Below are 124,369 nucleotides of genomic sequence, written 5' to 3'. Positions count from 1 at the left end.
AGTAGTAGAATAATGCATGGATTTCTTTTTGCTTATCTATATTTTCTATTTATTCTCTGACTCTGATTTGCTTATATAATAATAAGTAATAAAGTAATTTTAAAAGCCAATGATAAGAATTATATACAAGCATGATACACAGAGTTCATGTAAAAGCCACCTTACTGAACTTTCATTTATAGCTCATGATTTTTTCCTTACGTTCAGTTCGTGTTTGTATGGTAACTACATGAAAACTTTCCAGTGAGACGCAATCCAATAGAACAGAGTAGAACTGCCCCACAGTGTTTCCAAGGAGCAGCTGGTGGATTTGAACTGCTGATCTTTTGGTTAATAGCTAAGCTCTTAACCACTGTGCCACCAGGGCTCCATATAATAAATAAATGATAAATAATTTTAAAAGGCAACAATCAGAATTATATGTGCATAATACACAGAAAACTCATCGTTGTTGAATTGAGTTGGGTTGATTCCAACTCATAGCAACCCTATAGTGCAGAGTAGAACTGCACCATAGAGTTTCCAAGGAGTGGCTGGCGGATTCAAACTGCTGACCTCTTGGTTAGCAGCCGAACTCTTAACCACTGTGCCACCAGGGCTCCATAATACTCCGAGTTGTGTAAAAGCCACTTACTAAACTTTCACTTATAGTTCATGATTTTTTTCCTTACATTCAGTTCATGTTTGTATGATAACTACATGAGAACTTCCCAATGACAAGCACTTTTGAAGTAAGTGGGTTTCACATCATTCTGTGCCACAGCTGCTCCTCCTCTATATCTTAGCCCTTAGGTGACACATCCACATGTCAAATAATTTGCTTACCACAGCTCTTCTATCACCTGCAATTTATTTCCTTGTCTTAGCTCTACAAGCCACGATCCACATTTTGTGGATGAGATCTATGTGGAAATCCATCTTCTTATTGATTTTTCCACCTTAATGAATTGAGTAAGAGAGTAGAGTTCATGGTTCTGAATCTTCCAAGTAGCATTTATTAGACTTCACTATATGCTAATCTCATTTTGCTCCATCAGGAATCATACTGCATTTGTGATTGATTCAGAGAATGATTATGTAGTTCATAAAGCCCTACCTCAAAGCTAAAGCAAGTGGTGAATGGTTGAATTATTCCTCTATTAGAATATCGACTAGAGAGATCTGGTTTTTACTAACGAGCTATGTGACCATTGGCAACTCTTTTAGCTTCAGAGGACTTAAATGCAAAATGAGAGGAATGGATGGGGTAAGAGCCAAAGTCCAAAATCTTTTACCTGTAAAGTTCTATGGTTTTTGCTTTTTGAAAAGCTTCATTATTATTGATGAACAGTTGTTGAGGGTTAATGTGTATTATATCATTTAATATTCATAACAACTCTAAGGTGAGTATTATCATTTCTACTTTATAGATCAAAAAACTCAGAGAGGTAAAGTAACGTTCAAATTATATACATTGTCAAAACCAGAAACAGACCCTAGTTTTGCTATAGTCTAAAGCCTAAGCTCTTAGCTACTACTTCCTATTGGGCAAAACCCCAAAACCAAACCCATTGCCATCGAGTCGATTCCGACTCCTTGCGACCCTACAGGACAGAGTAGAACTGCCCCATAAGGTTTCCAAGGAGTGCCTGGTGGATTTGAACTGCCAACCTTTTTGGTTAGCAACCATAGCTCTTAATCACTATGCTGCCAGGGTTTTCCCTATTGGGTAACGGAAGGATAATTACATCTAAAAAACGAGGGGGAATGTGTGTCAGCTATTACAAGCTATCTTGACTTGTGAAAAATGATCCCATTGAAGATTATGTTTTAGAAGGAAAGGACTCAAAGAAAGAAATGAACTATTAAAGGCTAGGAATGCTGATGGCAGAGAGATCTTGGGAGTACTGGGAACCACAGATCAGAAGCGAATACACAAAATGATCATAAACCTGGCATTTATTACCTAGAGAGAAACATATATGTGATCATTTGGTAATGAAACCATCACCTATGGAATTTGCAAGATGAACTCTTAGTAACGACTCACAAGGCAGGATTTGGTCTGCCTCCCCAGCCTCCTCTCATAACAGTCTTCCCCTTGCTAATCATACTGTAGTCACACTGACCTTCCCTTCTCCGAGCCTTGTTGCTGCTGTATCTTTTCCTTGGACCCCTTTCCTTGCACACATTTTCATGGCTGCCTCTTAAGATCATTTAGATTTTAACCCAAGTGTTACCTCCTCAGGAAGACTTTCCCCAGTCACGCTATCTTAAGGACCCCCCACTCTGGTAATCCTCTAGCCAATATTGAGTTTTATTTCCTTCACAGCCCTTATAACTTTCACATTAAAAAAAAAACAAAACTATCATTTTCTGATATATTTAGAAAGTGAGCTCCATGAAACCAGAGATTCACCCATCGGGCTCTCCTCTGAGTCTCCAGCTTGCAACATGCAGTGAGCTCATGACAGATGCTTATTTACTGAGTAGATGAATACAGGAATGAGTGAGTGTTATGGGTTTTGGTGTTGGCCAGTTACAATTTAGTGATCCAAGACAGTGTGAAGCTCTAGAATTTGAGAGCTAGGAAGAACTTGGATGGCCGAATGAGAAGAATGGCAATGAGTAGAGAATTGGCTACTAGAACCTGTTTGAAAAGATAAAGAATTTGGCATTATTAGTCCAAGGAAGAAAAATAGGTGACTTAATAGCAATTTTCACGATGTAAAGTATCACTATTAAGAGAATAATTATCAGTTGTTCTTAATATAAGACTAACAGGGATGAGAGAAAAGATTTTCAGTTAAAAATGCTGCTATAACAGAAATACTATCAGTGGATGGCTTTAACAAAGAGAAATTTATTCTTTTACAGTCTAGGAGGCTAGAAGTTCGAATTCAGGGTGCCAGCCCCAGGGGAAGGCTTTCTCTCTTTGTTGGCTCTGGCGGAAGGTCCTTGTCATCAATCTTCCGCTGGTCTAGGAACTCTCAGCTCAGGGACCCTGGCTCCGAAGGACGCACTCCCGTCCTGGTTCTTCATTCTTGGTGGCTTGAGGCCCCTCTTCTCTCTGCAGGATTCTTTCTTTTATATCTCAAAAGAGATTCCTCAAGACACAACCTAATCCTGTAGATTGCATCCTGACTCATTAACATAACTGCCTCTAATCCAGCCTCATCAACATCACAAAGGTTAGGATTTATAACACATGTGATAAATACATCAGTTTACAAAATGGAGGACAACCACACAATATTGGGAATCATGGCCCAGACAAGTTAACACACATTTTTGGGGGACATAATTTAACCCCTAACAATGAGATACTTCAAAAGTGTTCTGAAATATTCTAAACTGTTTGCTCTTTCAGAATACATGTGTGTTTAAATGCAAGCTTGCTAAAGGACTTGGACTGGATAATATCTTTTTTTATATTTATACTCCTTTCATCATTAAGTTTTTAACCAGTATTATTTCTTTAACACTCAATAGATCCAATCCTGTCTGAATATGAGATTGGTATTATTTTTCTCCATTTTTTCTTAGAGTTACCTTGTTAAAGGTCATGCTACATCGAGGGCCAAATCAGGACCAGCATTCAGAAATCTTGTCTTATAGGGGAGATGGTGGGCAGTGTAGAAATGGAGGTAATGTGATTCTTTACATGGTTAGCTTCCCTTGGAGGGGGAGGTATAGGGTTTCTCAAGGAAGGACATTTATAGTGGTTAAAATTGCTCAGAGCTTGCTTCATGTGTAATTCTGATACACAATGTGATTCTGGCAAGAGTGTGAAAGGGACAGAAAATCCCAGACGGTAGCACAGAAGGGCACATGATACAGGTGCCACCACAAGAAAAGGATCTGTGGCAGTAAGCGACCGCTCACTGATTGGTCAAACCACGGTCAGGAATTTTTCTGGGTTACCTCCTCAGAAGGAGATCTGAGAGCACAGATGCCCAAGGGCAATGACTATTTACTATCAGTATGCACTGGTCAGTATAGCTTCAAGAACAAACTGACAAAACAGGCTTTTAGGAGCTAATGTTTTTATGGGAAGTAAAATGGTAAGTATCTTCCAGGATGAAAAAGTTAAGAAGAAATACTAAACAAGTACATATTTTTGTTGTTTTTGTTTAGGTGCCGTGGAGTCAGTTCCAACTCGTAGTCACCCCATGTACAACAGAACAAAACACTGCCCCATCCTGCGCCGTCCTCACAATCGTTGTTATGTTTGAGCCTATTGTTGCAGCCACTGTGTCAATCCATCTCGCTGAGGGTCTTCCCCTTTTTCACTGACCCTCCACTTTGCCAAGCATGGTGTCCTTTTCTAGGGCTGATCTCTCCTAACAACATGTCTAAAGTATGTGAGATGTAGTCTCGCCATCCTTGCTTCTCAGGAGCATTCTGGTTGTATTCTTCCAAGACAGATACTTTAGGAGCCAATAATTTCATTCCTAGGCATACACTTTACAGAAATGTGTACAGATGTGCAAAAAGATGTATAAAAACATCCATAGCAACCTTATTCATAACAGCTGCAAACTGAAATACCCAGCAAGTGTAGAATGGATAGTACACAGCAATAAGAATGAACAAACTACAGGAACAGGTAGTAACCTGGATCAAAGCAACAGAGTATTGAGTTAAAGAATTCAGATATAAAACAATATATATTGTGTGATTCCATTAATAGAATGCTCAAAACTAACTGAAGGCATTAGAAGACAGGATGGTGGTTACCACTGGAAAGGAGAAAGGGTAGAAAGGGCTAGTGGTTCCATGAACATGTTCACTTTGTGATAATTCATCAAGCTGTACACTTAAGATTTCTGCACTTGTCTTTTTTTTTTTTTTTTTCCAGTCAGCCTGTATTTATTGAACATCTTCTGTGAGCTAGGACCTGTTCTAGGTGCTGGGGGTGTAGTATTATGGCAGACATTCCTGGTTTTTCACCCAATAGCCACCAAAAAAAAGAAAACAACCATACCCGTTGCCATTGAGTTGATCCTGACTCATAGCAACTCTATAGAAGAGAGTAGAACTTCCCCATAGGGTTTCCAATGAGTGGCTGGTACTGCTGAACTTTTGGTTAGCAGCTGAGCTCTTAACCACTGCGCCAGATCCCTTTATTCCTCGGACTCAGGGCCTATGCGCTTTTCTGTTATACTTTAATAATAAAGGAATAACAGTAATAAGGAAAAGAAGTTATACCATCCTCCAAAATAAAATGAATGTCATTGGATGGAATCAAAGACATAGGAGAACCCTGTTTTCAAGCCTGCTTTAGGGGCTACAGACAGCGTGAGTATCACTGTCTTCATTTTGAGGATGGGCAGCAACTGCAGGGATAAGAATAGCCAGCGGCTGACAGTGCATTTGCTTCTTCTCGTCCTGGTCAAGGTTTTCTAATTTGGGCCCAGGAGAGTATTCATCTGTCCAGGAGGCCACTCTGTGGCATGTTATTCTCTGGGGACCGGCAGCTTTGGCCCCTGTGTTTGGAGGAGTTCTACTTGAAAGGTGACGGCACAAGGGCCCTCTCACCCCGGTGGAAACTGGCACCAGGATTTAAAACACTAGAGACGCCTGTCCCCCTGTAATTATTCATTTCAGCTTGCAGCCTCTAGCCTCTGCATTTTCCTAATGCATTCTTTCATGGCAAATAATCATGGGCTTTTCTAACATGAGTACGTTGGGACCGTAATAACCAGAAAGAAGGAAACATGAAGTGGCAATGGCCCTTTCTCAGCTTCTAACCAAAGATTTGTAGTCCAGACCAGGTGCAAATATTGATTTTCATCAAGTGGGATTCTTTACAGAGTGAAAACATTGGCTCCCCAGAAGGTGAGCCCCGTGGGGCGTTCATGCCACGCTCTTTCAAATGTACAGATTAAACACCTCACAAAATGCTGCTTCTGACACATTTGAACTGTATATATTAAAATCACCCTGGTAACCTTTTGGCAGTTAGGATTCTTGTAGTTTCAGTGTGCCACAGCCTATGTACCAGCAGCAAAGGTGCTTTTTTTTTTTCTTCCCTGGAACATATAAAGGAAGAATTAGATTACTGTTTGTTGAAATAGGCTGTATATCTCACAAGTCCCGTTTCAATAATCTTCTGGAGACACAGATGAATTTAAGATTGGAAAGGGTATATCAACATGGCTAAATAAATAGCATGAGGTCCCCCAGCACCCGGCCAGCCTGCAATGCTACTGTGTGACTTCCCGGCTTTACATTTTCCGGTTTCTTTCTTCAGCAAACAGAATTTGAAAGGTCTTACACAGAGACAGAATTTTAAGTCTGAGCACTCAGGGAACCACTTCTGCGAATTCTAAAGCCTTCATATAATCTCTTGGGAAGTGCCAGAAACTTTCCAACTAAGCCTTTTTATGTTTCCAATAATTCTTAAATCCAGTATACCTTCGGTTTTACCTCACATTTAATCTTTTGAGATGGATACATATTCTTGTATCTTCAAGACCAGACCCTACCATCATGGGTATGTAGAGATTATTTATATAGGGCTATGGGTTAATATTGTAAGTCTGGAAACCCAAGATAGCCTGGCAAAGGCAGATGTTTTTGTTGGTTGGTGGTTGGAGGAGTGAGGGAGGACCCAACAGGTTCTGAGCTCTCAAGTTTGATGCTTGGTTTGATCCCATTTCCTGGCTCAAATTGCAAATATTTTCCAGGTGTGAAGGAGAGGGACCGTCTAAAGCACGCCTTGTACGTGGGGGGAGTTATTTTTATACTAAACCTGTTCACAATGACCTTGTTTCCTAGGATTTTGAAGGAAAACAGACGAGCTCCCACATCCTCTAGTGCCATTCTCCCCTGGCCTTCTTCAGTTCCTTCATTGTGTCTCTGTACCCCAGCGCCTTTGGACATTTTGTTCTTTCTTCCTGGGTTGCCCTCCCTACCTTTCCCTGAATGACTGGTTTCTTCCCATTCTTTAAGGCTTAGCTTAGATGTCATCTCCTCAGAGAGGTCTTCAAACCAAAAACCCAGTACCGTCGAGTCATTCCGACTCACAGCGACCCTATAGGACACAGTAGAACTGCCCCATAGAGTTTCCAAGGAGCACCTGATGGATTTGAACTGCCAACCCTTTGGTTAGCAGCCGTAGCACTTAACCTCTACGCCACCAGGGTTTCCCAGAGAGGCCTTACCCATCATATAATCTAAGGGAAGTTTTTCCATATCACATTCCTTATAACCCCTCATTCTATATCACAATACTTCATCTGATGGACTCATAGAATTTATAGGAATTGAAATTCTTTGTTTACTTCCTTATTGATCTCACTCATCATAAAGTAATTTCCATGAGACAGGGTTCAAGGCTATCTTGTTCACTGCTGTACTTCCCTAAACTTAGTGCAGTGTCTGAGATATGGCATGCTCAAAAAATTTTGTTGAATAAAGGGAGGAATGCAGGAATGAATAAACTAATTTCTGGTGATATTTTTTTTCTCTTTATTATTGTAAAAATATATATAATACAAAATTTGTTAATTCAGTACTTTTTACATGTACAATTTAATAAGGCCGATTGGTGATATATTTTTTCTTTTAACTATATTAGCTTTTCCTGGAGCCAGTGTCTTAGATGTTTTTTCCACTGAGAGACAGTTATCAGATGACACAACTTTGCTTGTTGAAAGTGAAGAGGACTTAAAGCAGTTATGATGAAGATCAAAGACTACAGTCTTCAGCCTGGATTGCACCTCAGGATAAAGAAAACAAAAATCTTCACAACTGGACCAATAAGTAACATGCTGATAAGTGGAGAAAAGATTGAAGTTGTCAAGGACTTCATTTTACTTGGATCCACAATGAACACCCGTGAAAGCAGCAGTCAAGAAATCAAATGATGTATAGCATTGGGCAGATCTGCTGCAAAAGACCTCTTTAAAGTGTTGAAAAGCAAAGATGTCACTTTGAGGACTAAGATTCACCTGACCCAAGTCATGCTGTTTTCAGTTTCCTGATATGCGTGGGAAAGCTGGACAATGAATAATAAAGACTGAAGAAGAATTGATGCATTTGAATTATGTAGTGGGCGAGGAATATTGAAGATATTGTAGACTGCCAGAAGAACAAATATCTTAGAAGTACAACCAGCATGCTCTTTAGAAGCAAGGATGATGAGATTTTGTCTCACGTACTTTGGACATGTTGTCAGGAGGGACCTGTCCCTGGAGAAGGACAACCATCATGCTTGATGAAGTAAAGAGTCACTGAATGAGAGGAAGACCCTTAATGATACGTATTGACACAGTGGCTGCAACGATGGGCTCAAGCATAGTGACAATTGTGTTGAACATAGTGCTGCTATGAGTTGGAAACAACTTGATGGCACCTAACAATAAATCTTTCAAATATCTGCAACCTAATATATATATATATTTTTTAATAATATCTACTTTTTTGAGGAAACAAACTCAAGTTACCTTTACTTAAAAGGCTCCAAGACTGTAATATGCAGCCTCAATAATGAGCATCAAGTGATGTTTCATATCATTAGAATGCCATCCATTATGATTGTTATTTAAGGGATTTGGTGGCTAAGGCTTTTCACAGAGAATTTTTAGAGCACTGACAGATAATTAAAATTAAGAACTCTTATCTAGTGCTTGTGAGAGTATAAATTTGTAGAATAACTATTTTGGAGATGCATTTAGCAGTATCTGTGGAGTTGAAGTTGTATATAGCCTATGGCCCAGTAATCCAGACCTGGGTATATGTATTAGGAATACTTGACCATATGAGTATGAAAATGTGCATTCCAGCACTATTTAGTGAACAGTTTGAAAGCTTAAATAGGTAATATCCTATATGGATAACGACACAAACTGACAAAAATATGAAATATTGATACGTCATACAATAAAATATTCTACAAAAGGAATAAACTAGTACACATGTCCACATTGATAAGTCTCACAAAAAATTAGGTTGAAAGATTAAAAGCAAGTTGTAGAAGTATATGTAGAATATGATTCCATTTGTAGATAGTTTAGTCCATTCGTTAATGGACTAAAGAGATGGAATAAAAGTACAAAATTATTAATGCAAATGACAAATCCCAAAATCAAATAAAAAATCTCCTTGTGACTTCAGCACACCACTTTCGGAGAAGGACAGGACATCCAGTATGAAGCTCAATAGAGACATGGAAGACCTAACTACAACAATCAACCAACATGACCTCATTGACTTATACAGAACGCTCCACCCAACTGCTGCAAAGTATGCTTTTTTTTTTTTCTAGCGCACATGGAACATTCTCTAGAATAGACCACATATTAGGTCATAAAACAAACCTTTGCAGAATCCAAAACATCGAAATATTACAAAGCATCTTCTCAGACCACAAGGCAATAAAAGTAGAAATCAATAACAGAAAAACTAGGGAAAAGAAATCAAATACTTGGAAACTGAACAATACCCTCCTGAAGAAAGACTGGGTTGTAGAAGACATTAAGGAGGGAATAAGGAAATTCATAGAATGCAACGAGAATGAAAATACTTCCTATCAAAACCTCTGGGACACAGCAAAAGCAGTGCTCAGAGGCCAATTTATATCGATAAATGCACACATACAAAAAGAAGAAAGAGCCAAAATCAGAGAACTGTCCCTACAACTTGAACAAATAGAAAGTGAGCAACAAAAGAATCCATCAGGCACCAGAAGAAAACAAATAATAAAAATTAGAGCTGAACTAAATGAATTAGAGAACAGAAAAACAATTGAAAGAATTAACAAAGCCAAAAGCTGGTTCTTTGAAAAAATTAACAAAATTGATAAACCATTGGCTAGACTGACTAAAGAAATACAGGAAAGGAAACAAATAACCCGAATAAGAAACGAGAAGGGCCACATCACAACAGACCCAACTGAAATTAAAAGAATCATATCAGATTATTACGAAAAATTGTACTCGAACAAATTTGCAAACCCAGAAGAAATGGATGAATTCCTGGAAAAACACTACCTACCTAAACTAACACATGCAGAAGTAGAACAACTAAATAGACCCATAACAAAAAAAGAGATTGAAACAGTAATCAAAAAACTCCCAACAAAAAAAAAAAGCCCTGGCCCAGACGGCTTCACCGCACAGTTCTACCAAACTTTCAGAGAAGAGTTAACACCACTACTACTAAAGGTATTTCAAAGCATAGAAAATGACGGAATACTACCCAACTCATTCTATGAAGCCACCATCTCCCTGATACCAAAACCAGGTAAAGACATTACAAAAAAAGAAAATTACAGACCTATATCCCTCATGAACATAGATGCAAAAATCCTCAACAAAATTCTAGCCAATAGAATTCAACAACATATCAAAAAAATAATTCACCACGACCAAGTGTGATTTATACCAGGTATGCAAAAAAATTTTTTTTTTTAATGCAAGGCTGGTTTAATATTAGAAAAACCATTAATGTAACCCACCATATAAATAGAACAAAAGACAAAAACCACATGATCTTATCAATTGATGCAGAAAAGGCATTTGACAAAGTCCAACACCCATTTATGATAAAACTCTCACCAAAATAGGAATTGAAGGAAAATTCCTCAACATAATAAAGGGCATCTATGCAAAGCCAACAGCCAACATCACTCTAAATGGAGAGAGCCTGAAAGCATTTCCCTTGAGAACGGGAACCAGACAAGGATGCCCTTTATCACCGCTCTTATTCAACATTGTGCTAGAAGTCCTAGCCAGAGCAATTAGGCTAGACAAAGAAATAAAGGCCATCCGGATTGGCAAAGAGGAAGTAAAATTATCTCTATTTGCAGATGACATGATCTTATACACAGAAAACCCCAAGGAATCCTCCAGAAAACTACTGAAACTAATAGAAGAGTTTGGCGGAGTCTCAGGTTATAAGATAAACATACAAAAATCACTTGGATTCCTCTACATCAACAAAAAGAACATCGAAGAGGAAATAACCAAATCAATACCATTCATAGTAGCCCCCAAGAAGATAAAATACTTAGGAATAAATCTTACCAAGGATGTAAAAGACCTATACAAAGAAAACTACAAAGCTCTACTACTAGAAATTAAAAAGGACATACTTAAGTGGAAAAACATACCTTGCTCATGGATAGGAAGACTTAACATAGTAAAAATGTCTATTCTACCAAAAGCCATCTGTACATACAATGCACTTCCGATCCAAATTCCAATGTCATTTTTTGATGTGGTAGAGAAACAAATCACCAACTTCATATGGAAGGGAAAGAAGCCTCGGATAAGCAAAGCATTACTGAAAAAGAAGAAGAAAGTGGGAGGCCTCACTCTACCTGATTTCAGAAGCTATTATACAGCCACAGTAGTCAAAACAGCCTGGTACTGGTACAACAACACACACATAGACCAGTGGAACAGAATTGAGAACCCAGATATAAATCCATCTACATATGAGCAGCTGATATTTGACAAAGGCCCAGTGTCAGTTAATTGGGGAAAAGATAGTCTTTTTAACAAATGGTGCTGGCATAACTGGATATCCATTTGCAAAAAAATGAAACAGGACCCATACCTCACAGTATGCACAAAAACTAACTCCAAGTGGGTCAAAGACCTAAACATAAAGACTAAAACGATAAAGATCATGGAAGAAAAAATAGGGACAACCCTAGGAGCCCTAATACAAGGCATAAACAGAATACAAAACATTACCAAAAATGATGAAGAGAAACCAGATAACTGGGAGCTCCTAAAAATGAAACACCTATGCTCATCTAAAGACTTCTCCAAAAGAGTAAAAAGACCACCTACAGACTGGGAAAGAATTTTCAGCTATGACATCTCCGACCAGCGCCTGATCTCTAAAATCTATATGATTCTGTCAAAACTCAACCACAAAAAGACAAACAACCCAATCAAGAAGTGGGCAAAGGATATGAACACACACTTCACTAAAGAAGATATTCAGGCAGCTAACAGATACATGAGAAAATGCTCCCGATCATTAGCCATTAGAGAAATGCAAATTAAAACCACGATGAGATTCCATCTCCAACAAGGCTGGCATTAATCCAAAAAACACAAAATAATAAATGTTGGAGAGGCTGCGGAGAGGTTGGAACTCTTATACACTGCTGGTGGGAATGTAAAATGGTACAACCACTTTGGAAATCTATCTGGCGTTATCTGAAACAGTTAGAAATAGAACTATCATACAACCCAGAAATCCCACTCCTTGGCATATACCCTAGAGAAATAAGAGCCTTCACACAAACAGATATATGCACACCCATGTTTATTGCAGCTCTGTTTACAATAGCAAAAAGCTGGAAGGAACCAAGGTGTCCATCAACGGATGAATGGTTAAATAAATTGTGGTATATTCACACAATGGAATACTACGCATTGATAAAGAACAGTGACGAATCTGTGAAACATTTCATAACATGGAGGAACCTGGAAGGCATTATGCTGAGCGAAATTAGTCAGAGGCAAAAGGTCAAATATTGTATGAGACCACTATTATAAGATCTTGAGAAATAGTATAAACTGAGAAGAGTGCATACTTTTGTGGTTACGAGGGGGGAGGGAGGGAGGGAGAGGGTTTTTTACTGATTAATTAGTAGATAAGAACTGCTTTAGGTGAAAGGAAGGACAACATTCAATACATGGAAGGTCAACTCAACTGGACTGGACCAAAAGCAAAGAAGTTTCTGGGATAAACTGAATGCTTCAAAGGTCAGTGGAGCAATGGCGGGGGTTTGGGGACCATGGTTTAAGGGGACTTCTAAGTCAGTTGGCAAAATAATTCTATTATGAAAACATTCTGCATCCCACTTTGAAATGTGGCGTCTGGGGTCTTAAATGCTAACAAGCGGCCAATTAAGATGCATCAATTGGTCTCAACCCACCTGGAGCAAAGGAGAATGAAGAACACCAAGGTCACATGATAACTAAGAGCCCAAGAGACAGAAAGGCCACATGAACCAGAGACCTACATCATCCTGAGACCAGAAGAACTAGTTGGTGCCCGGCCACAATCAACGACTGCCCTGACAGGGAGCGCAACAGAGAACCCCTGAGGGAGCAGGAGATCAGTGGGATGCAGACCCCAAATTCTCATAAAAAGACCATACTTAATGGTCTGACTGAGACTAGAGGAATCCCGGCGGTCATAGTCCCCAAACCTTCTGTTGGCACAGGACAGGAACCATTCCCGAAGACAACTCATCAGACATGAAAGGGACTGGACAGTGGGTAGGAGAGAGATGCTGATGAAGAGTGAGCTAATTATATCAGGCGGACACTTGAGACTGTGTTGGCATCTCCTGTCTGGAGGGGGGATGGGAGGATAGAGAGAGTTGGAAGCTGGCAAAAATGTCAGGAAAGGAGAGATGGGAAGGGCTGACTCATTAGGGGGAGAGCAAGTGGGAGTACGGAGTAAGGTGTATATAAACTTATATGTGACAGTCTGACTTGATTTGTAAACGTTCACTTGAAGCTCAATAAAAGTTAATAAAAAAAAAAAAAAAACTCCTTGTGAGAAGAAGGGAAATGGGATCTAAAGCGAGTGTAGAGGAATTGTATTTTTAATGGTTTATTTCTTGTGCTGAAGCATAGGTATATGGGTTTCTATCTTATTATTTATATTTTGGTGAATATTTCATAATTAGGAAATCTAAGCGAAGTGCTGAAATGTTCTGAGAACTATAATCTCATTTGATAGTGAAGAATTGGAATAGAGTTATAACAATACTCAACATGTGTACATGCAAAGAACAAAAATTATACAATACTTTTTACTAGAGTTTCCATATTTTTTAATAAGGACCATGACTACTTCCAAAATTGCTTTCACCTTTTACCCATGTGATAATTTTGTGTAAAATTAGATTATCCCTCCCTCACAAGTTAGTCTTTCATGTGTAAAAATGAGTTGGTTGCATTAGAGAAATTGTGGCTGTGATACATTGTTTGACTTAGGTATAAAAATTTGAGTATTAAAAATAAGGGCCTAAGAAATAAATCTACATTCATAAAAGGGAGGATTAACCTCTTAAGAATTTATAAACTGCTTCCTCCACATGTTCTACATAGTCTTTAAAATACAGGCACTTGACAATCATTTGAAGCTCTTCTGCTCTCTCTGTTTGCCTTGTAATGTTGCAAAAGAATATAGGGAAAGGAATGGAGGGGGAGATGAAGGGACAAAAACTCTGAGGGAGGCTAATTTTTTTCCTGTATGTGGTATAGTTGCTGCCACTTAAACAACCATGCGAGTGCTTGGAGATTTGCAGATTAAATTTCTGTAAGTGCTTTGGAATTTCCCTCATACGGCCTCTGAGATTCCTACCCATAGCTGGAGAAATATTGGTGTTGATGCTTGGCATTGGCTGTCTTGGAATGGCTGTGCCACTCTAAGTTCTAATGATTATATCTAAGTATCTATGATCTTTAGAAAATGACACGCCATTGATCACAGAATAAAATTTTCAGCCACCCCAGATGTCAGAAACATAGCAAAACAAAACATACCAAAAAAGAACAAAAAACACCTAGAAAATAAGGGGGAAAAAAAAAAAAAGTCCCAGAGGCAAGGACATATAGTTCATTAAAGCATTGGTTCTCAATGCTGGCTGCACATTGGAGTCACCTGAGAACTTATACAAAAATACCGATGCCTGGTTTCACTCTCAGAGGCATTAATTTATTTGGTATGGATACAGCCCCGGCATATGGATTTTTAAACACCTTTGTAGTCAACTTTATGAACCAATACATTAAATTGTTTTTAATTGTTTTTTTTCTGTATGAGAGGTCCTCAACGTGTGACTCGATACTTATTAACTCCCAACTTACGTGTAGTCACAACCACTGTTGAGTCAGTTTATGCAGATTAAAGGTAACTTATTAAAGGCTGATGCTATCCAGAGCCAGGCCCTATGCAGACAGATGTGAGACCAGGCAACTAGAATGCAAGGAAGCCAGGGTAATGTCCATTCTTTCCTCTTGTATGAGCAGAAGCAGAAGCCTTAATTAACATTATCCTTGGGTGTTTTTTTTTTTTAGGTGTTAAGCATCTGTGAAATGGCATTATGAACGTTCCTACCAGTGCTTTAGTTGTGTTGCAGTGCAGTGAATAATATGGTCCTTCTAGCCATAGTCTTTGTAACTCCCACCCAATGATTGAGTGGTGTCTTAGTTATCTAGTGCCGCTACAACAGAAATACCACAAGTGGATGGCTTTAACAAAGAGAAATTTATTTTCTCACAGTCCAAGAAACTACAAGTCTGAATTCAGGTGCCAACTCCAGGGGAAGACTTTCTCTCTCTGTTGGCTCTGGGAGAAGGTCCTTGTCGTCAGTCTTCCTTCACCTGGACTAGGAGTTTCTCAGTGCAGAAGCCCTGCATCCAAAGAACATGCTTTGCTCCCAATGCTGCTTTCTTGGTGGCATGAGGTTCCCCTGTCTTTCTGTTCCCTTCTTTCTTATATATCTCAAAAGAGATTGGCTCAAGACACAACCTAATCTTGTAGGTTGAGTCCTGCCTCATTGACATAATAATCCTGACTCATTAACATGAGAGAGGTAGGATTTACAACACGTAGGAAAATCATATCAGATGACAAAATGGTGGACAATCACACAATACTGGGAATCATGGCCTAGCCAAGTTGACACACATTTTGGGGGGGAGATGCAATTCAACCCATAACAGGAGGGACTATGCAAATAAGGTGGTTATAGCCCACCAGAGGGATTGGACAGCTTGTGGCTAATGCAAATAATGTTTATGGAACCTGTGATGGTTAAGATTGTGTCAACCAGGCTGGACTGTGATTTTCAGTGATTTGGCAGTTATGTAATGATGTAGTCATCCTCCATTTTGTGATCTGATGTAATTCTCTATGATGTGTTGTAAATCCTAGCTTCTGTGCCTGTGGTTATGGTCCCATTTGGAAGTGAGTCTTCCATTATTTTAATGAGGCAGGACTAGAGTAGAATGTATCTTGAGTCACTGCCTTACAAGAGCGTGTGACTCAAGTCACCACCCTTACCCCAGCCACCACACTTAATACCCTTTTTCAAGTCACACCCTTGCACCACCTTCCTTGAGGGTATGGTCTACATCCAATATGTATGAATGCTATGGCAAATTTCTCACTTCTTGCTGTGGATCCTGCATCCAGGTCATCATCATCTGACTTCAGGTTCTTAGAACTTGAGCCAGCAGCCTGTCACCTGACCTGATTCACCAGCTTCCACAGCCTTGTAAGCCAGCAGCCTGTTGTCAAACCTGCCGATTTGAGTTCATCAGCCCTGACAACCATGTGAGTCAGGACAAGCCTGCAGCCTGAGGCCTGACCCACAGATTTGGGACTTGCCAGCCTCCACAACCGTATGAGTCATCTCCTTGACTATTAGTGAGTTCTGTGAGATGTCGCAGTGAATTAAGCCATTTCCCACTGCCCTCAAGTGAATTCCGAGTCATAGCGACCGTCTAGGACCGAGTAGAACTGCCCCTGAGGGTTTCCAAGGCTGTAATCTTTATGGAAGCAGACTGCCACATCTTTCTTCTGAGTGGCTAGTGGGTTCCAACTACCAAATTTTAGGTTAGCAGCTATGTGCTTAACCATTGCCACCTGTCATGGATTGAATTGTGCTCCCCAAAAATATGTGTATCAGTTTGGCTAGACTGTGATTCCCAGTATCGTGTGATTGTCTACCATTTTGTTATCTGATGTGATTTTCTTATGTGTTGTAAATCCTATGTCTATGATGTTAAGGAGGTGGGATTAGTGGCAGTTATGTTAATAAGGTGAGACTCAATCTATAAGATTAGATTGTGTTTTAAGCCAATCTCTTTTGAGATATAAAAAAGAGAAGCGAGCAGAGAGACATGGGGACTTCATTCCACCAAGAAAGCAACACCAGGAGCAGAGTGCGTCCTTTGGACCCAAGGTTCCTGTGTGGAGAATTTCCTAGTCCAGGAGAGGATTGATGATAAGGACCTTCCCCCAGAGTTGACAGAGAGAGAAAGCCTTCCCCTGGAGCTGATGCCCTGAATTTGGACTTGTAGCCAGTAGACTGTGAGAGAACAAATGTCTCTTTGTTAAAGCCATCCACTTGTGGTATTTCTGTTATAGCAGCACTAGACGACTAAGACACCACCCAAACAAAAATCCACTGCCATTGAGTCAATTCTGACTCATAGTGACCCTATAGGACAAAGTGGAACTGCCCCATAGGGTTTCCCAGTCTATAAGTCTTCACAGAAGGAGACTGCCACATCATTCTCCCATAGAGCAGCTGGTGGGTTCAAACTGCTGATCTTTCAGTTAGCAGCCAAGTGCTTTAACCACTGAGCCACCAGGGCTCCTTGCAGTGAATTACAGAACCCAAGATGGGAGGGAGAATACTGAGGGGAAGAGGAGTAGTTGATGTTAGAGATGATGGTGTGGTACAGCAGTTTGGAAAAGCTGACTATTTGGGACATCTTTAACCTCCGTTTCATAGGAACCAGCTTTGTGCTGATCCTTGTAATAGAACTTATTCATTCACATGTCGTTGTTGTTGCTAGCTGCTATTGAGTTGGCCCTTTACTCATGGTGAACCCATGCACAACAGAATAAAATGCTGCCTGGTTGGTTGTGCACCATCCCCACGATCGGTTGTGAATTGGACCGTTTCAATCCATAGGCTTTTGACACAGTGAGAGTTTAATATATACTCGTTGAACAAATGGATGTATAAATAAAAAGAAGAAGGAAACACTGGGTAAGAGGAATGCTCAGTTAAAGAATCATGATTGTGAACTAAAACCACCTAGAAATTTTATAGCACTTCTGAAATAAAGAAGTTGAGAGCCCCCTATCTCTATTCCATTTACTCCTTGACATCTGTGGAAGGGAACACATGTCTTTGTAATGTTTATTCTCCCTAATCCTAAACAGATTGTTGCTTGTCTCAGTTCTGGTTTGAATTCGCCTATCATTGAGTTCTCTTCCAGGAGGCTAGAAGAAGGAGGCTCTTTCCTCACACCTGTCCCAAGATCAAGAGGCTCCCAAAATAAAATTAAACACTGAACATTCCAGGACATTTCAAGATGATATATGCTTCCTTTTTTTACTTCCTCAGCAATACCATAAGTACTGAAAACAGCATTTGAAGAATGATAGTTCTGGGGCTATTTTAAATTTCTTTACCAGCTCAGAAAGCATGTTCCATGCCCCCACTTCTCCAAGCTTGTGTCCTGCCCGCTGCCTCGAACAGCCATAAACTTGTTCACAGAAAATGTGCTTTAGCTTTGAGAAAGCAGTTAGCTCCCTTACATCAGTTCTGCTCAGTAGTGCACATGTGAAAAGGGGCTTCATCTTGGGATATTTATACCACTTCAGGTTAAATTAAGTTCTCCTTACCCCTCCTGAGAGATGCAGGAAAACATTGAAGTGCCTGATTCCCTTATCCCTCTGCTAAATCAATACTGTACTTAACTGGTTTCCACTTGACTCATTATGTGTAGTATTAGAGAACTGTTTTTCAACCAACATGGAAGAAGATCAGACAAAAAAAAATGAAGTGTCTAAGTTAAATAATGTCAAATAATGAGGGCAGGAAAATTAAAAAACTTTAGGAATTTTTTTTGTTGATTTCCTTTTTTGGCTTTTACATGATACCTAATGTCATTATGTCCCATTGCCATCAAGTTGATTTCGACTCATAGGGACTCTATAGGACAGAGTAGAACTGCAGCATAGGGTTTCCAAGACTAAATCTTTACGAAAGCAGATTGCCACATCTTTCTCCCGAGGAATGTGTTTGAACCACTGACCTTTTGGTTAACAAACTCCTGGTCAATTTCAAGGCATGACCTTCCCACCAGGGTCACGAACTGATCAGTTCCCTCTTGGTAGGCCACAGTCACCTCATTTGCATAAGTATATTGACCAATCTTTGCACGGTGCATAAAATAGATCAATCACAGTGCAGGCTGCAGCTCAGGTCCAGAAAAAAGTATCAAACCATCAAGTTGTTTACAATTTACCCAGGAAACATCTATCAACCTGGACAAGCATAATAAACCCTCTGGGGTAGAAAACTAGGGAAAAGGTAACTCAGGGCTTAGAAGAAAAATCTCTCAAGCTGTTTTTCCAAAGAACCAAGGCAAAAGGCCACATAAAGGAACTCATTTCACCATACATAGAAAGGGTAAATGTTCCATGATTTCATTCTCAGCAATAATAGTTTGTCATAAATCTTTGAGTTTTTTATCTGGCTTCCAAGGCTGTAAATCTTTATGGGAGCAGGCTACTACATCTTTCTCCCATGGAGCAGCTGGGCATTTGAACCACTGATCTTTTGGTTATCAGCTGAGTGCTTAACCATTGCACCACCAGGGCTCCTTACATATAACTTAACACATATACTGATGATAATAGCAGCATTTAAAAATAAAAACAAGATTGTATTTTACATGTTGCTTTACAACTTTCTTTTTTTAGTTCATGGTACATACTGGCTCTTTTTCCATTCACACTGATGTATGTTGTATTGCCAATTCTGGGCCACTCAGTGCACAAAAATGCATGTCAAGTTTTCATATCTCAATTCAATTCAAAACTTTACCCTCAGGCACTAGCCTGGGAAAGGTTTTTATTGTCGTGATTATTTATTTGTACTCAGAGAAATAATGGCCAATTCCATTTGGAAGGGTGGCATAAACATTATTGGATACCTACCATATGCTATGGTGCAGGGGTGGTGTAAAAATAAATCCTGTTTCTGTCCACAGCAATCTGGTGCAGGAGATAGCCCAATACAGGAGTAACTACCATCCAAAGCCATTAAACTACACAAGCGGCCCAGGTGGCCCTACTCGATAGAATAGAGGAGCAAAGGACTAATTCTGATGGAGGGGATTGAGAAGGGTGTCTAGAAGGAGGTGCATCTGCATTAGAACTCAAAGGCTGAGTTGGATTTCGAAAGTGGGTAAAGAGAGAGGCTGGAGGGAACAGTCTGAGCTAAAGTGTCTAATCCTAAGAGGGCGTGAGACATTGAAGGAAATAAAAGAGTAGAATACGAGTACAGAGGGAGAGGGTAGAACATGAAGCTGCAAAAGTTACCACAAAGCTAGATCATGGAGCTGCTTAAATGGAAGGCCAAGGCAGCTGGTGTCTGATGTGGAATGGAGAACCACTGACGGTTTCTGAGAAAGTGGTGTATGTCATTCACACACAGCTCTATTAAGAACATTTCGTGTTCTGTTGTGATTGTTTGCTTATATGGCTAGAAAATACCAAGTAAACAAGCTCCTTTGGAACAAGAGACCATGTTTTACTTGTCTTTATAGCCCCAATACCTAGTAGAGAGACTGTCATATTAAGCATTCAATAATTGTTATATTTATTTTAAGATGTTATTTATTGAGTAACTACTGGGAACCAGGTTCTTACATATGTTATTTTAGCTACTCTTGTAAGACTGTAATATTCTCTTTTAAAAAGTGTTGGAGAGAAGAACACATACTTTTGTGGTTACGAGGGGGGGAGGGAGGGAGGGAGGGAGGGAGAGGGTTTTTTACTGATGAATTAGTAGATAAGAACTGCTTTAGGTGAAGGGAAGGACAACACTCAATACATGGAAGGTCAGCTCAATTGGACTGGACCAAAAGCAAAGAAGTTTCTGGGATAAAATGAATGCTTCAAAGGTCAGCGGAGCAATGGCGGGGGTTTGGGGACCATGGTTTAGGGGGACTTCTAAGTCAGTTGGCAAAATAATTCTACTACGAAAACATTCTGCATCCCACTTTGAAATGTGGTGTCTGGGGTCTTAAATGCTAACAAGCGGCCATCTAAGATGCATCAATTGGTCTCAACCCACCTGGAGCAAAGGAAAATGAAGAACACCAAGGTCACACGACAACTAAGAGCCCAAGAGACAGAAAGGGCCACCTGAACCAGAGACCTACATCATCCTGAGACCAGAAAACCTAGTTGGTGCCCGGCCACAATCGATGACTGCCCTGACAGGGAGCACAACAGAGAACCCCTGAGGGAGCAGGAGATCAGTGAGATGCAGACCCCAAATTCTCATAAAAAGACCATACTTAATGGTCTGACTGAGACTAGAGGAATCCCGGCAGTCATGGTCCCCAAACCTTCTGTTGGCACAGGACAGGAACTATCCCCGAAGACAACTCATCAGACATGAAAGGGACTGGACAGTGGGTAGGAGAGAGATGCTGATGAAGAGTGAGCTAATTATATCAGGCGGACACTTGAGACTGTGTTGGCATCTCCTGTCTGGAGCGGGGATGGGAGGATAGAGTTGGAAGCTGGCAAAAATGTCACGAAAGGAGAGATGGGAAGGGCTGACTCATTAGGGGGAGAGCAAGTGGGAGTACGGAGTAAGGTGTATATAAACTTATATGTGACAGTCTGACTTGATTTGTAAACGTTCACTTGAAGCTCAATAAAAGTTAATAAAAAAAAAAGTGTTGGAATGGAACTCAGAGAAGTTGACTTGGAGCCATAGCTAGACACGTGCAGTTCAAACTCAGATCTGTCAGACAGCCAAGTCCTTCCTCCCTCCCTCCCTCCCTTCCTTCCTTCATTCCATCCTTCCTTACATCCTTCCTTCCTTCCTTCATCCCTCCCCTGCTTCTTTCCTCTCCCTCTCCCCTCCCTCCCTTTCCTACTCTTAAAGATCTTGCACATTATTTATTAAATTAATTCCTCCTTCTTTACATATTTTGAAGCCCTGGTGATGCAGTATTTAAGAGCTCGGCTGCTAAGCAAAAGGTTGACAGTTCAGATCCACCAGCCGCTCCTTGAATACCCTATGGGGAAATTCTACTCTGTCCTGTAGGGTCGCTATGAGTTGGAATTGACTTGATGGCAATGGGTTTGGTTTTTTGGGCCTTGGTTATTTATGTGTTTTATTGCTCTAATAAATGGTACATTTTAAAAATTACAGTTTCTCATCTGTTACTGATGTACAGGTCAGCAGTAAATATTTCTATGTAATTCTTATATGCAGCGAATTTTCTGAAATCTCTTACTAGTTCTAATTGTTTGTCAATAGATTATCTTGAGTTTTAATGACAATCAATCATGTTAACTGTGATTAATAGTCATTTCTTTCTTTCTTTCCAGTCCTTATACTGGTTTTTCTTTTCCTTATCTTATTGCATGCACTAAAACCTCCAGCACAATATTAATTGTAAGCACTGACAGAGTTCATTCTTGACTTGTTCCTGACTTTAAAGGGGAGGCTTATCATTTTTCACAGTTAAGTTTGATGCTTGACCAGTCGATTCTAACTCCTGGTGACTCCTCCATGTGTGCGGAGTAGAGCTGCTCCATAGCGTTTTCAAGGCTCTGACCTTTTGAAAGCAGATTTCCAGTCCTGTCGGGGTAGGTTTGAACTGCCAGACTTTGAACTAGTAGTCAAGCACTTAACCGTTTATACCAACCAGGGACTCCTACCCTTGATTAAAAGCAATAATAATCCTTTGAATATTTTTAAAAAATATGCTCATTGTAGCACCTGAGGCTGCTATTTTTATTTGGGGTGTGTGTGTGTGTGTGTGTGTGTGTTTTATCTACTAGTGTAGTGCATATGCATATGTGGGGATTTATGTGGGACAGTTTTAAACTACGAATATAACTTTTTTAATGATTATGAGTTGATTCCGGTTTTCTGTTGCTTCTAGAGTAAGATTTGATGTTATATTTTTCTATTTGACAACTTCATCTAAATTTTAAAATTACTGTCATAAAACTTTTCACACAATTTTCTTATAGTTTTTGAATCTCTGATTTATTATGTTTCATTTTCTTAATACTGTTTATTTGTGTGCCATTTCTCTTATTTTTATTGATCAATGTTACCAAAGAGTTGTCTAACTTATTAGTTTTAAAAATAAACTAGTTTTTCTCAACTGTACTTTTCATTTCCATTTTATTAACTTTTTCCTCTTTATTACTTTTTGATTTTTGAGTAGGGGATAGGATTACTCCTTGTTTTAACTTATTGAGTAAAACACTTATCTCATTAATATCTGGAATTGTACTATACATAAACCAGTAACTAATATGACAATATACTCAACAATTTTTTCACTTAAATGACAAAAAGTATGCATGTATGCTTAGGTTAATGATAACTTTTCCATATAGAGTAAAACAATGTTGCAGTAGTAGTGAATAACCAGGAATATGCATCAGAATTACGTTATGGAGATTTTAAAAATATATATGATCTAGTTCCACCTCTGAGATCCTGATTCAGCAGGTCTGTCAGGTAGGTGGATGTCTTTAGTACTTGTGGTGGTTAAGGTTGTGTGTTACCTTGGCTAGGACATGATTCTCAGTGGTTTGGCAGTTGTGTAATGATGTAGTTACCTCTATTTTGTGGTACAATGTAATCACCTCTATGATGTGATCTGATGTGATCAGCCAATCAGTTGTAAGGGGAGTCTTCTCGGGTGTGGCCCGCATCCAATATATATGGATGTTCTGGCAAAGCTCACTGGCTTTTGCTCAGTCTGGACCCTGCATCCAGTTCTTGGGACTTGAGCCAGCATCCTGCCATGTTGCCTGCTGACCTTGGGTTTCATTGGCCTCTGCAACCTGTGAGCCAGCAGCTTACCACCTGACCCGCTGATCTTGGATTTGTCAGACCTTAGAGCTGTGTGAGTCAGAGAGCCTCTAGCATGATACCTGACCCACGGACTTGGAACTTTCTGGCTGCTACAACCACATGAGCCATTTCCTTGAGATAAATCTCTCTCTCTCTTTATGTGTGTGTGTGCGTGTGTGTATATATATGTGTGTGTGTATGTATATATATGTGTGTGAATATATATCTATATCTATCTATCTATATATCCTTCTTTCATTTTCTGATTTTTCTTCTCTATCACTAGCGATAGAAAATGATAGGGTATAAGAGGGAAAGAGGAGAAATATCATGAAGAGCCTTTAAGTCACAAACTGGTTTATCTGTATGGCTCTGAAAGTTGTTCCAGGAGACAGAATTAAATGACTTTGAATATGTATTCCAGTTACATTACAAAGAAAAAAAAAATCATTACCTACCAGTGACTTCCCTAAAATGCAAACTCTGTTGTTTAATGTGTCAATTTTATTTTAGTCTCTTAAAAGAACAAATACCTTACAATATTTATGGCCTCTGGCGAAGATCAAATATAATGGGCAACAGATGCTTTGGATGTCTCAAAAAGATCGCAAGAATGTTATAATCATCTCATTAACCTTAATGATGATAGTATAGACTAAGTTTCTTTCTAAAGATCTCATAAAATGGTGAGTCGGTTGGGGACTAAGCTAATGTTGCATCGACTACAAGTATCTCATTTTTATTTATGTAGAACAGTAACTCTTCCAGACTTTGCAAATTAATTGCAATTTTGCTTAATGTTGTATAATTTTCCTTTGTTTTTGCATGAAACATCCCTCCCCCTTCTGCAAAAAAATTGGAGCTCAAAACTAAAGACTAGAGTAGACTAGATTAAAGACAAAACAAAGCTAGAATAAAACAGAAACAACTCTAAGGATTCCATTTTAGGAAGATATCTTTACGTATATTGATTGTCATGATTAATTTGAAATACATTTGTATGATGTATTTAGTAACTGTATAATCCATAGAAGAGACCCAGCACCTTCTTATTGCCTCCAGTTCCCCCATTTTTATACCTTTTTTAAAAGAAGAAATTACACTCCCAGTTGTAGAATCTATTTAATTTCAAGCTTTGCAAAGAGTACTTAGCATGCTTGAAGGTCATTGCTGATGAACAACCTGGAATCAGGCTATTAGTATTCACACAACATGCCAGTGCTAAGTGACATGATTGTAAAATATTCCAGAAGCCAACCTTGTAGTGCTTTCTGGTAGCATTAACTGTTTCCAATAAAATCCCATTAAAGAAGAGAGGTTTGTATCACTGGCAACAACTTTATATATTTTATCTCACTATAACTTTATGAAAGAGTGAATCTAATATATATAAACCTTATTGTCTTTGAGAGTTGATTACATTTTCTTTATTTCATTTTTTCCTTGTTACTTGAAAAATTTACATTTACTGTTGGATAATACTACATTGAGGTTACTTACAAATATATTTCACTATCAGCTTCAACAATTAAGCAGTTTCTACTGATTTCTCCCTGAGAAACCTGGACACTTAATATACATTTTCTCTTCTTAAAAAATTTCTTAATTGGATAGTTAAAAAATATATTTTTAATTTTATCCCTCTGCCTTCCTCAAGTTTATTCTGATTTGGATGGCTCATATCCTTCAGTAAAAATTTTAGAATAAGATTTCTGGCAACATTATGGAACCATGAGAGTTGTGAGAAGTTCATGGGATCCCCTTCCACTGTAGATTCCTGCAATATGGAGCTTCTAGCAAGATTGAGATTCTCCTCACAGTAATTGCTCCATCGCCTGGTTCTCATCTCCGTCCTGTGTTTTGAATAAGGAGATTTTAGCTTGAATGGCAGGAACAAGAAGGCAATCTACATTTTTCCTTCAGCTTGTCTTCTCCACCGACTGTGATATATTGGGACTGCTTGTTGCTTCCCCTACATTTTCTTACTTGCTATGTTTTCTGCAGAATTTACTAAAAATGCCATGTTTGGGGTGGAACCCTAATTTGCCTCAGAAATATAGGAGTTTTCCCATTTCATTGGTTAAATAACTTCAGTGGGAAATTGGGGACAAAAGAAGTTAAAAGATGTAGGCCTGGGATGTAAAATTTATCCCACAATTCATCAATTCATATGTAGTTGACCATAATCCTTCCTTTTTGGATGACCAAATAGTAATTGTCATTCGTATACACTAGAAATGCCTCAGGTGTCCCAGGGTATGAGCAATACTGTTGTCAGACTGTGTCGTATGTGCTGGAACTAGGAAAGACCTGGCAGTAAGTGCTTAATCAGTATTTGCTGAGTAAGGGATGCATGAATTCTAATTAGAGTAGCTGCAGAGGGCTAAGCCTCCTTAGGGTTTCCTGTACTATTGGAGGACTTGCCAGTTCATGAAAATTGCTCCATTCATCTTTACTTATTGACAGTTTTCTGATTAGAATTCTTAGGGTTTCCTTAATTAATTTCATAATGATTCTATGTCTAACAGTTGCAAGGTGGTAGTTTTGTATTTTTTCTTTTTAAATATATCTTTAAATACATTTCTTTGGAGTCCCTAGGTGGCACAAACAGCTAAGGGCTTGGCTACTAGCTTGGCTACAACTGAAGGGTTGGCAGTTTGAATCCACCAAGAGGTGCCTGGAAAGAAAGGCCTAGAGATCTCCTTCTGACAGATAAGAAACACTGAAAACCCGATGGAGTGCAGCTCTACTTTGAAATACACGTGAGTCAGAATCAACTTGAAGGCAACTTTTATTTAGGAAAATATCGCTAGTTAATATAAAAACCCATTACCCATTGCTGTTGAGTCAATTCTGACTCATAGCGACCCTATAGGACAGAGTAGAACTGCCCCATAGAGTTTCGAAGGCGCGCCTGCCAGATTTGAACTGCTGACCCTTTGGTCAGCAGCCGTAGCACTTAGCTACTATGCCACCAGGGTTTCCGACTAGTTAATATAGGTAACATGTAATAAGCATTCATGTGCATTTCCAATTATTTAAGTATTTTTAAAACACCCAAAAAGTGCTTTTAATAACCACAAGTGATGATAAAGATTTGTAAGGTTCTGAAAGTCTCTTTGAAAACATTAATACTTAATATGTAGCATGGAACCCTCTGTACACAACATTCTCTTTCCAATTGGAGGTTTTAAGGCAGAACAAAGCTCTCTTCCAAGTACAGTACCATTGTGTTTGATTGAAGGTTATTGTAGAATACAATGGGACTTAAACTGGTATTTGTGTAATTAGTGCTAAACTACATCTTGACTATGAGCGAGATTAAACGGGGAAAGGGACAAAGTTTCAGCCATGGTATTAAAATGATAACCAGTGGATTATTTCTGAACTCTCCTTTCTGAGTCTCCATCTCAGGCATTAGGTGGACAATGTTCTTTTCTCCTGGAATGAAATGAATAAAGGGAGAAATCCAAGAAAATGATGCTGGGGAATAGTCATAGCAATAAGATGTCTGGAATTGGGAAGAGTTTCCTGCTAGAAATCTAGATGGGTCAATAATATATTGTTTTATCTCTTAAATATACTTTAGTTCGGAAGTTACTAACTGCCTGATCTCAGTGGAATATATTCTGGACCCTAGTGCCACCCATTTAATCATCATTTTAACAAATGCAATGGTGATACGATTGCAAAATGTGTAACATGTACCTGCTCTGGCAAATTTGAGTATGAATTTTATTAGCATCTCCACCAGTTAATTTTTTTCTCTTTTTTATCATACCTCTTGCTCAGGCAGTTTTAAACGGCAAGAACTATTAATCATTGACGGAGATGAGTGTCTAAGGTGTGTGGAACTATACTAGGCTACAGGTGCAAACCTGGATCTTGAAAACCCCTGCCTGGCCACCCCCGCTAGAGTCCCAAGAGATGCTTCAGGCACGTGTGCTCCACACTACCCTCCAAGGATTTGGCCCCAAATCCCTTCTGCTTTCTTACCTTACTTTACTGACTAGGATTAAGCCCAGTTTTAATGACTCCTTTTATGTTACGCCCTAGATTTGATGCAGGTGAAAGGAGGCTGCTTTTATTTCCCTTTTGTCAAGGTCCTTATGAGGCTTTGGATCTTACCTTTACTTGCTAGAGAAGGAAGTAAGGAAAAATACAACAAACCAAAACAAAAGAGACACCCTTCATTTCTCAAACAAAGCTGGCTGGAACCTCAGCTTCCCTTCTAGCTGTATCCAGACCTTGTCTGATATCCAACAGGGGATAGAAGACATCACCAGGCTCCCGATTACCATACCGACTAGCTATAAGGGAAAGAGAGGAGAGCCATAGAAAAAACACCATATAAAAAATAACTCTGAGAGAATCAGAGTTTGATAAGAAAGTGTTTGACCTAGGGCCTTTCCACTATCTTCATGCCCCAGTATGGTGTCTCATGTATGTGTTCCTGAAGACTCCATTTTGTGTAAGGTTATATCTGAGCTTCTGCTCATTAGGAGAAGGGTGGAAGAGAGGAGAGTGGGACTGTGGGAGAAGTCAGTAGAGAGCCTTGGACGGTCACTTGTATCACTGTCTCAACTGTACAAGCTGAGTGTTTGAAAATGTAATGCAGAATACATACCAAATGTTTTATTGCCTATAATTAAAAATTTTTAACTACTTAAGCATAGAGAGTATGATCTGTATGTCATATCATATGTATGTGCATGTTGTTAGGTGCCGTCGAGTCGGTTCTGACTCATAGCGACCCTATGTATGACAGAATGAAACACTGCCCAGTCCTGTGCTATCCTAACAATTGTTTCTGTACTCGAGTCCATTGTCGCAGCCACTGTGTCAGTCCATCTTGTTGAAGATCTTCCTCTTTTTCACCCACCCTTCACTTTACCAAGTGTGATGTCCTTTTCCAGGGACTGATCCCTTCTGACAACATGTCCAAAGTATGTGAGACGTAGTCTCACAATCCTTGCTTCTAAGGAGCGTTCTGGTTGCACTTCTTCCAAGACAGACTTGTTCCTTCTTTTGACAGTCCATGGTATATTCAATATTCTTCACCAGCACTGCAGTTCAAAGGCATCAATTCTTCTTCGGTCTTCCTTATTCATTGTCCAGCTTTTACATGGTATGTACCTTAGTCCTCAAGGTGACATCTTTGGTTTTCAACACTTTAAAGAGGTCTTTTGCAGCCTATTTGCCCAATGCAATGCATCTTTTGATTCTTGACTGCTTCTTCCGTGGGTGTTGATTGTGGGTCCAAGTAAAATGAAATCCTTGACAACCTCAATCTTTTCTCCATTTATCATGATGTTGCTTATTGGTCCAGTTGTGAGGATTTTTGTTTTTTTTTTCTGTTGAAGTGTAATCCATACTGGGAACCCAGGTTGTGTAGTGGTTAAGTGCTACAGCAGTATCGAACCCACTAGGCTCGCCTTGCAAACCCTAAGGAGCAGTTCTACTCTGTCCTAGAGGGTCGCTATAAGTCAGTATTGACTGGGAGGCAATTTTTTTTTTTAAACCCATACCGAAGGCTGTGGTCTTTGATATCCATTAGTAAATCTTCAATTCCTCTTCACTTGCAGCAAGCAAGGTTGTGTCTTCTGCATACCACAGGTTGTTAATGAGTCTTCCTTCAATCCTGATGCCCAGTTCTTCTTCATATAGTCCAGGTTCTTGGATTATTTGCTCAGCATAAAGGTTGATACAGATTGAGTAGATATGGTAAAAGGATACAACCCTGACACACACCTTTCCTGACTTTAAATCTTGCAGTATCCCATTGTTCTATTCGAACAACTGTCTTTTGATCCATGTACAGATTCCTAATGAGCACAATTAAGTATTCCAGAATTCCCATTCTTCCCAATGTTATCCATAATTTGTTATGATCCACACAGTCGAATGCCTTAGCAGCCAATAAAACACAGGTGAACATTCTTCTGGTATTCTCTGCTTTCAGCCAGGATCTATCTGTCATCAGCGATGATATCCCTGGCTGCACGTCGTCTTCCAAATCCAGCTTGAATTTTTGGCAGTTCTCTGTTGATATACTGCTGTAGCCACTTTTGAATGATTGTCAGCAAAATTTTCCTTGAATGTGATATTAAGGATATTGTTCGATAATTTCCGCATTCAGTTGGGTCACCTTTCTTGGGAATAGGCATAAATATGGATTTCTTCCAGTCAGTTGGCCAGGTAGCTGTCTTCCAAATTTCTTGGCATAAACAAGTGAGGACTTCCAGCACTGCATCCATTTGTTGAAACATCTCAATTGGTATTTTGTCAATTCCCGGAGCCTTGTTTTTTTGCCAATGCCTTCAGTGCAGCTTGGACTTCTTTCTTCAGCACCCTCAGTTGCTGATCATATGTTACCTCCTGAAATAGTTGAACATTCACCAATTCATTCTGGTATAGTGACTCTGTGTATTCCTTCCACTTTCTTTTGATGCTTCCTGCATCATTTAATATTTTCCCTGTAGAATCCTTCAGTATTGTAACTCGAGGCTTGAATTTTTTCCTCAGTTCTTTCAGCTTGTGAAATGCTGAACGTGTTCTTCCCTTTTGGTTTTCTATCTCCAGGTCTTTGCATACATCATCGTAATACTTTGTCTTCTTGAGCCACCCTTTGAAATTTTCCATTCAACTGTTTTACTTTACCTTTTTTTCCTTTTGTTTTAGCTACTGTATGTTCAACAGCAGATTTCAGAATCTCTTCTGGCATCCAGTTAGGTCTTTTCTTTCTCTCCTGTCTTGTTAATGACCTCTTGCTTTCTTCATGTATAATGTCCTTGATGTCATCCCACAACTCATCTGGTCTTCGATCATTAGCGCTCAACACGTCAAATTTATTCTTGAGATGGTCTCTAAATTCAGGTGGGATATACTCAAGGTCATGCTTTGGCTCTCATGAACTTGTTCTAATTTTCTTCAATTTCAACTTGAATTTCCAGATGAGTAATTGATGGTCTGATCCATAGTCACCCCCTGGCCTTGTTCTGACTGATGATATTGAGCTTTTCCATTATCTCTTTCCATAGATGTAGTCGATTTGATTCCTGTGTATTCCACCTGGTAAGGCCCATGTGTATACTTGCCATTTATGTTGGTGAAAAAAAGATATTTGCAATGAAGAAGTCGTTGGTCTTGCAAAATTTAGTCATCTGATCTCTCTCCGGCATCGTTTCTATCACCAAGGACATATTTTCCAACTACAAATCCTTCTTTGTTTCCAACTTTTGCATTCCAATCACCAGTAATTATCAGTGCATCCTGATTGCATGTTTGATCAATTTCAGACTACAGAAATTGATAAAAAAATCTTCAATTTCTTCATCTTTGGCCTTAGTGTTTGGTGCGTAAATTTGAATAATAGTTTTATTAACTGGTCTTTTTTGTAGGCATGTGAATATTTTCCTATTGCTAGCAGCGTTGTACTTCAGGACAGATCTTAAATGTTCTTTTTGACAGTGCATGCAATACCATTCCTTTTCAAGTTGTCATTCCCCTCATGGTAGACCATATGATTGTCTGAATCAAAATGACCAATACCAGTCCATTTCAGCTCACTAATGCCTAGGATATTGATCTTTGTGTGTTCCATTTCTTTTATATGTGTGTGCATAGTTCATTTTAACATATACCCCCAAACCAAAAACCAAACCCATTGCAGTCAAGTCGATTCTAACTCATAGGACTCTACAGGACAGAGTAGAACTGCTCCATAGAGTTTCCAAGAAGCGCCTGGCAGATTTGAACTGCCGACCTTTAGGTTAGCAGCTGTAGCACTTAACCACTACGCCACCAGGGTTTCCAACATATACCCCAGGAGCAGTTAATTAATATTTGAAGTACATGAGTTGGAATAGACTGGAAAACAATTAACAACAGTCAGGAATGTTCATTGCATCAGTGGTTCGTTAGCTTTTGAAAATGCTACCCAAGGCTCAAAGGAGCCTGGTGGTGCAGTGGTTAAGTGCTCAGCTGATAACCAAAAAGTTATCGGTTCTAATCCACCAGCTACTTCATGGGAGAAATGTGTAGCAGTCTGCTTCTGCAAAGATTACAGCCTTTGAAACCCTATGGTGCAGCTATCTGTCCTGTAGTGCTGCTATGCGTTGGAATCGACTTGACAGCAAGGGTTTGTTCAGGGCTCTGCACTCCAGAGGCAGCAAGTACTTTAAGCGTTGCTCTCTAAACCCACACTAAAGAGTTCATTTTTTGCATGAGTAAAGTTAGAGATACTTTTTCAATGGTAAAATCCATTGTGTTAAGGACAGATGGATTGGCTAGAAATGTAGAGTAGGTACCTCTAGAAAGAGATTTAAAAATAGGGAGGAACAAACAACCCCAAACCTACCCTCCTCTTTTTTAAAATTATTGTACTTTAGATGAAGGTTTACAGAACAAACTAGCTTCTCATTAAACAATTAGTTCACATATTGTTTTGTGACATTGGTTACCAACCCCACAACATGTCAATACTTACCCTTCTTAACATTGGGTTCCCTATTACCAGCTTTCCTGTCCCCTCCTGCCTTCTAGTCCTTGCCCCTAGGCTGGTGTGCCCCTTTAGTCTTGGTTTGTTTTATGTGCCTGTCTAACCTTTGGCTGAAGGGTAAACCACAGGAATGACTTCATTTCTGAGCTAAAAGGGTGTCCCGGGGCCATACTCTCAGGGTTTCTCCAGTGTCTGTCAGGCCAATAAGTCTGGTCTTTTTGTAAGTTAGAATTTTTTTCTGCAGCTCTGTTCAGGGCCCTCTATCACGATCCCCATTAGAGCAGTCAGTGGTGGTAGCTGGGCACCATCTAATTGTGCTGGACTCAGTCTGGTGGAGGCTGTGGTAGTTGTGGTCCATTAGTCCTTTGGACTAACCTTTCCCTTGTGTCTCTAGTTTTCTTCATTCTCCCTTGCTCCAGATGGGGTGAGACCAGTGGAGTATCTTAGACGCCTGCTCACAAGCTTTTAAGACCCCAGACGCAACTCACTAAAGTAGAATGTAGGACCTTTTCTTTATAAACTATGTTATGCCAATTTAGTTAGATGTTCCCCAAGACCATGGTCCCCACAGCCCTCAGTCTAGTAATTCAGTACCTCAGAGAGTTTGGACATATCTATGGAGCTTCCATGACCTTGCCTTACAACCCCAAACCGTTTTAAAGGTACTCTGGACTCCACAGCTTAACAGGGAATTTGTTTTCCTGCCCTGACTGGAAAGTTAATGATCCTGCCACTAGAGTACTATAATATCAGCCTCAGGGCACCTCAAAAGTAGATTGCCAGGGCTTTCTTCCTGGTCTTATAGTCTAGGAGCTCTGCTGAAACCTACCCACTGTGGGTGGCCCTGCTGGTATCTGAAATACTGGTGGCATAGCTTCCAGCATCTTAGCAACATGCAAGCCACCACAGTAACAAACTGACTGACGGGATGATCTAGGTGGCAGTAAAGCTTCATTGAACTCTTTATATACGTTACACTTGAATATAAAAGTAAGTTAGAAAAAAGGCTGCCTTTCTTTGTATTTGTCTTAGAAACTTATTTTTCTGAATTTTTAAATTATTAAAGAAATGGATTCATTTTAGGAGCTATAGGTTCTAATTCTTACTATCATTTCATTTAATGGACTTCATATTTTTGAGTGAATTGGGGTGAAGATTTCAAAAATTAATAAAGATTTCACAGAAGTGGGAATAGAGCAGGGCTCAGAAAAATAATGCTTCTCAACCCTCCTGTCTAGAGTGACAGCTTCAGGTGGAGGAAATGGGAATTTGGAGGTGAATGAAATGAAAATATGAATTATATTCTGCTGGTCCATTTTGCCCAGGAATCTTACCACCTACTGTTAACTATAAGGGTAAATGCATTTGATTTGTATCCTCAGGACTTAACACAGTGGTCAGCATATAGTAGGGGGCGGAGAAGTCAGATGACTATACAACTCAGTTTGTTCAGGAATGTCCTGATTTATGCTTGCTGTTCTGGTTTAACTATTAAGTGCCCCTTTACAGTGTCAAAAGTGCTCCAGTTTGGTAGATAAATTACACAGCCATTCTGTCAATAACAGTTAGTGTTTGTTGAAGGTAGATAGAGTCCACAATGAGAAAAAGAACAAGTCAAACTTTGTCCAGTCATGGATATATTTGTGCCCTTGGAATAAACTGCCCAATCACGCAAAAATGCTCAGTTTCTTCAATTGTAAATTCTGATGAATGGCAGAAATGTCTGCAACATGTGTTAATGGGCGAGTTCAGGAGTCAATAAATAAAAATAGGTCATTAAGAATCTTCCTGAAAAGTACCTCATACAAACAACACTATTTTTTTTTTTTAGCATTAACTAATTAATTCAGTAACTATTTACTGAAAACCTACTGTGTGCAGAGCCTGATATGTGAATGTGATGCTCATAAGCCACAGCCAGCTTCCCCTGCAAGGAGCTTGGTTTGGGAGAGGAGATTTGTGTGGAAGTAGAGCTTCAGTGGCTGTAGTGAGGTCAGGCTGTACATTTACGTGGGTAAAAGTATACTATTTAGCTAGTCTACAAATAGAGACTAAGTGGAGATACTTCTGCAGTTACTGATTCTGGGCTAGCAGGTGAGGGGAAAACTGTTCTTCACTAATTCTGTACTAACTTTTATGGATAAATAATTATATTGAGCTTTTCTTTGTTGCTAGCAACAAAGCACAGTCCCTGAGTGGCACAAATTGTAAAAGCTTGGCTACTAACTGGGGCTGATGGAACCCACTCAGAGGCACCTTGAAAGACTGCCCTGGCAATCTGCTTTCTAAAGGTCACAGCCTTGAAAACATGAACACGGCTTTACTCTAAAACACATGGGATCACCATGAGTTGGAAGTGATTCAGTGGGAACTGGTTTGGTTTTTTAGTAACAAGGCATTATACATTACTTCCAAATACAGCTTGTTTCTGTTTTCATGTGGAAATGCTTTTAACTTCCCCATGATCTAAAGAGCTCTTGGCAGATGAATCACTGGTGAAATAACTTGATTGGCATAGATTTTCTCCAACTGATAGCACTGGTTTGCAGTTCATAGCTGGTTAGGCAGATAGGAAGAGGGAGAGGACAAAGCTAATACCAAACAGCATTCCCCTGTTCTTCGTTTTCTCCTTATTTACTTGCCTACATTTTCTTTATCTTTTTTGAGGCTGATATATGAACTTGCAAAGAGAAGGTATTTCATGTCAGAACTGGATGAACTTTAACTGTAGGAGAAGATTCCCAGCAACCCCAGGACCATGTCATTTAGAGTTATTGTGTCTTTGGGACTTTTCCTGCTATCAGGAATTCCAAGGGGCGCCTATTCAGGGAAGTAAGAAGAGAGAGCTGAAACAATTATCTGGAGATATGAATGCTAATTTGAACTACATAAAATTGTGGTTTTGGGGGTCAAAACACAGTAGCTGATCAGCAAGGTCATGTGGTTCAACCGCAGATAACTGCAGAGGAAGAAAATTTGTGATTTGAGTATTAACTGTCTTCAAAGATTAGCTCAGGTATTGTTCTTTAACTCCAAATGCTAGCTCTGTAAATAAAGCCCGAGTCTATTTGTCCAACCTCTGCTTCCTGGTCTTGAAAAAAACCCTTTTCAGTCTCAAAAATAACCTAGTGTACTCTGTCGTGCAGACTTCATGAACTTATTTTTGGAGTGAGATGATTTTCAGCATGCTGAGACAAAGAGATGGCCTCTGTGACGGTACAGAACAGCTGCACAATTGGTTTGCTGGGCACTGAGTGTCCCTGAGGACGGATATGGCATGTGGCGCTTCTACTTGAGGAAGATTCGCTCAGTGATAAGGCAGTGTGGCCTTCGCCAGTGAGAAAGTACCAGGCCTTAAAATGGGAGCAAAGGGACTTGGGGACGAAAATAAAACTAAACCAAATGGTGGAAACATGCTCAACTCCTTAATTTCTTTGATCAGAGCCAACAGGCGCCACCATGTAGAACATTTGCTCCCACCCCAGATGCCATTAAGGCAGCAGTGGAGCTATTTCTAGGCTTGGCTCCAGATTTATGGGGGATGAACGGACAGTGGATTTGGTTTCAGCCTGGAGTCCCTGTGAGGTGGTGACAGACTGCAGCCACTGCAAAAGTCTACTGGCAGTAGTGTTCCCAGGAGCACATACATGCCTAGAGGAGATTCCCTTTTCCCCGGGGAACATTTATCTAACCTCAAACCAACTCTTATCCCACATTGCTCTGCTTTCTTCTTTTAACACAGAAGCATGGTTGCTCAGACTTAAGAGTCCTGAGTTTGGTTGATGGTTATTGGGCTAGCTTAATGTGTAATCATTGTCTCTTAAAATTGCTGTAGAAAGTCCAAAGAGGAGAAAGCTATCTTTTACTGTTCTGGGATCTGGGATGGTAGTGACCAGTAAAATAACAGAAGACTTTGATCTAGGGCAGTGTACAGAAATCCTGACACCCTTTCCCCCCCCTAGAAATCAGTAGTCCTGTGCCCCAGTCCTTAATCAATCTGCCACTAGCCATGTGTCCTTGAATTACTTAGCCTCTTTTGAACCAGTCACTCTTTTGAAAAATGAAGGGTTTGGGAAATTTCTAAGGATATTGATAGTGTTAACATGCTATGAGTTTAAAGTGTCGAAAGTGCTGTGTACAGAATTGTTATTACATAAAAATCTTTCCAAAACTAGCCCTTTCAAACTCTGCTGTTAGATAATTTATAATTTAATTGAAATGTTTATCAAGCACTCATGCTAGGTGCAGGAGCTTACCCAGGTTGTTGGGTCTGAATCTTATGTGATTTTGGGGGCCCTCTTTACAAAAAAAAATTATAAAAGTATTTATTTAGAATGTGAAAAGAAATCATAACAAGTTACTAAAGGTTTAGAGAGTTAAGACTCATTTTTTCTTCTGAGCTCTCTTTAGGTATTTGACCAGAATTGCTTACAAAGAAACGGTTCCGATTGAGTCCTGGCTTCCCCTCCTCACCTAGATAGAACGTTCTACAGCTCCCAGCAACACCCAGAACTCAACGGGACCAGTGCAAGTGAGACGCCCCAAAGCTTAACCTTCATGAAGCTTCTAGGTAAATCTGCCTCCATTTATGTAAGTTCCCCAGGGAATCAAGATACATAAAAGAAGGTTCCCACCCTGTCATGGACTGAATTGTGTCCCCCCAAAATATCTGTCAACTTGGCTAGGTCATGATTCCCTTGTATGATCGTCTACCGTTTTATCTTCTGATGTGATTTCCTTATATGTTGTAAATCCTATCACTACGATGTAGTAAAATGGATTAGCAGCAGTTATATTGATGAGGTCTACTAGATTAGGTAGTGTCTTAAGCTAACCTCTTTTGAGATATAAAAGAGAGAAGTGAGCAGAGAGACTTGGGGACCTCATACCACCAAGAACACAGTGCCGGGGGCAGAGCGCATCCTTTGGACCTGAGGTTCCTGTGCTGAGATGCTCCCAGACCAAGGGAAGACTGATGACAAGGACCTTCCTTCAGAGCCGACAGAGAGAGAAAGCCTTCCCCTGAAGCCGGCGCCCTGAATTCGGACTTCTAGCCTACTGGACGGTGAGAGAATAAACTTCTCTTTGTTAAAGCCATCCACTTGTGTTATTTCTGTTATAGCAGCACTACATGACTAAGACACACCTTTAAATGGATTATAGTGGATTCTGAACATTAGGCCTCACAAGAAAAGAGCAGGTGGTGGTGTTCATCCATCTGGAACAATTCTACAGATCAGCAAGAGGATTCAAGTGATGTCAATTATTTTGTGTTATTATTATTTTAACTTTTTATTTTGAAATAATTTTAGACTTACAGAAAAGTTGCAAAATAGTATGTAGAGTTCCTGTACATTCTCTGTTTAATTTCCCCTAATGTTAACATCTTATAATGCCATAGTGCTCTAGGAAATTAAGTTATAATACTGTTAACTAAATTCAGATATGAACTAAATTAACTAAAATTCAAAATTAATCAGGCTTCCCTGAATTTTCACCACTAAATTATTTCTGTTTTAGGATTCCATTCAGGACACCACATTACATTAATTGACGTCTCCTTAGTCTCTTCCTATTTGTGACAGCCCCTCAGTTTCTCCTTGACATTCACAACCTTGATACCTTTGAAGAGTACTACTTAGGTATTCTCCAGAATGTTTCCCAATTTGCGTTGTCTGATTTTTTTTTTTTATGATGAGATTAAGGGTATACAATTTCGGCAAAAATACCACAGAAATTATGTTGTGTTCCGATATTATCATTATTTGTTGCTAAATTTTTTCAGCATTGTGCTTTCAGGAACTGCTTCAGGTTAGCTCTTGTGTCATATCAACATGCCCTCTTCATTTTATAAGTACTTCTTTGCTTTGTGGCACCATAAGATATTTCAGGCTCGTCTTGTATTTTCCTTCACCAGCCCTGGAATCAACCACTTGCCCAAGAAGCCTAGTATCAGGTCATTTTAATGAGTATGCTCTTTTTCTCTTTGTTCCTAAAACTCGGGGCCTTGAATGAATTATTTTCAAGATGCATTCCTCAGATACACTCATAATTAATCACTAAAAGTGGGCCTAACCATTCCTTTTCTAAACTGTAATGGGAAATGAAAAACAAACAAAAAGCTGTGAGTGTGAGCTCTGGCTATGCTATCAAAGGCCAGGTATGCTAAGCTCTAGCAGGACTTCCAAGCAAACCTTTTAAGGCAGTCACTGAAGAAATATGTCATCCTTGGCATTTTCCTTCCCTCATCTCCACATCTATCTGGTCTCCACCTGTCCACTCTGTCTCAAGTCCATCCTTCCACTCATCTTCACCGCCACTTCCTTGGTTCAGTTCCTTCTCAGAGTTTTTCTGGGACATTGCACAGCTTCTCTTGGTCTCCCTGCCTTAAGTATCTCCTTTCTCCAGCTCATATTCTGAATGGATGCATGAGTAAACTTTCCATCTGCAAATCCAACCTTATCATTCACATTGTTGAAGCCAGAAGAAGGTGGTTTTTCTTACACTTGGGTGGTTTTTCTGAAACCGTCATTCCTGATTTGGCTTCCTAATGCCTATACCAGTGGCTCTCAAACTTTAATGTAAATCAGAATTGCCTGGTGAGCCTTTTAAAACACAGCTTGCAAGATCCCATCCCAAGATTTCAGATTCAGAGGTCTGGGATGGAATCAGAGAATGTGCTGGTCTAACAAGTTCCCAGGTAATACTGGCTTGGACTTCGCACTTTGAAAACTGGTGGTCAACAAGGAAATATTCTAACTGCTTAATAATTAATCTAAGACCCTTTCAAAATGAGGTCCTTTAGAGATTTACCTCTCTCCACCCTATTCTCAAACATCCTGTCTTTCTCTTTGCATGACCTCTGCACATTCTAATCTGCTAATGGTCTGCCCAGTCTTTGTCTCCCACATTTTTCTACATTGCCAGACTACTATCCTGGCTCCCCTCTTGCAGTCTTCCTTATTTCTCCAGTCTCAGAAGTCTCGGCCTTCTGGGCTCCAACAGCACTTGGCCCAAGACTCTATTATGGAACTGATCACTTCGTTTTAGATTAGCTGTTTACTCATTTGATTCTCCTAGTAGCTTGTGACTGAGTTCTCTAAAGGCAGGTCTTAATTAGCTCTGGTTTCCTGCCTCAGGGTATCCAGTACGGAATAGACCCTGAATGAATGTTGTTGAATGGACACAGCCCTTTCCAAGAAGGTATTATGCTCTTTACTCTTAAGAGGGTAATAAGGGTTTTACAAGGACCCTGAAAGATTTATTACTATTACATTTCAGGAGAAAGGATATTTTCAATTAGACAGTAACCTAAGATACAGAGTTGGCCAAACAACTTAGGGACCTCATCAGTTATTTAAACCAAGTAATTAGAATCAGATCCTCTCACAAGTCTGGGATGGGCCTCCATGGTCTGGCAACATGACACAAAGTGAAATGGAGATTTGGCAATTCTGTTGAGATCTAAACTGGTAATTCAGCCCTCATATCTGCCTGGGCTGTTAATCAGCTAACGAAAGAATTGCCAATCCCCCTTTGCACCCCATTTTTGCTGTCAACACATGCCAGCTGCTGTAGTGACCACCCTTAATCTTCTTAACTACATCATACCCATCTACTTAACTGTAGAACCAAGTTCTTAACCAACCCTTGAGGTATATAGAATAGACTTGATGGTTCACTAACACGGATGGAAAACAATCACATACTACTTTTCAGTAACCTCTTCCTGAAATGAAGTATTTACTTGATTATGGATGTGGGCAATAAATAGCCGTGTTTTCAGTACCTGAGACTTGGTCAGTGATAGAAATAAACCATATTTTTTACCTCACTGCAGTGTTATTTCTATTCATCATTACTTCAAAATCACAGTAGTTATTAGATGCATCACTAGATCTTGTTATTAAATGTGCTAATAAAGAGGCACGTACGTTATATTACACATAAAGAAATGTTTTGATATCTGTATTTCAGTATACTATAATTGGTTTCCTCTGTAATTGTATGTATTTTATTTTATATGTTTAAAACATTATTCTGAAGCAGGATCCATATCTTCAACTGACTGCTAAAGGGGTCCATGACACAAGAAAGGTTAAGAAACCTTAATGTAGAAGGTAACGTTGGGACTGAATTATGTTGACATTTACTGTGCGCCATTATAAAAAAAATTTTTTTAAGTAAATTACAATTACTTAACCTCTTTTGAACCATTTATTCTTTTCCAAAATGAAGTGTTGGAAAAATCTCTAAGAATATTCATAGTGCTAACATGCTATGAGTTTAAATGTAAAAATAACTTTAAAGGTTAAAAGTGAACGTATACAGACTTTTTTTTACAAAGAAGAATTTTTTTAAAAAGGCAGAAGAGGACTTAAAAAATTAAAAAGGCAGCAGAAAAATTAAAGTTCCCTCTGGGATGCCGGAGTTTCCATTTAAGGAGTTCATAAAAAAACAGAATGGTTAATGAGTTACAGCAAAACATTTCCTTCTATCATTGTGTAAAAACTGCAAGTGAAACCTTCTTTGATTTCTTGAGCTACCTGCTCACAGTGCTGTAATAGTTAAATTAATTTCTAATATGTCTCATCTCATTATAGCTCTCTGCAATAGTCTCTTTCAATTTTAAATTGAGCTTCAGGGAAGATTAAATACTTAGGTATTCCAGTTTGTATAAAATTTCTAGATTCATACAAATTAAACTTCCTCTGTCTAAATGACCCTAATCATTCTAATTTAACTAGATGGAGCTTATTTCCTTTTGACAGAGCTTGTCATATTGAATCTTATCCATGGAGATGAACGGCATGCCAAATGGGTAATAAGTATTCCAGATGTTGCCTTGCCACTTTCCAGCAAAGTTATTAATAAAAGTCAGTTGCTTGTCTTTTTTTATCCTCTAATATTGCTGAGAATATAAACTTCCTCTCTCCCCATTAAGAAATGGTAATTTAAAAGTATGGTACACGGGCTACTGCCGAGGAAGGTGATTTTCATAAGTGACCTATTTATCATGAATGGTACAGCAGGGATTTTTCAGGCAGTTTGAGGCTTGGTGGGACTGTAAGTAGGAGAGAGTGAAGGAGGATATGAAGAAGACTGTGACAGAGATCTGAGTTTGAGATTGTGTGTGTGTGTGTTGGAGGGGATTGAGCATCAAGAGTCCATTTCATTATTTTGGGCTGGGAATGGAATAAAAATGGCAATAGTTACTGTAACAGCCACTCAATTAAAATGGCCATGCCCTAGTTAAAGCGTGGTGGGAAGCCTGAAGGGCTCTTGATCCACCTTCCTTTCCATTCCTCTACCCCCATTCCTGAGGTATACTCTGGGGTATACCTTCATGCAAGGACTGCAGAGGTGCTTTTCTGGGCGTTCATGTATCTGCTTTCAAGGAACTGATAGGAAGGTATGGTTAAAAAAAAAAAATTGCAGAAAAGAGAGTGGAAAGATTTGGAGGGGAGAAGAAGCATTCTAGGGCCTAATGATTCAAGGCCTGATTCCAGGACCCTCTTCTCAACAGGATATATCTTTTAAGGATTACTTGAAGGGTATCTTAGTTTTTCTTATGTATAAACAAATTAGACATTCAGTGCTAGGAAAAGCCTAATAATCATGATGATAATTATCATAGTTTGCCAATGTGGTGCCTTCATGAGTCTCTTTAAAATGCTTTGGACTTTGTGCATTTTATGTTAGGTGAATTTTACCTCAAGTAAAAAAAAAAAAAAAGCAACACTTTGGGCTCTTCTGTGCCTCGATCCTCCCTCCTTTTAAATTTAAACCCATGGAGAGGCCTTTGTTTTTCTAAAAAGTATAAAGGGGTGTATAAATATTACTTTTGAGAAAGAATCAACCACTTGCTCTCCACTCTGACTGATGGAGACCCCATGTGTGTCAGAGCAGAACTGTGCTCCATAGGGTTTTCAATAGCTCATTTTCAAAACTAGATCACCAGGCCTTTCTTCCGAGATGCCTCTGGGTGGACTGGAATGCCCAACCTTTTGGTTAGCAGTCAAACGCATTAACCATTTAGTGGCAATGGAAATAAAATTCTGGTATTTGGTAGTCTTAACAGGGATCGTAATCCACAATTGAATATTCTTATATCTCCCACCTTGTACTTACCTTGTCTTCCATGATTTTGGCTCTAGCTAACAATAACCTGAAAAAAAAAAAACAAAAAAAACAAACAAACAAAAAAAACAATAACCTGAAACACAGCTTAAATGGCTTTGAACTTCGAAGTGGAAGAAATTCACCATTAACACTATGCTGGTTTTGAAGCCAATACTTGTAGTGTTTCCAGTATATCTGAATAATCACGTGGATTGGGACATGACTATACCAACTTTTTGACACAGTTGCCATTTCTTCAAATGGCAACAAATAAATGCTATTCTGGTTGCAAGTTTTTTCTCTCCCAGCATCTGCATTAATGTTTCAAGTTCATTAACAATGGGAATTATTAAACTGATCTTTACTGACATCTACTGGACAAAATCTGTTTTTTGGTGTATTGTCAACTCAGTAATGCTTAGGTTTTACAAACTAGGTGGTTGTTATTGATTGGTTTGGGAGGAAAAATAAATGAAATAGGAAATAGAACTAAGCTAAACATAAGATCATTAATTAGTTTGCGATAAGTCTAAAGAAAGATTTCTAAGTCCATTTCTTCAGCTAGTCAAACTATATTTCAGTTTGGTGGTTTAACACGCATTTTCGGAGCGCCCCCTATATGTCAGAGACTGTATAGGCACAGTGGGCCCGGTACAGAACAACAAGGCTCTTCCTTACAAGGAGCCAAGTGTGTGGTGAGGAAGATATGCATTTATACAGATTATTTCAGAATGTATTCTATATCTCAGCAGTACAGAGGATTGCACTGAAACCATTGCTCCAAGAACATCTTCGTCGAGGGAATAAACTAGAGCAGGGCTGTTTCGTCCATTAGGCAATATAGACAGTGCCTTCGGCTCAGGGACTTGTCATCAGCCTACAAATCTGTGTGTTCTAAAATACAAGGAAACAGCAAATTGAAATCAAGATTTTAAATGAAATATCTACAAAATGTATAATGCTAACCTCACTAAGTTTAAATGTAGTGTTCATTAAAAAGCTATTACACTTGAACACAAATTTTAGATTAGACACCCTCACCTCTCAGAAATTCCTGATTATGTGTGATGGCTTCTAAAAAATTCTCAGCCACCTGCTGAATGCATTAAACCATTACTTGTATCCAATATTGCTAAAAGAAAAATTATAAAAATCTTTTAAAAATTCATAAAAGTTTTTGTAGAAAAAAATTAAAGTGGAATGTGCATGCTTTGACTGTATTTGAGATGATGTGGGGAGAGCTTATGATGATTTTTTTTAACAGCCTCGTAGTTGAACTAAGACTGAAGCCAAGAGAAGGGATTTGGGTGGGTGTGTACTCTAAGGCAGTGTCTCGATCAGGAGCGGGAAGTGTGAGCAAAGGCACAGAGGTATGATTACTTGTAGATAGGGTTGGATCAGAGGGATGAGTGAGTCTAAGACAGTGGTTCTTGAACTTGACCGTGATCAGAATCACTTGGAGGGTGTCTTAGTCATCTAGTGCCACTGTAAAAGAAATACCATAAGTGGATGGCTTTAACAAACAAGTTTATTCTTTCACAGCCTAGTAGGCTAGAAGTCCAAACTCAGGGCATCAGCTCTAGGGGAAGGCTTTCTCTGCTCTGGAGGAAGGCCCTTTTCATCAATCTTCCCCTGGATTAGGAGCTTCTCTGCACAGGAAACCTGGGTCCAAAGGACGTGCTTCCAGTGCTGCTTTCTTGGTACTATGAGGGTGTCGTGTCCTGTCCTCCCCACAACCCCTTGCTTCTTTATTTTATGTCTCAAAAGAGATTTGGCTCAAGACAATCCAATTTTGTAGATTGAATTTGTCTCATTAACATAACTACTGCCTATCCCACCTCATTAACATCATAGAGGTAGGATTTAGAACACACAGGAAGATCACATCAGATGACAAAATGGTGGACAGTCACACAATACTGGCAGTCATAGCCTTGCCAAATTGATACACATATTCCAGGCGGACACAATTCAATCTATGACAGAGGGTTGTTAAAGTGGATTGCTGGGTTTCACCCCCAGAGTTCCTGACTTAGCAGGAGTTCCTGGGTGGCACAAGCAGTTAAACACTGAACTATTAACCAAAAGGTTGGCAGTTTCAATCCATCCAGAGTTGCCTCAGAAGACATACCTGGTGATCTGCTTCTGAAAGGATACAGCCTTGAAAACCCTATGGGGCTGTTCTATCCTGCACACATGGGGTCATCATGAGTTGGAATTGTGTTGGGTCTTAGAATTTGAGTTTCTAATAAGTTCCGGGCAATGCTAATTAATGTTGCTGGTCTGGGGATGACACCTTGAGAACTAATGGCCTGATATAACATTCACCTTATCTGGCTTGAACACAGGGTAGTTGGTAAAACCATTAACTCAATTAGAGAATTTAGGTGAAGGGGCAATTTGGGGAAATGAGAGGTAGAGAAGATGATAGATTTGGCTTTTTTAATGAAACAGAAGAAAAAGTCATGAAAGCCAGGACTACAGAGAATTTAATATTTTCAATAAAATGTGAAAACAACTTAATTTTTAACTGGGCTGAATTTGTAAGAAATGCTGTGCATTTACTATTATAATTGGTAGGAAGTGCAATGGATATGTGAGCCATCTAAAACTGGATCAATTCCTAGTAGAGAACACCCAGAGAATATGCTTAGGTGATCAGGAGTACAGGGATATCAATGACCACATTCATTTGTATTGGGTTTTCAATTTTAGGAGTGCAGATCTAATGGGTCTTTCCTATTTATAATAAAGAACCCAAGCTTCCTTGGTCAGACTTGTTTTTCTTTTAATAATTTTATTGTGCTTTAGGTGAAAGGTTACTGCTCAAGGTAGTTTCTCATTCGAAAACCTATATACAAATTGTTTTGTGACATTGGTTGCAATCCCCACAATGTGACAACACTCTCCCCTTCTCTACCGCAGGTTGCCTGTGTCCATTCGTCCAGTTTTACTGTCCCTTCCTGCCTTCTTGTGTTTGCTTTTGGGCAGGCGTTGCCCACTTACTCTGGTGTATTTGATTGAACTAAGAACCATGTTCCTCATACGTGTTGTTTGTTTTATAGACCTGTCTAATCTTTGTCTGAAAAGTGGGCTTCGGGAGTGGTTTCAGCTCTGAGTTAGCAAGTGTCCAGGGGCCATGGTCTCTGGGGTTACTCCAGTCTTTGTCTGAATTTGAATTTTGATCTACAATTTCCTCCTGCTTTGTCCAGGACTTTCTATTGTGATCCCTGTCCGCGCAGTTGGTGGTAGTAGCCAGGCATCATCTAGTTCTGGGCTCAGGCTGGTGGAGGCTGTGGTTCATATGGTCCTTTAGTCCTTTGGGCTAATGCTTTCCTTGTGTCTTTAGTTTTCTTTGCTCCAGACAGGATGGGACCAATAAATGTGTCTTAGATGGACATTTGCAAGCTTTTAAGACCCCAGACGCTACTCACCAAACTAGGATGTAGAACATTTTCTTTATGAACTATGTTATGCCAGTTGACCTAGATGGCCCCTGAGACTGGTCCCCAGCCCTCATAACCAGGAATTTGGTCCCTGAGGGTGTTTGGACATGTCTGGGAAACTTCTATAACTTTGCCTTGGTCAAGTTGTGCTGACTTTCCATATATTGCGTGTTGTCTTCCGGCCTTGATCTTAAGCAATGGAATGTCCCGGGATAGATGACCACTGAGCTACTACAGACCCACATTACTTTGTAAAATTCTCATGTGGGCACATTCCAAATGATAGATGATGGCAAATGACACTTTGTTTGGGAAACAAGTTTGGGGAAAAGAAATGCGATTAACCTGCTTTTGTATTTAACATCTTTAAGGAGTTGGCTAGCTAATCATGGCTCCTTACAAATTCTAAACAAGGGGTAGAAAGATTTAATTTTCTCTGGATAAGCGTTGATTCCAGAGGACTTAATAATTCTTTAGTATGTACATTTTCCGTATGATTCTCATATTATTACTAGAAGCTTGGTACTTCTTGGTACTGAAAACAATTCCAAATCCTTTGGCTATTTCCTCATTAACATTATAAACACATATCTGTTCCAGGTCCTTTTTTTTCACTTGCTACAATCACCACCACAGAAAATCAGCCCCTTCAGGATTGTACCCTTTGCCTTGACATTAGATGGAATTGCTTCACATCAGAAATCAGATTCCAGTCATGCCAGCTCTTTCATTCTCTTGCTACTACAGCAAGTGCTCTTTGATTTTGCTTAAGTCAATCAATTCTTTCAACTAAGCAGCCAATTTCAAGCTTTACTTCCGTTTTCTCTACTTGGTTGGGATTCCATGATGAATTATCTAATCCCATGGTACTCAAAGTATGTTTCACGGCCAGGAGCAAGGGCATCATTTGGGAGCTTGTGAGAAATGTTGAATCAAGAATGCACACCAACCTGCATTTTAGACTCATTTTAACAAGATGCCTATGTGATATGTATGCACGTTGATTGTTGAGAAGTCCTGACCTCACTGTTTTTTAACAAATTTCCTTGACTCTTGTACATTTCTATCTTTCCCCATTGCTTACTCACCAAAAGTCCTCCTGGTGCAGTTCTATAATTGATATTCTATGCTTCTTCACATGGTTATTTTATGTTTGAATAATGTAAATTAACGGTCTCCAATCACAGTGGGCTGAACATACCTTTTCTTTTTTAACTTCCTTTGTATTCCCCTCAGTTTCCGGTGGTATAAACTGTTAAGTGCCTCTGCTACTACCCAAAACATTGATAAGGCACCTCAGAAGAGGCCAGACCTAGAGATCTACTTCTGAAAGATCATAGCCGTTGAAAACCCTTTGGAACCTCAGCCAGAAAGAGAAAGTCTTGATATTCGCTACAACATGTATGGAGCTTGAAGACATTATACTGAGTGAAATAAGTCAATCACAAAAGGACAAATATTGCATGACCACTCTTATAGAAAAAGACAAGAATGGGCAAATGTATAGAGACTGAAGGTTATTAGTGGTTACCAGGGGTGGAAGGGAGGAGAAAAGAGGTAGTTATTGCTAATGGAGCACTGAGTTTTGATTTATGGTGATGGAAAAATTGCACTGATTAAAAGTAGTGTTGCACAGCTGATTAATTGCCGTCAATAAGTTGTAGACCTATAAAGGTTGAACTGGCAAAAGTTGTGTAATACATATATTTACAACAAAACAACTACAAAAAGAGCATCTCCTGAGACTGCTTATGTACAACCAAACACCTCGTGATATTTGGTTTCTTGGTTTGGAGGTTTAGGGTTATGGCTTCATGGGACGTCCTAGTTAATTGGCCTAATAATGTGTTTAGTGCTTTTGCCTGGTGTTTTAAAAGCTTGAAAGCAGCCATCCAAGGTACAATTTGTCTCCATTTGCCTGGAGTGACAGAGAAAGAAGGAAAGTCATGAATCTGAGGAGGATATGGAATGTGCGGCTAATTGCCTCCATGAACAACTCCCTCCTTTGCCATGAGACCAGAAGAACTGGATGGTGCCTGGCTACCATTACTGAATGTTTTGATCAAAGATTCTATAGAGGAATCCTGATCAAAAGGGGGTAAATGCAGAACAGAATTTCAAATTTTCATGGACTCCAGATTTTCTGGAGCCATGGAAGGTGAACCCCTGAGACTATTGCCCTGAGATAATCTTTCAACCTTAATCTAAAAATACCCCCTTAAATCGCCCTAAAACCAAACAGTAGTTAGCTTAATTAGGAAAGAATACCTGCCTTGAGCATTGTGGTCTTTTAAGAACTATGAATGTGGAATCAAATTGACAATAACAACTTGAATGATTAGATAGGAAACTTACAGGGCAGTGAATTTATGTTAATGGGCGGGGAACAACTCAGAAGAGTGAGAATGAGTGCATAATAAATTACAGGTGTACAACTTATTGACAGCAATAACATAATTGGCTGTGCAACCCTACCCTGAATCAATATGATATTCCCATCACCATTAACCCTCCCACCCCTGGTAACCACTAATAAATTTGTACATTTGCCTTTTCTTGTCTTTTTATATAAGTGAAGTATCATGGATTGAATTATGTTCCCCAAAAATATGTGTATCAATTTGGTTAGACCACAATTCCCAGTATTGTGTGATTATCCATTTTGTCATCTGAGGTGGTCTTCCTGTGTGTTGTAAATCCTACCTCTATGATGTTGAAGAGATGGGATTACTGGCAGTTATGTTAATGAGGCAGGACTCAATCTACAAGATTGAATTGTGTCTTGAGCCAATCTCTTTTGAAATATAAAAGAGAGAAGTGAGCAGAGAGACATGGGGACCTTATACCACCAAGAAACAAGAGCCAGGAGAATAGTGTGTCCTTTGGACCCGGGGTTCCTATGCTGAGAACCTCCTTGACCAGGGAAGATTGATGACAAGGACCTTCACCCAGAGCCAACAGAAAGAGAAAGTCTTCCCCTGGAGCTGGCATCCTGAATTTAGACTTCTAGCCTCCTAGACTGTGAGAGAATAAATTTCTCTTTGGTAAAGCCATCCACTTATGGTATTTCTGTTATAGCAGCATTGGATAACTAAGACATGAGGTAATACAATATTTGTCCTTTGTGATTGACTTATTTCACTCAGCAAAATGTTTTTCAGCTCCAGCCACATTGTAGCATGTATCAAGAATTTATTTCTTCTACTGGCGGAGTAGTATTCTATTTTAGGTATGTACCACATTTTATTGATCCATTCATCTGTTGATGGGCATTTAGGTTGTTTCCACCTTTTGACTACTATGAATAGTGCTGCAGTGAACATTGGTGTATAAGTCTTTGTTTGAGTCTCTGCTTTTGAGTCTTTTGGATATACATCTAGGAGTAGAATTGCTGGGTCATGTGGTAGTTTCATTTGTAGTTTTTTGAGGAACCACCACAGTGTTTTCCACAATAGCTGTACCATTTTACATTCCACCAACAATAGGTAAGGGTTCCAATTTCCCACATCCTCACCAACATTTTTTTTTTTTTTTTTAAATCTTAGCCATCTTAGTGGGAGTGAGACGGGATCTCATTGTGGTTTTGATTTTTTTTTTTAATGGCACAAAAAAAATTTTTTTTTTTAATGGCACAGTGGTTAAGAGTTCGGCTGCTAACCAAAATATTGGCAGTTCAAATCCACCAGGTGCTCCTTGGAAACCCTATGGGACAATTCTACTCTGTCCTATAGGGTCACTATGAGTCAGAATTGACTCGATGGGAACAGGTGTGGTTCTTAATGGCAATGATGCTGAGCATCTTTTCATGTGTTTGGTGGCCATTCGAATGTCTTCTTCGGTAAAATGTCTATTCAAGAAGTCCTTTGCCCATTTTATGATTGGGTTATTTGTCTTTTTTTTTTTGTTGTCAAAGTTTTATATATAGGATGGTTATTAGGTTCATATTGGATATATGGTTTCTGAAGATATTCTCCCAGTTGGTAGCTTGTCTTTTCACTGTTTTGGTGTAAAAAGTTGAATTGGCACAAGTTGTATGATAGATATATTTACAACAATGACAAAAAAAAAAAAAAAAAAGAGAGAAGAATGGCTGCTGAGGCTGCTTATATACAACCAAAAACCTCATGGGATTTGGTTTCTTGGTTTGGAGGTTTAGGGTCATGGTTTCAGAGGACATTCCAGTTAATTGGCCCAATAACATGTTTAGAGTTTCTGTTCTACCTTCTAGTTTGTTGCATAGTGTCTAGGGTCTTAAAAGCTTGCAAGTGGCCATCCAAGGCACAGTTGGTCTCTATTTGCCTGGAGCAACAAAGGAAGAAGGACAGTCAGGAATAGAAGGAGGTTATGGAATGTGTGACTAATTTTTTCCATGAACAACCTCCTTTGCCATGAGACTAGAAGAACTGGATGGTGCATGGCTACCACTACTGAACATTTTGATGAAAGATTCTTTAGAAGAATCCTGATCAAAAGGGGGATGGGAGGATGCAGAACAGAATTTCAAAATATCATGGATTCCAGGCTTCCTGGAGTCATGAAGGTTGGATGAACCCCTGAAACTACTGCTCTGAGGTAATCTTTAAAACCCAGACTAAAAATATCCCCTGAAGTCTTCTTAAAACCAAACAATATTTTTGCTTAACTAGTAAAAAATATCTGCCTTGAGCATTAAGCTCTTTTAAGAACAATCTATATGGGATCAAACTGACAAATAGCAAGTTGAAAGATTAGATAGGAATCCTAGGGGGCAGTGAATTTATGTTAATGGGGGAGGAACAACTCAGAAAGGAGGGTGAGAATAGATGCCTAACTCGAAGAATCCAGTCAGTGTCACTGAATAGTATATGTAGAAACAGTTGAATTGGTATATGTTTTGCATGTATATTCTCAACGACAAAATAAATAAAATAAAATAAAAAATCCTACGGAGTTCTATGGTGAAACACATGAAAGGGCATTGCTCCCCAGAGCTCTAGCGCTATTCCACTTCTTCTCTTACTTTAATACACTTAGGTGGTTTTAGCTAACATACATATACCATCTATATGATCCCTAAATCTTTCATTCTGATTTTCTTTCTACATTTGAGAATCTAGATGTCCTCAAAGTACCTCAAACTCAATATATCCAAAATGATATCTACCACATTCCCACCCAGGCCTCTGGATCTGTGCCCCCTTCCCTATCTCATTCATTGTGTCTTTTGAGGTCTGTGATTCATAATAGCATAGATGGTGTGAGAGCTTTGTACTTGCTCTGTTCTACACCCTGTGATCGGCCACTGTCCTGATTGTGAATACATACTGATGAGAAGTAGTGTCAGCTAGCATTTAATCTAAAGGTTACACTCAGAGGTAGTTACAGTAAGTGCTTCAGCTTTTTTTTTTCTGATAAACTTTAATTAGCATAATGAATGTTATAAATGGGCTTTTATTAGTGAAATTAATAGTGTTCAAGATATGTAGACTGAATAAAAATATTTTTGAGGTACTGCCCTCACATGAACAGCAAGCATGTAAGAATTTAGGAAGCCCCGCAGAAGGTACTCTTAGTGATGGCACTGTAGGCTGATTTCCTAAAGGGTTTTGTTAGCCACTATATCTGAAGATTCTTGGTAGCCTCTCTAGATGATTGGCCAATTCTTGCTGCTGAAAATTTGTCTCAATGATCTTGGGTGGACCTTCTACTCAAGTAGCTGTTGGAGCACTTAAAAGGACAGATTGCTGGGTCTTAATTAAGTTTATTGACACATTCTGCAGCTGTTTTATTCCAGCTTGTTAATAAAGGTCATATAACTGCAGAATTCAGTCTGACACTTGCTTTCACTTAATCTGGTAGTCAAGCTGAGACACGGAGACCTCCACAGCTCATCTACACCTAACAACTTGGAGGATCTCAATATTTACCAGAAATATCCCAAAGGTTGTATATGACTAACTTGGCTCAAGTAAATTCAAAACGCAATATTATAAATTCAATTAAAAGAGCATAAAACTTTAGTGATATCCTAGACTTAACCTCTTATGTACATATTAATATAACCACTTTCCTCCAGTTCCATTTTCGAAATATTTCTTAAATAAAACCCATCTTCTTCATCTCTAGTTTAGGTTCTCATCATCTCTTGCAAAATTCCGTAACTGGTCTCCTGCCTCTAGTCTGCCCCTTAAAACTGCTGTCAAAGTGAATTATCTAAAATGCAAATTTATCATGCTGATTTCCTTCTTAAAACTCTTAAATGGCTTGACTTTTCATTGTTTACTGGTTAAGACTAAAAACCTTAATATGGCCCAGCTGTTTCGTACCTTTCCAGCCTCCTGTTATTCCCTGCCCCACATCACCTCTGAAGTCAATAATGAGAAGCAATTGTCTTGTGTTGGTCCACGCCTTTCTTGTTTTTGCCTGTTGCTCCTTTCACCTGGAAAGCCACCTTACCCATTTCTTGGGTTTGCTAATTGCTATTGCCAGATTGGCTATAAGCCTCATCACTTTTTAAGGAAAATCTTCCTTAATAAGTCCCTCTTTTTTACCCACAGCCTGGGCGAAGCAAAGCCCTTGCATATTGCTAACTCTTAACTTAGTACATCATGTTGAAATTACCTGTTTATATATCTCCACATCTAAACAGGAAGTCTTGTGAGCAGATATCTTTTTTATCTTCCTAATCCTAGCTACCCCGACTTGTCTGTCAGTTTGTTGTACTATGGAGGCTTGTGTGTTGCTGTGATGCTGGAAGCTATGCTATTGGTATTCAAATACAAGAAGGGTCACCCAGGGCAGAGAGGTTTCAGCTGGGCTTACATACTAACACAGACTAGGAAGGAGGACCCGGCACTCTACTTCTGAAAAGCATTAACCAGTGAAAACCTTATGAATAGCAGTGGAACACTGTCTGATATAGTGCTGGAAGATGAGCCCCTCAGATTGGAAGGCACTGAAAATACAATGGGGGAAGAGCTGCCTGCTCAAAGTAGAGTCAACCTTAATGATGTGGATGGAGCCACGCTTTCGGGACTTCCATTTGCTCATGTGGCATGACTCAAAATGAGAAGAAACAGCTGCAAACATCCACTAATAATTGGAACCTGGAATGTACAAAGTATGAATCTAGGAAAATTGGAAATTGTCAAAAATGAAATGGAATGCATAGAGATCGCTATCCTAGACATTAGTGAGCTGAAATGGACTGGTATTGGTCATTTTGAATCAGACAATCATATGGTCTATTATGCTGGGAATGACAACTTGAAGAGGAATGGCGTTGCATTCATTGTCAGAAAGGATATTTCAAGATCTATCCTGAACTACAACACTGTCAGTGATAGAATAATACCCATACACCTACAAGGAAGACCAGTTAATATGACTACTATTCACATTTACACAGCAACCATTAAGGACAAAGATGAAGAAGATAAAGATTTTTACCAACTTCTACAGTCTGACTCAACATGCAATCAGGATGCACTGATAATTGCTGGTGATTGTAATGCAAAAGTTGGAAACAAAGAAGAAGGATCGGTAGTTAGAAAATATGGCCTTGGTGATAGAAAAAATGTTAGAGATCGCATGATTGAATTTTGCAAGACCAATGACTTCTTCGTTGCAAATATCTTTTTTCACCAACATAAATGGCGACTATACACATGAATTTTCGCAGTGGCTTTGCCTTATACGCATGGACCTTGCCAGATGGAATGAATACATAGGAATCAAATTAACTACATCTGAGGAAAGAGGTGATGGAAAAGCTCAATATCATTAGTTAGAACAAGGCCAGGGGCCAACTGTGGATCAGATCATCAATTACTCATATGCAAGTTCAAGTTGAAACTGAAGTAAATTAGAACAAGTCCATGAGAGCCGAAGTATGACCTTGAGTATATCCCACCTGAATTTAGAGACCATTTCAAGAATAGATTTGACACACTGAACACTAATGACTGAAGACCAGACAACTTGTGGAATGGAATCAAGGACATCACACATGAAGAAAGCAAGAGATCATTAAAAAGACAGGAAAGAAGGAAAGACCTAAATGGATGTCAGAAAAGACCCTGAGACTTGCTCTTAAATGTCAAGTAGCTAAAGTGAAAGGAAAAAATGATGAAGTAAAAGAGCTGAACAGAAGACTTCAGTGGGCAGCTCAAGAAGATGAAGTATTATGATGACATGTGCAAAGACCTGGAGATAGAAAACCAAAAGGGAAGAACATGCTCGGCATTTCTCAAGCTAAAAGAACTGAAGAAAAAATTCAAGCCTCGAGTCGCAATACTGAAGGATTCTTTGGGGGAAAATATTAAATGACGCAGGAAGCATCAAAAGAAGATAGAAGGAATACACAGAGTCACTATACCAAAATGAATTGACATTCAGCTATTTCAGGAGGTAATATATGATCAGGAACCGATAGTACTGAAGGAAGAAGTCCAAGCTGCACTGAAGGCATTGGCGAAAAACAAAGCTCCAGGAAATGACAAAATACCAATTGAGATGTTTCTACAAATGGATGCAGTGCTGGAAGTACTCACTCATCTATGCCAGGAAATTTGGAAGACAGCTATCTGGCCAACCAACTGGAAGAGATTCATATTTTATGTGTATTCCCAAGAAAGGTGATCCAACTGAATGTGGAAATTATTGAACAATATCATTAATACTACATGCAAGCAAAATTTTGCTGAAGATCATTCAAAAGCAGCTGCAGCAGTACATCGACAAGGAACTGGCAGAAATTCAGGCCTGATTTAGAAGAGGATGTGGGACCAGGGATATCACTGCTGGTGTCGGATGGATCCTGGGTGAAAGCAGAGAACACCAGAAAGATGTTTACCTGTGTTTTATTGACTATGCTAAGGCGTTTGACTGTGTGGATTATAACAAATTATGGGTAACACCAGGGAGAATGGGAATTCTGGAACACTTAATTGTGCTCTTGAGGAATCTGTACAAAGATCAAGAGGCAGTTCTTTGAACAGACTGGCTTAAAGTCAGGAAAGGTGTGTGTCAGGGTTGTATCCTTTCACCTTGAGGACTAAGGTGTGCCCGACCCAAGCCAGGGTGTTTTCAGTTGCCTCATATGCATGTGAAAGCTGGACAGTGAATAATGAAGACTGAAGAATTCACTCCTTTGAATTGTGGTGTTGGCAAAGAATATTGAACATACTGTAGATTTTGAAAAGAAAGAAAAAATCTGTCTTAGAAGTACAACCATAACGCTCATTGTAAGCAAGGATGGCGAGACTACATCTCACATACTTTGAACATGTTATCAGGAGGGATCAATCCCTGGAGAAGGCCATCATGCTTGGTAAGTAGAGGGTCAACGAAAAAGAGAAATACCCTCAATGAGATGGACTGACACAGTGGTTGCAACAATGGGCTCAAGCATAGCAACAGTTGTGAGGATGGCGCAGGACTGGGCAGTGTTTCATTCTGTTGTGTACAGGGTCACTATGAGTTGGAACTGACGTGACGGCACCCAACATCAGCAATCCTAGGTAGACGCTATATGTAGCATATACTAGTAGCACAATAAATACTGTTTGGATTAAAGTTCAAGTTAATTGCTATGTAGGCAATGTACCAATTGCTAAAGTACTAATGACTAAGAACACATGAATTGTCTCTTCTAAAATATTTATTTACATTTCAACAGGTGATTCCTGGAGGAAATAAATTTAATCTAACTCCATTAATAATGCTAATGCTTGGGATTTTTGGGAATTTGGCTAATGTCGTGGTATTTTGGAGGCAAGTAATTTTTTTCCTCATATTTCCCTCCACTTCATCCATCACCAAGGTGGTCCAACTGAAAGTACTCTCGAGTGCTTCCGGTATGGCTGAGCGGCTGTTGAAGCGTCTCCTCCCTGCAATAGTACTAAATTCCAGTATCTCCAGATTTGGAAAGAAACTGCAGGTGACTGAGAGAGCTGAGTCTACTTGAAATTTGTAGAACAAGAAGAGTATTTTAGGGGTTAACAGGATATAGAGTACATTTCCTTGCAATTACTTATATAATCACCTGACTTCTTCCTAGACTGTGAGTTGTCAAGAATTACTGTTGTTAGCTGCCGTGCAGTCAATTCTGACTCATGACGACCCCATGCATGCAGAGTAGAACTGCTCTATAGGGTCATCAAGGCTGTGACCTTTTGGAAGCAGATAGCCAGGCCTGTCTTCTGAGGCTCCTCTGGTTGAGTCTGAACCACCAACCTTTTGGCTATTAGTTGAGCGCTTAATTGTTTGCGCTACCCAGGTACCCTTGAGAAGAGTAGGGATGTCTACCTTATGCCCCACAGAATCCCCACCGGGGCGCTTTGCACATAAACATACACATTTAATGGATTTGGGGAATAAAACGGTTTTAAAGCATTGCTCGTGGCATGTCTGCAGTACATAAACGGACAGTGCCAGCAGTTCAGATTATACCAGCCTGGGGGCACATGTGAATTCCTGAATGCTGAATCCTGAGACAACAATCAATATTAACCATCAACCTTCACAGGCAGCCACATCGTGCTTTTTGGGTTATAAATGCCTTCCTTAATATACCAGCTCCATCACGGAAATCAGGCAATTGTGACACTACTTTTTAAAGTGATTTATCCAGAATCCTGCCTTTCCCTGCATAATGACTAAGTGCCTCACAAATGCTTTTCTCTGACACTTATTTGCAGAGTGACAGAACATTAGCTGCAGATTTAATGTCACCGTGGTTGTAATTTGCATGTGGATGAAAAGTTAACATCACGTAGAAATGCGAAATTAAATTGGTCGACTATGGAGCAGCGGCTCTGCTAAGATCCATTTCTCTATCTTCATTATTTCACCTCTTGGCTTATTGTGTTTCCTGCTTTCTCCCATTACTCACAAAATTGTCAAATAAGTCCCCAAGGATGCACTAGTACAGGGCTTCTGGAGAAGTGTTTGGACAGTTTACATAATGGGACCAAAGAAGCCAATATGTTCTCCATTGTAAAAAAGCCAGTGTTCTCTCGCTTTGTTAACTGACCCATAGTTTGAGAAGAAAGGGCAAATTTGGATGGGAAACAGAAAGAGGAAGCAAATTATCAGGGGACTGCCTTGTAGGTTTTTTGCAGTTTAAGCAATGCTTATGAGAATATAAAATACAAGAGAGTTTTAATGACATTGAATCCACAGAAGGAACTATCATGGGAAAAATGAAATAAGAATTATTATTCTCTTCTATTAATTTTTTTTTTTTTTCTATTAAGAGCACATGGGGAGAAGGAAGGAGGAGAAGGTCTTTTCTAATGTAAAACTTGGAAAAAACAAATCAAACTACTATGGGGAAATCATCTGAGACAATTTGCTTCTTCAGGTTTTGTTTGTGAGATTACAACTGTGGTACAACTTAATGTGCTTGTCATTAGTTTTCTTCTAGTAGGAGGATGAACCATGGAATGGTAAACCAGCCAACAGTGCTCGCTGGCCTTACCAACTGAAATGTGGTCTTGTGGAGTTAGTGGGAATGCACAAAGCATCACCCGGAGGCCCTAGGTGACCTCTGCAAAACACTCGTCCTCTTTATGCCTTACTGTCTGCATCGAAAGTCTACCCACATCTAAAGCCTGTCGTTTACTTCATTCAAAGGAGTGAGATAAAAATAACCATGTGTTTATCCTGAGTATAATATGTCATTCAGCAATAGACTAGGGGTGCAAAGGACATTTGAATCATAATGTACTAGAAGACAAAATGTAACTCAGGGATGGAAACAAATATTTTATAATCTGGCAAGTCTTCATTGTGCTAAGCGATGCTAAGTAGCTGTGTCATGAAAAGAAGTGGCCAAAGCATCCTGGGCAATTCACAACTCCTCTCCAGCCTCTGCATATACATTTTACAATTAAATTAGGCCTCACTTAATGCTCTCCTCTGTTCAAAGTGCCTTTCAGAATTGGTCAGCAGGGAAATCAATTTCTAGAATCAGGCCTCTAGTTATTAACTACACAGTAGACTCTCACATGTATGAGATGGTTAATACACTGCTCTGCTTGAAGCCTAGTAGATTCTTCCTAATTTTATAATGACCAGATTTTAAAATATTTTCCCCCAATAAATCTCTGTTTTCAAAAAGGACTGCATATCATGTCTGATTCAATGATGAAGAAAAAGTCAGGAATAAACCCTAGAGGGTAAAATGTATGAAGAAAAACGAGAGAGTGGTATGTAAGTCATCATTTACCATTGAAAGAAAATATTTTTAAAGTTCAAACCGAGCATAGGACAATATATAGTGCTAATAAAATTTTATTGCAAACCAGTAAGTTAAATCCTTTACAGAATAAAGAACTACATACGATCCTAGCCCTTCCCAATAAGTGACAATGTAACATTGGGGTGGACTCCCCGAATATCCCAAACAAACTTGTTTCTCTATGGAAGAGAAACAGCTCTTCCACAGCTCAGCAATACTGACAATACAGAAATGCGGCGCTCTGGCCCGTTTAGGGGCACCAGAGCTGGAATCAGATCTAGTATGGGTAGTAAAAAACTACAGATGAGTTCTAGAAGCCGAATGAGTAGATGAGTAGATGTTCACTCCTCACATTTTGTATTTCAGAATCAGCTAAAGGCAGGGCATTGTAAGATCAGACACAAGTTAACCTGAGGACGTAGGAGCAGAGTATGCCTCTCAATCCAGTTATTCAGGGAAGTGGGAATAAAGAAAATGGCCTCGGATCCACTCTTATCCAAAATTCTACCTACCAAGAAAGGCTTTGATGCCAAATAATTGGAACTGACATCAAAGATGACAAAAGAGCAAATGACACTAAGGAGTAGAGACTGACAACTGAGGTGAGACTGAAGTCCAGTGGGGTCTATGGGAGTGGTCGAGATAATTCACTTTCACATGATGAAAAGTTAACTGCTGCCATTTTTCATCACTGCAGGAACAGAAGCATGGGACAGGATAAATGAATGCTGCCTGACAAGCTTTTAAGATCCTGCTACCTAGTCTTTGCATGGAAATAAGACACGCTATTTAATTTTCTGGAAAGCAACTTTTGGGAAAGTTTTTTTTTTATCAAAAAGAAAAATATCTGAGGGAAAAAGGTAATGCAGAAATAGAACTGAAACAAAGATGCTTCTTCCTCTTAAAACTAAGAAAGCTAGTGTAAAAGGTACTTTCAGTCTCTGCCATGGTATCAGGGTGTTGATCTTAGCTTTGTAGCCTTCTCCTGAGTTTAAAATCCTATCACAACTTCTGTTGTGTCTAAGCATAAACAAAACAAACAATGGCACAAATATAAAAACCTGCCAATTGAACAGCCGTCTTTAAAAATATATTAAAAGAAAAACAAACGGAACTTGAATTTTATTTGTATTGATGAATTCATTAATGGATGAGAGTAGCTAAACCACAGTTCAAATATTGGCAAGAATCTCATTCCTATGACTTCTCCCTGCCTTAAAATCTTCCTGGAGTTCAGTTAGTTGAGATGCTCGGAGAAACACTGTGATCTAGTCTCCTCTGGCTATGAGAAAGGTGTGTTTTGTTCTTTTTCCCTTGGTTAGTGACTACAGTAGCTAAAAGTGCAGAAACAACACAGTAAGACATTAAACTACCTGGGCTTTATTCTTTCAAGATGGACACCCAGCCAAGGGCAAATGAGCTTTGCTGAGCACTGTTACTTATTACCGTTGAATGCCGACACCGTTGATCTGAAACGTTCATGACAAAGGCACAGCGTGCACATAGCTTACCAGCAGCCCTTCAGAAATCCAAGAGGCACAAGGTAGTCCCCGACTTGCACAAGTAACAGAAGGAAAAAGTTAATCCTAGGAATTGAGCAGCGGGCTGATTTTTAGATCCCACTGTCAGGAGCCTTTAAAAGGTCAGACAACTTCCAATAATATTAGCTATTTTGGTGCTAAATGGAAAATAATAGAGGGCTGTTAACCACAGGAACCAGCATACATGCCGTGGGGATTTGGTTCAAAGTTCCAATAAAAACAGCATGTTTTTGTGACCAAGAGAGCTGTGAAAATAGGCACATTTAAAATTCTTAAACCCTGTTTTTTTTTTTTTTTAAAAGCCGCAAAGTGCTCTTAAATCAGTCAACACATAAGAAGAGATAAAATAGGCCTGGAAAGGCAGCAGTGGGAGGAGGAGGAGCTGCTGAGTCAAAACATTTGTACAGAATTTGAAGCACCAGGGGTTTTCATCTACCATATAAATTCCAGATTCTGAGGTCTCAGAGACTGATGAAATGTTAAGCCTAAGATATGCAAAGATATAGAAGCTATTTGTTTCAAACACATCACTGGATAATACCTTCTAAATAAATAGCATTTCTATCAAAAGCTTAATGTTCTTATTCAAGGTATTGGCTACAGATCATTTTCCCCTGAATTTTTTGTTTTAAACAAAAGTAGAGTGCTGTACTTATTTAGTGAAAAGACCAACATTTACATAAATTCATACGAAAGAAAATATGGCTTTTAGCTAATAGTCAGCACTAAAGCATAGTCATTGCAAAGTAAGTAAAACAACAAATCAAGGTTTAAGTCAGGTGGACTGGTGGACTCAAGTCCTAGGTCACAAAATATTCAGACATAAAACTTGCTTCCTGATCTCAAACTAACACCGAAAACAAACAAATTTAAATAAATACTTCCAAAATGTACTAGATTATTTTAGAGAAAGCACGAATCTGTTGTTATCATCAGCTTAGCGTGAACCAACCTTCAGATCAGAATTTTGAAGACAATCATCGCATTTTAGAAGTCTTTGATAAAAATGCTGGCTTACGGAGCCATGATGCATTATTGACCACCAACACAAAGGGGCACATTTGAAAGTATTTTCTCTCAAGTCTAAGTAGCCACGTGAATTGAAAAATGGTAGTTAGGTCCCAGACCGGTGTGCAACTCATGCAATTTTTCTCCTGGAAGCATAAAATTCTATTTTTGTCCCATTTCATAATCAACCACTTAGAGAAAGGCAGTCATAAAGCCATCTGACCTCCTCTTGGGAGGAAAACAAAGAGAAGAGGTGGAGGCCAATATCCAGTAAGATTCATATATTTATCGTTAACTACATTTAGTTTCTTCTAAAAATTCTTAGACTAGTAACAGACTGTCATATTGATAAGCTTAAATAAGAATTCCTCCAAGTTCTGACAGACATGTATGTATATGCCCTCCAAATATTCTACATACCACCCACTCTCCCTTTAGGAATAAAGCAACTAAAGGGAAAATATTTCCTTGGGTACATTCGAATAAAAGCCAATGGTAAGGACAAGGAAGGAACTGAACTAATGTCACATTCAGAAAAATATTAATCAAGTACACAGTTTAACTCTATGTTTCAGTGAAAAGCAATGAAAGCACATAGCCCAGGTTTGAATACACAGAGAGGGTCATGCAGTGAATTACGGGGTGCATGCTTTCCTTTCATAGCTCAAATGCAGGGAACTTGGCTTTCATGGGGACGAGCAGGTCAGACAGGAAATAGATTGTTCCAGCCATTCCTGAAGAAAGGGAAAGAGGCAGAAACTTATTACACCAAATAGGATGGCTCCATTTTTTTCAGCATCAACAATATTAATGGCAATGATTTAAATGAACTAGGAGTCTGTCTGTATTTATGTATGTTGCTGTTGAACTGCAGGCAGAGTAGAACCAGACATGTTCAAGTCACCGTCCTGTCATTACCATATGTGAGCTCTTTCACCAAGGGCCATTTACCTCTGCCTTCGGTCTCGACCTCTGTGAAGCTGGGGTAATAATGCCTACATGTTTTTGCTAAGTTGATTAACAGCAGTGTCAGCAAAGTGCTCAGCATGTGCCTGGCTGCATAAATGGTAGTCACCATTATGACTCCTAGTTAGGTCTGTGGTAGTTCAGCTGCTAATTAATTTTTAATATTGACTTATTAGGAAATAAAGAAGTAGCTTAAGAAATGGCTATAAAATTAATTTGCTGGTAAAATTCAAATGCAAGTACATTAAATACCAAGTAGACAAGTAGATACTAACATCATAAGGCAAATAAGTAATGTGTGAGGAATACCTTCAAAGAGGGAGAAGGGGGTGTCCGGTGTTCTACATCCATGTTCTCCATAATCTAAGCACCACTCAGCAAACTGAAAAGGAGGCCAAGTTAAATTACTGCAGTGATTTCTTCCAGACCCTTCCAAAAGTCATAGAGACTCTCCCTAAGAATTACTCTGAAAAGCCGAAAATTGTTAAGGATAAATGCAGAAAAATGTGTAGCCTGAGGGAGAATATGCAGCAAAGGAGGAATTTAATGAGCTACTTGGGCCACCCATCTGCAAGGTTATCAAAGAGACAGAAGGAACAAAACTATCCTATGTCTTTTTTTTTTTTTCTCCATAACTGCTGTTGGGTAGAATTATGTCATTTAAAAATAAAAAGCTAATTCAATTTAAAGGCTTTTGAAAGTTTTTTTAAGTACTGGTTTAAAAAATAAATTAATTAAGCCAGATTAAGTGAAGCCCTTTGTACAACCTCCTGGGAAGAGAAGACTTCTCTTTGGCAGCTCTGAAGCCTACCTTACAGGCCCTATACAGGTACTTCATATCCTGTGTGAGGTTGTATAGGGTCAGGAAGGCATAGGCATTCCCCGCGGTGCCATGGCACAGTCCATATCCTTTCTTCAGCAACCCATACTGCCAGATCACGTCCGCACACTGGTAGGCGTCACGGAGATACCGTTCCTCTTTGAACACCTGCAGGGGGTAAGGGACATTCAGTTTTATTATAAGGGATATAAAAGAAAGTTCTACTAACATTCTTTCCTGACAGGTAAAAAGGAAAAGAGGGCGGTAAGGAAGGGGTGGATAGAGTAAGGTGGCTTGCCAAGAGAGGGTGAGGATTTTAGTGATAGAAAGATGTATTATAGTGGTGGTAACAAATGACTAAATTCACTATATTTGCTTTTTTTTTTTTTTTTAAATAACTGGGCATGGCCTTGTCTGTATAGTCTACAAACTGTGTGTGTTTGTGTATGCAGGTGTTATTGATAAAGTTGCATTATTTAACTGCCAACTTGTTATCATCAGTCACTCTCCAAAGAAGACATGCTATCTTTTTTAGTAACAATGATGTCCTTCACTACTAGGAAGTTTCTTTACACACTGGAGAAGAAACTGTCATGTATTTATATGCAAATTGACTGTAAACTACACTTTGTCAGAAAAATAGAGACAAACCTTTACAATCTTCTGCTGACTCCTAACCCTGGTGGTGTAGTGGTTAAGGGCTACGGCTGCTAACCAAAAGGTTGGCAGTTCAAATCCACCAGGTGCTCCTTGGAAACTCTATGGGGCAGTTCTACTCTGTCTATACAGTCGCTATGAGTCGGAATTGACTCGATGGCAGTGGGTTTGGTTTGTTTTTGGAAATCTTGATCAAAGACTTGACAGATACTCTCTTGAGTAGACATTTTTAATACCTAAGTATTAATACTAAGTGTCTTTAAAAGTAGAATAAGGCAGTTTTACTTTTATTACAGTATCTGCTGGAATTAATGAGTTTGATAGTATGATCAGAACAAATAGCTGCTTCCTTAGTTTTTGAAAGTGTTCCTATTATTTCCAACTTTCTAAGATGTAGAGTTCGAATATAAGTTTATTTCGGTTATCTGATGCCAGTGTCTATTTATAATATGCAAATTTGTAATTTTTAGATTTGGCATTTATGGCACCAAAAGTTTGGTTTATTTCTTTCTATTTTTAATAGAGCTTTTGGCATATTTAAAAATGTTATCTTGGCTCTGCCTCTGATGTTACAACCTTGGCTACTCTGAAGTCAATGAAACAATCTATTCCATGAAATATTGCCTGCTTATGGACGAATACTGTAAAAATGCATTATAATCCATTTACCAAAGTGATCTTAGGTCCAACAGGTGATTTATTTATTGCTCCTTTAAGAATTACACAGATGACTAATTTTAAATTATAAAATTTTATTATGTGTTCCAATCTATTTCTAAAATGAGGAAATGCATAGTACCTTATAGGCCTGGATAAGCATGTAGATTACTCCAGGGGCACCATGGCACCAATGGACAAGCAGATCTCGATTATCGCCCACACATGGAGGGTAATTGCCGGAAGGGAATTTCAGCTGGCAGACATAGTCTACGCTGGGCTTGACCAAACCATGTAACTTCGCTTGGTTCACTTGAAGGCTTGGCTACAAATGAGAAAGGGTTATTGGTTCTGCTGAAGCAAAGAGACCTTCTTAGGCCTCAGGGTTGAGTTTTGAACTAGAAATAAAGCATGACCAAGAAGAACTGGAAGTCATTAAGAGCTTCTGGGTTCCATCCGATTTCTTTCACCTACTGGATGTTTTAGTTCCATGTTTTGTGATTTCATTTTGTGGTTTCAAATAATGGATCAAATTAAAATTCAGCTCAGCCAACTCTTGGGGCCTGCTGATGTATTATTATGTATTATATCATTTTTCAATATTTGTTTTTATCTACCTACATAGACTGATTTTCATGGGTCAATGCTTGAGAATCTGAGTGTAAACGGAACTTTCCTAAGGTTTCAATACTGAAAGCATGTTTCAAATACCACAAAGCCGGACACAAACCAAGCATGACTTTCATTATTCCATCTAGAGCAGTGTAGGTGATGTTTCCAATGGAAGAACACAGTGAGGGGTCGGCAGTGGTATGAAACAGAGGCAGGAGGCGGAGGTGGCAGGGAACTAAGAGATATTGATGACACAATTTCCACAGATATGGCATGTCCCCTAGTTCTCTAGGAGACATATAGATTCAACTTTACCCAAAGAATACTGTTCAACTCAGTTTAAAAATCAGAGTAGGATGAGTGGATTCTCCTCAAACTTGCAGGAATTATCCAACATGGCCAAAAACACTGTTTTGTTTTACACTGACACACAGGTGCCTACTATAATAGACTTTCAGGACTGAAAATTAAATTATTTCAAATAGGCAATAAGCTGCAAATGGAAAAATCAATACTTGGGTTTTCAGATTCTTTATTACAGCTAACAAAAAGCTGCAGGGCAAGATGCCTCCTGATGGTCTGTTTCAATGCAAGGTCAACGAGGTGCTCAGCCACTGACACGTGTGACTCCAGCTCACCCTGCAACTTTAAAAGGCAAACTCTTCTTTCTTGAACACTGAGGAGTCTACATTTACTTATCGAAATGAGACACTGAAGGAATGTGCTGGAAAATGGAAGAAATTTAAGTCTAAATGGTAAAACACCCTAATTATAAAACTTCTAATTGAGAAGTGCAGAATGAATGTAACAGTTGGTCTCTTACACTAACACCTAAGTGTGACTTTGCACTCGAAAGCAATAATAACCTTGAGTTTTTCAGTTTCACTGTCATTGTTTATGGTAGCGGGCAGGTAAGACATTGACTCTGTATTTTTATAGCCAGTTACTAAACCAGATGATAGTAGTGTATACCCAAGCACCCATATTGAACATATTAAAGACTTTTCTTTATGTCATACTGTGGGGCCAGGAGTACCTCTGCTGCCATTAAATTTTTTTTCTTGCCATGAATCCTTAAAGAGAGATTATTAAGCTCATTAAAATGATTCACTCATGAGAAGTTCTCTTCTGACTGCCTCCCCCCTCCCCAAAAGCTACGCTTGTTGCAGTAAATTCTATGTGTCCTTAGTCTACTCAACTTTGGCAGATGTCTCCCAGGAGTACCAGATCCTAAGAACTGTTGGGCACAGCAGATTCGGCTACTTTTCAGGTAAGTTACACAAAATCCAATGAAGGCCCCTTAGCTTTGCTCTCTAAGCTGGCCTGAGGCAACGTGTGCTCATTTGTTTTCTATTGATATTGTTTTTACTGCTGGCCTATGTTTCAGTGGGCTGTGCCTTATAATGAGGAATAATATTCTCAACTCAAGACATCTGCTGAGAGAGAAGAGAAGAGCAGGAGGCACTTCCTGCAGAATTCTACAACAAAATACTTTTAGTCTGCACAAATGCCACAAGGTAGTTAAGTGTGGTCAGCTACAAATTAAATGTCATCTCAAAGCACAGTGCCCTTTATGTTTACAAACTTTAAAATACACACTGGGAAGTATTACTTTTGTTTATCTAGGATGGTTACTACAAGGAGAGTGATGCAGGGGTCGAGGAATAACAAAACAGAGCCAGAGCACTTCTCTTCTTAACCAAGACAGTCTACTCAGAAAGCACAACTTAAAGTCTCACCATCATCACCTCTTACCTGCATCAGGAAGTAATAAATTCCTGCTAGGCCATGAGCAGCCCCCACATAATATTCCTGGTACCATTCGTACATCAGTGGAGTCTTTGCTGTGAAGTTTCTCTTTCTAGCCAGGCTTTCTCCAGAGGTTAAAACCGTTTCACAAATCTACAGTGAGAAACCGACCCAAATAATGAGAGAATGAGAATAAAAGCCTTCCCGGTGGAGGCCGAGAGCTTTTCGCTGAGGGGAACGTGGTGAATCAGACACTGGCTTACAGCCACGAAATGGCCGTTTAATTCTGCACTTAGGGAAGTGGGCGCAACTGCATTCTCCCCAAAAGAGGGAAGTCGTGATCCATTCTGAACTCTCCACCTGTCGAAGGAGAGGATCATTCCTTCAGGCAGGAAAGGGTGTTCTGTATCTAGGAGGAGAAACCGGGCCCTCTTTTTCTTCTGAAAGGGTCTATAAGCTCTCAGATGGAGCAGGCTGGAGTTCTTACTCAGACTCACTGTCTACAGTGTGTCCAACAGCGCTCAGGGTGCAACTGCTGGTTCTCTGATCACGCCTAACTTTTTGAAGGCAAGATACGCTTTCCCGCTACTTGGGATGTGCTAACTGGGCAAACAAAAACAATAGTGTAAGCAGAAGTAAGTAAGTGGGATCTTAAAAAGGCTCCTAAAAACCCCACAAAACCCTGGTACCTGCTGAATGTGGCTCTGGGGAATCTTTTCCTCTTCAAAGTGCTTATTCACGAAAAGAAGCGCATAGATGTAGCCCATTCGTCCGTACAGCATTTCATTCGGGACATGGGGATCAATCTTATTTAGGTGAATCAGCCTGGAATACAAAATACATGCCTAAGATAATCTGAAAGGGATCTGAGTGGTATACATCTTAAAACACACATATACACAAACACATATATATTTTTCTGATTAAGTGGGCTGATCCAAACTAAAAGGGTAGTTAGGCTTCAAAAATCAGCTCTCAACTAAATTTATGAAGTTCACAATGCAGCTGACAAACAAGAAATTCGAAGACTGAAAGAATACAAGTGAATGGCTGAGGTTATCTGATGCCTCCTCAGTTCCTCACGGACGCATGCCCCATACTACGTTAGCGATCCTGGCTAGAGAGGCCAAGAACTGCTGGCTATAACAGCATTTAGTCTGAAGAAAGGGCTATGCCAACACTCAAAGGGTCATCAGTTTCCATAAAATGAAATGCTTCCTTCACCCACTGTCACCTTCCTTGGTTTATTTCTTATGTGTTACCAGGCTTATTTGAATATCTGTACAGTAGCCTGGTCTATCACACAAATGGTACCAAACATATTAGTCAGTCTCTCTGCCTCCTTAGTCTCCCAGCCTTCCATTTCTTCTCTTCAGAAACAACCATGGTTACCAATTGCTTGTAAATTCCTAGAATTACTTTATGTACATATAAGCATACATATACACATACCTAAAATACACACTTGTCGTCAAGTTGATTCTGACTCACGGTGACCCCACGCATGTCTAGAACTGTGCTTACAGGGATTTCAGTGGCTGATCTGTTGGAAGTAGACCACCAGGTCTTTCTTCCAAAGTGCCTCTAGATGGACTGGAACCTTCGACGTTTTGATTAATGGCCTAGTGTGTTAACTGTTTGCACCACCCAGGGACTCCTAAGCATAAGTGTACACATTTATAAATTCCCCCAAATGTTCTCCACCTTGCTGTTTAACAATGTATCTTGACAATCACTCTATTTCAGTACACACAGAATAGTCTCATTCTTTATAATGGTCGCACAGTATTCTATTGATAGGATAGTGCTATAATTTATTAGCTCTCTATTGATGGATTCAGGAAGCCCTGGTAGCATAGTGGTTAAGTGCTATGGCGGCTAACCAACAGGTTGGCAGTTCAAATCTGCCAGGTGTTCCTTGGAAACTCTATGGGGCAGTTCTACCCTGTCCTACAGGGTCGCTATGAGTTGGAATCGACTCGACAGCAGTGGGTTTTACTGACGAATTCAGTTCAGCTTCTCAAAAAAAGTTTTTAATTCTGGTTCCAGGTGAGATGCAGTAAGCACATTCCACCCCAACTCACTCACTAAATGCAGCTTTGAAACAGACAGAAGGCATGAGCAGCTGTTTGAGGACTCTGAAAAGTAAATACAGTACAACTTGGGAAAGCGGGAACCTATATAAGGCGAAAGCTGTCAGAAAAGAAAAACTCAAGTATTTTCCACTGAAATGAGAAACAGAAAAGTGGTAAGACTGCACCCTGTCAAAGGCAGAAAACTTGCGAGACCTGGAGAAACAAGGCAGTCCCAGTGAGTTTGGCTCTCAGAGGTTTCACTGTAGTAGCAGGTAGACTGGGAAAGAAGACCAGGATTGAAGAACCACCAAACCAGTGGTGAATTTATTGTATTTTCCCCTCTGGTATGTCCTGGCCTGAGCTCAGCACTGCCCCAAACAGAGAAGAGCCACCAGAAAAAGCCCTCTGGTTCTACTTGGAGGAAGAACAGGAAAGGCAACTCCTAAGGTCAGAGAGTGGGGACAACTCCCCATTTTTATTTTCCTTTTTTTTTCCATCCTTTCATGCCCCTCAGCCCAAGCAATTTTATGGTGGCAGCAGAAGCAGTGGCAAGGAGAGACACAGGAGCCAAACCTCTGAGGGAAGGATACCTTCCTTACAGATAGAGGAGCTGTGGTGGAATCCCCACTGCTTTTTCACTCTCTCTGCTCTCCCCATCACTTGGCCCCAGATGCAGGCACACTCATGGGGCAGAGTAGGGTAACAAAAGCTTTCTTGCTGGAGGCCCAAAAAGGGAAGCCCCAGGGGACTGGCAAGTAGGGGGAGATAGCAGAGAGAGAAGAGCTCAGGAAAGGGACCATATTTGATAGTCTGAATTCTGACAACAAACTTTTTTTTGGCAGCAAATAGGGAAAATGTCCTTGCTGGTTTCGATTTTTTTATCTGAAGAAATTCTGAAAGCCCATCACAGTTCTCCTCTGAATCAGCTATAAATTCCGATGTGATCCCATTTAAGTTGTTAAACAATTTAATTTCTGGTGAACTTGATGTTATTATATTAGTGTACCAGAAAAGTATGATGAAAGAGCCAGGGAATTTCTGGAAAAGCGTATTAATTAGAGATTAACCTTACCATATAACTGCTTTGCAACAGGTAGCTTATGACACTGAATATGCTACTTAACTTCTGTACTTTAAACTTCTCCTCTATAAAATAAATGGCCCCTTCCAATTTTAAAATTCTTTCATTTGTTGGCTGTGTGGAAATTTACTTTGAAAACAGTTAAGTATAAATAGTGTGCTGTGCCTATGAGTGTAGTATGTCACCTAAGCTTAGTCTATAAAAAAAAAAAAATTTTTTTTTTTTTTCAAGAATAATTAGATTTGAAGTATCAGAAATCATACCTCTGGGGTCACTAGTCATATCTGAAATATTCTAACCAGGATGTCACTTTGAGGACTAAGGTACACCTGACCTAAGCCATGGTATTTTCGATTGCCTCACATGCTTGCAAAAACTGGACAATGAATAAGACTGAAGAATTGATGCCTTTGAATTATGGTATTGGTGGAAGACCCTAAGGAGATGGATTGACACAGTGGTACAACAATGGGCTCAAACATAGCAATGATTATGAGGATGACACAGGACCAGGCAGTGTTTCCTTCTGTTATACACAGGGTTGTTATGAGTTGGAACTGAATGAAAGGCACCTAACAACAACAACCAAGATCAACATCCAGAGGATTTATCACTTCAAATAACCTTCTGGAAATCTATGCCAGAGGATTTGTTAATTGGGTAAGAAATGACAGAAAGTGGCTTTTTATTGGCATGGTTCAAGATGGGTGGTAGGTTGGGGGATGGTAGAGGCTCTACTGTCCTTTGATGAACAAGGGCAAAGAAGTGCCTGAGGACAATGCAGCTTTCTCTGAGCTGTAACAATGGGGTATTTATATTTGGTTGTGTGCGTGTGTTCTTGCTAATAAACGTTTGTACATTTGGCAGAATTTGGTCCACTGCTTGCTTTCGTTGTAACACACGCAGCGGCAAGGTTATAACTGAGTATACAGCCTCCACCGCTAACGTATGGAGAACACTAATATTTACAAAAACAAACAAGGAAACAAAAATCTCATAGCTGCTACCACCAGTTGAAGACAGTTCTCCCAGCCAAAGCAAAGGTATGTGCGAAAGAGAAAATAATTTACCCCTCCCCCACTTCTACCTCAAGCCTGTGGTGAGGGGAGGGGAGGACTTTAAATAATTATGAAGAGATCATGTTTTAATAACCAGAATGAGATAGTTTTAATCACTTTAAAAGTGGCTGAAAGTTATGAAACAAGCACTGAGAACAAGTTATTCACGAGAGTCCTTAAGGGCACTTACTCCCCAGTGGTAAAGAGGGGTTGGAAAAGCACGGCTGGTTGCAGTTTCTGAAGTTACATTTTTCATATACTAAACCCAAACCCATGGCCTTTGAGTAGATTACGACTCATAGCACCTCTATTAGACAGAGTAGAACTGCCCTAGAGGGTTTCCAAGGCTGTAAATCTTTGCAGAAGTAGACTGCCACATCTTTCTCCCACGGAGTGGCTGGTGAGTTTGAACCACTGACCTTTTCGTTAGCAGCCAAGCACATAACCACTATGCCAACCGGGCTCAAAAAATTGAGGAATCTCGATCAAGTTGGTTAAGCATGCAAATGCCAGTTCATGCCAGGTTTTTTTTCCTTCTTTTTCTTCTACAAATATAGGCAATAAACTCATAGTGAACAGTGGTTATCTTAGTCATGGATTGCTTTTAGTTTTCTTGTAACACCTTATTTGACTTTTTTTGTTTTAATTCAATGTCAACAGGGTTATCTGGTTGGTAGAATTAGGGGCCAGTTTGTTTTCTACTTTGTATTTTTTTGTATTTAACAATACCATATGGGTATATACACATATTTATACTCATACACACATTATTGTTATGTTGTTGTTAGGTACTGTTGAGTCGGTTCCGACAAATAGCAACCCTATGTACAACAGAGTGAAACACTGCCTGGTCCTGCACCATCCTCACAATCGTTATGCTTCAGCCCACTGCTGCAGCCACTGTGTCAATTCATCTCGTTGAGGGCCTTCCTCTTTTTCACTGTCCCTCTACTTTATCAAGCATGATGTCGTTCTCCAGGGACTCATCTCTCCTGACAACATGTCTAAAGCACATGAGACAAAGTCTTACCATCTCACTTCTAAGGAGCATTCTCACTGTACTTTTTCCAAGACAGATTTGTTTTTCTTCTGGCAGTCAGTATTCTTCACCAACATCATAATTCAAAGGTGTCAATTCTTCTTTGGTCTTCCTTATTCACTGTCCAGCTTTCCCTATTTTGCATGCCTTCTGAGCAACTCATTTTCCAGCACTATATCAGACAATGTTTTGCTGCTATTCATAAGGTTTTCACTAGCCAATTTTTTCAGAAGTAGACCGTCAGGTCCTTCTTCCTAGTCTGTCTTAGTCTGGAAGCTCCACTGAAACCTGTCCACCAAGGGTGACCCTGCTGGTGTTTGAAATACCACTGGCAAAGCTTCCAGTATCACAGTGACACGCAAGCCACCACGGTACGACAAACTAACAGATGCATGGTGGAACACATACACACCTAAGTACCTAGTATTTTTTAAGAACTTAAAAACGTTTAAGAAAAATTCTATTTTTTCTCCTGACAGAACTGACGATTTGGTCATGTTGGAACCTTAAGAAAATGAAACCTGCTTACTAGATCAAAACTCAACAGTTGTAACAGAATGAGGGTCTCAAAGTTCTGATAAGGACCTACTGTCAAGTTTTAATAGAAATGTATCAATTGTATAGAATTTATATATAAAAAATCGTTTTTAAATTTACTTTTGCAAGGAAGATCAAAAGAACTACCCAAAAAGGGAAAATACTATGACTTTTTAAAATAAACACTGTTCTATAGAAATATTACTCAGAACAATTATTGCATTAACTTCAATTATGTTCCTATTGAGATAAAAAATGTTTGAACCATGGTACAGTATTAGAAAATGCTGTTTATTTATCAATGTTATGGCCTACACTACCAGGAGGTGGCGCTGTATAATTAGCATTCCAATTATTTTTGCAGTCAAATTCATTTACATTTGGAAAGTTCAAAGTAGGTAGCAGATAGCTTTCAAATACTTGAAAATGAAGTACTGCCCAGAACATATCATTAAAATAATACTTTGAGAGTAATAAAGGAAGTATTGCACTTTTTCTGGATTTGAATTCAAGCTACTAAAATTTACTAGTTGGGCCTGATAATTACTAAAAAAAAAAAAAAAAAAAAAAGGCAGGACTTTTAAAAAAATTTATTTATTTTGTTGTTGTTGAGAGTATACACAGCAAAACATACACCAATTCAACAGTTTCTGCGTGTACACTTCAGTGATACTGGTTATATTCTTCTGGGTGTGCATCCATCCTAACCCTCCTTTTCTAAGCTTTTCCTCCCCCCTTAACATAAACTCACTGCCCCCTAAGGTTCCATCTCATCTTTCCAGCTGCTGTTGTCGATTTGATCCCAATAAAGGCAGGACTTTTAACAGCAGGTTTTACGTGTTATATTCTCAAGATAAAATGAAGAAATGACAGCATTTATAAATCATAATGGTTATTTTATGTTTTCAGAAACTCTCAAGCCCAGAAGCACATCATGCAACTCTATTTGTTTTGATATGTTGATACTAATAGCAAGCAACCTTTAGAAGAGACAAGTCACTGAGATGCCACTGAAGGAATAAAGACCTATGCAAACAGGATAGTTCTGCACCACACCTAGCAGTATTTCCCCAGGGTGTTACTAGCGAGAGTTTTTGCCTTGTATTATCAAAAGGTTTGTAACTTTTTAAAAAGCTGTTTTCTGACACATCACACTATAAAGGAGAGTGTATATGTTCTCCTGACCAGAAAGCCAAAGTTCTTCATCATTCTTTAGTACCGACCCCAAAGCACTATATATGAAACCAAAAAAACAAACCTGTTGCTGCCGAGTTGATTCTGACTCGTAGCGACCTTACGGCACTATATATATCAGGTTTTTTTTTTTATATCAGGTTAATCACTTAATTGACTACAACACAGATGGTACTCTCTATTCGTGTAGTAACACTGAGTATCTCTGTGTAGAAGGAAGGTGAAAATGGACATGGTATAAATCTGGTAGTAGGAGGAGCTAGAGCTATTATCCTTACCCTGCGTCACCCAGACTAGCGGCAGGACAAGTTTAATATGAACACACACACACACCCGCGCCCCCAGGAGTAACCTTTCTCTTCTAGAGCTACACACTGGACTTCCGTGGGGGCAAATGACACATAAATCCAGATCTTCAATTTTAATATAAATAAAGGTTGTCCACTAGACGCTTATCAAATATGAAGATTTACTGAATGTTGGGACTAATAAACTACAATACTACCTTACTGAGACAGTGGTGGTCGAGTGGTAGAATTCTTCCCTCCCATGTGGGAGACCTGAGTCCGATTCCCGGCCAGTCAATGCACCGCATGTGCAGCCACCACCCAACTGTCCAGAGATTTACCTGGTGGTTATGATGCTGAACAGGTTTCGGCAGACGCCTGTGATCTATAGGGTTTTAATTGCCTGATTTTCAAAAGATCACCAGGTCTTTCTTCCTAGTCCATCTTAGTTTGGAAACTCTGCTAAAACCTGTTCATAAGCTTCTAGTGGGCAACCCGTATTTATATTAAAACTGCAGATCTGAACTTATGTGTCATTTGCCCCCAGGGAAGTCAGTTTTGAGTCAATTTGTAGCTCTTACGAGGCAGGCCTCTCCTGGAAGTAAACAGTACTTTTTTCAAATTACTGATCTTAGTTAGCACCTTACATTATTAGCAATTGCATGATTAGGCTCTTGATCTCATTTCTGTTACTGAACTGATGTCTGGTCTGGAACATGCCAGGGTCCTGTATTCTGTAATAAAATAGGGATGATAATGGCTGTCCCTTAACTAAAACATAGGAATAATGTGAGAATTGATCAAATGACAGTAGGAAGATTTATCTGCTGGGAGAAGAGGAAACTCACTAGGCTGTTCTTTTGCTACACAAGGAGAATGAATGTATAAGGATGTCTAGATAACGGTCCTCAGAAAGGACAATGATTACCGCGTGATGTAATCTTCTGCCTGCTTCGCATTCTTCATCTTGTGATACAGTACAGCAGCCGCAGCGAGAGGGCCTGCATCCCCACACAGGAAGGTGATGGAACGCTTGCTCAGACAGTTCAGACTCTGCTTCACGTAGCCATGTGCCATCTGCAGGTAGGCAGGGTCCCCGAACACATCATAGAGATGTAAGTAAAGCACAGCAATACCTGGGAAGCAAAAGGAAAACAAGGCATCTCCTAACACAGTACGGGAGGAAAGAGAAAAATGAGGAAAGCCCAGTGGACTGTATCATCCTGGTGTGTCTTTTGATAAGCTATGGCAAACACGGAACTTATCTGGGAGTTCAGGTGACCTCAGTTTGAGAGTCAGCTCTTACTAAGCAGCTCTAAGAACTAGAAGAGGCACACAACTTGTTCTCAGCTTCCTCCATCATTACAACTCTTAATAATAAGAACTCTAAGACCCTGGCCAATAAAGAGACAAAGAGTTGAGTATTAATCCCTGTTGTACACTGGCTATTGTGTTACTGTATTCTTTTTAATTGTTAAATAAGTCATCAAACTATGGTTACAAATAATCATTTATTAAATGAACAACAAATTGATAAGAAATGAATTTGTTTTGTTCTTGTGAGCTAAAGCTATTTAGACGAGGGGATGAAAACCTTAGTTTCTTTTTATATAAAAGACAACTTCCTGTGTGAGAAGGTAGTTAGAGTCATCAAATCCACACTCCAGTATCATTCCAGGCAGGAACTATAAGAAAACAAAGTTATTTGGTATTTGAGAAAATATACTCAGCTTCTCCTTTACTTTTTTGTCTGTTGAGAGCCGAGCCACTTCAGGAGCTATAATGTGAAAGCTGTCAGAGACTTTTGCTTTGGGCCTTTCCCCATGGGCTCCGTATGCCACTCTGGAAGCCTGGGATGTGTAATTGAGGCGTGTCTGCATGTCCTTATTCCAAATGCCTGTCACAGTAGATACAGCCTTCCCTTTGAAGCCGTCTGGTCTCAGGGTGGACTCAGAGATGTGGAATAGGGAGCCTGCCCGCCTGCAGCATTTTCAGAAACTCATTTTTCCCCTTAAAGTACATTTTCCATCTCATTTACCATTTTTAGAAGACACAGAGCCTATGTTTAAATCTAAATTAATAGAGCTAATCTCTTCACGGATTTCAATGCAGTAAAAATGTTGCTTGCAAAATTACTTTTCACTGTACTGAGGACAATTTTAAATTTAGATAGTTTTCTCATTTTGCATGGGTAATCTTCAAAGCTTTGTGCTACAGACAATTCAATTTCACATGTATATTAAGGCCAAATTTTCATTTCCTGCCGAAGTTAATAACCTTGTCTGCTCTTTCAAAGTGGCTCTGTGTTAGTAATTCTACAAGCTGATGATCAGATGTACCAATGCTTACAGTTTGTAGATATAAGTGTACGCAACTGCAGTATAGGGGTGAGGAAAAAAAATCTCCTTTTCACAAATGATCAATGTCAAGAGCTTCTTCTTGAATTAGGTCCTTAATGGGCTTCATCTCCATCCGTGCCACGAATTTGCAGGCGCTCCATTTTAAACTGTTACCCTTCCATGTTGCCCTCCTGTTCCCATTGCTGTCTGAACTCCCTAATTAAGTTATGCAAGCACCATAGCCAGATAATGACATGACTGAGAGCTGCAAAAATAAAAAGTGATTAAATACAAGTCCAGTGATTGCTTTCCTTTTCAGACCTTTTGTCTCTCATTATCAACAGTTCCTCTTGTCCTAAATATTTAACAAACAAAACACATTAAGGTTTGCAACTGTAAAATTTGATACATTTCTCAGGAAAAACACATAATCATTTCTCAAGTCTCACAATATTTCATTTGGATGAAAAATCCTGTTTTTTTTTTTTTTTTCTTTTTGATCTAAGTTTCCCCCCAGTAGGGCTGTCGTGGGATTCTGCAGCTTCAGGTTCCATCTCTCTTCACTCTTATTCTGGGTCTCGGTGTCTGTGTACAAGCAAACTTCTGAGGGTTGTAGTTTATGGTGTTTACCTTCCCTGTCACACAACACCCACAGATGAAAAGGGCATCAAGTAAGGAATGCTGCTGCCAATATTAATCTGTAAAAAATTCTTGGACAAGTTTATTATGAATTTGCCAAGGTCAGGAAAATGCCTAAGACAAAATGCCTAAGACATTTAATGCCTCAATTTTTTAAAAAGAGTTTATTTTATTTTTGTTGTTGAGAATATACACAGTACACCAATTCAATAATTTCTGCATGTACAATTCAATGATGTTAATTACATTCAAGCTGTGCAGTCATTCTCACCCTCCTTTTCTGAGTTGTTCCTCCTCCTTTAACATTAACTCACTGCCCCCTAGGTTTCCTATGTAATCTTTTGAGTTGCTGTTGTCAATTTGATCCCATATAGATCTTAAAAGAGCATAATTCTCAAGGCAGACATTGTTTACTGGTTAAGCTAAGCTATTGTTTGATTTTAAGAAGACTTCTTCAGGCGATATTTTTGGTTTAAGGTTGATAGATTATCTCAGGGCACTAGTTTTAGGGATTCATCCAGCCTCCACGGCTCCAGGAAGTCTGGAGTCTATGCCTCATCAATATTTTATACCCATGGGCCCTAATTTAATAATATAAAAAATGGGGGAACTACATGTGGCCAAATGTCTTAAACTTGATCCTCCAACACTTGACAATATTTGTGTATAGAACGCCACCTGTGCCTAAATCACCAAGAGCTTAGGCTTGGAGACAGCGGGCAAGGTGGGGAACCTTGATCAGATATACCAATGCTTATGGTTTATAGATAGAAGCATACAACTGCAGTATATGGGTAAGGAAAAAAAATCTCCTTTTCATAAATGATCAATGTCAAGAGCTTTGTCTAGAATTAGATCCTTACTGGGCTTCATCTTCATTCATCTGCAGGCGACCCGCTTTAAATTATTACCCTCTCATTTTGTCCTCCGTCTCCTACTGCTGTCTGATCAACACCAGGACTGTGCAGGGGAAATGCATTCATAGTCCTTATATGTCCTCAAAGGCCTGGCCTCAGCCACTGCTTTAACCAACACTTCTCAAATTGTTATCAAAATAACTATGTTCTTCACTGAAAAAGTCAAATAGTACTGCTAGTCTTAAGACACAAAACATCAGTCCCGTATCCGATTTCTGCCTCCCAGAGCAACCACTTTCAACCATTTTAGCTATTTCTTCTAGTATTTGCCTTCATATTTCTAATAACATGCTTATGTGCTATTTCTTATTTTATCTGTTTCAGATGTTTTTGACACATTCTACTCTGAGCGATGAGGATTTAGCTCTTTTGACAGAGACTGGTAAGTGGTCCCCCAAATGTCTCTTTCTTTTTCAACAATAAGGCCCCTTGATTTTAGCCGGTCACATGGCTGCCTAGAAGAGTCTCCTTTACAGCTGGGTCTGACTAAGTTATGGGACATAGTAGGAGTAGTGGAGGTAACTTCCAGAAAATGTTCTTGAATGGAGGGAACTTGCCATTTCTTTCCTCTTCTATTTTTTCTGGGCTGGACTTGGAGTTGATTTCAGACGTTTGGGATGATATGATGGGATGAACGTGTTTTACATGTGGCAAGGATGTAAATTTTGGGGGCCAAAGGGTGGAATGTCATGGATTGAATTGTGTCCCCCAAAAATATGTGTCAACTTGGCTAGGCCATGATTCCCACAGTATTGTGTGGTTGTCCTCCATTTTGTGACCTGATGTATTTATCCCATGTATTGTAAGTCTTGGTTGCTGTGATGCTGGAAGCTATGCCACAGGTATTCAGATATCAGCAGGGTCAACCATGGAGGACAGGTTTCAGCTGAGCTTCCAGACTAAGACAGACTACGAAGAAGGACCCGGAAGTCTACTTCTGAAAAGCATTAGCCAGTGAAAACCTTATGAATAGCAGTGGAACACTGTCTGATATAGTGCTGGAAGATAAGCCCCTCAGATTGGAAGGCACTGAAAATACAACAGGGGAAGTGCTGCCTCCTCAAAGTAGAGTCAACCTTAATGATGTGGATGGAGCCAAGCTTTTGAGACTTCCATTTGCTGCTGTGGCATGACTCAAAATGAGAAGAAACAGCTGCAAACATCCATTAATAATCAGAACCTGGAGTGTATGAAGTATGAATCTAGGAAAATTCGAAATCGTCAAAAATGAAATGCAACACATAAATGTCGATACCCTAGGCATTAGTGAGCTGAAATGGACTGGTATTGGCCATTTTTAATCGAACAATCATATAGTCTACTATGCTGGGAATGACAACTCGAACAGGAATGGTGCTACATTCATCGTCAAAAAGAACATTTCAACATCTATCCCGAAGTACAACGCTGTCAGTAAGAGGATAATATCCATACGCCTACAAGGAAGACCAGTTAATATGACTATTATTCAAATTTACACACCAACCACTAGGGCCAAAGATGAAGAAATAGAAGATTTTTATCAGCTGCTGTAGTCTGAAATTGATCGAACATGCACTTAAGATGCATTGATAATTACTGGCAATTGGAATGCGAAAGTTGGAAATGAGGAGGAAGGATGAGTAGTTGGAAAATATGGCCTTGGGGATAGAAACAATGCTGGAGATTGAACGACAGAATTTTGCAAGACCAACGACTTCTTCATTGCGAATACCTTCTTTCACCAACATAAACGGCAACTATACACATGGACCTCGCCAGATAGAACACACGGAAATCAAATTGACTATATCTGTGGAAAGAGACGATGGAAAAGCTCAATTATCATCAGTCAGAACAAGGCCGGGGCCGGCTGTGGAACAGACCATCAATTGCTCATATGCAAGTTCAAGGTGAAACTGAAGAAAATCAGAGCAAATCCACGAGAGCCAAGTTATGACCTTGAGTATATCCCACCTGAATTTAGAGACCATCTCGAGAATAGGTTTGACGCATTGAACACTAGTGACCGAAGACCAGACGAGTTGTGGAATGACATCAAGGACATCATCCATGAAGAAAGCAAGAGGTCATTGAAGAGACAGGAAAGAAAGAAAAGACCAAGATGGATGTCAGAGGAGACTCTGAAACTTGCTCTTGAGCATCAGCAACTAAAGCAAAAGGAAGAATTGATGAAGTAAAAGAACTGAACAGAAGATTTCAAAGGGCCTCTCGAGAAGACAAAGTATTATAATTACATGTTCAAAGAGCTGGAGATGGAAAACCAAAAGGGAGGAACACGCTCGGGGTTTCTCAAGCTGACAGAACTGAAGAAAAAATTCAAGCCTCGAGTTGCAACAGTGAAGGATTCCATGGGGAAAATATTAAACGATGCAGGAAGCATCAAAAGAAGATGGAAGGAATACACAGAATCATTATACCAAAAAGAATTAGTCGATATTCAACTATTTCAAGAAGTGGCATATGATCAGGAACCGATGGTACTGAAGGAAGAAATCCAAGCTGCTCTGAAGACATTGGCAAAAAACAAGGCTCCAGGAATTGATGGAATATCAACTGAGATGTTTCAACAAACAGATGCCGCACTGGAGGTGCTCACCTGTCTGTGCCAAGAAATATGGAAGACAGCTTCCTGGCCAACTGACTGGAAGAGATCCGTATTTATGCCTATTCCCAAGAAAGGTGATCCAACTGAATGTGGAAATTATAGAACAATATCATTAATATCACATTCAAGCAAAATTTTGCTGAAGATCATTCAAAAATGGCTGCAGCAGTATATCAACAGGGAACTGCCGGAACTTCTGGCTGGTTTCAGAAGAGGACGTGGAAACAGGGATATCACTGCTGATGTCAGATGGATTCTGGCTGAAAGCAGAGAATACCAGAAGGATGTCTACCTGTGTTTTATTGACTTTGCAAAGGCATCCGACTGTGTGGATCATAACAAACTATGGATAACACTGTGAAGAATGGGAATTCCAGAACACTTAATTGTGCTCATGAGGAACCTGTATATAGATCAAGAGGCAGTTGTTCGGACAGAACAAGGGGATACTGATTGGTTTAAAGTCAGGAAAGGTGTGCGTGAGGGTTGTATTCTTTCACCATACCTATTTAATCTGTATGCTGAACAAATAATAAGAGAAGCTGGACTACATGAAGAAGAACGGGGCATCAGGATTGGAGGAAGACTCATTAACAACCTGTGTTATGCACCTGACACAACTTTGCTTGCTGAAAGTGAAGAGGACTTGAAGCACTTACTAATGAAGATCAAAGACCACAGCCTTCAGTATGGTTTACACCTCATCATAAAGAAAAAAAAAATCCTCATAATGAGTAACATCATGATAAATGGAGAAAAGATTGAAGTTGTCAAGGATTTCATTTTTCTTGGATCCACAATCAACAGCCATGGAGGCAGCAGTCAAGAAATGAAAAGATGCATTGCATTGGGCAAATCTGCTGCAAAAGACCTCTTCAAAGTGTTGAAGAGCACAGCTGTCACCCTGAAGACTAAGGTGCGCCTGACCCAAGCCATGGTATTTTCAATCACATCATATGCATGTGAAAGCTGGACAGTGAATAAGGAAGACCGAAAAGAGTCGATGCCTTTGAATTGTGGTGTTGGTGAAGAATATTGAATATACCATGGACTGCCAAAAGAACGAACAAATCTGTCTTGGAAGAAGTGCCGCCAGAATGCTCCTTAGAGGCAAGGATGGCGAGACTGTGTATTACATAGTTTGGACATGTCTTCAGAGGGATCAGTTCCTGGAGAAGGACATCATGCTTGGCAGAGTACAGGGTCAGCAGAAAAGAGGAAGACCCTCAACAAGGTAGATTGACACAGTGGCTGCAACAATGAGCTCAAGCTTAACAACGACTGTAAGGATGGTGCAGGACTGGGCAGTGTTTCTTTCTGTTGTGCATAGGGTCGCTATGAGTTGGAACCAACTCGACGGCACCTAACAACAAAAAAAAAACCAAACCCGGTCGAGTCTGACTCATAGCGACCCTAGAGGACAGGGTAGAACTGCCCCATAGAGTTTCCAAGGAGCGCCTGACAGATTCAAACTGCCGACCCTTTGGTTAGTAGCCATAGCATTTAACCACTACGCCACCAGGGTTTCCAGCTAACAACAACAACATTGTAAATCTTAACCTCTATGATGTTAATGAGGCAGTATTAGAGACAGTTGTGTTAATAAAACTGGATGCAACCTACAGGATTAGGTTGTATCTCGAGTCAATCTCTTTTTGAGATATAAAAGAGATTAGTGAGCAGAGAGGAGAAGGACCTCATACCATCAAGACAGAAGAACGGGGAGCACAGTGCATCCTTTGGACCTGGGGTCCTTGTGCGGAGAAACTACTAGGCCCAGGGGAAGATTGGTGACAAAGACCTTTCCCCAGAGCGTACAGGAACAGAAAGCCTTCCCTGGGAGCCGGCACCATGAAATTGGACTTCTAGCCTCCTGGACTGTGGGAGAATAACTTTTTCTTCGTTAAAGGCATCCATTTGTGGTATTTCTGTTATAGCAACACTAGATAGCTAAGACAAGGACCAAATAAAACTCTGCAACAGGTACTAGTCCTAGGCTTTCAGGATGGAAGCTCTGAACTAGAATTTTCTATCCTGTTTCCTTCTGTAGCTACTAGTCTGGGAATGGAGGCTAAACTGTTTTGGGACACTTCTAAATCTGCAATTTCCTTACTCAGCTACTTCTCCCCAGTAGTACTGTAAATACAGCCAGCTGTTGAGAAATAATTAATACTAAGCCTTTGAATTTCTGAGGGATCATTAGTCCTATTCATTTTGACCAATCAAGACCTTGCAGCATCTCAAAAGTATATGGAGATGATAAAAATCTCCATGGGTATTATGAGCAGCTCAAACACTTTTCTGTAATTTTGCATTCTAGAGACCACTCCTTAACATTACTCATTTACTTGACAACCAGCCCACACTGATGTAAAAATCTTTGCCAGGATACAACAGCTTTGCAAGGTATTTCCTGACTGAGGTTGTATTGAGTCGAGGCTTTTAAAGACTCCCTTCATGTATTCTTGTGGGAAAAATCATGTTCAAATTATAGACACTGCAGGAGTCCTGGAGGTGCTTGGCTAGCACCCCAGAGTAGGTCTCCAGAGCTTTGGATGATATGGAGGTAAGAACTCCCTAAAAGAGGGGTGGCTGGTCGTTCTAAGTTTCAAATAAACTGTTCCCTCGTTGAAACTTAAAAAGTACATCAACTACTACGTTTTTTCCCTTCATTTATGAAAATATAGTAAGTGCAGGCCTTCCCTGACTAACCCCATGCAGTACAATCACCTGTTTCTCTAAACCAGGTTGGTATTTTCCAGTACACTGTTTTGTAACTGTTCCTCAATTTGGTGTGTGAGTGTCTGACCATGTGCGCATTCCGTGTCTTCAATTAAATTACAGTTGTCCTTAGGGCAGAATTCCTATTTTCACTCACTGTAGTCGGGGTGCACAGCACCCTCCACAAAGCCTTTTAGATTAACACTGTGAAGTAAATAGTATGTCTGCTCAGTAAGCAGATTAAAGCTGGGCACCTTGAACTGCTGGTGTTCCACATACTCCAGTACTTTAAATTTTCTTTTGTTGTTAAGAATACACAGAGCAAAACATACACCAATTCAACCGTTTCTACATGTACAATTCAGTGACACTGATTAGATTCTTTAAGCTGTGCAACCATTCCCACCCGCCTTTTCTGAGTTATTTCTCCCCCATTAACATAAACTCACTGCCCATTAAGGTTCCTAGCTAATCTTTTGAGCTGTTGTTGTCACTTTGATCCCATATAAGTAACTCTTAAAAAAGCATAATGCTCAAAGTAGACTTTTTTTTTTTTTTACTAGTTAAGCTAACCTATGGTTTGGTTTTAAGAAGACACTAGGGAATATTTTTGGTTTAAGATTTAAAGATTATCTCAGGGCAACAGTTTCAGGGATTCATCCTGCCTCCATGGCTCCAGAAAGTCTGGGGGGTACTCCAGCACTTTTAATACAGGTAATCTGGGGGCAGGGGGTTAGTTGTGACTCTGCACCTTTAATATTGCCCCAAAAAAAGGAGTGGGAAAGAAAACAAAGAAGTACTATGAAGATGTGTCTTTTCTCCTTTATCTATGTCCAGAGCTGAGAGTCCAACAGAAAAAGATTAAAAAAAGGAGACAACTAATTTCACAAAACAATATGTGTACTATTTAATGAGAAACTAGTTTGTTCCATAAACCTTCACCTAAAGTACAATTTAAAAAACAAAAGGAGACATACTTTCCTCCTCCTTCCCTCAGTGCCCTGAAGTCCATTGCTTCATAATTGGCAAATCAGGAAGCACTCTTAGTCTTTTGTTCAGACTGCATAATGGTGCCAAATCCTTCAGCACAGTAGTGGTTAAGAGAATGGGCTCAGGAATCACTGTGTGGGAATGAAGCCTGATCTGCCACTTACTAGCTGCGTGATCTTAACCAATTCACTAGACCTCTCTGTGCCCCAGCATCATTAGCTGTAAAATGGAAGTAACAGTAGCTACTACATAGTTATTGTGAGATTAATCATGCTAATCACAAGTCATGGCACATAGTAACTGCTCAATTAATGCCCAACCCCATTAGACTGTGAATCTGTGTTAGATGAAAGTCACTTTGTCCCATCTCTGATCCCTGGCCTGAATGTACAGCACATAGAGGGAACCATACTCACCCTCTCCCTGTGTCCCCACCTTCTCTCCTCCTTCATTGACTTCTCTCAGGGGAGGAAGAGACTACTCTGATTGGTGCTATCTGGTGTCTCTCTTAGGCCTTCTGGGAATCTGCCCTGTCCTCAGGCTCTTTTCTCCTCTATTCTCTTGTGGTAAACCCACACCTTGGGCTGTTCAGATGCTCCATTTGAGTATGGGGAGGTAGTTCAAATTGGGGGCCAAGATGGAGAAAGCCCATTTTAGACTCAGGTCTTATCTAGCTTTATCAATTATAAAACTGATAGTCTGAACCTTATCTAACTTCTGAGATCATCTGTCAATTGGATCAGAGGTCGAAGGGGTGAGAGATGTGACTGCCTTTCACATCCTAAGAGATCTTAAGTGAGTTTAATTTCTGTCCTTTCCCCATCCCACCTAATTTTAAGTTACTGCTTTTTAGTTTGTGTAGGTGGTAGCTAGATAGCAATAGCAGGGTACTCCTCATTCATTTCATTCATTCGACAAATACTTATTATGCACCAACTGTGTACTTGGCACTGTGCTATGTGCTGAAGTTACTGAAATGAAAATGACAGACACGGCCCCAGCCTTCTTGTTGTCTGCAAAAGCCAAACTGCTTAGATATGTCTTCTGTGGCTCCAGCCTTCCTTCTGTCCCTACTGTCGTTTCTTCTGTCTGCAGACACCCTCAGCCTGATCTCTGTGCCTCATCCAAGCATACTGGTGGCATCTAAACCCGATAGTCACTTCCAACCTGTGTCTTAGCAGTTCAACCTAGAGTGCAATGACATCGACACTATATTAAGTGAGTCAGAAAGCAAATGACACTCTTGGCGTATTCATCTATCTACTTGGCCACTGCAACATGCTCCAATAAACTCGGTAGAGACCCATGTCCTTGATTACTTCAGTTTGTCCTAACACCTCTGGCTGGGAGTGATAGGTGCTTCTCATGAAGGTGAAGGACATTTGGCCAGGACTCAAATTAGACATTGAAATGCTGGCTCTAAATGTAGAGCTACTTAAAAAGAGGTAAAATTACAAAAAGAAAACACCTGGCCAGAGTGATGCCTTTCATGTAAGTCTGGTGTCAGCAGTAACTAAGACTGAGAAGCTAAAGCTGTAGCTCAAAGACTACACAGTAGGCAGATCAGAGGAAGGACATCTTGAAACACTATAATGACTTGCATTTAGAGTGCAAGTTAATATTACTCTAGGGACTATGCTGCGTATCCTCTTATTTAAAATGTTATCTAATACTTGAAAGGAGGAAATATATGCCAGTCTTAGCCTCATTAACTTTTTAAGTCGGTTATAGAAGATTGGGTCATGTCTTTAGAACTAAAGGCCCTAGGGTCCTGTGTATATTTTTTTTTAAAGTGTGAGCTGGTCATCATTTCCCTTAGGAATCATCATAGCTAAGAGTGGGGAAAAAAAATGAAATTAAATGAGGGCTAGCACTCTCCCTCATTTTCTCTTAAAGATACCAGTGAGATCAGCCATCTCTTGGGTTTACTTAACTTTTCTACTATGTTATCTGCAAGGGAAGCAATCTTTTCTACTGAATGCTTATTTCTAACACAAGAACACTTCATTTGGTAATTTAATTCTTTATAATAATAATTCTTCACAATTGTTTTGTGCTTTCCATTTTATAAAGCACTTTAAAATCTTCTCCTGCCCCTTCTTCCCAGAGCCAAGGTTTACCTGGAACAAAACTCAGACCAGCCCAGTGGCCGGTGGCATTATGCTCTCTGGTGAGTCCCCACATGACCCTGGACACTAGCTAGGGAAACTCAGTAGGTGACAATCTAATTTGATCTTAGGAGGGCCCTGTGCCTGCTATTTTTCTATGCTGTCTGCTCTGTGTACAGGCATGTATAAAGCCTAAATAACCAAACTGGGACACCTAAATAACCAAAATGCTTCCCTTGCTTCCAAAGCTGTGAGCACATGCTATAAAGAACTCCTGTAAATCTACTGGGAAAGGATTAAAGCTAAAAATGAACAACTCAATGCTTACTGCTAGCATATGTCATACATCAACATCATGATGCATTATACTCCAACATACTAAATTTTTTAAAGGAGGATTTTGGTGAAAAGAACTGAGGCTGTTCATTTCAAATATTGCTTATTAACAGCTGCAAAAGCAACCGATTGATTTCAGACTACGGGTGGTAATTCACTCAAGAAGATCCTCAACAAGCCTTTTCAACTACAAGCAATTATGAGGAAAAACTTCTGTCTTGTGCCGATTAATTTTCTATCCTGAAACCATGCTGAATACATTAATACACAATTAGGAAGGGGGAAAAACATCTTCTATAAAACACTGGAAATTTTATTTTTCTAGCTGTAAATGACCATAAATCTTTCCACCATTTACTTTGTGACCAGCCTAAATAACTATTTCCCATAGACTTTTACCCCCACGTGTCTGTCAGTTTGTCGTACTGTAGGGGCTTGCGTGTTGCTGTGATGCTGGAAAATACGCCACCGGTATTCAAATACCAGCAGGGTCACCCACAGCGGACAGGTTTCAGCTGAGCTTCCAGTCTAGAAGAAGGACCCGGCAGTCTACTTCGGAAAAGCATTAGCCAGTGCAAACCTTATGAATGGCAGCGGAACACTGTCTGATATAGTGCTGGAAGATGAGCCCCCCAAGGTTGGAGGGCACTCAGAAGATGATTAGGCGAAAAGCTGCCTCAAAATAGAGTTGACCTTATGACGTGGAGTCAAGCTTTTGGGACCTTCATTTGCTGATGTGGCATGACTCAAAGTGAGAGGGAACAGCTGCAAACATCCATTAATAATTGGAACCTGGAATGTGCAAAGTATGAATCTAGGAAAACTGGAAATTGTCAAAAATGAAATGGAATGCATAAACATCAATATCCTAGACATCAGTAAGCTGAAATGGACTGATATTGGCCATTTTGAATGGGACAATCATATGATCTACTATGCAGGTAATGACAACTTGAAGAGGAATGGTGCTGTAATCATCCTCAAAAAGAACATTTCAAGATCTTTTCTGAAGTACAAAGCTGTCAGTGATAGGATAATATCCATACGCCTATAAGGAACACCTTGGAAACCCTGGTGGCATACTGGTTAAGACCTACAGCTGTTAACCAAAAGGTCGACAGTTCGTATCCACCAGGCACTCCCTGGAAACTGTATGGGGCAGTTCCACTCTGTCCTATAGAGGGTTGCCACGAGTTGGAATCGACTTGACAGCAATAGGCTTTTTTTTACAAGGAAGACCAGTTAATACGACCATTATTCAAATTTACACACCATCCACTAAGGCCAAAGATGAAGAAATTGAAGATTTTTACTAGCTTCTGCAGTCTGAAATTGATTGAACATGCAATCAGGATGCATTGATAATTACTAGTGACTGGAATGGGCAAGTTGGAAACAAAGAAGAAGGATTACTAGTTGGAAGATATGGCCTTGGTGACACAAATGATGCCAGGGATCGAATGATAGAATTTTGCAAGAAAACGACTTCTTCACTGCAAATACCTTTTTTCAACATAAACGGCGAGTGTACACACAGACCTCGCCAGATGGGATACACAGGAATCAAATCAACTATATCTGTGGAAAGAGACGATGGAAAAGCTCGATATTCATCAGTTACAACTGTGGAATGGCCGTCAACTGCTCCTATGCAAGTTCAGGTTGAAACTGAAGAAAATGAGAACAAGTCAATGAGAGCCAAATTACGGCCTTGAGTATATCCCACCTGAATTTAGAGTCCATCGCAAGAACAGATTTGACCCATTGAACACTAGTGACTGAAGACCAGACAAGTTGTGGAATTATATCATCAAAGACATCATACATGAAGAAAGCAAGAGACCATTAAAAAGACAGGAAAGAAAGGAAAGACCAAAATGGATGTCACAAAATCCCACTTCGGTGAGTCGCATCTGGGGTTTTAAATGCTAGTAAGTGGCCATCTAAGATGCACCAATTGGTCTCAACCCACATGGAGCAAAGGAGAATGAAGAACAACAAAGACACAAGGTAATTATGAGCCCAAGAGACAGAAAAGGCCACATAAACCAAAGACTACATCAGCCTGACACCAGAAGAACTAGATGGTGCCCAGATATAACCGATGACTACGCTGACAGGGAACACAACACACAATCCCTGATAGAGCTGGAGAACAGTAGGATGCAGACCTCAAATTTTCGTAAAAAGACCGGACTTAATGGTCTGACTGAGACTAGAAGGACCCTGGAGGTCATGGTCCCCAGACCTTCTGTTAGCCCAAGACTGGAACCATTCCTAAAGACAACACTTCAGGCAGGGATTGGACTGGACAATAAACAGGAAATGATACTGGTGAGGAGTGAGTTTCTTGGCTCAAGTAGACACATGAGGCTATGTGGGCAGCTCCTGTCTAGAGGTGAGATGAAAAGGCAGAGAGGGGACAGGGGCTGGCTGAATGGACACGGAGAATACAGGGTGGAGAGAAGAAGTGTGCTGTCTCATTAGGTGGAGAGCAACTAGGACTATATAGCAAGATATATAAGTTTTTGTATGAGAGACTGACTTGATTTGTAAACTTTCACTTAAAGCACAATTAAAAAAAAAGAAGAAAAAAAAATGGATGTCAGAAGAGACTCTGAAACTTGCTCTTGAACATTGAGCAGCTACAATGGAAGGAAGAAATGCTGAAGTAAAAGAACTGAACAGAAGATTTCAAAGGATGGCTTGAAAAAACAAAATATAATGACGTGTGCAAAGAGCCGGAGATAGAAAACCAAAAGGGAAGAACACGATCAGCGTTTCTCAAGGTGAAGGAACTGAAGAAAAAATTCAAGCCTCGAGTTGTAATAGTGAAGGATTCTGGGGGGAAAATATTAAATGACACAGAAAGCATCAAAAGAAGATGGAAGAAATACACAGTTATTATACTAAAAAGAATTGGTCAACGTTCAACCATTTCAAGAGGTAGCATACAATCACGAATCGATGGTACTGAAGGAAGAAGTCCAAGCTGCATCGAAGGCACTAGCGAAAAACAAGTGCCAAGAATTGATGGAATATCAGTCGAGATGTTTCGACAAACAGATGCAGCGCCGAAAGTGCGCACTTGTCTATGCCAAGACATTTGGAAGACAGCTACCTGGCCAACTGATTGAAGAGATTCATATTTATATGTATTTTCAAGAAAGTTGATCCAACAGAATGTGGAAATTATTGAACAATATCATTAATATCACATGCAAGTAAAATTTTGCTGAAGATCATTCAAAAGCAGCTGCAGCAGTATTTCGACAGGGAACTACCAGAAATTCAGATGGGATTCAAAAGAGGATGTGGAAACCAGGGATATCATTGCTGATGTCAGATGGATTCTGGCTGAAAGCAGAGAATACCAGAAGGATGTTTACCTGTGTTTTATTGACTATGCAAAGGCATTTGACTGTGTGGATCGTAAAAAATCATGGATAATATTGTGAAGAATGGGAATTCCAGAACACTGAATTGTGCTCATGAGGAACGTGTACATAGATCAAGAGGCAGCCATTCAAATAGAGCAAGGGGATGCTGTGAGGTTTAAAATCACGAAAGGTATGCATCAGGCTTGTACCCTCAACCAAACTTATTCAATCTGTATGCTGAGCAAATAATACGAGACGCTGGACTATATGAAAAAGAACGGGACATCAGGATTAGAAGAAGACTCAATAACAACCTGTGTTATGCAGATGACACAACCTTGAAGCACTTACTGATAAAGATCAAAGACCAGAGCCTTCAGTATGGATTACACCTCAACATAAAGAAAACAAAAAGTCTCACAACTGGACCAATAAGCAACATCATGATAAACGGAGAAAAGATTGAAGTTGTCAAGGATTTCATTTTACTTGGATCCACAATCAACACCCATGGAAGCAGCAGTCAAGAAATCAAAAGATGCATTGGGCAAATATGCTGCAAAGGACCTCTGTAAAATGTTGAAAACCAAAGATATCATCTTGAAGACTAAGGTATCCCTGACCTAAGCCATGGTATTTTCAACTGTATCAAATGCATATGAAAGCTGGACAATGAATAAGGAAGATCAAAGAATTGACACCTTTGAATTATGTTGCTGGTGAATACTGAATATACCATGGACTGCCAAAAGAACCAACCAATCTGTCCCGAAGAAGTACAACCAGAATGCTCCTTAGAAGCAACGATGGCGAGACTGCATGTTACATACTTTGGACATGTTGTCAGGAGGTATCAATCCCTGCAGAAGGACATCACGCTTGGTAAAGTAAGTGTCAGCAGAAAAGAGGAAGACCCTCAAAGAGATGGATTGATGCAGTGGCTGCAAAAATGGGGTCAAGCATAACGACGACTGTGAGCATGTCCTAGAACTGGGCAGTGTTTCGGTCTGTGGTCATAGGGTTGCTATGAGTTGGAACCGATTCGACGGCACCTAACAACAACAACGACAGACTTTTAAAGAGTAATTACTCCTGCCTAACAAGCCACCTTTCCCCTCTTTCTTTCCAAATTCCTTTCATGCTTAATCAGGGCTTATTCTTACTTTTATATAAAACACTTAAATCTAAGTAGTAATTAGCCATTTGTAGGTTTTGTAAAACATGACTATCATGTTATAAGTGCTCAAACTATCCCATACTATAGCTTATAATATATTGTCTTCACTTATAAAATGTATGAAATAGTTCCAAATGTGGAAGTTGAGAGTACACACACATACATACCCATGGGCAAAGCGCAGGACTCTGGAGCCAGGTTCACTGGGGGTGAATCCTAACTTTGTCATTTACTAGTTTGTTATACTGTGGGGGCGTGCATGTTGCTTATGATACTGGAACTATGCCACTGGTATTTCAAATACCAGCAGGATCTCCCATGGTGGAGAGGTTTCAGTGCAGCTTCCTGACTAAGGCAGGTGAGGAAGAAAGGCCTAGTGATCTACTTCTGAAAATTAACCAACAGAAACCCTATCGATCACAATAGACTATTGTCCAATACAGTGTTGGAAGATGAGCCCCCAGGTTGGAAGCCATGAAAAATATACAGTGGCTGCAACAACAGACTCGGCCACTGATTGTAAAGATGGCACAGGACTGGGCAGCATTTCATTCTGTTGTACATGGGGTCACCATGAGTTGGGGATGACTCGATGGCAGCTAACAACCACCTTAAACAAGATACTACTCAGCCTTGCTTTAATTTAGGTTTCTCACGAGTGTCATGAGGATACAAATAGTATCCATTCCATAGAGTTGTCGGGAGGTTTAGATTAGTTAATTCATGTGAAGCCCTTAGAACGGTGCCTGACATGTAACGTTAATTATTAGCATGCCTGCACATACATTTTCGCTTTTGTTATTCAAATGTCAATCACGGTAACATTTTATCAACAGAAGCTGTGTTTTAATCTCTACAGCAAAGATTAAACGGTCATGAACCTTTATACTGATGATCCTCGATTTCCTTGGGAACACCATTACATTCAACAGTTTATTATTAAGTTACTGAATTGTTGTTTTTGAACATTAGTATACAGCGATAATTTGGCAACTATTAATTACCGTCTGAAAAACTGATTATTTGCACAACACCTTGTTCATGGAGAAAAAATGAGGGCGATAAGAGGAATTTATGTTAATAACTGCTTCATTTGACAACATGATACCGCTGTGGTAATTCATAAACTCCTCCCTTCTTTCTTTTCTAGGGCCAGGGCATTCACCTCTGTTATGAATAAAAAAATGTAAAAGTCAGGTATACAGCCTGTAAACTCTCACTGTGACAACCCATAGGCCTAAAAATGTCAGGTTTTGGGGGAAATAATGTTTGAATGCTACTAAAGCCCATGTTAACCTCACTGTCACTGCCTTATAGTATCCTCTGCTTTTGTCTTAAAATAAAAGCCAAGATAATTTCAAGTGTAAAATAGTTTGTAAAGTGAGTTTAAAGTACTTCTTAAAGCAATTATTTGCTTCTTTTAAATTTCTATTTAAAATTATCACATTACTAATAAAGCATTCTGTATGTGGGTGTTTTTCAAAGCACATACAACACAAAGAAGTGTTCTGGCAGAAATTCTAATAAGTGTCCTATTGCCACTAGTCTCGATTTTGCTGAAAAGACAGAAATGGGAAAAATAACGAAGTCTAGTTTTTCTGTTGCCAAGTATGTATGTAATATGAGACACACAGTGGTGCTCTCTCTCTTCACCAGAACCTTTCAGTTTCAAGATCAACTGAGACAAATCTAGACATACCATGAATGAATGAAGCATTACGAAGTTGTGCAACCTAGTTTTGTAGTTTTAGAGTCAGGAACTAGAAACGTAGCTGACTATGGGGTTGAGTAGGATTGATACATGCTACAGGCAAACAAAGGACTTTATTATCCTATGACAAGCAAACAAGCATTTGAGAGAAAGAGTTTGGGGCAGAAAGGGGAGGTGGAGAGCTGTTTAACCAAGCTGAGGAAATATTAATGTTTCACATTTTAGTTTAGTCAACCGCAGTCCCTTCCTAGGTTTAAGTTACAGTTACCACTAGAATATTTATTTCTGATTTTGGCATTTCTGTAATACTTGCTTACTATGGCAAGCTTTATGAAGACAATTATTAAGATGAAAAAAAAAAAACAAGAGAATAAAGGTACTTTGAATCAAAATCCAAATATGAGTCTCCCTGGAAACTAAGAGCCCGTAAAACACTGCTTACCAAATTTCAAAATATTTTATAGGGGTTGGTCAATTCATCCCTATAAAAATCCACCCAAAGTGGACAGAAGTTAAAGATCTTTTTGAAGATGGAAAAATTAAAGTTCACCATCCAAATGCCTTGTGCAAAATGTAGGAATAAAGACGAAAATCATCTTTCCTGTCATACAGGACTTTTAGCAGAGCTTGGTAGATCCTATCTCAAAATGGACTGCCAGAAGAACGAACAAATTTGTCTTGGAAGAAATACAGCCAGAATGCTTCTTAGAAGTGAGGATGATGGACTTCATCTCACGTACTTTGGATGTATTATCATGAGGGACCGACCAGTCCCTGGAGAAGGACATCAAGCTTGGCAAAGAAGAGGGATTGCAAAAAAGAGGAACACCTTCAAGGAGATGGACAGACACAATGGCTGCAACGATGTGCTTAAACATAGCAACGGTTATGAGGATGGCACAGGACCGGGCAGTGTTTCATTCTGTTGCACACAGGGTCACTATGAGTCAGAACTGACTGGATGGCACCTAACAACAACATCCCAAAATGCACTCTCCCCATTCCTTTAGTAACAGAACACCAGCTAAGAGACTATAATCATTGTCATTTCTTGCTAACTGGTATGACAACGTGACTAAGTTCTGGGCAGTGAAAAGTAAGCACAAGTGAAATGCTGGGTAGGACTCCCAGGAGTCTTTTTAAAAGGAGGGAATGCATTCTTTGCGTCTTCCTTCCTTCAGTTTGGAATGCTGATGTAATGACTATCTTCAGAGGCCTATTTGTCAAAGAGCTGGAAGCTAGTAGCTGTGGGATGATGGGGCAGAAGGAGCCTGGGTTCGCTGCTGACATGCTGAGGCCACCATATCAGCCCTGGACTGCCCCCTGGTGACCTTCTGCATGATAGAAAGATAACCTATCTTATTTAAGCCACTGGTATTTACTTATTTTTTTAAATGAGTATATCAACTGAACCTAATCCTATTCCTAATCATACTCCTAAGTGAACTGCATTAACTCTCAGGCCATACTTCTACTGGGAAATGAAATCTGACACAATAAGATGGTAATTTAAAGTTCTAACTAGTTCTACATTATGCAGTTTTCTCATACAAACCCTGTAATGAGTAATAATGATGGTAATTGCAAAAGCTTTCATGGTACACTGACAATACATGTTCAATAAACGCCAATGCTGAAGAAGGAAATAAAGTTTAAAAGGTTTTCTACAGTCAGTCAGTGTTTCCCAAAGTAATATAATTTTGTTTTGTTTTTTAAATAAAATTTATTTTTTAACTTTATTGTGCTTTAGGTGAAAGTTTACAGTGTAGTTTCTCATTCAAAAATTTATACACAAATTGTTTTGTGACATTGGTTGCAATTCCCACAATGTGTCAGCACTCTCCCCCTTTCCCTTTTCACCCTGGGTTCTCCATGTCCATTTGCCTAGTTTTCCTGTCCCTTCTAGCCTTCTTGTCTTTGCTTTTGGGCAGGCGTTGCCCATTTGGTCTTGTACTTACTTGACTAAACTAAGCAGTACTCTTTGTCATGTGTGTTATTTGTTTTATAGGCCTGTCTAAACTTTGGCTGAAAGCTCAACTTTGGGAGTAGCTTCAGTTCTGAGTTAGATGGGTGTCCAGGTGCCACAGTCTCGTGGTGGGGGTACCTCAAAAATTATTTTTATATTGAAAAAAAAAAAAAAATGCCCGAAGGAATTAATTTAATCTGGATTTAAAAGACCACAAAAGAGTTGAGAACAACTGTTCAGTAATTCTTATAGAACTAAGCCAACATTACTAACCAATGATATAGTATAATCATGTCAACAGAAATCCAACATTTACTGTAGCTCTTGTATTAACTTCAGTTCCTTCTCATGAAGGAAGTTTCCTCATCCAGGAGGGGAAATTTCTTGCCTAGGTTCTGTGGATCCTCGTTGCATTTAGCTGACCTATGAGGCAGTGGTTCAGCGGTAGAAATCTCATCTTCCATGTGGAAGACCCTGGTTTAAGTCCCAGCCAACGCACCTCATTCGCAGCTACCATCTGTCAGTGGAGGCCTGAGTGTTGCTACGATGCTAAATAGGGTTCAGACTAAGATGGACTAAAGAAGAAAGGCCTGGTGATCTACTTCTGAAATGAAGCCAGTGAAAACCCTCTGGATCATAACTGTGTGATCTACAACTGATCATGGGGATGGCACAGGACTGGGCAGCATTTTGGTCCATTGTGCATGGGGTTGCCATGAGTTGGGAGCCACAACACCACCACCGAAGTAATATAATTTTGAACAAGTTAGCAACAAGAGCAAACAATAAATTAATATTTATAAAAACATGGCCCCGAATTTGTTGCTGAACAAAGTTAAACAAATACAATCCCTGTCTCCTACACAGCACCTTTTTTGAAAGATAAAATGGAACACATACCAAATTAACATATAAATCTGCACTTAATTACATAAAGACTGCTTTGGCACACAATGCTGAGTAGTTTGTGTTAAGATGTTTGTCACTGCATTGTCAGTGTCAATAAAGTTGCAGTTACAAATAGATGATACTTGGTAAGATGTCAGATAATTGGAGAAATTATGAATTTCTGTGGTGGAATCTGCTTTAGATTCTTATGCAACTCAGTTTCCTGCTATTCAGATTGTCTGAACACTGGCACAGGGAAGCATCTTACTTATCAAAACACTGGAGGAGACAGTCCATTTTATGTGGGAATAATGGCTTTTTAACAGTGTTCGATTAGGAGACATTAGGAACCTTGCCTCGAAAGCCATTAGCAAATTTATCTAAAACAGTTTATGCTACATCATAAAACAAGCAGCAACTGAAGACACCCTAAACTGCTTAGAATGTCAATTTGCCTCAGACAGTTACTACATAAGCTGCTTTTAGTACTCAGCAATGAGTATCACGGGTGCTTAAGGATGAATGGTTGAAGGACATTAGCATTCAAAGCAGAAAATGCCATAAATCCCATGCTGCCAAAAACGCAAGACAATCAAAACTGTGTTTTAGTTTGGAGTGAAATTTCTTTTCTAGTTCCAAGGAAAGTTTAAGTTTTAGTTTCTCAAATAGCTTTAGAGATACAGGGGCCTAAGAGCTTTTCCTAACACGGTCAAACTACTAATTGAAACTTGAAATAAACCTCATTTCTTCTCCCCCTAAAGCAAGGTACCTTATAATATACAGTAATATAAACTCACCTCAATGGGTAGTTTGAGGTTAAGTCATTCTTTTTGTCATCAGTCCTGAAATCGAGTCTAGCCATCTGTCTCGGTCTCCTTTTTTTTTTTTTTTTGCCAAGGGTATCAAGATAATAAAACCAAAAAAAACCAAACCCAGTGCCGTGCCGTTGAGTCAGTTCTGACTCATAGTGACCCTACAGGACAGAGTAGAACTGCCCCATAGAGTTTCCAAGGAGCGCCTAGTGAATTCGAACTGCCGACCCTTTGGTTAGCAGCTGTAGCACTTAACAACTATGCCACCAGGGTCTCCATCAAGATAATAAGAAACTCCAAATATATTAGGAAGAGACCTAACAGTCCAGGCCTTATGTATTATTACAATGTGGCAATCAAAAGAAAGCTAAAGACAACCATGTACTTGTCCTGCTTTATTCAAATCCTCGTACTTTTAAACAGATAGTAATTTTCACTGAGATTAATCTACCAGTAACACCATACCTGGGACACAGTAGATGCTCAATAAATCAGTTGTTATAACTTCCCTCTTAAAGCAAAATACTTTCACTTTATTCTCATCTTAACATTTCTTGTGCTAAATTTCTAAAATCCACAAACATCATAAAATTAAACTGTGGTGAAACCTTCGAGAGCCAGAACTTGACGGGACTGCCTTGTTTTCCCAGGTCTTGCAAGTTTTCTACCTTTGGCCGGGTGCAGTCTTACCACTTCTCTATCACTTGTTTTAATGGAAAATATTTGAGTTTTCTGTCTCTGACAGGTTTCCACCTTCCACAGGTCCCAGCTTTGGCAGGTTTTACTGAACGAGAAGGATGACCACACATTATCTAGTCCATTCCTCTTATTTTAAAAAATACTGGCCTTCAACATCCTTGAGATTATTATTTTACTCTAATTTTAATGCCCTTCCCACCCTCAAAAGGAAAGGCAGAATCCCTTGCCATTATTAACGGAGGACTGCCATGAGATTGCTACTGTGAATTTCTCATATAACAATTCCTCAGAGTAGGGTCCTCCATAGGTTGCCACCTGTATCAGGCCCAGGAAGCCTACCTGCATTTTTATGACAAATACCATTGCCTTACATTCAAATTCAAATACGTTAAGCTGCAAACTTGTTTCCCCTTGTCTACTTGTCAAATGAATGGCAAGCACCGCCTCTCTAAACTGGGCTTTCTTCACCCTGTTTTAAAAGTTACGTGGTAACTTGAAAAAAATGATTCTTCTGGACATGTTTTCTTTTCTGTGGATAAATCCTCTTTACCTCTGTTTCCCACACTGCATTCTGGGACTCTTCCCAGCTCTTTCCACTGGAATTCCATCTCCAAATTAACTACGTAATTGCTGAACCTCATTTTTTTCTCCCCACAATATAGCAATCCAAATTTATGGCGGGTGTGAACTCCATGAACATGCTTGCCATGGCCGGAATTCAGGGCACTGTTGAAAATCTAAAAGATACCAAGGCTAGGTGGAGAGCGCGGCTCTCTTCCAGAAGCAGTTACTCATACGCAGATGCCAGAAGCATTTAAGAGTGTATCATTCAGTTGCACAGCTGTCAAAAAGCAATGCTCTGGCCCCATATACACCCTTTATTTCAGCTCATGGCCGGCACTTCATACCTGACCAGCCAGTGTAACAAGTGCCATCCCGAGGGTCTGCTGACTTTAGGCCTCTCTCCATTTGCTGAAGAAGCTCTCGAATCTTATTGTTCAAGCGTTGCGAGAACTCAGGGGTCAGCTGTAGATATTAAGGGAAAAACAGTATCAAAAAATATAGGCCAGCCAACTTCTTGGACTACAAACTAGCAAAAATATGGGGGTACTCAGGCCACATTTTTCTAGCTAGGAGACCTGGACAATTACTTATTCCTAAGCAGCACAAATCAACAAAAATTAAAAGGACTACTATGCCTTCTCATTTAAGGCACAAAAGATTATGTTGTAGCTTAAATGTTTTACACAAGATTCTTAGTTAAATACTAAAAAGGACTGCTGATGATAAACTGGCTCAGAGTAATTTTCCATCTAATGGGGATGATCTATTATTTCAACCAGTGTTTTTTATTAGAATTGTACAATAATGAGTTTTATTAAATTAAGCAAAAATTGGAAGATGTTTGGTGTTTTCAAGCCACTGCATTTTTTTGTATTCAAGCAGCTGTAATGTTTATCTCCTAGAGAAACATTCTGATTGTTTTTATTATTAAAAAAAAAATAAAAAAAATAATTCAAGAGGTATCCTAAGAAAAATTCATGGCTATCAGGTAGCCTCAAGCAGAGTGGAAGGAATGCCAGATCTAGAGTCAAAAATCCATGCCTGGCACAGAACGGGGTTTAATAAATACTGCTCAGTGAATGGGCCTGGCTATTAACGGTATTAGCTAATTGACCTTGCTCAATGCATAACTTCTTTATGCCTCAGTTACCTCCATGAAGTCAGGATGATGATGACAATAATGACATCTGCCCACTAATCTCAAAGAGTATTTGGAAGATCCAATGAGATGTGTCCCAGGTACTTGGCATCTGGGGATGTAAGATATTTCTACTATTCCAATGTAGCCTAAGGATTTACACCAAGTAATAATCTGGATTTGGGGCTTGGGGGCTAGAAACATCCCTATGAAGGCCCAGCAGATGCTGGCAAACCGAGAGGTCCACCCATTTATTATATTCATCTTCCTAAAAGTGATTAAAAATATTTTCCTGACTTGGTAGGTCTTAAAAGGTCGCTTAAAGTATTCCTCAATAATTTTAGGAATTTTTTGTGGTTCCCGGATTCGGATTTCATAAAGCAGTAAAATTTCAAAAACAATGTAGGGAAATGTTACAAAGGTACAAACATTTTATTTCACCACGTAAGGACTGCAAGGACAAACCTAACCACTATCTGTTAGCAACAGAATCTCATTTTTAAATAAGGGCATCATAACACTGAAAGTAGTAAGAAAGCAGTATCAGAATTAATAAATAACAATAAAAAACAGCAGATTAAGTTTCACGCATGAAGAATGTCTGATAAGGCAGACAACAGTTGGCTCATTTATTCTCAAGTACTCCTATGATCTCTTATATTTCACTATGTGAAGAAGGAACCACAAGGTTTGAGGGACACATTCTCATTATCTAACCATTTCTGCCAAGAGGTCAAGATTTCATCAAGTCTTGAAAATTCATTTAGTAAGTTACAATATACTTCCACATTAGTATAAAAGGTCTTTCAATCTCAACTAGATAGAAAAGTGCATCTACATAAGAGCAGGCCATCTTCTGTACATAGATCATGTAAATTTATCATCTTGCCTGGCCTTTCTTCAAGAGACCAAGAATAATGAGAATGCCTCAGGAAAGGAAGTGTGCTCTACTATTTGGCATATACTACATTTACAAAGGTGACCTGCCCGAGAAAATGGATTGCTTGTGGCAGACCACCAAATTATTCAAACTCTAGCAATAATTTCAAGAACCTCTAAAAGCTTTTTTTCTGATAGATGCCAGAAAACAAGACAGATTTCCTTATTGAAATCTCTGTGTTAACAAATTAAGGAGGACAGATCTCTGGGGTCCGAGCTTTTGTGTTCAACTTCAAACAATTTTAGAACTGGTATGCTAGTTTTTAGGATCTGTCAAAAAAAACATGTGTTAGGCAATAAATTTTATTTTTATTCTGGGTCAGGGGACACTAGTTGAAATTTATGAATGCCTTTTTAACCCCTTAGAAATAAAAGAGTTAAATTTGTAAGCATTTTAGTTGTAGGCAGCCTAAATTGTGAGCTCCATTTTACTGAAAGCCTCTATCATTAGGACACACCCTCCAGTGTTCTTTGTGAAGTTGGCATGAAGCAGCACGTCCTCCTCCAACAAGAAAGGACCTATACTTTGGCTTCAGAATTTGTAGAGCTAGCAAAATGCAACCTCATATGGCCAAGAGGAAGCCATCTACCTCAAGATAATTGCAAAAAGCTTTGCTTGGGCAGTCTGATATTGGTTGTAAAATAATGAGATTGCCCCTAACTCCGTTTACACGTTGGTGGCCATCTAGCCTACAGCTCTTCTCCATCTCTTTCATCTTTCCTACCTGCATTCCTGTCCTGAGTTAAACTATAATGACAAGTGTTTTAAAGAAAGAATTAAGAGAGCCACGTGAAGTTAACTTGACAGGGAATCTGTGAAGCTATTATATCACACGTGAACTGCTTTTTTGTATGACTGGCAAGCTGAGAAATATAAGCTGGTAAAAGTAAGAACTATGCATGCTAAAACTTACAGATCACTCTTCCAACCTAACTAGCTCTTAGAATTTCTCGAAATGAGGTGTGCTTAAAAAGAACTGTATTCCCTCTTAGCAATTATGTTCACCCAAAGAGGCACAAGAAAACATAGGCCCCTTGCTATCTCACATCCAGGTTTTCTTTTGCACAATGGCTTGTGAGATGCTACCCAGTTTACTAGTTTAAGCTGTGGGGATGTCCTGGGAAGAGTGTCAATGCTATAGAGGATTTCAGGCCTATGTGCTAAATTTTAGCACCTTCCTTTTAAAGATGTCCTACACCTGCCTTAGTTTACTCTTGTCCTTATACCTGGTCCATACCTGCACTTCTATAAACATGTAGAATCATAAAGAAATACGTGTGACTACCACTAGGATTCCTCAGTTCTTTTTAAGAAGCAAATCAGAATAGATGGAAAATCCAAAATGACACAGTGAACTGTGTAGCTACCAATTTTTACAATTCATATTATCAATGGCTAAGGCTATTCCCTCAATTATGAATTAACACTAACATTAGCAACGACTCCTTGCCTCATAGAAATTCAACATTATGCCAGAGTTCCAACTGTATATTTAATATGTATTTTATATACTACACTTTATATATTTTGCCCCAAATTATACATATTTTTAAAAGGGATACTCATCCCTTTTAGGCAAAATCAAGATCCTCTCTGAATACTGTAGGGGAGGTGGGGATAGAGGCAGATATATCCTAAACTCACCCTCCCGGCAGAATCAAAGTAGCCTTCAGCCAAGGATTTGTTATAATCGGCATAAGGATTCGGGAAGGCCCTTTGAGCCATGACGCCGGAAGCGAACCTGCAGAACAGGGGAAAAAGAGAACCCAGGTTGAGATGGGGCTGTTGGGGGAGCTGAGAGGGCGGCTGCCGGCGCCTGGGCAACACCTCCTTCCCTCCAGATCCCAGGCCACGGTGCGGCCTCGGCGGTCCTAGTGGACCCGGGGCCCATCGTGGTCCAGCCCCTGGGGCCCGGCACCACCGCATAAAGGCTGCCAGGGCCCCGCACCCACCGGTATAAGGGGGACCCGTTTTACACCCCACGCTCCCACGCCTGCGATTTGAAGCAACTACGGCTTCGGCTTCACGCAGCCCCACCCAGCCGGACCTCTGGCCCTGCAGCCTCGGACGACAACAGAAGCGGCGCTTTCACCGCCCACTTCCTGCTAGCAGAACCAATCAAAGCCTCCGTAGCTCCGGAGGCCCACCCCCTTCTCACTTTCAGTTTGTTAAAGAGACAGCAGTATGATTTCTAAAAGGTAGTTGCAGGGTGAATTCCTGCGTACCTGGAGAAGGGACATGTCTTAAAACAACGTGGAAATGTGCCAAATATTCCCTACCTGTCTTCTTTTTTTTTTTTTTTAAGATATTTTATATTCAAGTCCAGATGATTACTAATAATTTTTTTTTTTTTTTTAAACCTGGAGAAGGAAAAATACTACCACTGTTCGGACTAAAATAATTGGGAAGGATAATTTCTTTTTAGAGGCTTCCAAACGTTTTTTTCCTCTGTTAAAAACAAAGCAAATACAGGAAAACAAAACCACCACCAACAAAAACCAGGGTATATTGAAAAGAGGAATAACAAGACTTTTGGGGATTATTTATACTCAAGGGCACTCAAGAGGACTGATACCAAATGGCAATTTATACTCAGGGGCACTCAAGAGGACGGATATCAAATGGCAATTGATAAAACTTCAGGGAAAATACAGTAATACCTGTGAAAGCCAGAACCTATGTAAGGCAGAAACTTGTCAGAGAAGGAAAACGCAAATATTTTCTACTAAAACGAGCGATAGAAAAGTGGTAAGACTGTACCTTGTTAAAGGCGGAAAACTTGTGAGACCTGGAAAAATAAGGCAGTTCTGTCCGGTTTCGGCTTTCACAGGTTTCACTGTATATGAAAACAAACCACACCTCCTAAAAAATCTGTTCTTTAGCTTAAATTGGACTATAATCCTGAATATTGACCCCTTTTAAAAAATAAGACAAAGAAGACAGGAGGTTCACAACATTCAATTTCAATGTTTAATAATCTCTGTTATCTGAAAAATTTCCCTTTCTTTTAAACTTAAATCCTACCTGGTACAGATAAGGCCCATTCTGTTGTTCTGAGAATTTTGGCGTTCAGTTTAAAAAAGTCACTCTTTCCTCTCTTTCCTTTCCTCCTTTCAACGCAGGAGCCTAACCCCAAACCTCCAATTGTGGAAGCTCAATCGCCCCTTTTAAGTTTGTCCCTCTGTAGTTGCCATCCCAGACTCTATTTCTGACCCCACTCTCAGGCTCGGTTGGTCTTTTTAACTGTTTTGGACTATTATAGCTCTCCCAGGAAACTTCTTAGCTTCTTTTTTCTTTACCAGATTTGTGGAGATTTAATAGATGCTCTCAATGAATTTTCAGTTGGATGTGCTTCATATTCTAAAAGATGAGTCTGCTGAGGAGCAGTTGTGTTGAAGTAAAAGAAGTGAGAGGTATTTTGTCAATTATTTTTCTTTAATTATTGCAGCCTTACTATCAGTTTATCCCATTCACAGTCTTTATATGTACAATTAGTAATGAGTGTGATATTTAAGTAAATTCGTGACTAGCAAAGAGAGTGTGGCATCATGAGACAGTAGGTTGTACTTATGCAAAAAAAAAAAAAAGAAAAGTGGAAGAGGAAGGTGGGAAGAAAGTAAGAAAGTAGGGAGAATCCTGGTGGGACAATGGTAGTACAAAGGCTGGTGGTTGGAACCCAGCTAGCCGCTCCAGTCTGCGGGAAAAAGACCTGGCAATTTGCTTCCGTAAAGATTGCAGCCTAGAAAACCTTATGGGGGCAGATCTATTCTGTCACATGGAGTGACTCATGGAGTCACTATGAGTCAAAAAAATACTCAAAGGCACCTGACAACAACAACAACAGGGGAGTAAGGAAAACTGGAGCTTCTTGGTCAACTTGAAGGACTGCTTCCCGAAGACCACAGAAGTAAACACATAAGGTTAAGATAGTGTGGGGGTTCTTAACCTTGGCACTATTGACATTTTGGACTGGTACGTTTTTGGGGCAGGGGAAGGGAAGGGTGCCCTGTTTATCGTAGGATGTTTGGCAGCATCCCTGACCTCTACCTGCTACATGCCAATAACACTCCCCCTGTGTCCCCATCCCCCAAGTTATGACAATCAAAAATGTATCCAGACATCGCCAGATGTCTCCTGGGGGTGAGGGTGGAGCAAAATTGGCCCTGATGAGAACCCTGAATGTAATAAAAAAAAGTTTAGTGCAAATGGTTAAGCGTTCAACTGCTGCCCAAACGGTTGGTCGTTCAACCCACCCAGAGGATCCTGGGAAGACAGGCCTAACAATATACTTCAGAAAGGTCACAGCCTTGAAAACCCTATGGAGCAGTTCTACTCTGCATCCATGGGGTTGCCCTGGGTTGGAATTGACGGCAGCCAACAACCACAAAAAAAGTCTAGACGGTTTTATTCCAGTGTTCCCATTGCAGATGTGGCTTGCTAGAATATTGTGCTGCAAAGAATATAGGAGGAATAGGTTGTGTGTTTTTAGGTTGTGTGTGTACGTGTGCGTGTTTAAAATTCAGATGCAGAATTAATTATGCTCTTTTATTTTAGTACAGTATCATCAGTACATGCGAGACTATTCTGTTTTCTTTTTCTCCCTTAATTCCCTTTTCCCACTTATTCATCTCCTCCAGAGGGCAATCACTACAATATGTTTAATTAATATATCCTTTGGAAAATATGTCATGTTTTGGTGGGTATGAATTTTTTAGTAAGTGGAATGGTGCTGTAAATATTCAACAACCTATGTTTTAAATCTATCTATGCTGCTTTATGTACATTCAGTTTGTTGTTTTAAATTTACACAATACTGGGGAAGCTAGCACAACTTGTACAAGGCAAGGTCATGGAAGCTTCGTAGACATACCCAAACTCCCTAGGGACTGAACTGCTGAACTGAGGGCTTTGGGGACCATAATCTCAGGGACCAACTAGCTAAATTGGCATAACGTAGTTTATAAAGAAAATGTTCTACATTCTACTTTGATGAGTAGCATCTAGGGTCTTAAAAGCCTATAAGTGGACGTCTAAGATCCTCCACTGGTCTCACCCCTTTGGGAGCAAGGGAGAATGAAGAAAACTAAAGACACAAAGGAAAGATTAGTCCAAAGGACTAATGGGCCACAACTACCATGGCCTCCATCAGACTGAGTCCAGCACAACTAGATGGTGCCCAGCTCCCACCACTGATTGCTCTGACAGGGATCACAATAGGGGGTTCTGGACAGAGCTGGAGAAAAATGTAGAACAAAAATTCTAACAAGAAAAAGTCCAGATTTATTGGTCTGACAGAGACTGGAAAAACCCCAAGAGTATGATCCCCAGATACCCTTTTAGCTCAGTAATGAGGTCATTCCTGAGGTTCACCTTTCAGCCAAAGATTAGACAAGCCCATAAAACAAAATGAGACTAAAGGGGTACACCAGCCCAGAGGCAAGGACTAGAAGGCAGGAGGGGACAAGAAAGCTGGCAATAGGCAACCCAAGTTCAAGAAGGGAGACTGTTGACATGTGGTGGGGTTGTTAGCCAATGTCATAAAACAATATGTGTACTAACTTTAATGAGAAGCTAGTTTTCTCTGTAAACCTTCACCTAAAGTACAATAAAAAAAGATTAAAAAAAAAACCAAAATAGTTTCTGTCGATTTGATTCCTGTTCATAGTGACCCTATAGCACAGAGTAGAACTGCTGTATAGCGTTACCAACGAGTGGCTGGTGAATTCAAACTGCCAACCTTTTAGTTAGCAGCCATAGCTCACTGTAGCTCTCAACCACTGTGCCATATAGTTGTACACTTACACTATTTTCATAGTATGCCTCCATCTCGTTTTAATTATCCATTTCCCTAATGATGGATGTTGTCTCTAACTTCCACATTAGAAATAATACCGGTAATATTTAGGTACAATTCTTTTATAATCTGAATGTTAGTATCCCTGAGCTATATACCCAGAAGTCAGATTGCTGGATCATAGGACATTTACTTACTTAATTTCCTCAGTACTGTTAGGTTACTTTTTATAACCACTGGATTAATTTATATTCCTTGGAGCAGTACCTAATAATTTCTGTCATTCTCACCTTCTCTCTAACACTCGATATTATCTATCATTCTAACTTTTGCCATTGTAATGGGCAATGTGGATTTATTTTCAATGTTTAAACTTTTAGTTCTCTTATTGTTAATGGTGTTGAGCTTTTCTTCACATACTTGTTAAACACCTGGGCATCACCTGAGATTTACCGGTTCATATCCTTTGCCCATTTTTCTATTAGGTATTGCATTTTTTTCTTGCTGGTTTACAGGGATTCATTTTGACTTGTTTTTGTTTTTCTTGGGGGAGGGTATCTATTTTGGGAGTCCCTGGGTGATGCAAATGGTTAACACTCTGTTGCTAACCAAAAGGTTGGTGGTTTGAGTCCAGCCAGAGACTGAAAAACCTGGTGATTTACTTCCGAAAAGTCAGCCACTGAAAACGCAGTGGAGCACAGTTCTACTATGACACACATGGGGTCACCATAAGTCTGAATTGACTTGATGGCAACAGTTTTTAGCTGGTATTCTACATATTAATCTTCATTGGCTTTAGGTATTGCTGATATCTTCTCTAGTCCGTTAACTTTATCTACGGTATCCTTCGTTGAGCCACAGTCCTTTGTTTTGATTTAGTTAAGCCCATCATTTGAAGATTTGGCATCAGGAAGTCTTTATCCACTCATAGGCTGTAAATATGACCTCTTACATTTTATTTTAGTAGCTTCTTATCATTACACTTAAGTCTTTAGTCTCTCTGGAATTTGATACAGCATAAGGCATGGATCCAGCATGATTTTGGGAAGGGAGGTGGAGTTGTTACTCAAATTTCAAATACAGTCAAAGCATAAACAAGTCTTCTCTATGTTAGTGGAAAAAACCCAAGTATTTAAATTACTGGAAATCATATAGAGCTCATTTTTCTTTGTTAGGGAACCAACACAGAGAATTCCTCCTTGACTCTTGCTAAAAAAAAAAAAAAAAAAGTGTTTGAACTTAAGAACTTCTGCTGTCACCTGTGGCTACTGTGGCTGAACACATTTGTTAGTAAAACAGGTTTGACTGTTGATAATTTTTCAAGGACCTTCCCTTTTTAATATAAATAGATCGATTTTCTTTGAAAAAAATTATAATGTTCCTTTGTTGAATTTGTCATTCCTTCTTGCGTAGGCTTTCTGGAAACAAAAATTGTATTATTGCTTTAAAACAGAATACCTCTAGAAATCAAGGAGGATTTATATCAAACAGAGACGTACCGTCTGAAGGGTCTTTAGTTCCATTCTAAAACCTCAATTTCAATAATGTCATATTAGTTAGGTGAAAGCTAAATTGTAGTTACAAAGCCAAACTTAAAAACCAAACCCATTGCCGTGGAGTTGATTCCCACTCATAGCAACCCTGTAGGGCAGAGTAGAACTGCCCTATAGGGCTTCCAAGGCTGTAATCTTTACAGAAGCAGACTGCCACAGTCAGGAAAACAGGGAGAAGTGCACAGCTGATGTCTTCAGCCCTAGACCTGGAAGTGGAATTCGTCACTTCCCTTGTTATTCCACTCAGGAGAATTTAGTCACATGGCTCCTTTAACTACACAGAAAATAAGTCTTCTGCTGAGCAGTTGCTGCTGTGAGAAAAGGGGAGGATCAACTTTGGTGTTCTCTCTGCCTGTGACCTCAGCAACCAGGGCTCTTCTGTTTCCTTCTACATATTCCTTTAAGCTTTGGTAGCTGGGTTGTTGGCCAGTGGTAGTAGACAGTTCACAAGACTTCATATTCTTTCTTTGTCCCAGAAGATTCTACCTACCCCCCAAAACAAGGACCCAAAAATCAGGCAAAAGCTTTTTATTTTTCAGGAAGTATCACATCTTCTTGTAGAGAATACCCTGTTTCATTTTCAGCTCAAAGAAGTGTAAAGCAAGCGTTATCTAAGCTTGAGTTTAATATCACCGTGCTGTTGGTTTAACATCCAACTGGGACTATGTAATACTGAAACAATTTTCTTTTTTGCTCATAGTGTAGAATTCATGGATTGACAGGAGCTATTGCCAGTGGAGGAAACAAGAACATAAACAGACGTACACCATGGGCTCTCTGGTATACACTTTAATTTCCCAAAGACAGTGTTTCCTATGGTGCCAGCGGCATTTCCTCCTCCCTTACCAGGACTGTTATTAGTGTGTTGGCAGATTCCTTTCTCTAAATCTACCTGCTGGGTAAGAACCGCTATTATGTGAAACACAGGTGTGCTGGGATTTCCTTGAGAGATTAAAAGGACAGTGAGTACAGAAAGTTGGTTAAAAATATACAAACATTTTAACTTTTCTGCCCCTCTCTCTACATTTAACATTTGAGAAGGTAACTTGATCAACACCCTTAGTCTATGGCTTTATAAGCAAAAAGAGTCTTTCCTCTTTATTATTGAAAACATGTACCTACATGGTGTTAAGGAAATGATGTAGATCCTCACATCTCTATATACTTAGAATGCATGACGTCAGTAGAGATTGAAAGTGTCCCTTATCCAAGACAATGAATGGTTTCCAAAATAATAAGTCATTAATCAGGTGGAGCCCTGGCGGTGCAGTGGTTAAGAGCTTGGCTGCTGACCAAAAGGGTCGGGAGTTGGAATTCACCAGCTGCTCCTTGGGAGCCCTATGACTCAGTTCTACTCTGTCCTATAGGGTTGCTATGAGTTGGTATCGATTCCACAGCAGCATATAATCAGATGTATTACGTTTGCTTCTATCCCTACCCAACCACACAAAACTCATCCATGCAATGAGATGATGTTTTACCAAGAAAGTTCCATTTTGAGATGTTCTTTTGACATATCTGGCAGTCCTTCCCCCTGGCAGGGGAAAATAGCCAACAAAGAAACATTCTGGCCCACACAGCCTCTCTTTTGAGCTTCACAATTGCCTCACGGCAGGTATCCAATCATTTAAAAGGAAAAACTTAAAAATTTTCTGACTTGCCTAGTAGCCATGTTATTTGTACTTCATTTTTTCTTTCTATTTGCCGTAAGGGAGCCTTGATGGCCATAAGAGCCAAGAGTTCAAATATAAAGATGAGTGACTATGTGAGTAGGCTATAGTTTATCATAAGAAATGGGAAAAGCTGCTACTTCAGGGCAAGATGAATATTGCAGTGTAACTTACAGGCCTAGAAGGAAACTTCAGGAATTCAACTGGCTCATTCTGCTTCTGCCATGCAAGATGATCTTCCAGGGGCCACATTCTGGTCAGTCAGGGGCTGCAGTGGCTGCACAGCTAGGGTTATAGTTATAGGGAGGAGCAGGCTCTTTTGCCATTGTCAGAAACCTGGGTCCAGGCTGCTCTGGGAGCTGGCTAAGAAAGGGAGGGTCAGATTCTTAGGCCTAAGCTCCTGCCCCCTGTTGGACAGGACTTGGGATCTAAGGAGTTATGCAAATCTTTTCTCCTGGGGAAACTCCAAGTTCTAGAACAGTGATTCCCAAACATTGTTTCACCTCAGGAAGGTTATTCAAAAACAAATTCTCAGACTTCACTGCCAACAATTCTGATTCAGGAGGTTTTGTTGAATATGCTTTTTTTTTTTTTTTTTTTTTAAAAATAAGCTAGGAGAGAGGCATGAAATAGTTTCTCAGAGTTTCCAGAAAGAATCGATATGGCTGATACCTTGATTTGAACTTGTAGCCCCTAGAAGTTATTGTGAGACTATAAATTTCTGTTCTTTAAAGCCACCCTACTTTGTAGTATTTTGTTACAGCAGCCCTAGGAAACTAATACACTGCTTAAAAAAATAAAGATATATTGGATTAGAAAATTGCTTCAGTATTACGCAGTCCCAGCTGGATGTTAAACCAACAGCGTGGTGATATTAAACTCAAGCTGAGATAACTCTTGCTTTACATTTCTTTGAGCTGAAAAAGAAATAGTGTATTTCTCCACAAGAAGATGTGATCCTTCCTGAAAAATAAAAATGAAAAGCTTTTGCCTGATTTTCAGGTTCTTGTTTTGGGGGGTAGGTAGAATCTTCTGGGACAAAGAAAGAATATGAAGTCTTGTGATCGCTAACCAGTCTCCATCTCTGGGTGGTTCCTTCACCTGAAACGCTTTCAAAGAAGGAGCATCTGTAACTCCTTTTGGAAGTCAGTTAGAGTTTCCAATCTCTTTTGTTTCTGTTGCCATTGTTGTGTGCCGTCGAGTTGATTCTGACTCATAGTGACCCTATAGGACAGAGTAGAACTGCCCCATAGCGTTTCCAAGGAGCGCCTGGTGGATTTGAACTGCCGACCTTTTCGTTAGCAGCCTGAGTTTTTAACTGCTTTGCCACCAGGTCTCCAATTATTTCTTATTACCAAATGTCTCAACCAGACGTTTAAACACGTTTTGAGCAGGGTGGAGAGCAACTAGTCATGACAAGTTTTTATATGTTTCAAAACTGTAGCTTTATTTTCTTCAGGCAGACTAATTCATCCTTTCATCACTTGGCTCAGTTTATACTGTTTTAATAAAACTCTGTCATGAAGCCAGGGGCTAGGTAGAGTAAAGCTAACAAGAAGCTTGCTGCCTCTTTGTGTGGAAAGGCTCATAAACTGTCAAAAGCATCCTGTGTTGTGGCAGGACCACAAAAAGGCAAAGAAGGGAAGATTGGTCCAAAGCCCTTTCCTAAAAACACCATCTACTGTTCACAGGGCCTTTACTGTGTGCCAGGCGCTTTCATTGGATTATTTCCTTTGATTCTTGTAGCCATTTTGAGCATTTCCCACTTTTACAGTTGAGGAAGCCAATACTTACAAAGTTAAGTAACTTTTCCAAGGTCATTACCAAGCGAGTGGTGATGCCAAAACTTCTGACTCAAGAGCCAATACGTTCAACCGCCTGTCGTAGGGCTACTTCCACCTAAACCAAACCAAATCCACTGCCGTCGAGCCTATTCCAACTCATAGTGACCCTATAGGGTTTCCAAGGCTGAATCTTTATGGAAGCAGACTGCCACATCTTTCTGCCACAGAGCCACTGGTGGTTTCGAACCGCCAACCTTTCAGTTAGCAGCAGTCTATTGCTTTAACTAATGTGCCACTTGCGCTCCTTCGAACCCGTTGCTGTCGAGTTGATTCCGACTCATAGCAACCCTATAGGACAGAGTAGAACTGCCTGAAAGAGTTTCTAAGGCTGTAATCTTTACCAAAGCTGACTGTCACGTCTTTCTCCTTTGACGTGGCTAGTGGGTTTGCATTGCTGACCCTTCAGTTAGCAGCTGAGCACTTAACCACTGTGCCATCAGGGCTTCTTCAGGCAGCTCTAGTAGTCAGTATTTCCTACACCCACCCTCCCGCTGATGGACATCAAGACTCCCGTGCTGCCACTTGGCTACTCATGCCCCACTCTCTACCCCATCCTATTACAAATTCCCCATTTGTTTCTATCGTTTCTGCTGTAAACCTGCTCCGAACCCTCGTTCTGAATATTTAAGAATGGCATTCAAATAAACTGATAGAGATGTGCATGGCAGCAGACAAACTTTGTAAATTTGCCTGCAAGAATCACATTATTTCTGCTTCCATGTACCTTGTTTATACACAAGGTTGCCTCTGCCTGGATAAGTAGGAGTTGGGTCTCTATAAATGTCTCTGAATTTGTTGGCTCTTTTGTTTATTCATTCACCCGTACACCCACTCAGTCTTTAAGCAGGTGTTTCAAATAGGTGTTTATGGAGAACTTATTGTGTTCTAGGTTTGGGGAATATAACAATAAAAGGTGTGATTTCTGATATAAGGTATCTCAGTTTCTATGAAGAAAATGAATAAGAAAACAGATGATTACCAGATAAGTAAATGCTCTATAGATGTACAGGAAACTATAGAATTCATGAGACAGGTGTCTAACCAGGCCTGGGGCAGTAGTAAGGAAGGTTCCTGGAAGGTGGTACCTGAGCTGACATGGGAAGGAAGTATAGCAATGAGCTAAGTAGAGAAGATAAGAGGGTGATCATCCCAGTCAGAGGAATCAACTTATGCAAAGATGGAGTCTTTGCACAAGGTAACAACACTTTCAGCAAACGCCAGTACCCACCTGGAGGGAAGAAGAAGGGAGTGGAGGCCTGGAAGGAAGAGACTGCAGAGAAAAGCTGGTCCTTGAAGTTCCTATAAGACATGGCAGGGAGCTTACATCTTATCCTAAAGAAAATGAGGAACCATGGAATGAGTTTTTAAATAGTTTTTTTTTTTTTTGACGTGCACTAAACAGCATAGTTAAAGTTAACAATTTGATAGGTTTTGACTTAGGTATACACCCATGAAACCATCACCACAATCAAAATTATGGTTATGTCCATTACCTCCAAAATTTCCTCATGCCACTCCATAATCCCTCCTTCCTACCCCTCCTTGACAACTCCTGCCTCCTGCCCCTCTACCCCCCTAGCCCTTGGAGACCACTGATTTTCTTTCTGTAATATATTGTAATTTGCATTTTCTAGAATTTTATGTAAATGGCATGATTATTTTGAGATTTACTCTGTTGTGTGTATGGACAGTTCATTCCTATTTATTGTTCAGTAGCGTACCATTGTATGCCTGTTGATGGGCGTTTGGTTATTTCTAGTCTTTGGCTATTACAAATAAAGTTGCTAGTAACATCACTGTACAAGTCTTTGTATGGATATATGCTTTTATATCTCTTGGATAAAAACTGAAATGGCTGGGTAGTATGTTAAATGTATATTTAATTTTAAGAAACTCTTAAGCTATTCATCAGTGGTTGTACCAATTTACATTCATACCAGGAGTACATGAGAGTTCAAGTTCCTTCACATCCTCTTCAGTATTTGGTATGGTCATCACTTTACTTCTAGGCATATGCATCCTAGTGTATGGATAAGGAGCCCTAGTAGCACAATGGAGCCCTGGTGGCACAGTGGTTAAGAGCTTGGCTGTTAACCAAAAGGTTGGCTGTTTGAATCCACCAGCTGCTCCTTAGAAACCTTATGAGGCCGTTCTACTCTATCCTGTCGGGTTGCTATGAGTCAGAATTACTGAAGGGCACTTAACAACAACAACAGTGGCACAGTGGTTAAGTACTCGGCTACTAATCAAAAGGTTGGCAGTTCGACCCCACCAGCAGCTCCATAGGAGAGAAGACCTGGCGATCTGCTGCTGTAAAGATTACAGCCTAGGAAACCCTATGGAGCAGTTCTACTCTGTCATATGTTGTCACTATGAGTCAGAACCGACTAGAAAGCACACAACAATTACTAATGATGTTGAACACTTTTCATATGCTTATTTGCCAACCAAAAAAATAAATGAATAAAACCTGTTGTAGTCAAATCGATTCCAACTCGTAGCAACCCTAACTGTCCCATAGAGTTTCCAAGGAGCAACTGGTGAATTCAAACTGCTGACCTTTTTGTTAGCAGCCAAACTCTTAACCACTATACCACCATGGCTCCTATTTACCAACCAACCATACATCTTTTTGTTGAAATGTCTGTTCAAATCCTTTGCTTCCCTTTTGTATTAAAAACAAACCAAACCAAATCTGTGGCCGTTGAGTCGTTTTCGACTCATAGTGACCCTATAGGACAGAGTAGAACTGCCCCGTAGCTTCCAGGGAGTACCTGGTGGATGTGAACTGCTGACCTTTTTGTTAGCAGCGGTAGCACTTAACCACTACGCCACCAGGATTTCCCCTTTCTTGTTAGGGTATTTGTTTTCTTAATAGTTCTGAGAGAGATTTGTATGTTCTAAATACAAGTCCTTTATCAGAAATGCAATTAGCAAAAATTTTTTTTCCTAGGCTGTGGCTTTTCTTTTTGTTTTCTTAACAGTTTCTTTTGAAAACCATCTAATGACTGGTTATTTATGGGAGTACAGGGGCCTGTCCCCCTTGCCTCATCTGGGCTGGGACAATTCTGAAGGGACGTCTTAGATCCTGAGCTCCACGTGGGATGGGATGGGCAACTGTCCCAAGTGCATTGTGCGTCAGCTTCTCCCTCTGCTCAAGCCGCCTGTCTCACTTCTCTGTGGTTGTCATTTCAGGGGGCATACCACAACGATCTCTTGCATGCAAATCTTCATCTCAGCATCATTTTCCGGGAGCCCAGTCTAAAACAGGACACGTGGCTTTTTTGTTTGCTTTTAAATCCTTAATCTGTAAACAAATCCTACCCTACACATACACTCATAAAATGTGCCTTGAGGTACATTTTTATTCGTCCATAGTTACAATATCTGGAAATGAGGTCTAACTGAAGGATATTCTTTACCTTTCTGTACTCTCCTTTCCTTAAATAAGCTATGGGTAACTTTTTCAGAAGGATCAACTGTGCAATAGCCCACTGCTTTAGTTTTCTGTGACTTTAGTTGTAGTGCTGCCTCCCACTCAGCTCTGCCCTGCTGGCCTATTGTGATATTTCTCTTGCCCTCCGACCATCACCATTTACATATCAGTTTTTTAGGAGGAGCTATTACAAATGGTAAATGGACCATGATCTAGAACAGATTCAATTTGAGTCATCTGAATTTTGTGGCAGCTCGATATTTTATAAATGGGAGTGACTCAGGCAGCTGTCTGGATGGGGTGGAGCACCCGATGAGTTGTCTAAACCTGCATTTGCAAACCATTTTATGTAAGATTGAAAAAGCATTCCTTGTGCATATGAAGACTTGAGGCATGTGGTGTTGGATGGAAATTACTGTTTTTCCAAGCCACCCCTTTGATGCCTTCCTGTCCTTAAGTTCGAAGATTATTTCAGGGTTGTTTAGTACCTTGTGATGCCGCTTTTTTTTTTTTTTTAAGCTAAATCTGATTTCTCTTTTTTAGATTTCTTGTTCCCACTGTTTGGCTTTCCTCATTCGAGAGTTTGTATAGTAAATTTACCTTTACACATGTTTGTGCTCCCAGCCATACGTATCAATTTGTAAAAAGCCAAATGGAGAACAGTTTAGCATCAGTGAAATGTCAGGAAAATGCCCAGAAGGCACGAAGGCAATACTGGAGGTTCAAATTTTGAGAATGGAATTAGGGCACTAAATCAGTTTTCCTGCCTGTGTCACGGACCGTGGGGAGGTGTCCTAGTTCTTTAAAGAAAGGGCATGTGAACCTCACTCTGTTCCGCTCCCAGGTCTGTGCTGGGGCCTGTGGGAAACCTTTAGACTTGAAACTAATTGAGTCTGCATTGAAATGGCCTTTTCCTTTCTTTATTAAATATCTGATTTGCTCTACAACCTTTTTCTTTGGCTTGCTAGCATCATTCTTTTTCAGCTGCACAAATTGGCTATTCTCCAAGGTGAAAAGAAAAGAAAAAATCAGGAGTCAGTCAGGTTTGTTAGGTTGTGAGTGTAACTCCCCTTTTGTGTCTGGAGGAAGGTTTGTTAGGTTGTGAGTGTAACTGCCCTTTTATGTCTGGAGGGAAGAACATGCCTTCTCTGGTACAGAGTAGAGAAGAGCCAGTCGTCACTGCGAAGTATCGTTTACAAAACTCCAATGCTGTGGTTGAAGTGAAAACATACTTTTTATTTGAAAAGTGACGACAGATGACAACATATGTTTGGGCCCATGATTATAATTCAGACCCACAGCGTAGAGACTCTGCCTCTGATTGCAGGCTGAATTTGCTCACGACCATGTTTTTTTTCTTTTTTTACCCCAGGGCTTGACAGATTATGGTTTTCCAGCTGTCTCCTTATTAGCATGCTGCCTACTCCCTCCAGCTACTCTTGCTGTACCTGCTGCTGTGATGGTGATGGTTTTGTGTATATAGGTACCATTGCTTTCAGAGATTAAGGACGTGTTGTGCACAGAAATAAACCAATGGATTTATCAGTGACTATTTTTTTTTTTTTATACAAATTCCACCTATCCTTTGACCAATAACTGAAAGATCTCTCTTGGGAAAGTATTGTTTTTTTTGGGAATTGTAGGTTAAAAACTTGTGTTTGCAATTAGTTGTATTTCTCCTTTTCCACTCCCGCATGCCTTCTACTTTTTGATTTATAATTGTATTTCATATCCGTAAAAATGGCAGAAAAGTCAATTTTTTATGTTCTATAGAAGAAAAAAAAAATTCCTATGTAGGTTTACTGAGATTTTTCTAGCAAATCTAGGAGAAGTCTCAGTGGACTGCAGAGTCATACTTTTCATGAATATCCCTCCAGTCTTTACTTGTATGCAAATCTGGAAAATTAAAGATGCAATAAATTATTAAGGATTATTAGAATTTGTTCACTGGAGGGCTTAGTGAGAAAATTATAATTTTAATCTTTTAAAAATGATTTGGTCTACACCTCAAATTGATAGATGACATGGTGTGGGAGCTAGTGTCCAGGGCCTGGATCCGTGAAAGCAGCCCTGAAGAAGGAAATCTTTAGTTTGATTTACTTTTTAGTAGTGAAGAATATGTGTATTCCAGGGTTTAAAGGGAAAAGCACCTTCCCTTCTCTCTGCCAACTGCACCTAGGTTTAGTTTGACTTGATGAAGGGGTTTGGTTTTCAAGTGCTGCTAATTTTGCTTTGAATTTCTGGTTACAGAGCTTTTCAGAGGACGGAGCAAAGCTCCTGTTGGATACAATATAGGTGGATGCGCCTTGGTGCTGCCGCCCTTTCTGAGGCATCACAGAAATGAATACTTTCCTCACCACCTGTTGGCTTTGCACCAGTGGAGCAACCCAGAAACAGGACTGTTCCAGTCATATGTATGGGTAGGAGAGAAACTTCTTTTCCCTGGTACCTGCTGGCACTTTGACATTTCCAATTTAGGGATTATAGGATCAAGTAAATAAATACTAGGCAAAGAGCAATCAGGGATATAGAAATTTATTTTAAGCAAAAAACATAAAATGGTGGAGACAGAGCCACAACCAGTCGTAGGACTGCGGTTATGTTGCCTTTACCCATACTATCATAGGAAAGAAAAGAAGAGAGGAAGAAGGTAAGAGAGCAGGAAGGCAGGCAGAAAGCAGAAAGACAGGAAGGGAGGGAGGGAAGAAAGAAGGAAGGACCAGAGGGAAAGGGGAAGGAGAAGGGAAGAAGAAGAAGGGAGAGAGGGTGGTAAGAAGGAAAGAGGGAAGGAAAGAAAATAGTTCACTTTATAGATCCTCTTGCTTCAGATGAGAGTGATTCAACTGTTGCCAGCATTCTCTGTGGCCACTTAGGGACATCACATAGAGAAATTCTTAGAACTGGAAGATCATGGGGTTGTACATTTGCTTACAGACACACTCCTGACCCACGAACTATCCCAACATAGATTATAATTGTGCATAGTCCCTTCTTTCTTCTCCTGCACACCCATGGCAGGTTTCTCCATATAGGTTCATCTAACCTTAGGTCAATCTCAACATTGAATGTATGAAATAATTTTGCATCTAATGCATTCATATAACTTTAATAAATACATCAAGAATTATGCCCTAAGTGATTTGACAATAGCATTTTAATTGTAGAACTGAAAATTTTAAAATGATTCACCCTAGCATTTAAACTTGCACACTGCAACTTGAATTTTTCTTCCAATTATGGAGTAAAGGGCTTGGTGGCTGTAGAGAGAGGATTCCAAAATACTTATGGAAGATGGTGGGGAGATGGCAAGGGCATTTGTAAGTCTAGTTAATGGTGACAGAGTATATAAAAGCAGGAAGAGAAGAGAAACTCTTTCCTTCAGTAGTGATCCATGGCTATGATTAAAAGACTAGACTCCTTGGAAAACTGAAAGAGCACTTGAATTTTTGTTCCATCAAATTAACATCTACAGTTTGGGCCAGAGATGATACACATGTGAAGTACACAATGATCTTATGAGTATGCTAGTGTTGTAATTGTCAGAAAATGCAGTTTATACTTTTTTGGTTTGAGAGAAGAATATTGCCCATAGTATCCTTGCTTGAGAGTCAAGAAGCCTGTGTTCTAGGTCTGTTCCTGCCTCAGAAGTCTCTTTTTTCAGAGAAATTTCTTAAGACTCTGTAGTCCCTGGATTCTGCATGTCTTATATTGTGGAGGCAAAGTGGAAAATCCCGTTGTGGATTGTGATGCTCTGAACTGGGACACTTTATGATGCTTCTGGGGTGCTAATTTTTGAAGACATTAAAACAAATAGACAAAAAAAAAAAAAACCCAAACCCGTTGCCGTTGAATCGATTCCCACTCATAGGGATCCTATAGGGCAGAGCAGAACTGCCCTGTAAGGTTGATTTCCAAGGCTGTAATCTTTACGGGAGTAGACTGCCACATCTTTCCCCTTAGGAGTGGCTAGTAGGTTCGAAATGCTGAAATGCTGAGGCTGCTGAGCGCTTAACCACTGAGCCACCAGGACTCCTATTTGGAGGCATTGGTAGGTTTGTAAATAAATTCTTCTAAAGTGAAGGTTTGAATTGCTTATTGGCAGCAATTGTTTGAATAATTGACTTGAATGAGTTTAATTGGCTATAAGAGAGTGTTTTGTTTTTGTTTTGTTTCCTTGGATGATGTAATTACTGCCTGTGTTGAGTTCCTGCAGGAATGATTTAAATGCTGGACAAGTTTGAATTATATCCGCTCTAAAACCATTCATTTGATATCTGCGGATTCGTTTGGTTCTCCCTGCTGTTCTGAGTGTCCTGTGACAATGGGCAGGCATGTTTGGCCACCACCATTGAGGCACTGAGTCTCCATGTCTTCCCCCATAAAAAGAGACTCTATGCAATGGAATATTAAAACAAAACAAAACAAAACAACCAAACCCGTTGCCGTGGAGTCAATTCTGACTCATAGCAACCCTATAGAAAATAGTAGAACTGCCCCTTAGAGTTTCCAAGGAGCGCCTGGTGTATTCGTACTGCTGACCTTTTGGTTAGCAGCCATAGCACTTAATCACTACACCACCAGGGTTTCCAAAATGTAATATTACTGAGTCATAAAGAGAAATGAAATCCTGCAACTTCAAGTCAAGCCCTGTTGTTGTTGTTGTTAGGTTCTGTCTAGTCGGTTCTGACTCATAGCGACCCTATGCACAACAGAACGAAACACTGCCTGGTCCTGAGCCATCCTCACAATTGCTGTTATGCCTGAGCCCACCGTTGCAGCTACTGTGCCAATCCACCTCGTTGAGGGTCTTCCTCTTTTCTGCTGACCCTGTACTTTGCCAAGCATGATGTCCTTCTCTAGGGACTGATCCCTCCTGACAACATGTCCAAAGTATGTAAGATGTAGTCTCGCCATCCTTGCCTCTAAGGAGCATTCTGGCTGTACTTCTTCCAAGACAGATTTGTTCATTCTTTTGGCAGTCCATGGTATATTCAATATTCTTCGCCAACACCACAATTGAAAGGCATCAGTTCTTCTTCGGTCTTCCTTATTCACTGTCCAGCTTTCACATGCACATGATGAGATTGAAAATACCATGGCCTGGGTCAGGTGCACCTTAGTCTTCAAGGTGGCATCTTTGCTCTTCAACACTTTAAAGAGGTCTTTTGCAGCAGCAGATTTACCCAATGCAATACGTCTTTTGATTTCTTAACTGCTGCTTCCATGGCTGTTGATTGTAGATCCAAGTAAAATGAAATCCTTGACAACTTCAATCTTATCTCTGTTTATCATGATGTTGCTCATTGGTCCAGTTGTGAGGACTTTTGTTTTTTTATGTTGAGGTGCAATGCATACTGAAGGCTGTGGTCTTTGATCTTCATTAGTAAGTGCTTCAAGTCCTCTTCACTTTCAGCAAGCAAGGTTGTGTCATCTGCATAACGCAGGCTGTTAATGAGTCTTCCTCCAATCCTGATGCCCCATTCTTCTTCATACAGTCCAGCTTCTTGGATTATTTGCTCAGCATACAGATTTAATAGGTATGGTGAAAGAATACAACCCTGATGCACACCTTTCCTGTCTTTAAACCAATAGGTATCCCCTTGTTCTGTCCGAATAACTGCCTCTTGATCTATGTAAAGGTACCTCATGAGCACAATTAAGTGTTCTGGAATTCCCATTCTTTGCAATGTTATCCATAATTTGTTATGATCCACACAGTCGAATGCCTTTGCATAGTCCATAAAACACAGGTAAACATCCTTCTGGTATTCTCTGCTTTCAGCCAGGATCCATCTGACATTAGCAATGATATCCCTGGTTCCACGCCCTCTTCTGAAACCCGCCTGAATTTCTGGAAGTTCCCTGTTGGTATACTGCTGCAGCTGTTTTTGAATAATCTTCAGCAAAATTTTGCTTGAATGTGGTATTAATGATATTGTTCTATAATTTCCACATTCAGTTGGATCACCTTTCTTGGGAATAGGCATAAATATGGATCTCTTCCAGTCAGTCCTATGACATGGATAAATCTCAAAAACATTATAAAAAGTGAAACAAGTCAGCCAGTCACAAAAGGACAAATATTTTATGATCCCACTTATATGAAATGTCTAGAATTGGCAAATGTATAGAGATTGAAATTTATTAGTGGTCACCAAGAGCAGGAAGGAGGAGAAAAGGGGTAGTCATTGCTTATGGGGCAATGTGTTTCTGTTAAGGGTGATGGAAAAATTTGGAAATGGATAGTGGTATACAACATGACAAACAATGTCACTGACTTGTACATGTGAAAAATGTCAAAATGGCAAATATTATATATATATATATAACTGCAAAAAAAAAAAAAGATAATTATTATAAAACAAGGGACTCCTGATCATCTCAAGCACATCTGTTAGTACTGGCCAGTTGTAGATGCCTCCCGCCTTAGAGAAACCTGCTATGGGGGAAGTGGGGAGCCTACGCTACTTGGAGAACCATATCTCCCCTTAAGCCTGTTCACTTCAGGAATGGTCATATCACTCTACCCTTCAGTTCTTCCTCCGTAACTTACCAGGGGTTACCTTAGAAATCTAAGGGTAGTAGCAGTAAAACTCATGAGAGTGCAACTGAGCCATTGGCAGCATGGAGCATGACTATATGGGGAGTTGCTAGGTACCCAAGAATCTGGTGGTGAGGGCAGAAACAAGGTTGACTGCTACAAATTTAGGTTGAGACCAACCCGATATACCAGTAGACAAGTATTAGGCTTTATGATACTTCCAGAATTTTTTTTTCTGCTTACTATTTTATGAAGCCCTGGTGGTGCAGTGGTTAGGAGCTCGGCTGCTAACCAAAAAGTCAGCAGTTCAGATCCACCAGCTTAGAAACCCTATAGGGCAGTTCTACTCTGTCCTATAGGGTCACTAAGAGTCAGAATCAACTTGAAGGCAATAAAACAAACAAACAAATAAAAAACCCCAAACTCGCTGCCATGGAGTCAATTTCAACTCATAGTGACTCTATAGGACAGTGTAGAACTGCCCATAGGGCTTCTGAGGAACCGCTGGTGGATTTGAACTGCTGACCTTTTGGTTAGTAGCCAAGCCTTTGGGTTCAACGGCAATGGGTTCATACTATTTTATAACATTCCTCATTTGGAAATCTCAAAATATGTTACAAGCAATAGCGGCATTTGATGGCTAGAGAAACTTGAGACAGTTTTCTAGTTTAATGACCCACACAGCTTTATGCTTTTTCACATATAGGGAAGTAGAAGTTCCAAAAGGTTAAGTTAATTGCTGTAGTCCTCTAGCAAGTCACTGCAGAAGTCAGACATAGAATGGTTAGCATGAATGGCTACTGAACAATTTTTTTTCCTTTTTTTAGAAACGGGAGTGAAAGCCTTTAATATACCTGGAGTTTGATCATCTGCAGAAAATAACCTTTAATGTATTATTAGAAATGAAGCATGGAGAATGTTTGCCTTCTTTACCCCACCACGAAGCCCAGAGGGCCGCTGGTAGCACACAATCAAGTATAATCGAGTACAGGGTATTTCGTTTCTTGTCTCCCTTGCTGATGTGAATTTTAGCATCTGCAAGTTCTATGAGAAGGATTATATACTTGGAGTATGCATTAAGAGTACACAAAACCTAATTACTAATAGCTAGAAGGAAAAGAAGTTTCCGTATTGCAGGGGTTCTTAAGCTTCTTTTGTGTCATGACTGCTTTGGTAGCCTGGTGAAGACGCCGTCCCAGGATAATGTGTTTAAATGAATAACATAAAATAAAAGGAGACAAAGCACATCGCACTGAAGTACAGTTTTAAAAATATTTCTTTAAAAATTATGATATAGTAGTATATGTACTTCATGTTTACACATGAAAGAATAGAATCTAGCAGCAGGCCTAATCATCATCATAATTCCTAAGGAGTGATGCATACATTATTTCAAGATATCTGCCACAACTGCAATGAGGAATAAAAATCTCTGCAAATTCTGTGACGAAGTCACAGATACTGATAACACTACTGTGGTTTGTTGCCTGCATTTGGATTTGAATGGAATGCTACATTTCATTTAGATGTTAAAGAAAATAAATGACCTAATTTTCTTTTCCAATTCAAGTTCATTAACCCTTTGAATTTTATCCATGGGCCATCTGTGGATTCAAGCTTAAGAATTTCTCCTCTGTTGGTTTCCAAGTCATCTTTCAACACTTGCTTCTTTGAGATGCTGTTCAAATAGGGGGCAGCCTGGTGGGTTCACTGGGGGAGACTTGAGTGGAGTCAGTAGCAAACAGCAGTAAGAACTCACAGGTTGGGTGAATCCAATACCAGGTTATAAAGTAATAAAGTTTTTTTTTTTGTCCACTTATTGTTCATTCTGCATACCCTTCCTCTATGTCAGGTGTTCTGTTAGATTTAATCATTAGTGATAACGTTTTAGCTTTTCCGGAGATGTATAAGGAGTCCCTGCGTGACGCAAACGGTTGATGTGCTTGGGTGCTAACTGAAATACTGGAAGTTTGAATCCACCCAGAAGGGCATCAGAAAGAAGGTCTGGTGATCTACTTCCAAAAAATCAGCCATTGAAATGCTATGGGGTACATTTCTACTGTGACACACATGGATTTCGCATGAGTTGAAATCTACTTGACAGCATTTGGTAGTGGTTGGTGGTATTAAGCATATATATTTAAATATAGTCTGCAGGAGTATGACGGTATTTAATACAAAGCAATCCAGTGCCAACGGTAGATTTTCAGATTCTTTGGCACCTGAGTAAAGGGATATTTTTGGTCTTTACTGATACATTTCATTCACCTCCTGGGTGACTATATGTCTTGCCTACTCATAAGCCAGTCTCAGATGTAGTTTTCATTTGACAAACAAGGAGTAGCTCTTTTTCAGTTTGCTCTTGGTTCTACTTATCTGGTAGCATTTCCCTAGGAGGAAGCAAATACTCTTTCAAGTTGAACATCTCAGTTGCAGCAATGTCATTTGAGATGGTAGTAATTTATAGTCTGTAGAGAACGATTTCATTCATTTGAGTGAACAGATGGGTTAATGAAGCTGTCTGAAGTTGAAACCTGGCTCACAGGCTATTTCAAGGGTATCCATCATGTGTCATGATGCTGAAGGTTGAGCCACCAATATTCTGTTAGATTATAAGCACCTTGAAAACCAGGGTTAAGTCTAATCTAACTCAGGCTCCTCTCAACATACAGTAGAGACGTGCTTTATTTCTAGGCTTTTTAAAAAATAAAGGATCCCAGTGTATGCAGCTGTTATGCAGTCATTATATCATCTCTAAAAAAATATTTTAAGTTATGACAATAGTGTATTTATTTCACAAAAAAGAACTAAAATGCATTTTGTGCTATTTTATTCTAAAATGTGTTTTCTTTATTTCCTAACTCCTCTAACTACAAAATAGCTTTGGCATCTTGCAAAAATGATGACATAAATGCCCACACACTTTATAAAGAATTGACAATCTATGAGCTTTAACTGAAGGGACTTTTTAAAATGTGTCTTTGTGTGTGTTTTAAATTATGCTCTCAAGCTCTGTTTTTATAGTGAGCTCTGTTTTGTTTTACACTTCACTCAGTGTGCAGGGAGATTTATTTTGAAGCCACGTAAGGAGGGAAGAATGGGAGGGCACTGGTGGGAGGCTGGCATGGTGTCTCAGCTCTGCTAGGCTCCTCTGCAAGAGTGCATGTAGCAAGCAACACTGATGCTTGACAGAATGGTTTTTGGTAGCTATGGATGCTTGGTAGAATGCAGTGGCTTTCAGTCCTGGCTACAAGTTACAATAACTTGGAGGAGCTTTTAAAATATACCTATTAAACCAGAACCTCTAGGAGTGGAGCTTTGTCTCTCTCTTTTTTTGCTTTAAAAGCTCTCTGGCTGATTTTAATGTGTACCCAGGGTTGAGAATCACGGGCAAAATGGATGTGACTATCAATCCATAAACTCAAATGGACAAGAAGTAGAACTCAATTTTTTTTTTTAACTGTTAACTTCATTCTTTCTTAAGGTTTACTTTACTCTGTAGTTCAAAGGTCTTGCACAGTTCAAAACTTCGGGAACAGAAGAGTCTCTTATTTGCAGGCCGTCTGTCCCTTGAAGTTTCCATGGGCTGTCTGCCATCCGTTAGCATACTGTTTGTGTCAGGAGGGGTACTGCGCTTAGAGCACTGGTATCTCCTGTGGCATGCCTCCCCTAGTACTAGGACTGGGACTAAGGGGACACCAGAAAACTCACTGATCACACAAATCACATTTAAATGAAAAATGAAAGAATATCTGTATAATGCAAAAAAAAATTATAATGAACAAAATATCAACATTTAAATAAAGACAGGATTGGTACACACCCTCATCCTACCTGACTCCAGCCTCCCTTTTTATTGTAGGAAATACTGCCTCTCCAGCAACCCACAGACTGTGCTTTCTTCCTGCCTGTTCTTTCCAGGTGAGGAAAGTCTCATTTCATCTAGGAAAAATTCTTTTTCATTCATGTTTCTGGCTTGCATATTTGATCTGTTCAGGAGAACCTTCTTTCCAATCCTGTCTTTCAAATAAGACTTAGACTCTCAGAAGCAAAGTATATGAAGAAAAGTATTTTACAGGAAACTTTTGATTTTTTTCCTTGTCGCATTCCTCCCTTTTGTCAGTAAGTACAGAATTCAGTACCTACATGAGATGAGTGTGAGAATGTGTGTGTGTAAGGGGTACAGTCTTTCTCCTCTCTCCTTTTCTCTCCCTCCTTCCTCCCTCCTTCCCCCCTCCCTCCCTCCCTCCCTCCCTCCTTCCCTCCTTCCCTCCTTCCTTCCTTCCTTTTTTGTCAAGTAAGGGCAGATTGATGGAGCACTCTAATCATTTTTATTACTCCCCAAATATTCAGATCCTGTCCTCATCAAAAATGCTCTATTCCCTAAACCAAGTATTTCTTGGATTATG

General features: G+C 39.7%; 1 protein-coding gene across 2 annotated transcripts; it reads right to left on the bottom strand.

Moving 5' to 3' along the window:
* Positions 1 to 59,727: 59,727 nt before the first annotated feature.
* On the bottom strand, positions 59,728 to 101,208 carry LANCL1 (LanC like glutathione S-transferase 1). 2 transcript variants are annotated; one of them, XM_010602189.3, is made up of 10 exons: positions 101,170 to 101,208; positions 100,767 to 100,863; positions 97,389 to 97,506; positions 74,118 to 74,325; positions 66,608 to 66,743; positions 65,925 to 66,071; positions 63,700 to 63,882; positions 62,235 to 62,411; positions 61,733 to 61,805; positions 59,728 to 61,191 (listed from the first exon to the last, which is right to left on the bottom strand). In XM_010602189.3, exons 2-10 carry the CDS (start codon positions 100,845 to 100,847, stop codon positions 61,115 to 61,117), a joined length of 1,200 nt encoding a protein of 399 aa, XP_010600491.1. In that variant the 5' UTR covers positions 100,848 to 100,863; positions 101,170 to 101,208; the 3' UTR covers positions 59,728 to 61,114. The 2 variants fall into 2 exon arrangements, with proteins under 2 accessions (XP_010600491.1, XP_003406133.1); XM_003406085.4 differs by having other exon boundaries at positions 101,075 to 101,185.
* Between the last annotated feature and the right edge of the window lie 23,161 nt (positions 101,209 to 124,369).

This window comes from Loxodonta africana, chromosome 6 (assembly GCF_030014295.1).
Source record: "Loxodonta africana isolate mLoxAfr1 chromosome 6, mLoxAfr1.hap2, whole genome shotgun sequence".
NCBI lineage: Eukaryota > Metazoa > Chordata > Mammalia > Proboscidea > Elephantidae > Loxodonta > Loxodonta africana.
This window is presented reverse-complemented; position numbering and strand designations above follow the sequence as displayed.

Coding starts and splice junctions, on each gene's coding strand:
- LANCL1 (XM_010602189.3), bottom strand. CDS start 100,847: ATGGCTCAAAGGGCCTTCCCGAATCCTTATGCCGATTATAACAAATCC. Junction 66,744..74,117: donor GCAGAAGATTACATCACGCG/GTAATCATTGTC, acceptor TTTGTATTCCAG/GCTGATTCACCTAAATAAGA. Junction 66,072..66,607: donor CCCAGAGCCACATTCAGCAG/GTACCAGGGTTT, acceptor TTCTCACTGTAG/ATTTGTGAAACGGTTTTAAC.